General features: G+C 40.9%; 1 protein-coding gene across 1 annotated transcript; it reads right to left on the reverse strand.

The window, feature by feature from the left end:
- Window positions 1-35,455: 35,455 nt before the first annotated feature.
- LOC148015291 (Polyketide synthase, enoylreductase family protein) lies at window positions 35,456-113,040 on the reverse strand. The gene is made up of 10 exons (XM_087665100.1): window positions 112,772-113,040; window positions 73,530-73,627; window positions 73,267-73,398; window positions 73,011-73,154; window positions 72,788-72,890; window positions 54,066-54,159; window positions 53,865-53,941; window positions 53,711-53,789; window positions 36,188-36,306; window positions 35,456-36,060 (listed from the first exon to the last, which is right to left on the reverse strand). Exons 1-10 carry the CDS (start codon window positions 112,924-112,926, stop codon window positions 35,967-35,969), a joined length of 1,095 nt encoding a protein of 364 aa, XP_087521226.1. The 5' UTR covers window positions 112,927-113,040; the 3' UTR covers window positions 35,456-35,966.
- Window positions 113,041-144,179: the final 31,139 nt, after the last annotated feature.

The following is a 144,179-nucleotide window of genomic DNA, read 5'->3' on the forward strand; positions in this document are numbered from 1 at the left end:
TTCTTGCTATAATAGTAGCCCAAAACAAGAAAAAAAAGGGTAAAGAGAGCTTCAAGGCATTAGGACAACAAAGAGAGAGAAGGGAAATGTAAAGGACTAAGCAAAGAGTGGTTTAAGAAGCCAAGAAGGCAAAAAGAGAGCTCATTTGTGTGCAGTTAGTTGAGAGCTTGAGAGAGAGAGAGAGAGAGAGAGAGAGAGAAAGCTACAAGACTAGAAACTTTTTCGTGCTTGGTGATCTTCACCACTGTGCCTTCTAGCCCCGCAAGCACTCGGATAGACTATAAAAAATCTAGATTCTGGAAAATTTGACCCACCCTAGGACGACACCCCCGTAGGTCTCTGAATGCGTAGAATGGCTCATAGGGCCACCAAACTCACAAATCGGTCTAGAAACAATTGCAGTCATCGACCATTAGTCACTTATCTCGATGGAGACATGGACCAACTGATTGAACCTGCTACCCCTCAAACCACACATCTAGAAAGTCGTAGAGACCAGAATGAATCCATTAAAGTGACCATTAAATGCATGAAAGGATTAGGAAAATTGTATGATGCATTGTATTGTTTCCATTGGATTCGCACACTACATCAATTAAACACTTGACGTGCACTAGAAAATATGATAGCTTGATTTCACACAGCACGCATTGAGGAGCACACTACTAGCATCTGAGTGCCCATAACATTGAGGATTGTTTTAAATAACAAGAAAGTCACGCAAGATAAGATAAGTTGAATGAAACCACTAGTAGAAGGAGACCCCAAACATCAAAACAGTGGGTAAGGACCCCAATCGCTGAGTACTGAGAGACTTAAATCGTCAAACCACTTAGGGAGCAACAACAATAGGTGTGATTAGGAACGCAACCCTACCTAACTTGATCAATCTGATCGATGCTAATTGCTCAAGAAAATGACAATATGTAAAGAGCTAGTGCCAACTCGAAAAATGCTTGACTTGGGAGAATTCCCAGTCGATATCCAGCAAATGATAACCTGATATGACCTGCAAAATAAAATGGAGCATTACTGTAGACCAATCCAGGACATCATGGTCGATCTCGAGAAAGAGCAAAGGTTGGCAAGGAAAGCACTACAAGGTATAGCTGCCTACAACCAAGAGTAGCGAGCTCAAAAGTTTAGGCAAGACATAAAAATGCGCAAGGTCCAATGAGTCTTAGCACTCGCTAACTGAAATAGGACAGGATAAAATGCTAAGAAGGAGAGAGCATTAGAAGCCGATCTTACACTAAGCGAGCTTCTCATGAAGCGACTCTTAGACAACATGGCTATAAAGCAAAAAGTGGAGCAGTCGTCACAACTTTATTGTTGCTAGCAGGACTAGGAATCACCCCGAATTCTGGGAGCTAGACCAAGATACTTATGGTTGCTAAGCAACTTGACAAGTATCAACCTAATAACAACCCGTATAGCTTTGTGGAGCAGTTGGAGCAAGTATGTGAGGGTAACAACCTCACAGACCTTGCTCAATGCAGATAAGCTTTCAAACTTTACCTAGGAGACAAAGAATGGACATGGAACACTAGTCTAGATAATGTTAAATGCAATAACTTCAATAACCTCAAGAGTCTCTTCATTAAGAGATTCTCGGAGGTGGGATACTGTGACAACCTCATCCTTAGGTTGATGAACCTCAATCAAAAGGACAAGAAGGATATTCGAGGCTGCGTTATCTAAGTGTGGAGTCTCTTTAGGAGAATCCCAGCCATAGAGCAACCTAGCAAACAAGTGGTCTCCACTATGTTCATAAGCGGAATCCAAAGCAAAGGTCTTTACAAAGCCTTGGTGAGCAACTCAACCCTACAAAGGGATGTGCTAGCTAGGGTCTTCGAAGAAGCTATACAAGTATGAAACGTGGGTATTATAGAGTAGTTGTTACAAGGATAGCAATCACATGGCATGCAAATGTTAATAGGCACATTTGATTGACACTTGACATATTCTATGACTCAACACATTGTGCGTTATATGGATGATATAATACAAGAGTTTCATGGATCATTGCCAATGGGCATGGAGATCTGAATGGACACACATGACCAATAAAGCAGAGGATTTTTTAACCATCGACTTCCAGCACATCCATATTATCAAGCACAAAGGAATCACTCACCACATCAAAACAGTCGATCAAGAATTATGTACTTCACCTTAACCTTGTACAATACCTGCATGTACAAAAAAATACCTACATGAATCCCTTTTAACAACTTATACATATTGAGCTTTTGGATCTTTGAGACCGGGATCTCCTCGTGGATGGTGTATGGTTTATATACCTTGGTTTGTGTAGATGTACTTGGGCTAATTCGGCTTTGTATTCACTAAGCAAACACCGTCAAGTCTTGGCAGTGGTATGTATATTTTGCCCTATTGATTGGGGGGTGTATTGACTTTACTGACGGACTTTGTCTGACGTACTTGGGTGTTAGCTCATGTCAGTTTGACTGTTACATACTTGTTTATGCTCACTTGATGTTTATTTTGCATTGACAATCAGTGATTGACTTTGAATCTATTCATTTATTTATTTATTCACAAAAGAGAAAAAACCAAACACCAAAATCAAAAAATAAAAGAAAAAAATAAAACAAACCCCAACTTGAAATACATAGACAGAAATATATGAAATAAAAAATAATAAATATTAAAAAATAAAACAAAACAAAATCCCAACACATAATCACCCAAGTGCCAAACCCTTCTTTGTCCTTATTCTTTTTATATTTGTATTAGTATTTGGTTTTTCATACCTTACACATAGGAGGCCGATTGCCACTTAGGCGCCCTGTTTTTTTCGTACGCGGATTTTTCTATTCTTTGGCTTGTTTGGAAGTGAGATTTTATGCATCAAACCTTGCAAGTGTCCACACACCGCTAGGTTTTTTCCTTTTTCCTCCTTCACATGCACTGTAATACACATGTAATTTTAATTAAAAATCAATCGACGATTGCACCCACAAAATAAATAGAATGTTCATCCTAACTTTCTAACTAAAAAGAACCCCATCGTTACATGAGCACATAGCATCATAGCCCACTTAATTTGGTAATTTAAAGTCCATTAATTGTGCATGCACACACGTGCTGTACACACATTTAATTTGTATTCCGATCCCTGAGGTGTTTGATAGCTCCCTTTCCTCATTCTTGTCTTATACCAACCTCTTTACAACACAACGGAAAGCCCAATTGGATCCGCAAATTTCTCCTTCCTTGCAAACAGTACTTTATGGATCTATGCATTCACGTCTAGTTTCTAGTATTCAGTCTACTTTGGAAACTTCCATGACTTCCTATCTTCAAGTGCCCTATACAGGAGTATATACCTCATTGCAAGTCAAGGTGGATTCTTTGACCAGTTAGCTTAGCAAAGATTTAGAGGATTTAGCTTCTGAAAATATTGCTTTGAGTAATATCCATACACAAATGACCGCAGCTACAACTTTCATGGATTCACAGAAGGCCATAATTAAGGAGTTAAAAGCTAAGGTTGCCACTTTAGAGGAAGAGAATGTGTCTTTAAACATGGAGAAAAATCCCGCTCTTGAGGAAATGCTAGAGTGAGCTCATAAGCATGGTATATGTGACGGCTAGTTGCAGCATTATCAAGAAATTGTACAGTCACAAAAGAAGTTTATTGAAGAACTTAATCAAAAAGTTGCTACTCTTTTTGTTCTTCCTCCAACCCCAATGATGTATTCTTTGTTGTCTAAGAAAGAGCTAGATCATTTGCAATAGAAAGCTAAACAGTGTGATGGGTTTTTTTGCCAAGATAAAGCATCTTCAGTAGCATATGAATTGTGTTGAGGAAGATTTTGTCCACTATGGTAAATTGGTGTCACCTCCATCATCCTTTTAGTTTCAGTATCAATAATAGTGCTTTGCGTTGTACATCTCCTTGAGTAATGTGGACTTAGAACCTCTAGAGGAGGATGGCTGGTAGAACATGTGGTCAACAGATTTACTCAAAGCAATGTTTGATAGATTTGTTGATGAGTTAATCTCTCATGAAGGCTCAATTATTATCTTTTATGTATATTTGAGGAGATCTGCATATCCCTGATGAGGAGGACATGAATCTGTATGTAAAAGATGTGATTTTTCAGGTAGTCATGTATGTCCATTCTACTGAAACGACTTTGGTTGATGGCTTAAAGAATTATCATCAGGCATTGTGGTGTAAAGGCTATGCTTGGCATCCCTCTTTGAAGGATGATGTTCTAGATCCTCACCATCTTGATAGAGTGTATTTCATAAATTAGATATTCAGCCATTGAGATTCCAAGTGTTGAGCCATATTGCTAACAATCCCTTATTCCTCTAGGATTTCTTTTCAACTTTTGATTTTCAATGTTCCATCTATCCATCTGATCCTCATGATATCATATCTTATTCCATAATTTCTTATCAATTACTGTTGTATATTGCCATCATCACATCTAATCCAGATGGTATTTCTCTCTTATCTTTTACCCCCCTACAGTTTCCCCTCAAATTTCAAATTTTACTACATACCCATTTATTGTTGATCTTATATCCTCACCTACTCTTATTGAACCTACTCCTATTGTCCATCTATTCCTTTTTTTAAAAGCAGAATCCCTTCAAATATTTCTAGTTTCTTTTCCTTCTTTCCCATCATCATTATCCCTTTAAATATCTTCATTTTATGATTTATCCTACCCACCTCTTCATTGTTCCCCTATTATTTCATATCTTTATCTAGTTATATTAACCTTTCTCCACAATCAGTGATGGATACTCATAGGTATAATAGTGATATCCTTCATCGACGACGGCAATGAACATTGAATGATTCTTTGACAAGATGGTCTATCGTTCTTGGTTTCCTGGGACACTTCTACGCAATGTTCTACTTTTTATCTTTAATTTGCTAGAGTGCATGCTTCTTTTGAGGATACTTTGGTATGCTTGGTGTCTCATTTTTGTTGGTATCTTCCTTTTATGCATCATCAGTCTCACCTGAATACTAGAAAGAGTATTCCAAACTTGATGATTAATCTAAATGAGGATGTGATTGTTGCTTGGATGGATGTCCTATATTATTTTGCACAAGCTTTTCCTACGAGGTTTATTATATTGTTGGAAAGGATGTGTTGTTTACAATTTCTCTAGAATGTGCCTCTACATTTTATGGATGAGAACAAGAGTCTGGAGAGTCTCAAGTTGAGTATGAAGTTCAAGAAAAAATATATTCATCCTACATAGCATGTGGACACTCTCTTGGATGTATTGATCCCTTTTAATATAAATATTTCTCCTTGCTCTTCATTTTTTGGGAGCATGTGCCATTTAGACTACATTCTCTTGTATCTATTGAGTTTTGTATATATTCTATGATAAATATGTGGTGTTTTATCCTTCTTGCGTGGAGTTGAAGATGAAGATGAAGCTGATTGAGAAGTTGACTGATGGTGCTTCATGATTCTATCTTATGGATGCATGCTTATGGCGAAAACAAACATGTTATATCCTTTAAACGTTTGTCATGGTTTTCTATTTCAAAGTTGTGATACTAGATAAAGGTGTTTTCCTTCCATTGCAATTCTTTATTAGATATAAGTTGGGATCGTGTTTGGGTAGTGTTTCTTGAACTTGTATTCTCTTTTTCCTAGGTCATGAGGACGCTCCCTAATTAAGTGTGGGGATATTTTGAGGGTTGAAATGACCTGATTTTTTGGTTAATTTTTGTTATTTTTTTAAGGACTGAATGGTTGATTTTTTATTGCTTTTGTCTAATGATTAGTTGGTTTGGGAATATTTGGGAGTGTTTTGGATAAGGTTAATTAGGTTTGAGAAGCTTGTGATGTTTTATAGTGGAGATATGATGTTCTGACATGTTCTGTTGATGTCATGTTAGTGTCTGATTGGTTCTATTGAGCTTCTGTTTTGCTCTATTTTCTTTCTATATGAGAGGATGAAATGATGATTGATGAAGTTTGAGAGTGTTTGGAAGCTTATCGAATGATTCTTGATGGTTTTGAATGGTTTTAGTTGAGCTAAAGGCTTTTTGATGACTTTATGTTAACCCTTTGTTGACCGTCTATAAAGCCTTTGTTTTTGTTATGTTCCTATTTTGTATGCCTCTGTAAGTATTATGTTGGATGAATGTGTATCTTGGGAAAGTTTTCTAACCTTGGAAAGAGATTAATACAAGTTCAAAATAGCTCAAAGAAGTGGAAGAAGTAGCTGCTAAAGACTTAAGTAAAGACTGAAGTGACAGTGACATTTATTGAGCTGCGAAAGGACACTATAGTGGCTCTGGTGACCTTTCATAGTAGACATACCTCTTAGGAGGCATATCCACAACTAAAGAGGGATTACGGATGATTGTTCCAATGTACTATTGAGATAGAGTATGTATAAGAGAAGGGTGTAGCTAAATCTATGCAAAATAATATATCTATGAGTGAGAGATTATGAGAGGAAGCTATGGAACCTTTGAAAAAGAATGCTATGTGATGATTTTTATTCAAAGTGGTATATTATTTTTTGTTTTTGTGGTCTCTTGATGAATTCTATGAAGAATACGAAGACCATAATCAATTTTGTTTAAGTTAAAGCCCTAGGAGAATTGTTATATGAAGCTGCGTGAAGATTTGAGAAGATTGGTGTTATTTTCTTTGTTGTGTCATATTAAATATGAAGAATATGCTTGATGATACAAGATAGATTTTCTTGCAATAGATTCCATGTTTTCTTAGTGTTCCTCTTGGGGCCCCAGAAGGCCATGAAGAAGAAGAAGACATTCATGAGCAGAAGGACAAACCTCACCAGTCCTTCTATTCCCGCTATTTTGATTGACTCTTTTAAGCCTTGTATGTACTTGGCTTAATAATCTTATCATAAGCCTTGTAATCCTCATGTGACCTTTTCCACTATGGCCTCTACACACACTTAGTGAGGCCTTGTAATAGCCCTTGGATATCTTGGCCATATTTTGTGATATGCCCATACTTAGCAAGGTTCTACTCATGACACCAACCTCCATGCACTCATTGCTTTTCATAGTTGTGATTGAGGAGGGGTGTTGAGATCTATACAATTACATCCATGTATGTCTCTTTGTATGGAGCAGCTAGGCAAGCAACATGCAGGTGAATCTAGGAAGAGATACTCAATCCCATAGGCACAGTGGAGAAAAGTGGTACAATCCTACTCTATAAAAGAATGTACTTGACATCACTTTCAATGAATGAATACTATTGTGCTTTGTCCTTTGAGTCATTGTCATGTCCTCCTCAAGATTGTGTTTATGAGTCCAAGCACTTAATCTTAGAATTTAATTCACTTAACAGTCATTGTCTCTTGTCTATCTCATCATGTTTCTAGTCCATGCTTTCTGACCTCCATAGCTAACCATGCTCAAGATCCATGTTTCTCAACATGTTTCAACCCATACAATGCCTTCTTTAGCTTACAAACTTTGTTCTCACAATGGGGGCCTCAAACCTTGGTAGTTGAGCCATGTAGACCTTCTTATTGAGGTCATCATTCAAAAATGTTGATTTTGATATCCTTTTGGTAATTTGGCCACTTCTTATGAGAAACCACTATCACTTGGAGTAAATGATTCTTGAAAATCAAACCTTCAACCTGTGAAAATCCCCGTGCAACAAATGAAGCACATTGAGGTACATTACTACTTTATTTAAGAGGTCATTGAGGACAAGTCCATTTACCTTCCACACCCACTTGGTACCAATAATCTTCCTCTTTTTTGGTTGATCCACTAGCTTCCAAGTATCATTCTTCAATATGATGTCATACTTGGCTTACATAGCTACTCTCCATGCTAGATCTATAAGTGGTTCTTCCAAGTCTGTTGGCTCCTTTACCTCTCTCATAATCTCAACCATCATAGCCACATTGACCATGTGAGCAAAAGCCTTTCTTTGCTTCTCTATTCTCTGTGACCTCTTTAGTCCATTTGCATTTTTCTCAGTTATGGTAGGACTATATAGGATTGTTGTATCATAGAGCTACTTTACCCATCACAACAATGGCTTTTTCGATTGTGTGATTGCAAGTTGGTGAACTTTTTCCTCATCATTCAAAGATGATGCTTCCTTTTCCTTGAGAGTAGGGATAGCGCTTGGGATGGATTCATAGTGGACTACTTCTTTGCTAGATGATAAAGTGGAAAAACTTATATTCTCCTCCTATTGTATGTGGTTGCTCCTTGAACACCACATCATAGCTCTCTATGATCTTCTTTTCCTCTTGGTCATACAATCTATAAGCCTTTTTCTCATCATTATAATGCAAGAAGATACATTTGGTGCTTTTTAGATTTAACATATTTCTTTTATCCTTTGGAACATGTGCATAACATTCACATCCAAAGGTTCTAAAATGTGAGACAAATGGTTGCTTTACTAGAATAGCCCTCATGAGGAGTTTTACCCTTAAGAGACTTTGTGTAACTCCGATTGGGAATGTAGATAGTAGTATTAAAATATTCTACCCAATTCCCTTGCCCTTAAACATGCACCTTTCCATTTCCACAATTATGCAGTTTTAGTGTTCAACAATGCCTTTCTACTGAGGTGTATAAGATGTCATCGCTTGACACTTAATTGTAAAAATTATATGGTATAGCGGACAGTTTCTGAGCAAGGAGTAGAGAACACACAGTAACTATGAGAAGAACATTGACTGATTTAATTTCAAATAAGCTAATATAAAGATGGATTTCTCCATCCATGCACTTCCACTATGAAGCTTAGATGGTGATCTAGAGAGATGATAGGCCAAGAGCTTAGGTTAGCTAAAATAACTCTGATTGGGTGAAAGATTGTTGTTGGCTTTAGAGGGGACTTCCTTTTATAGCCCGGGAAGTTAGTGCAGTTGGCATTTTTCAATACCACATCACAGCTCGCTATGATTTTCTTTTCCTCTTGGTCATACAATTTGTAGGTCTTTTTCATCACTATAACCTAAGAAGATAAATTTTGTGCTTTTTGGATATAACTTATTTCTCTTATCCTTTGGAACATGTGCATAGCATTCACATCCAAATGTTCTAAAATGTGAGATAGATGGTTTCTTACCAAAATAGACCTCATAACGAGTTTTGCTCCTAAGAGCCTTTGTGTAACTCTAATTGAAAATATAGACTAAATATTAATAGCTTCTATCCAAAATTAGTTGGGCAATCCCTTGCCCTTAAGCATGCACTTTGTCATTTCCACAATGGTGGGATTTCATCATTTAACAATGCCATTCTACTAAGGTGTATGAGGCATCATCAGTTGATGTTTAATCCCTTTGCTCTTGCAAAAGTTTTCAAACTTCTTTGAGTTAAACTCACCAACCACCATCTTTTCTAAACGTCTTCACAGTTTTCCATATTACATTCTCAACAAGTTTTAGTCATTGTTTAAACTTACCAATTGAGCCTTATTACGAAGAAATTATACCCACATCTTTCTATTGTAGTCGTCAATGATCAACATAAAATAAGATCCTTCCAAGGCTTTTCTAGATATTTTACCACACAAGTTAGTATGCACAACCTCTAGAGGAGCCTTCACTCTATTCCTACTTTCTTGTGGAAATGTCTTTCTCTATTTCTTGCCCATCATACAACCTTCAAATGATTCCTTCATTTTAGTTATTATAGATAGCTGAGCAACCATACCTTACTTATGCATCTCCTTCAACACTACAAAACCAATGTGACCAAATCTTTCATGCCAATATTTACATGTGCCCACACTAGTGGTGGTTGTAAGAGCAATTATTTCATCCAAGTTGTTCCCCCTTTCTCCTTTGTAGACAACTTTGCCAGCACTCTCGATAATTTTTGTACTTGTTTTAGTGAACCTCACCTCATGGCCAATATCACTTATAGAAGAAATTGATAGTAGATTTCTCTTAATCTCTAGAACATACAACACATTTGAAAGATTCTCGAGTTCACCATTTGCAGTAACAAAGAAAATAGTACTGTGCTCTCAATAGGGCATTTTGCATCATTTCCAACCCTCATAGTAATAGATTCTTGTAGAGGATTTATAGAACTATATAGACCTTTCTTGTTGGGAAAGGTGCCCCTATCCAATACCCATGACTCAGTATTAGATATTTCTTACATCGAGGAATACACTTCCTCAATGCTCACCATGAATAACTTGATTAGTTATTTCTTGCATCGAGAAATACACTTCCTCAATAGTCTCCATGAATAACTCCAACTCTCCTTCAGTTGTATTGGCTACCTCCTTCCCTTTAGTCTTCACAATGCCATTCTTTTCATTTGCATTCTTGATACAACAATTTGCAATTGCATATCATTTCTTCTTGCAGTAGGAGCACTCTCCTTGAAACTTTTTCTTACCACCCTTTTTCTTTTTGTCATTGTTGGTAGAGAAACTGCCTTTGTCTTTCGCATGGGGCAGAGAATGCAACATCTCCAACCACTGCTACTACCTTCTCGAGCTTTAAGCCTCAACTCCTCCTCCATTAGAAGTATTTAAGAAAAAGGCATGCCAAGTAAATTTTGAAAACACAAGAAGTGCAAAAAAGTCCTAAATCAAAGAGAGAGGTGCACAAGAAAAAGTGCAAGTCAATACTTTTGTAAAAGAGCACAAGGCACACCATGATTTATTTTGTAAAAGAGCGCCGGGGCTCTCATCCGTGCAAATTGTAAATTGTTAGAGGCACGGGTTGAGGCCATGCCAATAGGAAAGAGAAGGAGAAGGATTGGAGGAATGGGCCAAGCCCGGACCAAAAAGGGGATGACCGCCCAAAGGGAATTAGGGTTAGGGTTTTGTATAAAAGGCAAAAAGTGAATGAAGAAGCTTATTCTTGTGTGTGGTCAAAAGTAGGTATCTTCTTCTTCTTCTTCTTCTTCTTCTTCTTCTTCTTGCTTGCTTGCTTGCCTCAGCTTGTGCTTGAGAGAGGGAGTGTGAGAGTGTGAGGGAATGAGTGTGTGAGGGTGAGGGACCGTGTTGAAGAAGCTCTCAATCTTCTCCTCTCTTCTTCTCTTCTCTTCTCTTTTCTTGTCTTGCTCGCGGCAATGGAGCTTGGAGCGTGGAACTTGAGGATTGAGCTCGCTTGAAGCTTGCACTTGGATCGTGGAGCTACTGGAGTACTCGAGAGAGGATGTAACTTGATCGAGCATGGAGGTAAGCTCACTACACTCATAGAGAGAGATAGTGCGTCGGCTATGCTTGAATTTGATAGGTCGGGGGTGGGTTGTGGTTTTGGGTTAAGTCCCCAACACCATCTCTAGAAGCTTATAAGAATTAAGGATACAAAGTATAGTTTGTACCATCAAACTTGCCTTTGCTCAAGGTTGGTGGATGAATCCTTGTGTATCTATCAAAAAGGAACTCATTGCCTCTAACACAAGTAGAAATAATGAGCTAATAAACATCCCTTTTTCATTGAATCTTATGTTGAACCTCTCCCTCTAACCCCACTATAGAGACCCCGCTATGGTTTGAAGAATAGTTGGATGCGACTCCTTGGACCCACTCCTATAGATACCCATCATCTACATGGTGCCCTCCAAGAACCCCCACTCTACATAGCTATATGCCTTCTTAAAATCGAGAAGAAGTAACAAGAAGTCTTGGTTCTTGAAGTAGGAAATAATGGTGGAATCCCAAAAGATGAAGATGTCATCTAAGATGGAAGTACCAAGAGGTCTTGGTTCTTGAAGTAGGAAATAGTGGTGGAATCCAAAAAAATGAATATGTAATCTAAAATGTTGAGCTCTAGTCTGTGTGGGGCGGATAATATTTGGTATCAAGGGGGGTCAATCTAAGACTTATCACCTTTGTAAGAATCTTGTAAGCAATTCCAAAGCAAAGTGATTGGTCTCCACTATTTAATCTCTCCTCTGATATGTCGTTGCTACCCTTGGGAATGAGATGACTCAATTCCTTGAATGGTACCTCTAAAATCCCTTCTAATGTTATGATCTCCCAAAAAGCTCCAGTAAGGCATGTGCTGATAAGATCCCAATAGCTAAAACAAACAAGTTGCCCCTATTTGGACAATGTCCTAATGCCATGGCATACATGCCTACAATGAGGCTTCTTCAGGAAAGACTAGAGCCTCATAAGATAGGCTTGAAGCCTCATCAGAGGACAAGATCCTTGGTTAACAATGGAATTTGGTGGATTCGTAGGCATACTCTAGTTCTCTAAGGGAGAGGTAACTAGAAGCTAATGTCTTATCCTATATCAATATGTTTTATATGGATGACTGACAAAGATATCTAGTTAATATCATTCTTAGCACCATTCTCTCTAACCATTCATTGATTTAACTAATTATTTTTTAGAGAGTCAAAGGACCACACTCTACTATCATGATTTCATGTCACATATACCATCATGAGTATAATAGAGAGTTAATCACGTAGATTTGTACTCCTTTCATGAAACTTGCTCTCCTCCTTTAATAATATTTGTGCATCTAGCCCACCTATCCTCGAAAGCCTCCATGAGATTGGCATCCCCACCTACACCAAATGGTTGACCTAGGGCAGTGACTAACTAGGTCGAAAACTCTCTCTTGAAACAAAGGTAATTTGGATCATAGATGGAAAAAATTTTGAGGGGTGTATCACTCTCTCACCATGATCCATAAGGCTCTCCTTAGAATTGGAATGCCCCTAACCTGAAATGTCTAGGTCCTATACTAATGGATCTTTATCTTCCATTGCTAGTGTCTTATAAATTTAACTCTATCCTAGCAAAGGCTTCTTGTAGTATCAGGATATCCTCTTGGGTGGGAGGTGGTGCCCCCATACCATTAGAAGCTCCATTGATCTTATCACTTATAATGTATTTGCTTCTAGCTAGACTAGAGAAGGCAATTCTTAGTAGTCGCTTGGATACCTTTCCATGAGCAATGCTAGTAATGTACTTGCTTCTAGCTAGACTAGAGAAGGAAATGTATACTACTCACTTGGACATCTTTCCATGAGAAATCACTTGTAATGTACTTGCTTCTAGCTAAACTAGAGAAGGCAATGTTTAGTAATTGCTCGGACACCTTTCCATGAGTAGTGCTATCCAAATCCCTTGGATGTGCAGACTTACCTAATCAAGTTGTCTCCAAAACTAGCTCATAGAAAAGAGTCAAGGCCTTGGCCCACAAGGATTGACTTGAGGGTCACTATACTCCTAGATCATGGTAACAGCAATCTAATGCTCATCTAAGAAGTGTCACTTCACAACCAGTCAAATATAAGAGTAGCTAATACAACACTTGGTTCAAAAGAGAGTGTGAAATGAGGGGGAGCTAAGTGTCAAACCCTCTATCATAGCACAACCACATCTCCCCCCTAAAATAATGTGCTCAAGTTCTAACCTACCATTTACATAGTTACAATCAATCAAATCTACTCCTAAATAATCATATAAAAATCCAACAAGCTAATTGGGTCCACGCCTCCTTAGGATAAGGTCATCCACACCACCATCCACCCACTTTCCACCCAATATACCAAACATCTTTAGTTTTCTAATTAAGAATTCTCCCATGCTATGAGCAAATATAGAAATAGCTTCCTTAAATTAGTCCCTTACACAAGGTTCATTGAATGTCTTTTATGTAGGTACAAAAAAGTTATTCTTTCAATGAAATAGTTATTTGAAAACAACATTATGCAACTTGTTTAGCTTATCCCCCTAGCACAAATATCGAACCACTGAATACCCCAACCCTTTTTCGAGCTTCACTCTATCCTTGTCTAGAATTGGAAATTATAATACCCAACTCTAAGTTCATTGAGGGTTTCTTCTCTATCTTAACACTAGTCATGGGGATTACACATACAACCAAAGTCCCACTAGTTCCCATGCTGCCATAGAAGGGAACCTTCCTCCTATGGATAACCTCATCTTAAGTATTGCTATCAATGCTCAAAATAGTTATACTTCTCAATCAAGGCCACGGAGCCTCAACAAGCACCTTGGGGAGGTGTGATGCCAAATAAGTATTATCCATCTAGAGTAACACAAACTTCATAACTTGTCAATCATTGCAAGCAACCAAGAATAACCACACCAAAAACGGTCCTTTTGAGACATTCAATTCATTTCAAAATAATATAGCTACATAATTTACATTATTTCATATCAATGCAACACATAAGCATTAAGTGTTATTTAACCGAGGTATATCCACATCATACACATTTTTTAATATTAATTTCTACTTTTAGTAGATTTGGAAACAATGATATTTAAGATACCCTTGAATAATGCCTTATGATTGGTTCTTAAAGACTTTCCTCAATGTTAAGTAGTAGATAAATCCCAGATATCTCATTTCAATTCCTAATATTTTCCTTGTGTCTAACCACTATTTTCCTAGTCCTTTCATGGCTATGAGAATTTTCATTAATTGTTTACAACCCTAAATTATTGAAGCTATAATTACAAATAACTACAATAAAATCTATTGGCCACTAGAAGACTACATGGTTACTAGAGGGTGTAGTCCTTACCAACTCGGGACCTATCACATAATCTAGTGTTTGAGCTTGTTGCCAGCTAAGAAAGGTCATATGGCAACCAAAGCACCGTCATGGTGCCATTGCTATAAGAATTTATTCTCTACTACCTCATGTAAGCATCAGAAATCCTCAAATCTAATGAATCATCTAAGTCAAACTCATAATCTTGGAATGCATCCTCTTCCTCTTGAAGAGGAATCTATTGGGGGTAAAGGCGCCTCCGCCTAGCCGCCCGTGTATTACTACACTGATAGTACCCACCACTGCACACTACAGGTGGCGGGTGCCCATCACAATCACTTATTCTTTATTCTTTTAGTGACAGTTTGAATAAAGGAAGGCCCGGCAACACATTGTGGTTGTTTGGAGTTCCCACTTTTGAGTCTTGCTCTCTCTTGCTCTTGCTCCCCATCCGCCATAGCTCTCGCCGCCAAGCTTCTTCCTCCTGGGTTCTCCCTCCCTTTCAACTGGTATCAGAGCAAAGGCATTGGAGCTTGCCCGACATTCTCTTCAAACCGGATTTGAAGAGCTTCAACCCGAGCTTCAATGGCATCCATGGCACCTTCATTTGCAGGTATGTTTTGATCTCCCACCTCCTCCCTGAGCTTTTGGACCTGGAGATTTTCAAATGCTTCCTTTTGGTTCTAAAATGCTTTTGAGCTTGGATTAGGCTCTAACTTGGTCGTCCTTCACTGGCATTTGTCTTCAGTTGGCATGCTTTAGACCGGTTTATGCCTATTGTCACTGCTTGACCTTTAGGCTTCTTGCATATATGCTTTGGTCAGATATGGATGCCACTTGGTTTGCCCATGCTTGACAGTTACTTGAAGCTTCGTCTTCAAATGTATTTGAGCATTTTGGACCTACTAGGCATTACATTTGGTTGTCAGTTACGTGCTCTTTGAATGCTTTCAGGCTTATGCTTTACGGGTCTGAGATAGCTTGGGGTTTATGCTTCGAATGTACCCTACTGGGATTTGGCATGTCTGATGCTATGTATTTGATGTATTAGAGTGTTGCTTGCTCTCTTTGCATCTGAATTTACTTCTAGTGGGAGCCTCTTGGTATATTCCGATGTACACAGAGTTTTATTTATACTTGAGCTTGAGCTTGTGGGACAGTTACATGCATTTGCTCTCTTGAGAGCTTTATGTCTATAGTTAGTCTGTAGTGGGCTGATTTGATATGCCTATTGGGGCAGCTACCTATCTCTGTCACAGGTTTGTCAGTTTTGTATGCATCTTGGATGGTTATGTATTGAGCTTATTGCTCTATCAGTTGTGCTTGTGCTTGGTCTCTTCTCTTACCCCGAGACCCATTACATGCATGACTTCTAGACCTATGAGATGACTCTTGCCTGACAGGTGATTGGTTTGACAGTTCTTGGTAACTTCTTGCCCCTTGACACTCACTATTGGATGTATCTTGCTACCTGGCAGTTGTAGTGACATATGTATCAGTGATTGCTTCATTTTTTGGAACAGTTTTACATAATGTTGTTATTTATTACAGTAAGCTGAAATCTGCAGATTTCGAGCACTTCTATGAGGGTAATGCTTACTATTTGATGTTATCTTGGTCATATTTAGTGGACAGGTGCTTCTCTTGGTGATATCCACTCTTTCTGCCAATTTTACCAATGGTTTTAGTGCATTTTTTGCTAATTACAGCAACCTGCAATTTTGCCTTTTTGCTTTGATTTGGGACAATATGGCTAGTCATCTGAAAGACACACTTCTCCTTAACATTGCCAAGTTGGATGGTACCAACTATGGATATTGGAAGTCCTAGATATCATAGGTTTTGGTGTAGAAATTGCAGATTAAACCCTTGCATTTCAAGGGTGTTAAACCTGAGGATATGGATGATGATGTTTGGAAGGAAGTTGATGAGCTATGCAAGTCTACCATTATCTTGTCACTCTCAAAAGAGGTCCATCATAATGTTGTTGAAGATGAGAATCAGAGTGCATGGGATTTATGGGAGAAGATTCAGGAGCTCTATGCGCAGCAAAGTCCCGCGTTACAAATCTATTGGTTGAAGCACTTAATGGGCCTTCGCATGAAGGACGGGATCTCCCTATCATCTCATTTCAATCAGTTTCATACTATCATGAAGAGTCTGTTGTCACAGGGTATTGAGTTCAAAGACAACTTGCACCTGTTGTTTCTGCTTGGCACCTTGCCTTAATCATGGGATGTCTTCCGTACTGCCATATGCACGAACAAACTTGATGGGCTGAAAATCAAAGATGTTGACAGTGCTCTATTAACTGAGGAAATCAACAAGAGAAACAATGATGCTTCCCACGCTTCACATGCATTGACCGTTAGAGGTGGCAGACATGGCAGGCATGATAATGATCATAACGGCAAGGACTCTCAAAAGTCCAGGCCCAAGTCATGTGGTTGCGGTAAGTCCAGTGGACAGAATTCTGATCTTACCTATCATTATTGTAGGAAAGCATGACAATTAGGCCGCAGTGCCATAAGATGCGCGATGATAAGAGCAAGGAAAAGGGAAAAGAGAAAGTGCAGGAAAAGTCTTCTGAGTGTAGTATTGTACTTGCAAAGTCCAGTGTGAATATAGAAGAGATTAATGTCATGCAGGCCACTGCTTCAAATGACGATTACATACTTGTAGCTTCTTCATGCAATGCCTTACAGGCTTCTGAGATACACTCTATGTATGCGCAGTGCTGCCTCTTGGATTCAGATGTGTCATTTCATGTGACACCATGTAGAGATTGGTTTCATACCTATCGTACCATCATTGGTTCTATGCGTCTTGGTGATGACATGCCTCTTGACATTGTGGGCATTGGAGATGTTAGGCTGCAGTTTCCTTCTGGCAGTTCTTTTGTTTTGCATGATGTACGCATTGTACCTGCGTTGACTCACAGCCTTATGTCAGGTGGACAGCTTGATGATGCAAGGTATTTTGTGTCATTTGGAGACTTTGCATGGAAGATTACTCATGGCAGGCTTCTGCTTGCAAGAGGTGCCAAGTCTGGCAGCCTCTATCCCTTACTTGTATTTGGAGCTACCTTGGATCATGTTTTGTCTGTGGGTTCTATTCCCCACGTATCCCTTTGGCATACTTGTTTGGGACATATGTCCCTTAAAGAAATGAAAATGCTCCGTGCTTTGTAATATCTTCTACCTTTTGACTCTTGGCATTTTGATTCTTGTGATCATTGTTTGTATGGCAGGCAGACTAGAAATATGCATAAAAAGTCTGGTAAGAAATGCATGGGTGAGCCCTTGGCTCTTGTGTGCTCAGATGTATGTGGGCCCATGCCCTGTCAGTCACTCGGTGGGGCAAAGTACTTTATTACTTTCGTAGATGATTACTCACATAAGGTTTGGGCTTATCCCATAAAGAGAAAATCCGATGTCTTAGACACATTTCAGCGTTGGCATGCATTGGCAGAGAACCAGTCTGAGAAAAGGCTAAAATGCCTAAGGTCAAATAATGGGGGTGAGTATGTATCACGTGCTTTTGAGCAGTTTTGTGATGATCGGGGTATTAAGCGTCAGTTGACCGCCCCTTACACCCCTCCCCAGAATGGTATGGCTGAATCCATGAATAGGACCATGCAGGAAAGGGTCCATAGCATGCTTAGCTAGGCTAGCTTACCGCAACACTTTTGGGCTGAGGCAGTTACTACTGCAGTGCATCTCATTAGCAGGTCGCCTAGCAGTGGCATTGACTTTCAGGTTGCAGAGGAGGTATGGGCAAGCAAGCCCCCCTCTTATGATCATTGTGTCTTTGAATGTGAGGCATTCTGCCATGTGCCCAAGGACAAACACAATAAGCTAGATCCTAAAAGTGTCAAATGCATTTTCATTGGCTATGGAGATGTAGGAGAGATGGGTTACCATCTATGGGATCCGCAGGCACGAAAAGTGATCTGCATCCATGATGTCATCTTTCATGAGAACAAAATGCATATGCAGTTTGAGAAAGTGGTTGAGGTATGCAGAGTTATCTTTCAAGAGGAGCCACCTGCTCCTGTTCAGCCCGCTCCATGACCAGCTAGACAGTGTGCAGCATCACCGGATGCTCATGGCCCATATGTTAGACATGCTGATGTTAGCTAAGATGTCGCTCAGGCAGTAGAGCCTGGGTTGAGGCATTCTACTAGAGATAGACGACCTCCTAACCGTTTTGCGCCCTCTATGGATTATGTACTGGTTACAGATGTAGGAGAGCTTCTCACTTATGATGAGGCTATGCCCAGGGGTGATTGTCACTCTTGGGAGAGGGCTATGCAGCCTGAGCCTGACTCATTGCATAAGAATCAGACTTGGGATTTTTTTTCCTTGCCTCAAGGAAAGAAGGCTTTGCCATGCAAGTGGGTGTACAAGCTAAAAAGTACCCTTGGACACCCCAAGCCGGCATACAAGCCTCGATTGGTTGCTAAGGGTTTTAAGCAGGAGCATGGTGTTGACTTTGATGAAGTCTCTTCTCATGTGGTCAAGATGACCACCCTACGCTTATCTTGGCCTTGGTTGCATAGCTTGACTTGGACTTGTACCAAATGGATGTCAAGACGGCTTTTTTACATGGGGACTTGCATGATGAGATTTACATGGAGTAGCCTAAGGGCTTTGTAGACCTTGGGAGGGAACACCTAGTGTGCAAGCTAAAGAAGAGTCTGTATGACTTGAATCAGGCACCTAGGGAATGGTACCATAAGTTTGATGCATTCATGTAGTCACAGGGCTACAGCCGCAATGCTATGGATCCATGCTTGTACATGAAGAAAGCCCGTGACGGTTCTTTACTGATTTCGATACTCTATGTGGATGGCATGCTTTTAGCAAGGACAACTCATGAGGAGCTAGATGTTCTTAAGGCTCAGCTCAAGAAGAGCTTTGAGATGAAAGATCTAGGACAGGCCTCTCATATACTTGGTATGTGCATTACGCACGATAGATCTCAGGGACTACTCTATCTGTCATAGAGGAAGTACATTCATAAAGTCCTTGAGTGCTTCCACATGCAGGATGTTAAGTCTATTAGATGCCCATTACCTTCTCATGTGAAGGTTTTACATGTCGATTGTCCACAGACAGATGAGCAGAGGGCCGAGATGGCCAAGATTCCCTATGCATCAGCTATGGCCAATCTTATGTATGCCATGATAGCCACCCGTCTAGATATAGCTTTTACAGTTGGGGTTGTGGCATGTTATATGGCTTCACGTAGCAAGAAACATTGGGATGCCGTGAAGGGTATCATGAGGTACATAAAGGGCACATCAAATATGTGGCTTTGCTATGGCAGCCAGGATACAAGAGTTCTGGGGTACACTGACTCTGATTATGCAGGACATGCAAATAGTAGGAAGTCCACTTCTGGCTATGTGTTCACTTATGATGGAGGGGCTATCTCTTGGATGTCTAGGGTATAAAAGTGTATGGCTCTTTCTACTACTACAAAGGCCAAGTATATTGCAACCACAGTGGCCTGCAAGGAGGCTATCTAGTTATGTCGTTTGATTGCAGACCTTGGTATGACAGATGCTATGCCTACACTGCATTCGGATTCTATGAGTGCCATTCAGTTGGCCAAGAATCTGGTCTTCCATGCAAAGATGAAACATATTGAGGTGAGGTATCACTTCATTTGTGAGGTCGTTTTGAGGACAGGTCTGTTGACCTTGTCAAGATTCCAACTGAGAAGAATCCTGTAGACTTGCTCACGAAGCGCCTCACTACGAGCGCTTTGCCTTCCTCGAGAGATTGATGGACATTGGATGAGATGACGTTTTTTTTCCTCATCCTATTGTACATGTGTACATGTTATACTGTCTTTTCTTTTTTCTCTCTCATTGGGGCAGATTTGCCTTTAAGTGGGAGGTTGTTGGGGGTAAAGGCACCTCCGCCTAGCCGCTCGTGTATTACTACACTGACAATACCTGCCACTGCACACTACAGGTGGCGAGCGCCCATCACTGTCACTTATTCTTTATTCTTTTAGTAACAGTTTGAATAAAGGAAGACCCGGCCACACATTGTGGTTGTTTGGAGTTTCCAATTTTGAGTCTTTCTCTCTCTTGCTCTTGCTCTCTCCATCCGCCATAGCTCTCACCGCCAAGCTTCTTCCTCCTGGGTTCTACTTCCCTTTCAGAATCATCTCCCTCAATTATTGAGTAGCAAGCATCTCTAAAAGTAGCAACTCAATTAATCCCTCTCTTGTGTGTGCACTACTTGTAAAGTTGGGGCTATCAATGAAGGGTGTTCTTGTAGAAGTTGGGATTCTCTCTCTTGTGAAGCATCAAGCCATAAGTGTATCATTAATATGTTGGGGATCATGCTCCTCTAAGCAATGGGGCTATGATATCATAAGATCCTACAATACCATTGGTAGGGATGAGTGATTAAGGCATCATATTACAACCTGCGCCGCTTGTGGTGACAAGTCTAAGTTCTCTCACCACTCTCCACTAGCACTATGTCTATCTCTGCCTCTACCAGGTCTCCTATTCATCTATATATCATCATAGCTGTACTCTGTCTGCCTCTAGTACTACCTCCTTTGTCTAGCATTATATTGTTTATCAATCTCTATGGCTCCTCTGTGGTTCAAGTTTGCTATCTCCCTCATCCTAGTATGAAGTCTATAATTGTTGTGTTTTAGGGAAATCGTTTGCAAGATGCCTAATCAATGTATACATAAATCATACTCATGAAGGCTATAAGAGATTGATTGTAGCAAGAATCTTCATGGATAGGTAGACTCATAATCATCCAAGAATGGGCTTGGATAGAAGGATGCCATTGGAAAACTAGGTTTGAAGTTGACTAAGGCAAGGAAGGTGAAATGGTAGCATTATCCCAAGTGATGGAGCTAGGTTGGTTAATCAACCAAGTGTTAAGAATTTAATAGTAAGACTCAATCAACACATGGGCAACAAGAGCCATTAGCTCTAGTAAGAAAGTTGACATGATTGCAAGCTTTTTCTATGTTGAGTTGGAACATCACCACTTCTTGTCCAAATGGTTGTGCTGTTAGATATGCTTAATGCCCCACCCTTGTGAGGTGCGATTAACGATCCATGGTGCTCTAAGTTGTAAGCCCCCCATTATGAGAAGAAGCCATGTGTGAACACAAACATTGGGTAGGTCTTAACTTGTATGTCAGATGAGGTCTATGTGACCATATGGCAAAAAGGTGACCTTTGTGGATCTAGTCTTAGGGTTAGATTGAGTAGTTATGCTAGTAGCAACTTGAGGCACAATGCATCAAGTTGCAGAGTGTGGGAGTTATCAGGGGCCCCTATTGTGGCATCTAGAGGTCGCAAAAGTAGCCCTTGGTCGGGGGTCCTCAGGGGCGCCAGCGGCCCCCAATTACAGGTGTTCAATGGCCTAACATTAAAGGGAATGGAATATTCCCTGGCCAACTAGGGAAGCTTCATAATATGGTTAGACTTGTCGACCAAACTACCTTCTTAGGCTATAAAAGGAAGACCCCTCTAAAGCCATCATCAATCTATATTTCACCCAATTAGAGTTCTTTTAGCTACCCTGAGCTCTTCGCCTATCATCTATCTCTGGATCACCATCTAAGCTTCGTAATGGAAGCACACGGGTGGACAAAGCCATCTTTGTATCAGTTCATTTAAAATTAAAGCAAACTCTATTCTTCTCATATTTGGTGTGTGTTCTCTACTCCTTGCTCAGATTCTATTCATTATGCTGTGTAATCTCTACATGGTATCAGATCCCAGGGGGGTTTAAGGAGTGAAGAGTATATGAGAGGCAAGGGCTTCAACATCAAAGAGAAGAAATGTCATCTTCTACATTAAGTGGCAGTGCTAGTGCATTAGATGGTACTACTGTTGTACTGGCAATTCAAACACTGAGGATTCGTCCACCAACCTTCTACATAAGGCAAGTTAGATGTTACAAACTATACTTTAAGAAAGTTTAAAATCACAACTATCCTTGATTCTTATGAGCTTTTGGAGATGGTGTTGGAGACTAACCCAGAACCACAGCCCACCCCCGACCCATCAAATTCGAGTGTCATGATTTCTCCAAATCTAGATCTTCTATGAGCTTGGAAACGAAGGAATGCAAATACATTGTGTGCCTTAGTTGCAAGTTGTTCTGATAGTATTTTGACATTGATTCAGCATACAACCAAGGCATCAGAGGCTTGGAATATATTGAGAAGTCATAACAAAATGTGAAATCAAACAAGGATTCACAACTTGGAGAATTAACTAGCAACAAAGAAGTTTGCTAAAGGAGAGATAGGTGAAGCATTCATCACTTGGGTCCAAAATCTGTGCGACCAAATGGCCAATGCTAGAATACAAAAGACTAGTGTGGAGCTAGCCCAGAGGTGTCATTAGATTTTTCCACCAAAGTTTGATGGATTGGTAATTGCCCAAAACACTTAGTTGAGACCCCAAGCTTTGACATTTGAGAAATTTTGTGCACTACTAAATAATGGAGGAGGAATTGAGGTGGCTTAAAGTCTTAAACACTCATGTGAGACCCCAAGCTTTGATATTTGAGAAATTTTGTGCACTACTAATGGAGGACAAGTTGAGGCTTAAAGCCCTAAACACTCATGTGAGACCCCAAGCTTTGACATTTGAGAAATTTTGTGCATTATTAATGGAGAAGGAGTTGAGGCTTAAAGCGTGAAAAAGGTAGCAGTGTGGAGATGCTACATAAAGGGCAAAGGTGGTTTCTCTACCAACGGTGACAAAAAAAAAAGAGTGGTAAGAAAAAGTTTCAAGGAGAGTGCTTCTACTGCAAGAAGAAATGATATGCAATTGCAGATTGCCGTGTCAAGACAGCAAATGAAAAGAATGATATTGTGAAGACTAAAGGGAAGGAGATAGCCAATACGACTGAAGCAAAGTTGGAGTTATTCATGGCGACCATTGAGGAAGTGTATTTCTTGGCACAAGGAATATATAATACTACGTCATGGGTATTGGATAATGGTGCCTCTTGTCACATGACCGACAAGAAAGGTCTATATAGTTCTATGAAGCCTCTGCAAGAATCCATCACCATGATGGTTGGGAATGATGCAAAATTCCGTGCTAAGGGCACAGGTACTATTTCCTTTGTTACAGCAAATGGTGAACTCAAGAATCTTGCAAATGTATTATATGATCCAGAGATTAAGAGAAATCTACTACTATCAGTTGCTTCTATAATTGAACTTGGCTAGGAGGTGAGTTTTACTAAGATAAGTACAGAAATTATCAACGGTGTTGAAAAGGTTGTTAGCAAAGTAGAAAGGAGGAGCAACCTATATGAGCTAAGTACTCTTACAGCCATCAAGTAAACTTTGGCATGAAATATTTGGTCACATTGGTTTTCCAGAGTTAAGGGAGATGCATAAGCAAAGCATGGTTGCTCACCTACGTGTTAGTAACTGAAATGAAGGAACCATGTGAAGCTTGTATGATTGGCAAGCAACAAAGAAAGGCATTTTCACAAGAAAGCAAAAATAGAGCGAAGGCTCCTCTAGAGTTAGTACTTGCATACTGACTTGTGTGGTAAAATGCCTACAAAAGCCTTGGAAGGATCTTCTTGTTTTATGTTGATCATCGACAACTACAGTAGGAAGATGTGGGTGTACTTACCTCGTGATAAGGCTCAAGCTTTTGGTTAGTTTAAAGAATGGCTAAAACTTGTTGAGAATGTAACAGGGCAAAGTGTGAAGAAGTTTAGAACAGATGGTTGTGTGAGCATGGACATTGGGTGGGTCCTGACTTATATGTTAAATGAGGCCTATGTGACCGGATGGCAAAAAGGTGACCTTTGTGAATCTAGCCTTTGGGTTAGATAGAGTAGTTATGCTCGTAGCAACTCAAGGCACATGCATCGAGTTGCAAGTAAGAGTTATCAAGGGCCCCTATTGTGGGGTCGAGGGGCCAGTTTCGCAGCCCCTAGCTCGGGGGGTCTTGTGGGGGCCAGCGACCCCCCTAATGATGTCCCTGGCCTAACAATAAAGAAAATATTCCCTAGAATATTTCCTAGCCAACTAGAAAAGGTTCATAATATGATTGAACTTACCGACCAGACTACCTTCATAGGCTATAAAAGAAAACCCCTCTAAGCCATCCCATCATCAATCTATCTTTCACCCAATCAAAGTTCTTCCAACTACCCTAAGCTGTTCGCCTATCATCTGTTTGGATCACCATCTAAGCCTCACAATAGAAGTACACGGGTGGATGGATCCATCTTTGTATCATTTTGTTTAAAATTAAAGCAATCTCTATTCTTCTCATGTGTTTGCTTTGTATTCTCTACTCCTTGTTTAGGTTTTGTCAGTATTGTGTCCTGTAGTTTTTATATGTGCATGATATGTTCTTGGTTGAACAATAAAGAGTTGAACAATAAGGATATTATGCAAAATATTATGACCCTAAATAAAGCCATATTGTTGGGGATGAATGGATGAAATAAGTACTTTCCAAAACTTATTTGCCCAAACCCTCCTAGATATGTAATACAATGACTATTGATGAGGTGGAAAATTACACAAACAACAAGCTAGGAGGCTCTCCTATGCGAGCCTTGTTAAGTTTCTTATATCTATCCTATTGCATGTAAATGACATGGTACTTATCTTAGACTCCCCTAGGGGCTTACAATAACATTTAGCCCTTACATACCTTTTATGTAGACAAAGATCTCCTAAAGAACCTTAGGAAGACAAAGGTCATGGTGTTCAACACCATTCGCTTGGATAACTAGATTAAAGCACCAATTCAATTTCAATAGAAACACCATTGACATTGATGCCAGGAGGCATATCTCACGATGGATTCCGTGAGGTTTTACGGTGGATTCCGTAAACTTTGATGACCGGGGCTCATACACAAAGTGGATTCTTTGTGCGAGAAGTTGATGGGGACGCCTGTCCTTTTCGGGCGTTCCATTAATTTAGTGTGTACATGGGTGATTCCATAGCGGGTGATTCTGCAAAATGCATATTAAATTAATAAACGTTTATGAGTTTAGAGTGCGCACTCGTAATAAATTAAGGTTAGGATTTATTTCTAACCATTCGATTTATTTATGTAGCTGAAAACTGCTAGGTATTCACGTTTGTCGGTTTAATTGTATTATTTTACTAACGATTGTGAATGCTTCAGTTGATGTGTAGAGATAGCAGTAGTGGCGAAGGAAAGCATTGGAGGATAGCGAGTATTCGATTTATGGATTATATTTTGATGGGCGCATACCTTAGACATGGCGCCTATATTTTGTCACGCCTATTTATTAAGGCGTTGGATATTTATTATTATTTTGTATGCGCATGGGTGCACAATTATGTTATTTCTATTTGGACATTGTATTGGGCATGCCAGACTCTTTAGACACCGCCCATTAGCTTTATTCCTATTTTGTGTTAAAGCAAACTCAAAAGCTAAAAGCTTGCTATTTTGTAATTTGGGCTATTATTTGAGCTTGAAGATGAATAATACATAAAAATACATGCTTTGTGGAGCGCTCACACAAGGCATGGGGGGAGATTGCACCCAATTGGTCTCTTGCTCTTATCGTTCATGCTTTTTACCTTGTAATTTGTGCAAAAAGTAGAGTTCTATTGTTCTTGGGGACCTTCCGACATTCACTACGCGAGCGTACAGCATCCAATCTACGCACCAGTGGTATCAGAGCGAAGCTGAGATCAAGAGCTTCCAATCGCTACCCATCTTGTGCGAAGGCGGAGCTCCTGGAACGATCGGGCTCTACAGTCAATCTCGTCGTAAACGGTCGATACAGGCAGATTTCTGGCGATCAAGAACCCTTGTTTTCACCATCGGATCACGAAGGACCGGTCTGTAGAGGCGAAGGACCACTTCCATCTTTCTTACATCAAGTCGTCTTCATACACAGAGATAAGTCAAAAACCTCCATATCTTCAAGCTTTAAAAACTAAAGCTTAAGAAGCTTAGCTTAAGCTTTAAGAAGCTTAAAGCTTCCTCAAAATTTTTGTGGTCTCAGAAGACGTCGCGAAAAATCCGCCGCTGGCTGAAAAACGCCCCCCCCCCCCAACGATTTTACGTTTTGCTCAGTAAGCTAAAGCTTACTTACCAAAGCAGCAAGTTACTTAAGCTTCAATCAGTCAGGTCACACAATCAGATTCAGCAAGTCTATCAAGTTGAAGTTCTGCAAGTTCCGTAAAGCAAGCAAGTTCTGCAAGTCACATTAGTCTGGTACTCTGCAAGTTAGACAAGTCAACTGGAGTCAAAACTGACTTCTGTCCAAAACTCGTAGAAGGGCTGTTCCTGCGTAGAAACTCCGAACTGCAAAGTTGTTCATTGGAAGGTACTCTACCCATACGCAGGTTTACTGAAGCATTTTCAGCACACGTAGAGCAGATTTTTCAAATATTACAAATCCCGCAATAGTCGAAGACAAAGATTATGAAAGCCACACCCAAAAATACATAAGCCTTGTATTCCCGAACTTGAGCAATGCTCATCCCGCTAACTTGATTTTGAGTGAGAAAGGTCTTTTGAGTTTTGCAGGATGACGGAACCACGTATGGATGATTTAATGGCTGAAGGCGATCTACCTGAACCTACGATGGAGCAAAAGCTGGACTTAATCATGATGCAATTGGATGAAGAACGAAGGGCAAGGCAAGCATTGCAAGTTCAATTGGTAAATTTACAAAGATCATCTACCGACAAAGAAGAACCTCAATCTGAAGATCTTATCCGACGTACCATCGACGCGACTCTCAAAGCTCAAACTATCTGCAAGGAATCAAAGATAAGTAAAAGAAATTTCAAATTCCGTACTTTCAATGGCACTCGAGAGGGAAAAACTGTTCTTGCATTCATTAGTCAGTTTGACGACTACTTTCATGAGGAAACCTATGCAGAAAAAGATAAAATCAAGTGTGTCACTAATCATTTAGTGGATAGAGCATCTCTTTGGTGGACTGTGGTACGCAAGAGTATAGATTGTCCCGCTACCTGGGAGAATTTCAAGAAGAAGTTTATGCAAAATTTCCTTCCTCCACAATTTCATGAGAAAGCTATAAAGCAATGGGATCTTCTTCAGCAACGGGATCATGAGCCTATTCCTCAGTATACAGAGCGTTTTTGGAACCACTACTCCAGCTACGCATGCTTGAAGATGTACCTGAAGCGACACACAAGCGCAAATATATGTCTGGACTCCTTGGGCATTACTACGCTGAAGTTAACATGTTCAAGCCTGCTACTCTTGAAGACGCCATTTCACTAGCTCACGACACTGAAGACAAGCTGCGAGGTAGAGACAGACGTCCACAGCAATTCCAAGCCAATGGTAACTATGGATCTAAGCAATTCAACTCCAATTTTAGAAGATTTAATCCAGGTCGTTTCTCTTCATCATCTTTCCGTAAGAATTGGGCATAACTTAGAGATTCAAATTGGTCAATACACTGAAAGAAGAAATTTCCTAGTTATTCCATTACAGTCGAGTGACATTATTTTAGGTATGTATTGGCGTCACCAACATAACCCGGATATAGATTATTCCACACATTCAATGAATATTAATTTTCAAGGAAAACCTATTACATTATATGGTATGCATGCATCTAATGTTTTTTCACTGCTTTCGCATACTCAAGCTAAACGTGCATTACGCAAGAGTAGTAAATATTATCTCATTTGGGTGAATGAACTGCAAGTAAAAGAAAATCATATGCATCCTAGGCATAAAGAATTTCTTGCATATTTTAAAGACTATTTTGCCGAAGACCTACCACCTGGTTTACCTCCTTTACGTCCAGAAGACCATAAAATAGATTTGATTCCTGGCACACAACCACCTTGCAAAGCACCATATATGCATAACCAGATAGAGCAAAAAGAAATTCAGAGTCAAGTTGAGGAATTACTAAATAGAGGATTGATTAGACCTAGTAGTTCTCCATTCGGTGCACCTGTTCTGTTAGTCAAGAAAAAGAATAATACCTATCGTATGTGCATTGACTATCGAGCTTTAAATAAGATCACTGTAAAGAATAGGTATCCCATTCCTAGAGTTGATGACCTTATGGACAAACTACAAGGATCTGCTATATTTAGTAAAATAGACCTTAAGTCTGGTTATCATCAGGTCAGACTAGGTAAGTCAGACATATTCAAAACTGCATTTAAGACACAGTTTGGTCATTATGAATTTTTAGTGATGCCATTTGGATTGACTAATGCACCTGCAACATTTAGTAGAATGATGAACCGTATATTTTTAAAATATCAGTATTGTGTAATTGTCTTCTTTGATGATATTTTGGTGTTTAGTCAAAATGAGAAAGAACATTATGAGCATTTGTCATTGATTTTCCAGTTACTAAAAGATAATCAACTGTATGCAAATCCTGAAAAGAGTGAATTCTTTAAAACAGAAATTGAGTATTTAGGTCATATTGTATCATCTGATGGTATTAAAGTTGACCCTAAGAAAATAGATGCAATATTGAATTGGCATGTACCTAAAAATGTGCATGAGTTACGCCCATTCATTGGTCTTGCTAGTTTTTATAGGAAGTTTGTACGTAATTTTTCATTACTTGCTCTACCACTGACTAAACTTCTAAAGAAAGGATTTGTCTATCATTGGTCCGATAATCAACAGAAATTGAAACATGCATTAACCCATGCCCCTGTCTTACAGTTGTTTGATTTTAATAGACCATTCTTTCTAGTAGTGACTGATGCTAGTGGATCAGGAATAGGAGCCGTACTTATGCAGGACAATCATCCTATAGCCTATTCTAGTTGTAAGCTGAAACCCTCTGAACTGAAATATTCCACATATGGCAAAGAACTATTAGCTGTTGTACAAGCATTAAGACAGTGGAAACACTACTTAATGGGTTCAGAATTTATGATTAAGACCGTCAGCAAAGTATAAGACATTTACTTAGCCAACCCCAAATATCTGACCGACATATCAAATGGGCATCTTTTATCCAGAGTTTTCATCCTATCATTCAATACCAACCCGGAAAAGAAAATGTAATGGCTGATGCATTAAGTAGAAGACTTGCCATTCATAATATTTCTGCTATATCTTTTGATTCTTTGATTGCTATGAAAGATACTTATCATCAGGATATTACTTTTCATGCTGATTGGAATAAATTAGTTCAAAATAACCTGATTCCTATTGATTCATTATCTTATAATGATGGATTTATGTTTTATGAAAAGAGATTATGTGTTACAGTTCCATTCAGATCTTTTGTTTTGAATGAGATTCATTGTCCTCCATATCAAGGTCATAGAGGTATCATATCTACTTTACGTACATTAACTGAAGATTTTTATTGGCCGCATATAGACACTGATGTATCTAACTTTGTTTCTGAATGTTTGATTTGTCAAAGAGTTAAGAGACATCATGGTAAACAGTATGATTACTTATGTCTTTGTCTATTCCATCTAAACCATGGGAACAAATTTCTATGGATTTTATTACTGGTTTACCTAATACTAAATCTAACCATGATATGATTTGGACAGTAGTAGATAGATTTAGTAAACAAGCATATTTCATTCCATGTAAGAAAACTTTAACAACATCACAAGCAGCACAATTATTTTTGAAAACTGTTTTCACTAACCATGGATTGCCAAAAGTTATTATTTCAGATCGTAATTCTAGATTTTGTTTGCTAACCTAGGCACAAAGATTGATTTCTCATCTGTATTTCATCCTGAAACTAATGGACAAACAGAAGCCACTAATAGCACTATTCTAGATCTTTTACGTGCATATATTATTTCTAAACCTCAGACATGGAATACACATTTACATTTATTAAAATTTGCATATAACAATACACCACACACATCTACAAAGAAAGCACCGTTTGAAGTGATTTATGGTTATAGATTATCTACACATGTTGCATCTTTGTCAAATAAAATTCAGAGTGCTGATGATATTGCTAGTATGCATAACACTATTTTTGATGAGGTTAAAGACATGATTGTCAAAGCCTAGCAATCATATACCAAACAAGCAAATAAGAAAAGACAAGCAATGAATTTTAAAGTTGATGACTATGTTTGGTTAAGAATAGAAAAACATAGACTACAAAGTGTAGATAGACACCCAGTTGTCAAATTAGCCCCTAGATTCTATGGACCATTTAGGATCATTCATAGAATTAATGACAATGCATTCAAGTTAGAATTACCACCTCACTGGAAAATTCACAACACATTTCACATTAGTTTATTAAGGCCATTTAGAGGCCAATTACCTGTACACCCTGTTTATGAAAACCCACCTTTGTTAGAGGAAGAGACTGAAATACTTGAACCAGAAGCTATCATAGATACTGACTTTATGACCACTAGAACTGGCCGAATATATTCTAGATATCTAGTTAAATTTAAGAACCATCCTGTAGAATAAGCCCAATGGATGCACGCTAGAGACTTAAATGCTAACCCCACTCTGTTAGCTCCACATTGAGCTAATAGCAATTGAGGTCAATTGCTATCCCACCCCGGGGGTATGATGCCAGGAGGCATATTTCACGGTGGATTCCATGAGGTTTTACTGTGGATTCCGTAAACTTTGATGATCGGGGCTCATACACAAAGTGGATTCTTTGTGCGAGAAGTTGATGGGGACGCCTGTCCTTTTCGAGCGTTTCATTAATTTAGTGTGTACATGGGTGATTCCATAGCGGGTAATTCCGCAAAATACATATTAAATTAATAAACGTTTATGAGTTTAGAGTACGCACTCGTAATAAATTAAAGTTAAGATTTATTTCTAACCATTTGATTTATTTATGTAGCTGAAAACTGCTAAGTATTCACTTTTGTCGGTTTAATTGTATTATTTTACTAACGATTGTGAATGCTTCAGTTGATATGTAGAGATAGCAATAGTGGCAGAGGAAAGCATTGAAGGATAGCGAGTATTCGATTTATGGATTATATTTTGATGGGCACATACCTTAGACATGGCGCCTATATTTTGTCACACCTATTTATTGAGGCGTTGGATATTTATTATTATTTTGTATATGCATGAACGCACGATTATGTTATTTCTATTTGGACATTGTATTGGATATGCCTGACTCTTTGGACACCGCCCATTAGCTTTATTCCTATTTTGTATTAAAGCAAACTCAAAAGCTAAAAGCTTGCTATTTTGTAATTTGGGCTATTATTTGAGCTTGAAGATGAATAATACATAAAAATACATGCTTTGTGGAGCGCTCACACAAGGCATGGGGGGAGATTGCACCCAATTGGTCTCTTGCTCTTATCGTTCATGCTTTTTACCTTATAATTTGTACAAAAAGTAGAGTTCTATTGTTCTTGGGGACCTTCCGGCATTCACTACGCGAGCGTACAGCATCCCATCTGCGCACCAGACATTGTGAACCTTCAAAGGGCCCTAGTTCTCCATGTAGAAAGCAATTCGAACTAGACTAGCATGAGTTTTTACAATGCTAGGGATACTTAAGAGAGTGCATACATGTAAACATTCAAAAACTACACACCAAACTTTAGGTCCTTTGATAGACTGATCACACTGACACTTTTATATGGAGCCAAGATAATAGGGACCTAATCTTTACCACACCAAAAGAGAGCCACTTGTAAGACTAGATGAAATGAATAGAGTTTTACCAAGGATGGCAAACCATGAAGAGACCATTAGCCATGATGATACCATGCATGACTTGAAGCAAATCATTAGTATCCCACGATATTAGAGTTCGATACCACACCTATGGTTGTAGAGGCTCACTTCTAGATAGTGACATTCATTCAAAGACTATGGGAGCCCTAGCAACAATGATACCCTCATTTTGCATCCACATTCTCTAGACAATTAGCTACAAACAGAGATACCCATTGCTAGTATTCTTAGATATACAAAAGGCTAAACACACATGGGATGAGGATACACACATTGCCGCCATTTGATTATAGACTTCAATGTCCTTATCTTAGACTTAATTACCCAAAAGTGAATCACATGATCCAAACGAATATTGTGAGACTAGGTATAGAGAGGACTTGGGTGAGTTTAGTACAAAAGTTGGGCATAATATTGGACACATTTCTCGCCTCTTTGAGGATGGATTCATCATGCACTCAATATACATGGATACACATCTCTTACAATCTAAGATGTGCCATTGGTTAGATTTGCACTTCCTCACACCAACTATGGACTAAGATTTGGAGATATGAAGGTATTGCACTAAAAGATTGCATCTACCAACTGTGGACTCCAGGCAATTTTGAAAGAGTATGACATATATCATTATATTATATATTATGAGATCAAAGGTTGACCCCTCTCTCTTTTGAGAGAGCTTTAGACCATTACATGAGCCCATGGAGTGTGAAGACCAAAGATGTCTAGGATTGTTTTTACTTAAACTCTAACAACACAAAGAGACTCTTGAGGCAGAGGAGATTAGCACTTCCAAACCTATGAGATGGACACTCAAACTTTCTCACCATAGTCAGCACCAAAATGTCACCCCCTTCAAGATAGACTCTCCCACTTCTAAGTAGGTCACCTTCCCAAGCAGTCACCTTAGAGCAAGCCACAACCCTATGCCAAGCAAGGCGTCCTCAACCCCCATGACAACCCCACCACCCCTACTATCGCAAATTCAAGACATCACATGTCTAGACATTTCACCATCCCTATGTTGGAGTATATATTGCAACACCCTATGAGACAGATCTTGGGATGAACTTTGCAATTAGGTCTCATACACCGTGCTGACCTTTTTTGCGGACATTAATCTCTCTCTCTCCATCCATAATGAATAATACTATTAATTACATATGATGCATAAATCGCATGGCTACCAAGTATTACACAATGAGTGAAGAGACGATAGCATGCTAAGGAGCAAGTTCATCCATGGTAAGAAGACCTACATACTCCATGATGTGAAACTGCCAATAGAGGCTCTCTCTCTCTCTCTCTCTCTCTCTCTCTCTACATTTTTTTAAATGCATATACATATATACATATACATACATACATGCATAATGTACATGAGTGTATGTGCGGAGAGAGAGAGAGAGAGAGAGAGCCACACACACACAAGTCAAACACATGTAGCTTAGTTGGGTTGAATGCGTGGTGACCACAAGGTCTTTGATTCATTATTTAGAATAGATATTCAAAAAGGGAGATTTGCACTTGGATCAATAAGTTCATAAAATAAGTGGCTTACCACTAGGATAGCCACTAGATTACCACAGAAAAAAAAAAGATACACCCCCGTGCGCGCGCGCGCGTGTGTGTGTGTGTGTGGCGCACGCATGTTTCCAAAGGTAAGAAATCAATACAATAGGCATACACATTATAAAAGTGACATCAATATTGATGTGTTTTAGATGAATTACGAGAAGCCTCATGAGCTTAAGGATCCAACTATTTTCAATAGAATAATATCGACACAATATACACAAATTCACAAGGGAGGGACACCTTTCTTCTTATGCTGTTTCAGGAAATCCAAGACCGCGATAAAGTAAACAATAGATTCAAAAAAAACATGACTATTACCTGCAAAACTGAATAGGAAGAATATTGGTAAGTACTAAAGATTCAATCATGTGTTGTAAGCGTCATAGATAGTGCCCAGTTGCTATTAAATGAACACAAATACCTTGCTTGAGTCCATGATACTATCCAGTAAAATTGTACCAAAGTATTGAGCGCACACAAGGAGAGGTAAGCAGAGCATACAACAAAAGTGGGCTCAGCTCTAGGGCCACAAAATGTCTTAAATAGGCCACTAGAGAGTTATGGAGCCAACATGGCCATAAGGGTTAACCATTTTACGAGCTGGTCAAGTTGCTTAGAGCTGGTAAGGAAGGAAGAAAGTTACAAATAGCCATCAATAATTTATGTGTGTATTAAGACCTGCCATAAAGTGGGGGGGTGTTTCTTATTATTGGAGGGGTTAGATAACCAAAGAGAAGCAAGACAGAAGGAGCTCTAGTTCCTAGCTTAGGGTTAGATCATGTTTCCCCTAGGAACCATCATTGCCATGGGGAAGGAAAAACTAAGGAGTTTACAATAACTATTAAAAGAAGTACAAATGATCCATGGTACACATAGTGGGTTAGGTAATTCCACAGGGGTAGAATCCCTTCCATTGCAATCCCAAGGGTATTAGCTAGTAAGTGTAGCTCGTAATTCAGTAGTTTAGAGAGACTGCTCATGTAATTCCAGAAGGAAGGAACACCGCTCATCGCAGTAAAATTGAGTACCAATTGGGTGAACAATATCTTATGAACTGATAATTTTGCAGCATTAAAAAAGCATAAATCAAGCCATAAGGACTTCATATCATACAACTTCTGCCCACAGGGATTATATCCTATAACATCTGTCCTTCAAATCATACAGCATCCATATGCCAGTGCACTTTTAGAACTAATACAAAAGAAGGAGCTCTAGTTCCTAACTTATAGTTAGCTTCGGTTTCCCATAGCAACCATCATTGCCATGGGGAAAGAAAATTAAGAGTGTTTACAACAGATCATAAAAGAAGTTCCAATCATCAGCTGTACGCTGTGGGTTACTGCTCAAGTAATTCCAAACAGGTGGAACCCCGTTCATTGCAGTCCCAAGGGTATTAGCTAGTGTGTGTGTGTGTGTGTGTGTGTGTGTGTGTGTGTGTGCAATTCTAATATTACCCTTTATTGTATATCTTTGTAGTTTCTTTTGGCACTATATATCACCATCACAGACCACATATTACCATCATATGACATCTCACTATGTTACACTTCAATACTCAGCAGCAATTTTCATTGTACATGGTTGTCTCATAGGCTGATTTGGGCCTCAGAAGACCCCTCTCTCTCTCTCTCTCTCTCTCTCTCTCTCTCTCTCTCTCTCTCCATCCATAATGGGTAATTGTATTAATTACTATGAACATAAAATACAAGAGTCACAAAAGAACCATATGTACGGCAAAGCAACTCAAGAGACCACAGCATGCCAAGAAGCTCTCTTTTTTTCGTAATGGAGCCAAGAAACTCTCTCTCTCTCTCTCTCTCTCTCTCTCTCTCTCTCTCTCTCTCTCTCTCAAATCCGTGTGTGCGGGTGTGTGTGTGGAGCAACACAGGGTATGTTGATTGCTGCAGTACAATCGGGGCTGTTTTAGGTGGAAGGTGGATTGTCAGCTGGCTGCAGCTGTATCCCTCTACAAACAAAATAGCTGCACTGAACTTAAGACTCTCCAAATAATTTCCAGTGGAGGCAATCATTCATGCTGAGGGACAAGAACATTGTGAACCAACAGCAAAACAAAGTTATTTGTTTGTCGAAATCCATTGGTGCCACCATGGAAGATGGTGAAATGCCAACTCTTTTGACTAACATTGTGACGGTCCGAGAATGCTTGTTGATGGTCAGAAAACGAGAACCTGTTTGGGGGCAGAACCATGCTTGCCGAGTGCCTTTTCTAATGCAAAATTGAAATCCTGAAAATGTACTTTTTCCATTCTGTCACAGAAAGGCAAGATGGAAAGCAAAAGTAAGCCTTGGTAGATAGTTGTAAGAGAGATCTACAAGCTAGCTAAAAAACAGTTTTCTTCTTTGTCTGAGATAGCACATTGTTCAGAAGACATACGAGTAGACAAGTTTGCCTTCATGCACCAATCCAAGCAAGTAATCAACCATAGCTGCAACATCTTTGTGAGAATGTTTACTGACCCATTTCTGGAGCCAAAAACCTTTCAGTTGAATTCCCTGCACATAAACAGACAAAAATATGTGAAGGAAATTCATTAGCTACCACATCAACACATTTGTATCAAGAAATTGAGCACATGTCCTTTATGACTAATACACTTGTCAAAATTGTAATAAAGTAATCCTGAAGGTGATGGCCTAGCTGTTGACAATAGGGCTGATAATCATGAGCTTGTCAATTCAACCCTAAGTGTGTTACTTGGTTGGACACTCATGTTCATATGGCTCTTGTCCAATTGAATACTTGGTTCACCACCTCCTAGGTCAGTTTACCAAGGAGGGTCTGAGTGCAATCAAGCTCCACTATGCAGTTGGCTTGTGAGTTATCATATTTGCACATTCACCTTGCAGGCTCATTCTGCCTACACTCTTGGCTAATATTTAGGGGGGAGGCAACCCCCTTGCAAGTGTTTATGTGTATGTGTCTTACCTTAGGAAGAAAAAAATAAGAAACTATAAGAAAATTTTATATGTACCTTGACAAGCTCAATGCTTTTGCTGTCAAGTACATCCCTAATAACGTGATACTTCACCTGTATGTGCTTCATCTTTGCATGAAAGATGGGGTTCTGTACTAGCATGATAGCACTCTTACTACCACAATGGAGGACAGGAGTCTCACTAATGCCAAGCTCTTCCACCAAACGTGAAATCCATAAAGCCTCCTTGCATGCCTCAGTGGTAGCCACATACTCTGCCTTTGTAGTAGACAATGCAACATGCTTTTGTAGCCTGGAGATCCAAGAAATTGCTCTCCCTATAAAGGCGATTACATACCCTAAAGTAGACATCCTGTAGTCAGCATGACCAACATAGTCTGCATCCATAAAGCCAAAGACACATGCCTCCTGCTTTCCAAAGTAGATGCACAAATCCTTTGTGCCCTTAAGATATCTTATGACACCTTTCATTGCTTCCCAATGCCTTCTAACAAGATGTGCCATGTACCTGCTAACCACTCCCATCGCAAATGCTATGTCAAGACGTGTAGCAACCGTAGCACACATCAAGCTACCCACACCTAAAGCATACGGAAGCTTGGCCATTTAATCCTTTTCTCCATCAAGTGTAGGGCTGTCCTTTGCACTGAGTTTCACATATGGAGGCAATGGTGAACCAATTGCTTTCCCCCCCTCCATATTGAAACGCTACAAAATCTTGGATACATACTCCTACTGTGACAAATAAAGAAGACCTTTGGATCTGTCCCTAAGTATACGCATGCCAAGAATGTGATTTATCTCACCAAGATCCTTCATGTCAAAATTGTTGTGTAGGTTCTACTTCAATGTATCCAAAGCATGAACATCCCTACCACCAATCAACATGTCATCCACATACAAAACCAACATAATAATACTGCCATCTGCTGCCTTCTTGGTATATAAGCATTGATCCACTTAACTCCTTTTGAATCCTTGACATTGCATGAATGTATCAAACTTATGATACCATTCACATGATGTCTATTTCAAGCTATACAAGCTTTTATTGAGTTTCCATACCATCTTTTCTTGCCCTTTGGCCACAAAGCCTTCTTGTTGTTGCATATATATGTCCTTATGCAAATCACCATATAAGAGAGCAGTTTTTACATCCATCTATATGAGTTTCATATCCACACCTACAACCAAGCCCAATATGGTTCGCAAAGTAGTCATCTTGACTCGAGGACAAAAAATCTTGTCAAAATCAATCCCATGTTCCTACTTGCAATCTTTTGCAACAAGTTATGCTTTGTACCTTGACGAGGAACCAGAAGTCACCTTCATCTTGTAAACCCATTCGCATGGTAGGACTTTCTAGCCCTTGGGCAAATGCACCAAATCCCAAGTACCATTCTTCTTTAGAGATTCCATCTCTGACAACATAGTTTTATCCCATTTCTTGTTGTCCTCTCACTCCATTGCTTCCTTAAAGTATGACGGTTCACCACAATCTATCAACATGACATAATCAGCAACATAATTTGCACCAAGAATAAACCTATATGGCTATTTGGTAATTCTGATCAACCTACGAACCCAATGATCAGTGTTTGCTGGCTGTTCAGTCTACAAATCTGCATTAACATCTTACTCTTCAAATGATTCAGTATGTTCTCCTGCATGTTCTGGCTGTTCTAATGGCACATTTTCCTGATGAAACTGCGGTATACCATGAGCAACTTCTTGCTAATCAATTTCAGCACCTTTTCCTTGCATTAATAGGGTCATTTACAACAAGTATTTGTTGTTGTACTTCGGACACTCTTTGTTGTCCTATAGATATCTCTTCTCGAAACACAACCCTTTAGACTTCCTCAAACTTTTCAAGTTGTTTACGCATGCAATCTTCCCGGACGATAACATCATTGTTGGGTACAATTTTCATTTTCTTAGGATCCCATAATCTATACCCCATTTCACTCTCATCACCATATCCTAAGAAAATACATTTACAAGACTTTGGCTCTAATGTGCTATGTTTTCTTTGCATATATGCACAAAAGCCTCGCAACTAAACACTTTCAAGTGTGCATACAAAGGTGGCTTGCCTGATTACACTTCTTGAGGGACTCTCCCCCCTCCAAAGTCCTCTTCGATGACGGAGTGTACGACTGTCAAAATAGCCTCTGTCCAAAATCCATGAGGTAATGCAGCATAGTATAGACCTCCTGAATACTCCTATTCATACACTCTACAACACTGTTTTGGGGCAAATTATAAGGGGTAATAAGCTCCCTCTATCCCTTTTCTGTCACAAAAGGCTTGAAAGGCTTTTAACTCATATTCCCCACCATTGTCAGAGTAAAGACATGTCTTGCTAGTCATATTTTCAGCAAGTGCCATGAGTTTTTTAAACTTATCTAATGCCTCATCTTTACGATGGATCGGATAAACCCATACTTTGTGTGTGGCATCATCAACAAATGTGATAAAAAAATTCTTTTTCCCTATAGGCAACCGTGGCATCTCACATACATCTGAATGTACCAACTCTAAGGGTGAAGATTTTAATGAAAGAGACTTTTTATGTGATGTTTGAGCATGCTTACCGAATATTCTTTGATCAAAATCAGCATATCTCAAGCACGGCAAATAACCCAAACGAGAAAGCGCTTTCATTCCAGTTCGACCCATGTGCCCCAACCAGCTATGCCACAAATACACACAAATACTCGGTTGTTATGCCAATAACATGACCAAGCACACTAGATACATGTAATGAATACAGAGTATCACTTTTAGAGCCTTTAGCAACAATCCTAGAGCCCTTACATAACTTCCAATTGCTAACCCCAAAAGTAGTATGATAGCCTTGTCAGACATAGATCTCCTCCTTCAAATCACCATTGAGGAAGGCCGACTTCACATCCAACTGGTAAACAGGCCATCTCCTATGGCCAGCCAAGGCAAGAACAGCTCTAATGGTCGCCATACGAGCAGTGGGGGCAAAAGTATCATGACAATCAATCCCTGGGCGCTGTGCAAAACCTTTAGCAACAAGGCGAGCCTTGTGCTTATCCAAAGAACCATCGCTAAGGTATTTGGTCTTGAAGACCCATTTGACGCCAATCACCTTCTTATTTGGGGGGCGGGGCACGAGTGACCAAGTGCCATTCCTCTCAATAGCCTCCAACTCAGCTTCCATAGCTTTTTTCCATGGTGCGGACTGTAAAGCCTCCTTCACGGAGATGGGCTCGCGATCCTGCATAACACGGGTCATCAAACAATAGTTAGAGCAAACAAGCTCCGTAGAATGTGTCTGGTGCCGCCGTGACCGCCGCGGACCATCCTGCGGTCCCCACTCCTTAGGAACCCCCTCGATCCCTGAATCACGGAGTGTGTCACGGGCCCATTGAGGAGGAGGCCGAAACCTCCCCTCGTCTCTCTCCATCAGCTGAAGACTCTGGAATATCCACCGGTGGTAACTCCTCAGGGGTGACTGGTGGAACAGTAGACTCTATGTCAGAAACAGAATCATAATCAAAAGGCACGGGCTCCAATGGAACTGTAGCAGGAGCCCAACTCTCCCCGGGATCTCCAAGAACGGGATGCTCCTCACCCGTTGATATAGCCGGAACCTCCACAAACCGCACATCTCGACTAGTGTACACATCCCGCTTGACAAGATCATACAATCAATAGCCTTGGGACTGGGAGCTGTAGCCAACAAATACCTGTCTTCGGGAAGCTGCTTCAAATTTATCACGGTGAGCCTTGGGAATGTGATCATAGGCATCACACCCAAAGACCCTAAAGTAAGAAACATCGGGCTTAGTCCCAAAGTAAGCCTCAAAAGGGATCATCCCTTCAACGGCCGAAGTGGGGGATCGATTAAGGATATGGACTGCAGTAGCCACAGCCTCAGTCCACAGAACCTGAGGGGTCTGTCGGTGCTCCATCATGGTGCGCGCCATCTCGATCACACTGCGGTATTTCCGTTCAAGAATGCCATTTTCTTGAGGAATGTTGGTATTGGCAAACTCCTAGTGACTACCTTTATCTGCACAAAACCAAGCAAACTCATTAGAAACAAATTCACCACCCTTGTTGCCATCCTGCTATAGTCATCTACGATCAACATGAAGTACGAGCTCCCACGCAAGGACTCGTTCCTCATAGGGCCACATAGATCCGTAGATACAAGCTCCATCGATGAAGTAGACCGCCGCGAAAATCTGTGGGGAATGGCATCCCTATGCTACTTCCCACGAATGCAGGAGGCACACGGCTACTGGCTTACCACTATATCCGGCAATCCTCGAACAAGCTGTCCACGTGATGCCCTCCGAAGATAATCATAGTTGAGGTGACCAAACCGAGCATGCCATAACTCTGACTGTGTCTGAGAGGTAAGAAGAAGAGTAGAGAGGGCGGTGGAAGACTTCAATTTATAGATGCCATTCTCCTCATATCCGGATGATAGAACCTTCCTTGACCCACGATCAAGGACTCGCACCGAATTACTGTCAAACTTCACCAAAAGTCCAAGGGAGCAAATCTTATGAACGGATAGGAGATGATACCCTAATCCTGGTACATGCAAGACCTCTGAGGTATGGGTACCACCACGTCCATCTGGAATAAGCTGCATCTTACCCCGTCCTGCAATAGATACTAAAGAGCTATCTCCAATGAGAATCTACCCACGCGAGGGTCGCAACTGGGCAACACCATCTGATGAAGGCGTCATGTGCCGAGAGGCACCAGTATCAACGATCCACTCTCGAGCCTGGGAAGCCGTCATCGCAGCATCAGAAGCATTCGGTGAAGAGTCCTCAATGACAGCTAGATGAAGAAATGCAGCTGATGAGGGTGCAGCCACCGCTCCAGAATCCTTTGTGTCCTTCTTGTTGGTGTCCTTGTTGTCTTTGTCAGGGCAATCCTTCTTCCAATGTCCAGTCTTTCCACAAATATGGCATGTGGATTCTTTGTACTTCTCCTTGTCCTTGTCCTTCTTTGACTTGCTATCCCCCTTCTTCTTCTTTTGGTCCTTCCCCTTCTTCTGAGAGGCTTGACCTGTCAGCGCCTCCGACTTGGAAGCATTCTGTCCCTTTAGCTGTTCCTCTTGGTCCAAGATCATAGGAACCAACTCTTCCCAACGAAGAGTAGACTCTCGCCCCGAAGCAATAAGGGCAGAGTAGAATGTACCGAATCGTGGCGGCAACAACTGGGACAAGAGTGTGATCGCCATGTCTTCGGAGGAAATCGGCTTCTCCGCATTCTGAACCTGCATCTGAAGCTGCCTTAGCTTGTTGATGTGCTCCCGTAACGAAGAATACTTGTTTACGGACAAGGTCCGCATCTGGACCTCCAAAGAAACCCGCTTCATAAGGGTCATCCGATTGTACATCTGATCAAGCTCCATCCATATCTCCCGAGCCACCGTCAAGTGCTCGATGTGAGCTATCACGGCTGTAGTACAAGATAGAAAAAGAAAGGAACGAATCCTGGCATTCAGTTTGTCCCAGTGAGACTGAGCCTTGGCCAACTCCGCACGAGCATCGGAAGAGAGTTTGGACTCATCTCTTACCGAGGGCCGGTCGATCTCCTCCTGTACAAGCTCCGCCAAATCATAGGACTCAAGGATGGTCAACATCATGACGCGCCAGATGCGGTAGTCGTTGCCGTCGAGCTTCTGAAATGCGAGAAGAGCCGGTAAGACAGGCACCTTCCGGCACCTTCCAGTCCATAATCGTCTGGAACTCCAAGTCAATCTCTGTAGACATCTTCACCTGTAATGCCTTCACAAATGCAAAAGCAGCCTCCTCTGACTGTGAAAACTCAGCCTGCTAAGGCTCTTCCGCGTCCTGAAACTTCTTCACCCGCCGGAAGCGATGAAAAAGCAAAACCTGCACTTGAAAGCTGAAAACTCAAACTTCCTCCGCGTCAAACAGCAGTAAACAGCAGCAAATCCACCACCTGGACTCCTTTCCTGCGCGCCCACGCTCGCTTCAGCCTTGTTCCGAGGCGCAGCCCTCCTGTCTGCCCCCAAACGCTGAAAACGCAAATTTGTGTCACGATAGAAACTCCTCTTCAGGTTGGTTCTGCGCTCAGCCAGCCCTCTAACACTGCTCTGATACCATGTCAGAGTGCAGCGGTGCGGAAGCGTAGGACTGAGAGAGAGAGAACGCAGAGAGAGAAGAGAGAGAAAGAGACAATGGAAGATGAAGATCTGTTGTATAAAGTGTGCTGAATACAAAGATATGCAGATATATACACGGGCGCAGTGCGCTGGACTGCGTGTCTCCACCTCGACGATGCAACCTGCTGTTCACCTCGAAGTCCGCTGCAGTCTGCACTGTCTCCTATCTGAAATCTGCAAACAGAGATGGAATCTGCGCGTGCCACCGGTCTGTAATCTGCGAGCAGAGAAGTGTGGGAGACTGCTGGAATCCTCGGCTATTTATATGCAGCCGACTGGATTGCAGGCAGTCGGACTGCCACATGGCAGTCCGACTGCACTGTGCAGTCCCGTACCCGTACAGGCACTGATCTCTAACAAGCCTTCATCATCTAGTTGCCCTATGCTTATTAAGCTCTTATTGAGTTGGGATACATGTCTCACATTATACAAAGTGAACAATGAACCATACTGAAATGCCAACTGCACACTGTCAATCCCTACAATGTCACATGAATAATTGTTCCCCAAGTGGACAACACCATGTCTACTACCAGTGTAGTCAGAGAGCCACTCACAGTGTGGTGTTACATGAAATGAAGCACCTGAATCAAGAATCCAGGTGTACATGTCATCATCAAAATCTGCGATCAATGACTGTGTACTATAAGAAGAAGCAAAGAGTATGTCATTGCCACTGTCACTCTCGTGACTGACTACATTGACTTCCTGTATCTTCACACTGCTCTTTGTTGCATATTGGTTTTCCTTTTTCTTATCTTTGTTATCATCAGTGTTTTTGCCTTTGTCTTTTTCTTTCTTCCACTTAAAGCAATCCTGCTTGAAGTGCCCTTTCTTGCTGCAATGGCACTAAGCACTCCACACATTGTGTGTTTTGTTGTCAGAGTTGCCCTTCTATTGGGATCTGCCTCTAGTTTACAATGCATTGGAAGACTTATTTGCTGAAATATTTTGTCTATTGAGCTCCACGAGTAAAGAGCTGTCCACATTTGAATATAGCAGCATACCATTAGAATTACTCATTGTTGTCCTTAAAGTGTCCCAACTTTCAAACAAAGTGCATAGCAAAAAGGTTGCCTTGAACTCCTCATCAATGTGAAATTCCAAAGAAATCTGTTGGCTAAAAATAGAGTTAAAACTCATTAAATGTACAGACATAGTTGTACCTTTATACAAAGATCCATTAGCTTTTTCAACCAAGAAAACCCTATTGGCTACACTTTTCTGAGCATATAACTCCTCAAGTCATTGCCACATATCATAAGCAGATTTTAATTTCTCTATGTTGAAGAGCAAAGTATTGACACTAAAAGCTCTATGGTAGAGCCTACAAGCTCACCTAAATCATCCCACTCATCTTAATCCATGGTTGTTGGTTTTATCCCTTCTGTCTTTATGGGCTTCACTTGTTTCTTCTACACCAAGACATTATAGCACTGCTTCTACCACATAGCAAAGTTGTGTGCATCCTCAAGCTTCTTAATGTGCAAAAGATTGCTGCTATCACTACTATCAACCATGATTTATAGCCCAAAAGTATCTTTGCTCCAAGGCTAAAGCAAGAGGCTCAATTGGCTAACCATAGGTTCTTTTACCAATATAACCTTGCATTCAACATTGCTGGAGTGCCAAATTATATCAAGTTCTATAATTAATTGGTTGTTGTAGTTGCAATAGGAGTTACTAGCTTACATCCAATTAGCTCAAAGTCACTAAGGACCGTTTACTTGAATGCTTAAGTGACTTACATTCAAAATGTGTTTACTCAATTAAAGTCATGTTGGCATCGATATGGCTACAACATTGTGTCAGATGAATAGAGTGATAGGATAAGTGGTAAAGTGTAGTTAATGTTTTCTTCTAATAATTTACATGTTGCTTAATCTATTCTTAACTCTAAAAAATTAATAAATAGTAGTTACTCATGGTAATTTTTATACTTGATACTTGCAGAGACGCCAATACATGATTAATATATTGGTATCATATTGTGCTAATATCACATTTTGCATCTGGTAGATGCTTCAACCTTGCTTAAACATTATTGCAAAGTGGATTTACATCAACATCAAGAAGGCCATAGATGAGATTGGGACACAACATGTGGTGCAAGTAATAACTAACAATGGTTGAAATTGTGTGAAGATAGGTGAGTATGTTGAGAGAGACCATCCCACAATTGTGTAGAGAATCTCTCCTTCGCAGTCACTTGATCTCATGATGGAGAATGTGGCACCACTTCCTTGGGTGGAGCCAACCTTGAAGAAAACCTTACGCATAAGCAAGTTCATCACTCACAAGTCGTTTGCTTTGGCTCTATTTAGACCTTGTCAAGATGACAAAGACTTTAGCTATTTATTCATTGTGCTTCATTACGGTAAGTGATTATTTTTTTTTACTTATCTTATCCATATAAAAATATACTCCAACTTGCAAGTATTTTGAGTCTTGACTTTTGTGTCTTGACTCATATGCCTAGAACACTGCAAACAAAAGAATCTCTTCGTTGGCTCATATGTAATAAGGAGTGGAATGCATGGAGTGTGAGTCATACAATCAAAGCACGGGAGAGAACAACTTACAAATTAATCAATGGCTTTTGGGATGAGACGAAGGCTATCAAAGAAACCATCACACCTCTCTACTTTATCTTGTGGTTTTGTGATTATAAGGGGCATACCATGAGTTTACTGTACATTCACTTTGTGAAATTTATGATGGTAAAGAAATAATGAGAGATACTATGCAACTTAGAGTCGGTGGTCTCACTCACATATGGAATGAGAAATGGGATTGGTTTCATAAACCAATCCACATTGTTTCATACATCCTTCATTCTTTATATAAAGATACTAAGCATTGGAGTGATAGAAAGCTTATGTCGGGCTAGACCTAGTAGTCTTTGAGTCAAAGAAAAGAGATTGGTTAACTCCCTCTAGTTTGGATAATGCATTATGGATAGGATTGAGGATGAGGTGATTCTTGAGGCAAGAGAGAAGACCATTGTCATCTCTTGGTGGGAAATAAATGGCTGGCTTACTTCCAGTGTGCAATCCTTGGCTCTTCGTGTGCTCTCCCAGGAGTGCACAAGTGGTGTAGCAAAGTGCATTTGGAGTATATGCGGAACTATTCATACCAAGAAAAGAAATAAATAATATTTTTGTTTTGCAATCTCTTATATGTGCATCTAAATGTATTATGCTCATAGATACTAATTTCTCACAAACCCTCCCTCTTACAGGCTGAGCACAAGTCAACTGAAGAAGTTAGTCTATATGAATGCAAATCTGTACCTATTGGAGAAGCTACGAGGCCAAGATATTGAGAGAGAACTGCATGGCTGCCATGACCGAGAAGTTACATGAGATTGGACAGAGCTTCTCTCCTCATGTGACAGATGCTACGCTAGCCTCTCCTACCATTGCTTATAGAGACAAGGAGATTCCTCGACATGGTCGTAATCATGGTGGTTGTGGCCGCACTTCATATATAGAGCAAGAGATGCTACCATCACCAAAGTCTACAAATGAGATAGATCATTCTACTTCATCTATAAGTAGCAGTAAGGAAAAACCGGAGGTGGTAAGACCTCACAAGGTGGTACTCGGTGTCAGATTTGGGCCTAGACCAATTTATTGGCCACTAATGTCAATGGGTGACATTAGAGACTAAGCATTAATTAATTAATTAATGTTGGTCTAGGAATCAATAACTGCTTAGGGATACTTGAAAGACAAATTGGCCTAGCCAATTTAATCTTTGGCTAGTGAAATTATTTTTTTAAGTACTAGAATAATTATTAAATTAATTTTTAAATTTAATATTTTAACAATTAATTTAATATGCTGAATAATGGGATTAGAAGGCTGCCACTTGGTAAAACTTGCCCATGCAAGTGGAAAAAACGTTTTTAAGAGTTAATGAAAGTCTATTCCAGCCGTTGTGAGAGAGAAGGAGATTGTTAGAGAGCAAGGAGAGGCGTGTGATTTGCAACCACCAACGATTAGTCCTACAGCAAAGTGACAGCAGTTTGGAGCCCTCCAAGAGCAAAAGACAGCAGCCCAAGATTCTTCTGATGCAAATGATAGCATACAGGACAAGGCAGCAGACTTTCTGGTAATCCAAAGCTGTAGTTGACAACTTCAGTGGTGGCTGTTTGAGCAGGGCAGCAACAGTTTGAGCAGGGCAGCAACAGTTTTTCGGTGTTTCTCGTGATGAAACTCTCTCTACAGCATTCTCTCTCATCCCCCAACTATCTCAGCATTTTCCAGCAGTTTGAGCCATCAGAGGCAGAGATTCCTGTCAATCTCTGCTACAATCCCCAATTTACAACAGAAACTAGGGTTTTAACAATCACCTAGGGATGTGTGCTCAAAATTGAGGGCCTAGGACTTGAATTCAATAGTTAAAATTGAGGAATTTCAGGGAGATTCAAGAGGCCGACCAGCCAATATCAAATTTGTGACTGAATTTGTCTTTCAAGGAGCAGAGTGAAGGCCAATCCCCAAGCAAAACGAGAGGCAAATTGGTTTGGAGGCTTGCTAGTCAATTTTGACAGCAAGAGACACATGGATTAGCAGAGGAGATCAAAGAATTTCATTTGTAAACTCCTTCCATTTGCAATATAAGATTAAAAAATACCACAAGGGGCGCCAATTTTGGGGGCAATAGGATATCCTATGTTCAAGATTAAAGTGGTAAAGTGTACATTTTTAGTTTACATGAATTCTATACTTGTTGTAATTAGTGCTCAATCAGGTTATTTACCACCCTATCCTAGAAGGAAGGCTGGTTTCAGTCTTCCTCCTACAAAACCTCAACAAATTGCTCTAATCTTTTTGCTACAGACTTGGCAAACCTTCAGTGCAGTGTTTCCTTATGTCTACTCTTTCAGGTGAAAGTTGAAAGATTTTAGTATGAAATGGAACTTTTATGGACTATTTTTTAGCGACTCTTTTTAAGCATTGTGGAGTATATCCCCCCTAATCATTCCTTTTGGATTCATTATCAATAACCAAAGTTAGCCTTTTACATGAAATTGTCAACAATGGATCTATATCCTCATGAGGATGGATGGTTTGCCACATGGACATCTGATTTTTTGGTTGAAGTGGCCAGGTTTGATTTTTAGTCTTCCACTATATTCACTCCTACATACACTCATTGCATTGTTTTTTTTTTCATTTAGCTCTCATTTTGTGTTTTGTTTTGCTTTGGAGCATCTCACTAATAACCTCTATTTTACAGATTATGATCTCTCTTGCAAGGTTTTGTATTACAGTGTAGAGCTAACATGAAAATTTGCATCAATCCTTCCTAGGATCGGACATGGGATGCGCACTGTTCCTTTTGTGTTTTCATCTGCCTAAGAGATTTGCTCTTCTACAAGCATGAAGGCTTCCCCTCCCGAGGTGGATAGTGCAACATCTCTCTTTGTGCTATCATGCCAATGACTTCTACCTTGCTTTTCTAGTCCTTATCATCATCCTTATCTTCATGGTTCTCGACACCACATGAAGACCAACATTAGGTTTCTCTTCCTCCTTCAGCCTTAACATCCAGGGTTAAGAGAGGGCTCCTACCCTTTCTTGGTATTCTAGAAGATTTGGCACTTGTCTTTGACATCTCATTTCCCCCATCGACATTGATATCTTGGAAAGAGAGTGAGTGCTTACTTCTCCTTTCACCATCCAACGGTGGGAGGAAGCAATCTTCTACTCTTGGTATCTATAGGATTTTGATTACTCCAAGAACATTCTTATTTGTACTTGTATCATTATCCATATCATTAGGATGATTATGATTGTAAAAGGACACTTATGACAAGTGAAGCATTCCCCTACAAGGGCACTATCCAAGCGGCACCATTGAATAGCATTTTACACGACCATGACGTTTTGCATTGCTGCATATATTACCCCATGCATTGGCATTTTGTTATTGTAAACACGCATCTATGCATATTTATCCCTATTCATCAAAGAGTGGTGAGCTCTAGATCCACTATATTTGTGGTCGCTCACGTAGCAATCCCCTAGGGCAGTCTCCTTCCTTTTCCTTACCACATACCCCCATAGCTTCCTTCATCATCGACACCCACAAGTGTTCATAATAGTTTATCTATTTTGTGGTGTGTTCGATCTAACCATTCCTTTTCTTCTCCCCTCGCAGCATAGATTACTCAATAAAACAAAAACTATCATTCAAAACACTCCCCATCCCCCCCCCCCCCCCAAAAAAAAAAGGATTCAAAGTGAGTCCATCCGCCTTTGCAGGTCCTAGTAGGCCACTGGGCAACCAACGAGTACCCTTTGTCCAATGCCTTGGCCTCTTTGGTGTGATCCCTTGGGCTCCCTTGGTAAGATAACCATCCGCCTTTGCAGTTCCTAGTAGGTCAATGGGCAGCCAACACGTACCCTTTGCCCAATGCCTTGGCTGCTTTGGGAAGGAACACCTTGGGGTAAAAGAAAATTTGGGCCTGTGCTATCTTGACCATCCCTTCCTGGCTCTGGTTTTAGGCCGAACAAGGGGTGTTGAGCTGAACAATGCATTATAACTTATTTAGCTCTTAATAACAGCCCCTAAACTCAAAATATGCAAGCTGCCCCCCACTTGGCCTATCTCTATTTTGCAGATTGTTGGAGACCTGTCTCTACTGTCCACACCCCAACTTCTAAATGACATCTCAGTTCGAGTTGCTGCCTACAACTAGGCACTTGCTTCCAGCTCCATCATCGGCCATCAAGCTTCAGTTTGCTGCTGTCCAGGCTTGTGTTTACAGCTGGTGCTTGCTGTTCAGCCTTCATGGCAGATCCCAGCCATCTCCTACTGCCTAGCGACTGTGAACAGCTGTGTTTTGCTGCCACGTCACAATCCAGCTTGCGTTTGATGTTCTGCTCCAGCCATCTAACTGCCACGTCATCTGCAACATCTGCGTTAGCTGATCTACCTGCTATATCAGCCTGCCACATCATCCAGACTACTAGATTTTCTTGCTGCAGCAATCGACTGCATCATCAGCAATCAGGCTTCAATTTGCTGCTGTCCAGGCTTGTGTTTACAGCTGGTGCTTGCTGTTCAGTCTTCATGGCAGATCCCAGCCCTCTCCTACTGCCTGCCAACTGCAAACAGCTGTGTTTTGCTGCCACGTCACAATCCAACCTGTGTTTGATGTTCTGCTCCAGCCATCTAACTGCCACGTCATCTACAACATCTGCATTAGCTAATCTGCCTGCTACATCAGAATGCCACATCATCTAGACTAATGCAATTTGCTGCTGCAGCAATCAACTGCATCATCAGGACAGATTTCAGCCTGCTAACCCTGTGTTTGGAGGCTGTCTGCTACGTTTCAAGATCCATCTAAGAACAACACACTCTCCAACTCACACTCTCTACCCCAATCCTTGAGACATGGGAGTTCAAGGTTCAATATTTCACCTTTGCATAGTGTGTATGTTGCATTGACCATCATATATAATTAGCATTTATTATCTTCTTCAGTGTTCATTGTCTTTGAGTTACCCTAACCCTAATTGTGTTCTTTATCAATTTGTGCTTTGTCATACAATTATGTTTCTAATCTGTAGACAAGTATTTCTTTACAGCATCTACCAATCCGGGACATCTAAGCAAAGAAACTTAGTGGCTTCTGGAACGTAAGAGAGATTCCTCCAATAATTTCTTCATACCTCCTTTGCCGAAATTTGTTTTAAGTGGTTACTTTGTATCTCCGAAACATATCATCCTGTCCTTCCAAACCACCAACTTCAGTCTTTTCGCCTCTTCAAAGTCTTGGCAGTCCTTACACTCATGATCTAGACTATCGCACCATATGCAACGGCAAACACAATCATTTCTGGAAGAATTCATAGAAATTGAAGAGGATGGGACAGAAGTTGGAGTTGCGTTAAGTGGCTGTTGATCTCTTCTAGCCATCTTTATTTGAAGATCTTTCAAGTTCTTTGAAATTTCTTCCACCATGTCTTTGATAGTTGGTTCGGTAGATGGTTTGACAACTGCTGTAGGAATAGGCACAGGTATAGGCATAGAAGTAGGCATAGACATGATCCTAAGACCAGCTAAAGCCATTCTCCTAGATCCCAATCCAACTCCTCAAAAGACTAGCTGTCCCATATCCAAAGGTGCCACTCTTAGATGTCTAGCTAGGGTACATGTGGATCCGACCGCCATACCTTCTATTGGAGGCCTATGACTCTAATCCTCCTCCAAGGGATGTTGGAAAAGTCCACGCCCTACTATCCTCTATCTAGAGCTAGTCAACCAACCTTCTATACAAAAAAGAAAGTGCCTAGGGGGCATCATTGACTCTGCCTACCACTTCCAATGGGATGCTTGTTGGTGAAAACTATGTTGCCCGCTCCTCTTTTGGATGGATTGGCTCTCTATGGAGAAGGCTAGCCAATCCTGGCAAATCACTGCATCAATCTTCTACCCCCTCGCATCTGCCCCTCTCTAGCATCCTCTTAATACTTACTATAGAATCTCCATATCCATACCCCTATAGGTGTCATTCCATACCTTGACAAATCGGGCATGGCCAACCTCCAAGCCAACCCACTAATTCTGAGTGCACTTCGCAAGTTGCACCTTATCATGATCTCCAATCCACGGATTCCACATAATTGGTTGCCTATCAACCTCCTCTTGGCACACTAGGGCCAGCCACTCTAAAGTCTTATGCAAGTTCTGCCAAACCCATAGCAAGCTTGTAGGAAAGATGATCTAGGTAAGGTGATCAGTCCCATAGTGAAAATCCATGTCATAGATAGTCCCCATCCCCCCCTAAGCAGGGTTTGCATTCATGAAGGTCCTCATAGAGGACTTTCTAGGTTTGGCCACCTAGAGTGAGCTCGAATGACTAGCTTGCCTAGCAAGGCCAACTCTGGCACTCTAGATCAATGATCCCCAAACCTCTCCTTTGAGTGATGTCCAATGATAGTTTGCCAAGCCACCTTAGCATAGGAGTTCATGGACCCATCCAATCTAGACCACACGAAATTTTGAACTAAGCGGCATATCCGAGCAATACATGACGGTGAGAAACACCCCGAGGAAGCAATATACCAAGTTATTGCTAAGAGAACTTGGTGGACAACTAGAGCCCTCCCCCCTAGGTAAAGGGGAACTATGTTCTAGTAGATCAGCTTCCATCGTATGGAATCAAGCACACATACGAACTGTTGGGCTGTTGTGATGTCAAGCCACACTTGGTACCTTGCAACCTATCCCCTGCTCACCCACCTAAATCCCAAGTGGATGCCCCAATCCATGCACCTCTGCACAAGATGGCATCCTCCATCAGCATGTCAAACTATGGCATCGCTATCAAGAAGTTCTCCAGCATTGGCTTCTCAATCTTTAAGACACAAAATCCAGCTCATCCCTTAATGAGAGAAGGTGCATGGAAGATTGTATCTACATAAGAAACCCGAAGACATTTGAGGGAATGCCAAATCTCATCAAGACTGGCTAGAGAAGAATGGGAATGCATTGGGCATAATCGAGTATGGCCTCTTGGACAACCTGCTCCATCATCTTGATCACCAAAATAGCCAAAGAGGTATATTACAATGTTGCTAGAACTTTCGGAGGTGATATAAATAATTCTTGTTCATGAAAATGCAACTTTATAGCCTTCAATGTGTTGCTATACAATGCAAAGGACTGCTGCACACTGACACAGCAGAGACTGTGCTGCTAGAGGAGGCAGGGTATCGAGGGCAGAGAAGCAAGCAGAAGAGCTGGCAGGCGGGGGCCAGTGGCAAGAGGCAGCAGGACAGGGAGCAGCACAGATGGCAACAATACTGGAGAGCAAGGGGCAGGCTTATGGCTGATGTGACCCAGCAGTCTACAGACGTGGTGCAGGCTAGGAGCTGGGAGGCGAGAGAAGAAGGCAGCAAGGGGGTGATGACTTCAGCTGGGTGGCAATGGCAGCAGCTCACAAGGGGCACCCACATTAGGATCTAAGTGAGAACATACTCTTTTCTCTTTTCTCAATCCCCTTTCTGTCCTCCTGTAGGTCTTCTTCTGATGCTTCTCCGCATTCTTTCTTCTCAATCCCCTTTCCATCCTCCTCCTCTAGGTCTTCTTCTGCTGCTTCTCCACATTCTTTCTTCTTCAGGAATAATTCTCATCCTGCTATGAGCTGAGCACTAAGTTTTCCCAGTCAACTGAAAGAAGGGATTCAGTGGTTGTCAGTGAGACCCTGCTTCAATCATGAGAAGAAAACCTGCCGCATTGTGCTTGTGCTTCTCAGCAAAAACAGTTGTGTCATTGGGTTCACCTGGCTAAATGCTTCTCATCAGCTTCTTGCAGTTCAGTGTGTTCTTAGAGAGTCGTGTAGTTTCAGTGCAGCCAGTGGTTGGAGATTTTTGCAGGTGACTGATCTTAATTGCATCTGAACGGACAACAGACACATAACAGACTTCAAAATTCTATGTTAAGACTATGTGCCGTGTAAATGTGGCACTGAACAGTCATGTTAATCCATATGACTCTGATCTCACCTTGATAGCCTCTCTTATTTCCAGCTTTTCACATGCACCTGATATATATTTTCCAGCTCCTTACATTAAACAGATATTCAAGGATTGTTATGAGGTAATTTCCTTGCTTGCCCTCACAGATGATTATCCATGACACACATGCCACCCCCACAATACCAGCCACACTAACATTAGGGAGGACATAAATAACATCAAAAAGGTCAATGGCTCCTTGCTGCCAGTATGCCTATGCCTTTACTAACCTTAAAAATCATCGAAGATGTCGATACAGTGATAGGCTTCTTCGACATCCCACCATAAGTTACCATGGTTGCATCATCCCTGAAATATTGATAATTTTAGAGTCCTTTGATCACTAGGCCATGTCTACAGCATTTTGTAGCAATGCAAACTTACTCAAGCAATTTCATTACTGCAGTTGCTGCAGCTCCACCAACACAGTTAAAACCAAGCTTAGCCTTCTTCATCTCACGCTGGAAGAATCCAAGCAGCTAATCAGTCCATAAACTTCAATTTCCTCATTAAAGCAACGCAGCCATAAATTGGATTAAGTTTCTATTTGGTTGAGAAAATGCTGAAAAAAGACACGAAACTTACCACTAAGTCCTTGTTGTTGGTAATCTCATTTTCAGTGAAAACTGATGTTGCACCTAAAGTTTCCAAGCGCCTCTTTGTATCTTCAAAGTCTGACCTGGAGGAGGAGGTCAAGTCTTTTAACAGTCACATTCATATCGATTTATGTGCTGGATGTAAGATGGCACTCATACGTGTTCCTAGCAGTGTATATTTCTAGAGAATAACATGAACGCCACACGCTCAGTTTACCAAATCATACCTATAACTTAGATCAAACAGCAATACAGAGAGTCTGGAATTCATGTGATAATAAGAATAGAGACTGTGACAACACAAGAAGACTAGGATAAAATGTGGGAGACACCACTGTCACACAACACAGGATAAGTAGGGAAAAATGTGAAAATGTAGAAGTTAAACGGGTGTGCTGAAGAACTTCATCAGACAGTAAAATGGATAATACAATGGAGGAACCTCACATTTTGTCTCTCTAGGATGGTCCTAAGCTAAGCCAAGTCAAGTTAATGACAAGCTCAAAGATGACTGCACTGTCCTAGCTGATCAAGCAGCAGCACCTATGATGGAGAATGCTCTGTGGAGGGAGCAAAACCCAATCCTCCAGGCAGGGTTTGTTGGGGAAGACACTGGATGATGATTGACAGCAGTAGAGGGAGTGAAATGCAGTGCTAAGGAGCTATCGATGATGATGAAGTGATGGCTGCTCAGAATGAAGACAACTGCAATCTGATGATAAAGGCAGCTGCAGATGATAGGTGTCAACTCCAGGAGGCAGATTGCTGATGGAGATGAGCTGACGATCATGCCTGTTGTAGATAATCAAAACGCAAAGATACTTAAGGAACTCTCCAATGGAGCGGCTGCAATCAGTGACTGCTGGGCAGCCCATCTGGAGGATAAAATGCATTTGAAATCCTGGCGGCCTCTGTACACAGCAAAATGGAGAGTGGATCTGCTGGTGAGGCACACAAATCAGGTGAGCAGGAAGATAACTGATGAAATGCAGTTGTGTATGGTGCAGAGACAAGTCACACACTGCTGCCATGATGTCACCAACATGATAGAGTGGTCACCAGGCTGATGGAGAGTGGTTGCCAGGCTGATGGAAGGTCACCAGGCTGGATAGGCTCGTGAGCAGCTGAAGACGAGGAGGTAACCTGATTTGAAAGAGTGAGTGTAAGTGGAGTGACCAGAATACCCACACCATTCCTTATTTAGAGGGGATTTTGGTGCATTTGTGTGGCCTACCATGTGCAAAGAGTGCCAAAAAATACAAATAAAGCCTTTTTGGGGCAGTTAGTGAAGACCAAAATTAAGTGTTAATGCACCACAATTAATTGTTAATGCATGTGAGGACTTTTGTTGCTCAACTCCCCCTCTCAAGGCCAGAAAGGTGCCCTAAGAGGAATGAGACATTTTCCACATGGCACTGCTAGGTGAACTTGCTGATATGGCATTGCATGTGGTATAGATCAACTTGTTACCAAACTTCCAACTGGAGGTGTGAGAACTTAAGGGACCTTTGTCGTACATGCAAATTATGACACTTGGCACTACACGAGGTGCATGGGGACAATTTTCGTCCACTTTACATGCATGAAAGGGACAAACAGCATTTTGCCTTCTTTTTCCTAGAAAAGGGCAGATTAAGAGCCTCTCTACACATTTGTTTAGAGCTCTACTTGACCAAGACACTTCTTACAACGAAAGGAAAGCTGTTGCTGCTGTGCTAAAGCCATTTCTGCAGATTTACAGCTGGTTATTAACCTTTAAATACCCTTAAATTGATATTTAAATAGCCTATGTTGTGTGGATTTGTCTCAATCTTGATTTCAGTTGTAATCTGAGTCTAGTATCAATTTAGTCAACCTTGTGTGTGAGTAATCTGAATTTTGATTATTGTTCTAAACATCTTCTATTATCAGTGTAAATACTAGGAAGAACATGAAACTGACAATATTTCGAGCTGTTCAACTTGATCAATTATCACCATGAAAATAAAAGATTGTGTGTGAGCGCGCGCGCGCGTGTGTGTGTGTGAGAGAGAGAGAGAGAACACGATGATGAGAGGGAAACCAGCTTTCCCCCCCTTTACAAAATTTTATTGAAACAGACCACGAGCACAAAGTGCCTAAACCAAATACAATGGAGCTGATTTGCTCCAAATCTGAAAATTAGGGTTTTTTGAAACCTTGATTTCTGCATGCCCTTGGCAGTGTATGTGTGTGTGTGTGTGTGTGTGTGTGTGTGTGTGTGTGTGTGTGTGTGTGTGTGTGTGAGAGAGAGAGAGAGAGAGTTATACTCATGTCTACAAATGGCGGAAAATGTTACATCTGAAAAGTCAAGGAATTTTTCCACATCCCGAGAGAGAGAGATGAAATGAAATGATATATTAACATTTGCAAAAGGCCAAAGTGATTTATGAGACCATGAGTTACAATCATTTGCATGACTATACAACTATCTGAAGAGAATAGTAAAAATGCAATGAGTAATAAAAAAAAAGCTATAAGCTAAAAGAAAATAAAGAGCTCTAGCTGATAGGTGTAGAGGGCCTAGCTCTAGCCCGAGCAATGATCTCCTGTATCTACCTATAGAAGTGTTGCCGACACCTGTGCCTACGTTTGGATTGGACAGCTCGATCGGTATGTGTGGATGGTTGGGGCTGTGACTTGCCTTTGAGTAGGGGCTCGATGTCCTGTAACTACTATACTCCTACGAAGGGTGTCTTGGAGTCACCATATCTCGAGGAAGAGACCAAGGCACCACTGATTAGGAAAATCCATGACTCTAGTTAAGGGGCCAAAGCCACCTCTAAACAAGCAATGGAATCGACCTCGAATCTCATAGTATGCTGGGCAGTGGCATATATAGTGCTCCTCTTATCTCTAGCTCAAGCTGACATAGCTAGCATTGGTGCTCCTCGGCTAGTATGAATCTATATCTCCCAGTCTTAATCTCTACCTGGTATGAGGACGTACACAGCTCGCCAATAGCACATCTCATCCCATGTGAGAGATGGGTGTCCACATATCTTGGGTGGACAATAAATCAATCATTTGTGGTGTGTAAAAGATGCTCTTTCAGAGAAAAAGAGGGTGTGAGAGGCTTGAGAGAGGCTTGGGGGGGGGGGGGGGGAGAGAGAGAGAGAGAAGAAAGAAAGAAGAGAGAAAAAGAAAGGAGAAAGAAAGAAAGAAAGGTATAGCCTTGGGGAAGAGTGGCCAAAAAGTGCCAGTTTTTTCATACTAAATCGTACACACACGTAAGGTGCAGTATTGTACAGATCATACCGTACAAATCAATCCGTACTAAGTACGAAGACAATCCTATTCGTGTCAGTCAGTGGGCATTTTCAGCAAGCATAGTGTACAGCCAGTTCCATTAGGCAAGCGATGATGCCACGTAGCAACTGGAGGATCAATTGCTGATTATTTTATTCATTTTTTATGTAGTTGGCAGCTTTTTGATCAAGTCGGCCAGTTTTGCTAGCCACCTACATTATTTTATTGTGCTATTTTCTCCAATTTGCCTAGTTGGCAGCCTGCCCTCCACACTTGCTTTTCAGGTGTTGGCGGGAGAGATATGGCTCAAGGAGATACATCAACAGCCCTTGTATGTCTACCCTCTTTATTTTAGCATTCATTGACTACGGATTTCTGCGTTCTACTCTCTTTTCTCTCTCTCTTTCGCTCCTGTTCATTGTCTTTCAGTCTTTTCCATACACTTCCACATTCGCCGCACTTTGACATGGTATGAGAGCAACATAGAGGGGCTGACTGATTGTGGTTAGACCTGATCGGGAGGATTCTTTGCTACAAAAGTTTGAGTTTTCAGCCTTTGGAGGCTGTGGTGAACAGGTTGTATGCAAAGGAGCGAAGTTGCTGTTTTTTGCAGGTCCTTGCTGTTCATGGAGGAGGAAAGGCTGCGTTTTCAGCCTTTTGTTGCAGATTTTGAGTTTTCATCACGTCCAACAAGAGAAACTCTTTGAGAATGAGCAAAAGAAGCCCTAGCAGGCACCGGTACCATGCACGAAGTCAGAGGGGATTGTCCTTGTTTTTGTGCAAGTCATTCTATTTACAATGTCGGCTGAAGTTGACATGGAGTTTAAAGCTATTATGTACCATAAGGTCCCTGTTTTGCCAACTCTTCCTTCGGATCAAAAGCTTGATGGAGAAAATTACCACATTTGGCGCGTAATGATACTTGCCATCTTGGAGTCTTATGACTTGGCGGAGCTCATGACCGAGGCTATAGACCATCCTACAGCTCGTGATGCCTCCAAGCTTTCTTCAAATGAGAAATCCTAGTTGACAAAGGTACATGCACATTGTGACAAATTGAATGCTCGCATCCATTCTTTCCTCTTTCTCTCTTGCACTCCAGCAGTCATTGCTTACATTGAGTGTTTGACTGTGGCTCGACACATATGGTTGAAGGATGATCAAATGTAAAATCGGATGACTGTGATGAAGCGAGTGTCTCTACACATTCACATGAGGACTTTGAGTCCTAACAAGTCTTCTTCTATGCGGAAGCATATCAATAAGCTTCAACAATTGTAGATGCAAGTCCAATTCAATGCCTTTTACTCTGCCTTGATTGCTTCAAGGGGGTCAGAGACTCTTCATTGAGAAGAGTTGGTTCCTATGGTTTTGGACTAGGAGGAGCAATTGAAAGGACAAAATGCTTCCAAATCCAAGGCATTGACAAGTCAATCCTTTCAGAAGAAGGGGAAGGACCAAAAGAAGGAGGAGGACAAATCGAAAAAGGACAAAGAAAAGTATTCCACTTGTCACATCTGTGGCAAGACAAGTCGCTAGAATAAGGATTGCCTCGACAAGGAGAAGAAGAAGAAGTCTTCAAAGGATTCGGGATCAGTGGTGGCTACTCCCTCATCAGCTACCTTCCCCCACTTGGAGGTGATTGAGACATCAACCCCTAGGACTTTTGATATTGCATTGACGGCCCCACATCCTCATGAGTGAATTGTTGACACCAATGCCTCTTGGCCCATGACTCCTACACCAAGTGTTGCACATTTGTTGCCTTCGCATGAACAAACTCTCATCGGCAATAGCTCTTCTATCCCTATTCAAGGGAGGGGTAATACACAGCTAATTCTTGCTGGGCAGGGTGGTATCCATACTTCAAAAGTGCTTTATGTGCCATGCTTGGGTAACCATTTTTAGTACACAAGATTTGTGTCCTCAGCCTCTTGGTTGAGTTTGACAAGGATTCCTTTCGAATTCCTGATCATGGATCAAGACAAGTGCTTACTTCTAGTTAGGAGGAGAATGGAGTCTACAAGCTAAGGTCTCCTTCTGCCTTGACCTCCCTTCTTCTTATCTCTCAGACACAGTCCGAGCTTTGGCATGCTCAATTTGGCCACCTAAATTACGATTACCTTCAAAAGGCTTCTAGGGGCACATTGTTTGAGGTATGTCAGACATTGTGGTGAGCCAGTAGCCATGTGTATCTTGCATTTGTGGGAAACAACATCGTGATGCCATTCCCAACAAGGCTTTGAGGCACTCTTCAACACCCTTGAAGCTTGTTTTCACAGATTTGTGTGGACCTATAAGGACAGAGTCCCTAAAGAGAAGCTTGTATTTCATATTGATTGTGGATGATTTTAGCAAAATGACATGGGTTTATGTTTTGCAACTAAAGTCGAAGGCTTTCTCCCACTTCAAGGATTGGTTACTCTTTGAGGAGAACCAATCAAAGCCGAAAACTGAAGACATTACAATCTGATAAGGGAGGAGAATTTGTTTATGATGAGCTTGCTAGATTTTGTGCACATCGCGGTATCCAACAAGAGTTTGCAAACAAAACATGCCTCAAGAAAATGGCATATTGGAGTGAAAAAACTAAAGTGTGATTAAGATGACTCGCACCATGATAGAGCATAGACAGACACCTTAGTGTCTTTGGGCTGAGGTTGTGGCTACTGCAATCCACATTCTGGTTTCGATCCCCCACTTCAACCATTGTTGGTATAATACCCTATGAGGTGTATTTTGAGTCTAAGCCTGATGTTTCTTATTTCAGGGCTTCTCGGTGTGACGTCTATGTCCACAGACCACATCCCAAAGAAACAGCATGATAAATTTGAAGCGGCTTCCCGAAGACAAGAGTTTATGGGCTACAACTGGCAATCCCAAGGTTACTGATTGTAAGATCCCGTCAAGTGGATATGTCCACACAAGTCAAGATGTCCAGTTTATGGAGTTTCCAACATCAGAGGGGGGTGAGGAGCACCCAATGCTTGGAGATCCAAGGTATAGTTGGGCACCAACGACTGTACCTTTGGAGCCCATGCCTTATGGAGATGCTTCCTCTTCAAATCAGGATACTACTTCCACACCGATTTCCCCAATTGAACCAACGCCGGTGTTCCAGAGACTTCAATAGATGGTGTATGCCGAGGAGAGATCCGGCCTCCTCCTCATTGAGTTGCTCAAGACACACTCCATGATTTAGGGATTGAGGGAGTTCTTGAGGAGTGGCAGCCATAGAATTGGTTTGCAGCGGTCTTAAAGAAACCAAGCACATGCTACCGAGCTTGTTTGTACTAACTATTGTTTAATGACCTGTGTCACACAGGATAGGGAACCCCCCTCTAAACAAGGTTTTGTAGTCACAACATTGAAAGAAGACTATATAACATGGAACTAGAGTTGATGCTATTGAGCGGAATGGTACTTGGGATCTTCTGCCTTGGCCCATTCATAGGAAGGTGATTGATGTCAAATGAGTCTTGAAGGCCAAATATCATAGTGATGGTACTCTCAATAAGCACAAGGCACAGTTCGTTTGCAAGATGGAGGATAAACTTGAAGATTTGTTTTGGAAGGCGCTTCCTCAGCTTATTCTCCAATAACACTCCAGATCCTTGAGCATTATGCTGTGTCCAAGATTTGAGAAGGGATACTAGAGATTTGTTATCCCCTGGACTAGCATTTCTCAGGTTACCATTGGTGTAGTCAATTCTCCTAGAGATACTCTCAGAGGGCATTATTCATTGTTCGTGTCAGTTAGTGGACATTTTCAGCAACCACAATGTACGGCCAAGTTCCATCAGGCAAGCGATGATGCCATGTGGCAACTGGGGGATCAATTGCTGATTATTTTATTCATTTTTTATGTAGTCAACAACTCAAGTCAGCTAGTTTTGCTGACCACCTGTATTATTTTATTGAATTAGTTCCTCCTATTTAGGCCTAGATGGCAGCCTGCCCTCCTCACTTGCTTTTCAAGTGCCAGTGGGTATGCCTTGAGGAGATACAATGACAGCCCTTGTATATCTGCCCTCTTCATTTCAGCATTCATTGACTGCAAATTTCTACGTTCTTCTGTTTCTTTTCTCTCTCCCTTTCTCATCATCTCTCATCAGAGAGAAGAAGAGATAGAGATAAATGGTCTACATAGTGGATTGGGATGAAAGGTATGAGAAGTATGGAAAACTAAAAAATCTGAAAAAGCTAAAAAAACTAGGTTTAAAAAGATTAAAAGATTGTAGAGTATCTCCTCCTCGGTCTATGGAATCCACCAAGACTCTGCAAGCTACCTCCAACTGAGTCAATGCACCAATATGCATCTGTAACGAGCAATCGTGATGCGAATGTGACGCATATGGGCATGCCTATGTCGCCGAGTAGGTACTCTAGGGCGGCGTGCTCTACGTAATGTTGTAGCTCTATCAATTGTGATGCCGCCTGATGATGTCCCTCGATGGCGCCTATCAGTATGAGATGTAGTGTTTGGGGTGGCAACGACTGGGGGTTCAACTACATTGAAAAAGTCAGTAACTGCTCTCTCGAGGGGTGGATGAGGCTGGGGTCGCCTCCTATCCCGCAGCAATACTACTCTGCATCGCTGGAGCTCCAATAAGAAAATACCCAAACATCTTTGGTCCTCATAGTCTATCACCCGTCTTAGTGGTCCAAAGCCCTCCTTAAAGAGGCAATGATAGCGGCCTCGGATATCATAGTATACAGTACATTTGCAGATGTAGTGCTCCTCCGTTGCAGATGTATCACACAGAGAGAGAGAGAGAGAGAGAGAGAGAGAGAGAACATCACAAGCCAAGGGAAACCAGCTCCTCTTGTACAAGATTTTATTGAAACAAACCGCAAGCACAAAGTGCCTGAACCAAATACAATGGAGTTGATTTGCTGCAAATCTGAAAATTAGGGTTTTTGAAACCTTAATTTCTGCATACTCTCAGCAACAGACTGATTTCCTTCTTTCATGCTTTGATTTGATCAAGCTGAGTAAAGAGTGCTTCTTCGATGAGTATTAGATACATGTGTACATAGCACATAGAAACATCCAATATATGGGTGCCTGCTGAAATTTCAACAATAAAGCTTAGGTCATCAAAAATGAAAAGAGGAGGCTACAAAAGGCAAATGTCCCACTGAAAATGACAAGTACTAATCAAAATGACAACTATAGGCACACTTGTTGCTTCTAAATGACACATATCCTATTCTAAATGTTATTTTTCCAAAGAAAGAAGCTTCTAAATCTTGTATTCTAAAAATATCTCAATTGGTTGAGAGTTTGAGATAGCTACTTAAGACAGTTATTTCTCAAGAAATTTTGAAGCTTTTGACACGAACATAATTTCCATCAAAGTAATTTCCAAAAATAGTAGCCTCTTAAAATTTAGGATTTGCCCACTTTGGATCCACGAGAGCTTCATTGTATAGATTCACTAGTTTATAGTTTATTTATTTAATCATGAGCATCTGGTTTTGCCTTTTGAAACCAATCATTATGTGGACTTCTAGCCAATTTGACCACTCTCAGTCATCTAGGCTTTTTTATCAATTCTGACCACCCAAGTAAACTTTTAGTTTCTCTTAGGCATCTCAACCACAACAATCCGATTCTAACTACATCTTGTTTTGGCCATTGGCCACCGTTGAATGAAAAAATGAGGATCTAATCATATTTTTACCATATGTTAAGTAGTCAAAGAATTTAAAAATCACATTTCAAGCTCTATGAGAATCAAATCAATGTGAATCATTGGGTATATATATATTCAAAATAGTTAATATAAACAAGATTGGTTACGTTCCCTCCCTCTTGAAATTTGTCTTGTCCTCAAGACATTGCTTAAAGTACTTTTGGTACTATGACTTTTTCATAAGCTACAAGTATTTCTAGATAGCCTTTCAAATACTCTTCTGGCATCCAATTAGAATCTAAATGAGAGTAGTTTTCAAATTTTAAAATAAACTTTTTGTAAGTGTTCCTTCCTTGTTTCCTAAACATGTGAAAAACCTTTTGTAAGTGTTCCTTCATTGCTTCCTAGCCCTAATTTTCAGAATTGCAGCAAATCGCCCCATTATGATTCTATATGGTTCAGGCACTTGGTGGCGGTGGTTTGCTTCAATAAAATTCTATAAAGGGGGAGGGATCATGTCCCCTCTCGACATGGTGTTCTCTCTCTCTCTCTCTCTCTCTCTCTCTCTCTCTCTCTCTCTCTCTCTCTCTCTCTCTCTCTCTCACATTTTCATGCTAATAATTGATCAAGTTGGTTAAGTACATTGTCATTCTTGTATCCTTCCCCGCACTTACATTCATGTCAAAGCTTCAAAAACTTCCTTCTCCAATTTGATCCACCGAAAGGCTATTGCTTTCTTGGTCAAATCATGCAATAATCCAGCAATCACGATAAACCATTTATTGTATCTCCTACAATAAGAGCATAATCCCAAAAAAACTCAAACTTCATGAAGACTAGTCAATTCTGGCCATTCTACAATAGTCTTGACCTTTTCTAGATCCATTCTGATCCCATCTTTAGATATACTATAAACCAAGTACTTCTAGGGAATTCACTCTTTTTACCATTCAAATAAAGTTTGTATTTTCGGAGTTCTAGAAACTATCTTTAAGTGTTACTTATGCTCTTCTTTATCTTTTGAATGAACTAAAATATCAGCAAAGAGAGTACCTGTAAACTTTCAATGTGCTCTAAATATTTTTCCATCATTCTATTAAAGGTTATAGAAGCATTAGAGAGACCAAATGGTAACACAGGAAAATCATACAAGCCAAAGGTTGTCCTAAATGTTGTTAAATATCTTCAAGACCAATCCTTATTTGCTAATAACCACTCTTCAAGTCAATTCAACTAAATATCTTGGATCCATCCAACCTTTCTAAGATATTAGCAATTCTTGGTATGGGAAACCTATTCCAAATAGTAATTTTCTTGAGGGCCTTGTAGTCCACACACGTGCCAAGACCCATCTTTTTTGGCATTAAGAGAACTGGAGAGCAAAAAGGTGAGGAATTGGGTCTTATTAGACCTTTCTCCAAGAGCTCATTCACCTGCTTCATAATCCCCTCTTGTTGTGTTGGGTTCACATAATAAGGTGGCCTACTTGGAGGTGAGCTCCTAGGAATGAGGTCAATGTGATGATTTTCTTGCCTCTCTAGTAGTAGTACGTTAGAGAGGCAAAACAATCTTCATACTCCTTTAAGAAATTCATTCTCTCCTTGTTGATATCTAAGATGGACATTTCAGTTTTAGACTCTTTGTTAGAATCTTTAATAAAATTTAAGTATGAGGAAATAGACTTTTTCATTGCTTTACAAATTTTGTCCATGGTATAAAAAGAAAATAGAGTTTCCTTCAACTCCCACATCAAAAGATACATTTTTACCATTGATAGCAAATCTAAATTTAATTCATCAATGGCTGAGTCTACTCTTCTATGCCAAGGCATTCCTAATACGACATCACAATGGCCAAGATCTCCCACGACAAAACTCTCATGATCTACATAGTCTCTTATCTCAATCCATGGCTTCTCAAAGATTGGAGTAACTTGAGATTCCATTTTGAAAAACAGCAACTAACACTTTTGATGTTCCAAACCTCTCCTTTGGTAGATGTAGAGCTTCGACAATTTCAGAATGGATATAATGATGACCCCCTCTAAAATTAGAGGAAGAAGATTCCCCTCTAATGTCCGTTTAAGGAAGATAGAAAATCCAAAGACTCATGAATCACAAGATCCAATGTATCTCATAAAGAAGGAATGACTGTCAATAGAGCCAAAGATCTGAGGCTCTAATGGAACAAAGGCTTGACAACTCCCAAATGTGCCATCCCGAAAGTAAGTAGAGGGAAGGAAGGGATAGCACAAATCAAATCAAAAAGGGAGGGAGGGGTGTCACACATGATCTCCTCAATGCCCTCATCAGAGACAATGTCTATGGAGACATACGAAGGAGTGGGAATGTGCAACTCTTGTAAGCCATGAGTAACTAATAGCCTCTCTCTCAAATAAGTGGATTGTGGAGCCAAAGGTGGTAGTGAGTAGCCATTGTCTCTCAATCAAGCGGAATGCAAACCCACCAGCAGACTACAAAACCCAGCTAGGGTCATGGAAACCACTAAATCAAAAAGTACGTGGAAGAATCCTTTGTACCTCACGGGGGGATCTCTAGGAGGGCTTATCGCCTCATGAGGGTATAAGAAGCCTCCTTTTACTTGCAAGGGCTTGGCGAACGTTGTATGTGTCTTATTGTCTTGAGCATAGAAATCTAATACCCGATATAAAATAAACTTTGTTGCCTAGAATAGCAAAAGTGGCACAAGTAGTGCCTAAGGGTAGACCCATACACTCCAATGGGATAGAAAGCAAAGGTCAATGATGATAGTCTTAAATGGAGTGAACATTTCTGCTCTAGTAGGTGCACCTAATGATCCGTGCTCCATCTTGTGGATCCATGGCACCGAGTATATCAAGCCTTCGATGGGAGAGTGGGAGGAAAAAGAAGATTATCGTATTGTAGGGAAATAAAGAAGAATCTAGAATCTGAGACAATGTTGTCACTCCTACCAACCTTTATTCACCTTCACGAAGAGTGACGACCTTTAGCTCTTGATGGTAGCTTTGCTATGATACCCTTTCTTAAAAATGAAGGGTTTGCACAGAGGAACACAGAATGTATGGCAAACATTGAGATACAAAGCTCAAAAACATAAAAAACGAATGAAACAATAAATCATGCACAATGATCATACAATGGAGAAGGCTCGAGATTTCATGTCTCTATGACAGGTACAAAGGTGAGCAAACTCAACTTGATGACAACGATCAATGTTCTGAGATAATTGCATTGTCCTAGTTGATTAGGAGACAACACTTATGATGGAGAATGCTCTATGGAGGGAGCAAAACACGGTCCTCTAGGCAAGGAGATGTCGAAGAAGAGACCGAACAATGATGAACCACAATTCTCAAGAATTGTCAACGATGACAAAGTGATGGCTACTCTGGATGAAGAGAATTGCAATCTGACAATGAACAGCAACTACAAATGATGGGTATCAACTCTAGGAGGCAAATTGTTGATGAAGATGATCCCTAGTATGCATGGGAGGATAGCTAATGATAGATGATAAAATGCAAACTTGTTAAAGGAACTCCGATGAAGAGGTTCTATTATATGCTCTCATTGATGATTGCCCCAAACATGCATTTTGGCTTGACGCTGCATAAGCATGCCCTCTAGTATGCACATGAGGACAGCTAATGATCACAACTACAGTAGCTGATAAAAACACAAGGTTATTGAAGGAACCTCTCTGATGAAGTGGTTTGATTCTATGTTTTCACTGATGATTGCTCCAAACATGTATTTTGGCTTGAGGTTGCAAAAGCATGCCCTCTAGGTTCCCTAATGAGGAACCATATGAACATGTCACATATAACTCGTCCCATCATGAACTTGGAGCTAGACGCATTAATCCAAGTTTTCTACTCTAGAATAACCATACATTCAAGCTTTTTTTTTCAATGGCTTCTCTCTACGATGAAGGTCTATAGACTATAACCTCTACCAAAACATCCAAACAAACATCCACATAAAAAAGCATCAACATGCCATCTCTCCACTCTCTCATTTGTCCATCTCGAGCTACATTTTTGTGTGGCAAAATACCAATATATAATGCCATACATAGCCCAATAAAATGGTGTAGCTAAGATGAATAATAGGTATCTCATGGAGATGGTACAATGCATGGTTGAGAGTCAAGCCTCAATGCACGCATTTTGGCTAGAGTCTACATAAAAATGTTCTCTACTTGTGGAGATACGCTAGGGTTTGCAAAAGAAAACACAGAGTATACAACCACAACTAAAACACAATGAACTCAAAAACTAAGACAAAATACAAAAGTCAAGAAGAAAGATAAGTCAATGAATGGAAAATACTAAATAATGAATGAATAGGTGTGTATAGGATAATCAAGAGCAAAGCTCTCCAACATCCAATGGCTCTTATGGGAGCGAGTTAAGGGGGGGTGTCAGAGTGTAATGTCCACCGCAGATGAGTCTCGAGTCTATAAACCACTAATTGGAGCTGAATGTGATCACGGAGTGGGCAAGCAGCAAAAACACAACTTATGGGAGTGTAGTCAGAGCATGAGCTGAACCAAAACGTAAATGTCCTCCAAGTGGATATTGACAAGATGGCAGCTCGAGAGGGTAGAACAAGTGCTAAAGATGTCGAGGAGACTGTCGGACAACGTTAAAAGGTAGCCAGCAATCAAGTGTCAACTATAATAGTAGAAATGCACGCTGATGGTAGTGATGATGTTGGAACTAATGACCACAACACTTGGAACAATACGCAGCAAATAGACACCCCTAGAATGGCATGCGACAACTAAGGATGGCCACTGTAAGAGCTAGAAATTGGTGACAACTGACTAGGTACAAACCCAATTTACCGGAGATGGAAGGGCAACTAAAGGATGACAACTGGCTGGGTTTTTTTTTTTGGGGGGGGGGGGGGGGTTTGGGCGGGGAAGAATGTGTGGGTTTTGAAATTGTGCCCCTTGGGGGAAAGGAATGGTCAGCTCACAAATCACCAAAAAAAGCATGTAGAAAGTCACCTGTGAGGGTGTCGATGATGAAGTAATGGTGAAGAGGTATATTGAGATATGGAGGTGACAACCGTACATGGACTGCTTGGGATCCGTGTGAGCAAGGTGCTCATGGGTGTTCTACTCAATGAGATGCATAGAGTAATACTACACAATGTGAATAAAAATCCTCATATGGCAAGATGCAACTTGGACAATGTCCATCGTGGGAAAATTGTTCACCTGTCCAAATGCCCATTCTCCATGCTAAACAAGGATAAGGAGGCAGTACTCGCCAAGGCAAGAACTGAAAAACCATATCTTCCGCCAAGTTAAGACCGGTAAATACTTGCAATGTTAGTTTAGAACTAAATACAAAACCCAGCATGCAAGCCAATTGTTCATGTTCAGATGTTTTTGGTATTTTGCTAATGTGAAAGATGAATCTGAGTGTGGATGCAATGAAATGAATGAAAGGTAGGTGAATGAAATGTGCAACGGAAGACTAATTAAAAAATATGTGAAAGTACAGCTAAGCCTAGAGTGGCCTAAAGAAGCCTAAAGATCTAGCGAGACTGCCTAAGTAAAGACTAGCCTAACATAGCCTAAAGGATATGTAGCCTGACAAGCCTAAGGATCCTAAGGAACTTAGAAACCTAAGAATCTATCCTAACGGTGGATACTAACCAAACCAATCATATAGGCCATAAGGCACTGACTAAGAGGGAGATCCACATTCCACCACACCAATGGCAAGCAACTCATGAACATAGTTACCAGGGGGTGGAGAAACTACACTACCTCCCTAGGGAAGACCCCCCTTTCAACCTCCGTGGAGTGACACTACCATTGCTAAAAGGGACTAAGATTCATTTTGAGACGTGTAATGGATTTGTCTTGGATGTAGCTAGAATAAACTTAGTTATGAATGGTGTAATTTTAGGTGTGGGTCTAATACCCTTGGCCTTTGAGTAACAATTGTCATCTACATGGCTAGATTTCTAGCAAAATGTACAATATATTTTCTTTTTAGGTAACCAATGTTAGAAGGGTCTTTGTGATCTTTTGACTTTACCACTACCTTTTTACTGATCATCGTGGTCCATGTTTGTGATCAACTGAGAAGGGTGGATGAGGTCTAAGTGTCTAGGTGATTCCTTTCCACTCCCTGTTTCCTTCAATGAAGGAGATGACTCATCAACACAAGAGAGGGGTCTGGCTTTAGCCTTTTGAGCAACTGAGCAAGGTGATACAATGTGTTGGAGGGGGGGTTCCCACACAACCAAACCAAAGGACAAAGTGCAACTCAGTTGTAGCTATATGGAAGGTATATAGCGCACAAGTGGCATTCTTGGTATGCACCAAAGCACCAAGGGGCAAAGTGGTACACATCTAAGAATATAATGAGGGCCTAAAGCCTAAATCTGGATCAAAGGTGATGTGTGCTAAGACTAGATAACCTATAGTACATCTAAAGTAGGGTCCTACATTTAATATAGATGAATCTAAAAATTGACTTAATGCGGGAGGAAAGGGTGGAAAAATGCGAGTATGAACCACCAAACTTATACTCGAATGAAACACAAGATATGAGGTTATCTTTTGGAGCACCTCTGATCATAGAGTTTTCTTCATACCCATACCGGCACCATTCTAGATCTCCACAGTGATTGACAGTCGGCTCCTATGTAGTAACTATAGGAGCAATATAGACATGAACAAGATCACACAATTGGTATGTACAAACCTACCACCAAGCTTGTTTGTGATGAAGAATTTGGACTTTCAATTGTATCCCAAGTGGATTTTCCTCCCTCAATTGAGAGTCAACGTAATCAATCTCAACTCTCGTCAACTGAGTATCCCAACTAAGATAAACCTTATGAATTAATATGAAAAGAAGAAGAGTTGTCCATGAATGACTCTGAGAAGAAGTAAATGATGATGATGTAGTGTTGTTCTCCACATCAAGCCCATAATGCCTTGCCCCTTAACAAAGCCTCCATTGAAGGAGTGACCTGAGAAAACATCATAGGATCCCGAGATGAAGTGTTCTGAGCCGTTGTGAGTCAGGATGTGATGTATAGTGTATTCAAGAACAAAATAAGCACTCCACAATAGCCTCAACGTACACTTTAGAAGATCACCAACTCTAATACCATATGGAGACACACTATGGTTTGCAAAAGAAAATACAGTATACAACCATGATCGACACACTCTGAACTCAAACACAATTAAGGACCATGACTAAAACACAATGACCTCAAACACTAATGCAAAAACACAAAATTCAAGAATGAAGATAACTAAATGTATAAAAGTATTGAATAATGAATGAATAAATGGATGTATGTGTACAAAATGCTCAAGGGAAAAAGCTATCGAACAGCCAATGGCTCTTGTGGGAGCAGGCTGAGGGATGTGTTGTAATGTCCACTGGAGACAGATGCCAAGTCAAAAACACACCAGACACAGCTGAATCTGATCAAGGAGTGGGCAGGCAGTAAAAACACACCCTGTAGGACTGCAGACAGTAGAATGGTGACTAGGAGCAAGGGGACAGCTGTGTGGAAACAAAAAGCAGCTGTCCAAGGGCAAAACAGCTGTTAAAGATGTGGAGGCAGTTGTCTGGCAAATGCAAACGATAATCAACAGTCAGGCATCAACTGTAACAGCAGAAATGCAAGCTGAAAGTAGCAGAGATGATGTTGGAACTGATGACAACAGCAGCTGGGGAAAAGAACAGCCAGCAGATACTAAGGATGGCCACTGCAGGAACTAGAAACTGGCAACAGCTGGCTGGAAACAAACACAGTCCACCAGTGATGAAAGGGCAGCTGAAGAATGTCCACGACAGCATCTAGAGGTGATGCAGAATGAGTGGGCAGCACCAGGGGATGCAACTGGCAGCCACATGATGACAAGAGATGAAGTTGGATAGACTGGGATGACCAAGGATACAAGTGAGCTAGCACACACTATTTATGGAGATGGAACCAACCAAAAGTGGGGGAGTTTGCCTATGGGACATTGAAACACACAAAGTGCATTTGGGTTTTGGGGCTGTTTAACAAGCTATGAAGATTCAAATGTTACAGCATAACATCTTTTCACCTTCACCTGCACAACTACCGTTCTCCCAAAAATGCAAACTCCCTAAAAGCCGAAGCAATCCAACATCCTCTCTTTAGAGCACCAGTATGCCATAGCTTCCAACCAAGCCCCCACAAAAAAAAACCAAAAAAGAAACAAAAAAAAACAAGGGCACTGACAAGTTCATAATTGAGTGAAATGAATATGAAAGGACTAATGTATTCCTAGGTAGAATGAGTCGCAAAATGAGTGGAGATAGCAAGTACAACTACAAGTATTCACACACACACAATGAGTACTGACATAGAAAAAGCAAATGCAAGCAATCCCAAATCTATGCAAAATACAAATGAATATGCAAAAAGACTACGAGAACACAAGTAGCTTTTTCAGATCGAACACAAGCATAAGCAATCACCATAAGCAGCCAATCAAATACAATGCAAGCCCAGGCCTAACTTGCCTTCAACCAATGGTGATTGACAAATAATGCAGTGCCAACACAATCCAGCTGCAAGTCATATACAACTATGCCAGCAAGCTCGAGGTAAGCACACATGTACCAACAGCGCACACAAGTCAACTACTAGGTCAAAAGTACATAGCTTTTTCCAGAAGTGTTTGAAATCTGAATCAGACATTTGCAAACATTGGTAAACCTAGAGTACAATATGGGGCTTTCATACTTGGCAGGATTTTGGGGCAATTTTTTGGAGAAAAAGTGCAAAAACATGCCATGAAGTGCTCAAAGTTAGATGTTTATTATTTGACACACGTTATTTATTGTTTGACAGTTTTGGAGATCCTTATTACATTAGTCCTCAAATTTTATTGTTATTGTGTTTTCTCAAAATTTGTTAAAATATGTTTAAAGAATTACCATCACATATGATTCAGCTATAGGGTTTGAATCATACTTTCATACACGTTTGCATTTGACATTTGATTGATGTATGGAAAAGCCGAGTATGGAAGTAAGCAAGAAGCCACACAAGCCTAGAACCAATGCAAATCATCAAGCTCTCCAGCACCCTTGCATCAATCAGCACTACTCACAACCCACCTCATCAAGCTGCCACACACAATCAATCTGCTAGGTCAATGGATGGGACCATCCATCAATCAGAAGGAGCCAAAGTCAACCAATTTTGAAGTTGAATACATGCACGCTAAGGAGAGAATGCTCCCAGTCCACAATCTCACCTGCCATACCTACAGCAGGGTAAAACATAGTAAAAAGAGCATCAGCATGATGCATGAAACCTTTCATGGAAACCAAGATATCCGATACATGTTCAAAGTGCAACATGTAGGAAAATAATGGAAGAGATGATGCAAATAAACTGTAAATCCAAAACACGAGTAAACTGGTAGGCGAATCAATCTATGGTAGAGCACCAACTCACACACTCCACAAGCTCCCTTTCTCAACACAGGAATCTGCAAAAGCAAAGCTTATAAATGTGGCCACCCCTGCAAAAGGTGGGACCACATACAAAGAAATAGCTAGGCCAACAATCAAATCGCGAATACAGATGCTGTGGATAAAGTAGGCTTTGTGGGGCTACAAACCTGTGAATTGACAACTTCCAACGAAACTTACCTAGGAATATTATTGAATCATGCACTGGTGTAAGATAGCTAGATTTATATCCAAAAGATGCTCCAATTACTGCCAACACACAATCACAAGCAATACTTGAGAGTCTGCAGATGGGATCACCTTTCTCTAATGATATTTACTGTCTGCACATCTTTCAAATGAGCGAGCTGAATAATGCATTGTCCCACTATGCTGGTTGCACCATTCTGCACCAGCATGTGTCCTGGATGCATTTTCAATAAAGTCTCAGTTGGCGTGCTGCACAATTTAAATAGCCCTTGTATTATTTGAATTATTACTGCATAAGTTTCTCAGGTTTACTGCAATGTCCCCTGAAGCCAACCTCCAGTTAATGTCACAAAATCCTCTAGCATTCGGAAAGCTGTACAAGGATTGATAAATGCAGTAGCCGCATATTCAATAGGAATATCCTTGCGGATTTTGCACCAGGCAGTCTCTTCTGTCACAATATAGTCACGCCAAGTTCCTGCAAACAAGCAACATTGACAAGTATGACAGAAAACAAGTAATGTTGACAAGTATGACAAAAACTTTGTGGTTCCTTGAATGGTTAAATAAAAACATTTTGAGTTGCCCACCTAAGCCTGCAGCAGCAGGGATAACCCAATCAGAGACAGCAACACTCTCTACACCAGGCCCCGTTCCTATCACTTCTCCCACTCCCTCATTACCACCCACAGCAGGAGGAGGAGGTCCCACTGGGTAAACACCTGGAAGAAGTAGAACCAAGATCTTAATTCAGTATCATATAGAACATAATATTATGTAACGTAAAGGCATATGCATCTGATTTTAATTCTAGCTGTATGGTAGCCCTTTGAAGTATAAAATTTTGTTGTACCTTCAATTTTATTGATGTCTGATGGGTTTATTGGAGCTGCAAGCATCCGTACAGAAACCTCCTTTTCTTTTAAAACTGTCCCTGGGCAGTTCTCAATTCTGTGATCACAATAAATGCAGTAGTCCTTTTTTTCCTTTCTTTCTTTCTTTCTTTCTTGGTAGTTTTGTGTGTGTGTGTGTGTGTGTGTGTGTGTTTTTGGGGGGAGGGGGAGGGGGATGGCGAGCTCCTCAGCACTAAAGAGTGATACCACATGTGAACCATTGTTGCAGACAGCGAAGGGAATTGTGTTTCTGAAAAGATTACAGAGCTTGCAAAACTGAAAAATTAAAAAATTTGCAGACATTGCTCTGATTTGACTTGTACCAAATGAGTGCTTGAGTGACTTTGCACACATTGCTGCAAAAGTGAAAATTTGAAGACATTGCTCTGATTTGACTTATCCGAAGTGAATGGTGAGTGACTTTGCGCACAATGTATGATTGCAATTAATCAGGGGGATGGATGATACAGATAACGTTAAACATCAAACCATGGAGCACAAATATTTGGGAGAAAAATCTGACCAAGAGTTGATACAGTTATCAATGGAACCAGTGTACCACGCCCCTTCTAAGAATACGCAATATAAGACAATGGTCATAGGGTCAATGACTGGACCATTTCCACAAGATCTGACAGGTTTGGAAAGACTCCCCTCCCCGCATAGAATTGAGAGAAGAACTGAACATATTTGAGAAAACAGTGAATAAAACTGAGGTAATGAATGCCACTCTGGAAGAAAAGGCCAAAAGACAAGCTACAGGGCATTACATGTATGGATCATAAGATGGGAGAAGGACAGTCCACAGGAAGATGATAAGACCGTTGCAGACAAAATTGAGGATTCAGAGATACCTATAGCCCATGCTTGGATGGTGGAAAAAGAGGAGTCTAGGTCATTGGTCTTAATTCTTTGCTTTGGCGACATGGAGAAGAAAAAGGCATTGCTCTCTAAGATGCTACTTCCCTTCTGTAAACTCGGCCTATACCACACAAGATGGATCACCCTTTGATATACTCTATGAGGACATTCTAAAATATGATAGCATTGGGAACACATTGTTAGTGAGATTTTAGTGCATGTGTTGGAGATAGAGTGAGTGACTTTTACATGCATGATAATGCCATGTTCAAAGGGATTCACATAGATGAAGTCGTTCTACATAGGAAAGCCCAAGACAAAGAAGTAGCCATCTACTGGACACATCTATTGGCCTTCGGAAGTACGTATACACTAGCCCTTTTTAATGGTCTACCAAAATGGACAGGATCAAACATTGACATATTGGAATTACAAAGGAGGAACAAGTACTATGGACTACTTTAATTGGCTCACCAGTATTGATACCAAACATCAAAAAGACTTTAAAATATCTAAGAGACTGAATGGAATAGCACCAAATCATGCTACTCTTGACTTTGGGAATCTCTTGTGGACAAATGAGAGATGAAACATCATGCCTTTCCAAACATCCCAATACTTCTTCACAGAGGACAGCTCACAAGTCTATAGTTGTTGTTTGCAAACTAGTTTATAGACATTGGATTTGAGTAGACCATTGTAAAAATGTACAAATTACATGGCCGAGGCCTTGTACAGATCAACCATGTATGCATTCCCACAAATCTTGCCCCAATGTAGACCCACACACTCTGCTTCCCCAAAAACAGCCAGTTTGATGCTCGAGTTTACTTATAGAGAGAGATGGAGCTAGACAGTCAATCACATCATCAAGCAAGGATGCTCTTCAGACACCTTGCGCAAAAGAAGCCAGACTACTAAGGGAAAGCAAAGGTAAACATATACCAACTCCTTTTGGGACAAGATAGCAAGAGCGCATCAAAGATATTTCATGAGAGACAACCCCCCATACAAATTACATCACCAAATGCTTAGCTTGACTATGGGAGACAGCTATATGATGTGCAAGGACAGCCACCCATGCAATTCCCACAAGCCTCTAAGCCAATATAGTGGTCAATGGTTAGAGATATGATTTAATAGATTACAAAATGGGAGGGCTTAGGATGAGGATGGCCTAGTGACAAAACATTTTTCACATGCTTGTGATATACTAGCACCCATATTGGCACACATATTCAATAGAGTAGTATGTAAGGGGTTTCCTATTAGCTGGTCAGACAATGCTATAATTTCACTCTTTAAGAGAGGTGATACTCTGACCCCTAGCAATTACAGAACCACCATGATGGACCATACTTTGACCAATGTATAAGGATCTATATTGGAGCATAAACTCAGTAAGCGGGTTGAAATGCACGGAAGGAGAGCCAAAGGATAGGTAGGTTTCAAATGTAGGTATACTCAGTCAACCATATCCTCAAACCCAAAGCCATTATGGAGAAGGGTAGAACCCAAAACAAGAGAATCTGTTGTTGCTTTGTGAATTTCCGCAAAGCATTTTATACAATGCAAAGGCTATAGGATATCAAAATACGGAAGGTATATAGTGGGGCATTTATGCACTATATGAGACATTGACATGCCATGTACAGGCACGTAGGGGCTACTAAAGAGGATTAATAATACTAAAAGAGTGAAACAAAGGTGCCCACTTTCACCCATACTATTCGAAGTATATATACATGAGGTGTTTGATTACATTGATCAAGATTCAAGGAGGAGCTGAAGCTAGCCATGCAAGGGTGTTGATACTGATATGTATACAAGCAATATTGTTCTCATTTTGGATTTCCCAGAGGGACTGCAATGCCACCTCGATGCTTTCCTATAACAATATTTTGATAGTGATGTGTGTAAACACACTTAGGACTGCCTAGGCACTTTTTACCCCTCTTTAGGAAGTTTTTTATCCCGCTAACCTTTTATATATGCCTATTCACTTTTAGGGCATACTTAGTCTTACCTCTCGAGTTGTACTCTCTCAAGCTGCTTCTTCTCCAAGCTATATACTTGCTCTTTTACAATCCTAAATCCAATAATTGGTATCACAGTGGGCTTCAACCTCTTCAGTAAAGTCGTCCACATCCTCCACTTAATTTTCTCAAATTGGTATGAGATTTTAGGAGTGTTCCCAAATCAATAAATACTACGAGTTTATTTTGGCCTCCATTGACTACTATCAATACTGTCTATGCTATTTTATCCTTAAGTGCAAAATTTTCGACATGAGTAGATTTAGCAAATAAGGGCCCTTATAGTCTCCTTTAGGCTACGCTATATAGCCCAAGTTGGTTTTGTGCATATTCTCCTCTATACAAGCAACTTTTGCATCCGGTACAATCAATGTTAGTGGCTTCCAACATTGATGTATTCTGTACGTTGGCTATTGAGGAAAAGTGTCACGAGAATATGAAATTTTAATGCTTTGCTTAGCATTTGATTAAAAGGTAATCAAATATGCAAAGGTAGCTTGCACATGTGAGATGCAAGTTAATTATTTCACCATATGGAATCTAGGACTCCAAGATATTAATTGTTTCGAAGGCCAAAGTTGTAATAAGTTCTGCTTTATAGATACTAGGTGGTACCTAGTGTTAGATTTGGGCCTAAACCATTTTTTTGGCCACTAATGTCAATGGTAACTTTAAAGACTAGGCATTAACTAATTAATTAATATCGGTCTAAGGATCAACAACTACGCAAGGATACATGGGAGACAAATTGGCCTAGCCAATCTAATTATTGGCTGGTGAAATTATTTTTCTAGGAACTAAAATAATTATTAAATTAGCTTTCAAACTAATATTCTGAAAATTAAGTTAATAAGCTAGATAATGCTAGAAAATGGGATTAGAAGACTGCTACTTCGGAAAACTTGCCCATGTAAGTGGGAAAAACGTTTTTTAAGCTGGGAGGAAAGGGGGGGGGGGAGAGAGAGAGAGAGAGAGAGAGAGAGAGAGCATCATTCTAACCTTGAGCAAGCTGATAGACAGAGACAGAAGGCTTCCATTGCTACTACAACAGTTGACAAGCCATTTCCAACCAGGAGGAGACCCTCTAGGAGCTAATGACATACCCAAAAGAGAGTACAACAATAGGTAACAGTGGTTTGAGGGTTGTTTCAGCTAGCCAACATCATATTCGGGGTGTTTCATCACTCAAAACAAGTTTCATGGTATCTAGACAAAGAAGCAGTTGATTTCTTCCATTTTCTCGTGCAAATTCAATGGGATAGCAAAGATATAGGGGCTTAGCATTTGTGCATGAGCAGCTCAAAGGTTGGCATTTACATCGATTGGACATCAAAACTGCATTTTTGAATAGTGATTGATATGAGGAAGTATATGTTTTTTCAGCCTCATGGTTTTGTGCAAAAAGAGCAAGAAAACATAGTGTGCAAATTGAAAAAGGCTTTATATGGTCTGCAACTAGAAAATGGTTGGAGAAAGAGAGAGAATGTTATAGAGAGAGAATATTCAAAGATTTTGGCACGAGAATTTGGTGAAATTGAGCTGTTGACCTAGTTTTCTAGCCCTTTGGTACGAGAATTCAAAGATTTTGGTACGAGAATTTGGTGAAATTGAGCTGTTGACCTAGTTTTCTAGCCCCAAATGGATTCATCAACAATAAAGGGAGCATCAAAGGCAATTATCTTCAAGAGAAAGTGCCAACTTCCCGTGGTCAAGAATATGCAATCACCTTCACAAAATTATCTCCAACGGCTGGGAAATGGTGTCAGAAGTAAATGCAACAATTCAAGCATAAACAAGTGCTGAAATAAATTGTCGAACACAAGACAAAAAAGAAAGAGAGAACAATGAAGAGAACTTAGAAAAATGCTCAAAAAATGGAATCCATATATCAAACACAAGACAATCGTATACAACAACCAGTCACTGGTTGCATGAGCACTAGCACCAACTCCTCTCTCCACCAAGGTATACATTGGATCTACAAGTGATGAATGAATGGATGTGTAGGAGCCCAAATAAATAGGCCTAAAAGAATGCAAATAATGCATTAGGTCAACCAACATTTAATGTTGATTGGCCAGTAGTAAATGCCCAAATATGCATCATACAAGCCACAATAAAATGCCTAAAACAGCTAGTAATACTAGGCCTAGCCCAAACTCACTCATAAGCTAACAATACTGCTAACAAATGGCCCCAAAAGCAAGTAGCAACAATCCAACCCCTCTTCCCAACAACTGCAAAATGCAAAAGAGAGATTTCCTTCTCCCTTTAAAGTTTAGCCCCAATTCAGCTTTCCGAACTCGCATGGGAAAGTTTTGCCAAGTAACAACCTTCTAGACTAAATTTCCAGCATTATCCAATAAATTAAATTAGTTTTTAGAATATAAATTTTAAAAATTAATTTAATAGTTGTTTCTACACCCAAAAAAATCATCTAACCAACCAACAATAGCTAGGCCAATTTTTCCCCAAGTATCTCAAACCACTTATTAGCCTTAGATTAGCATTAATTAGTTGATTGATACCAAGTCTCTAGTGTCACCACGTACACTTATGGCTAATTAAAGTGTTCTAGGCCAATATCTGACACTAAAAACCAACTAGAACCTAACAAACATAGCTTGTTACAACTTTTCCTTTGGCACTAGCTTATATTTTGGGGTCCTTGGCCCGTTACCATGAAATAACTTTCTTGCACATTCCACATTCGCACATTTGACTATTAAATTAATCAAACACTAAACAAAGCATTTAAATTTCACATCCCCATGACAAACCTCTATGAAGATATGCTAGGGTTTACACTAAGGAAACATAGCATGTAGGACCAAGACTAAAACACAAAGACTCAAATAAAGACAAGCAAAACTCAAATCCTAAATGCAAAACCCAAAACTCAAAAACTCAAAACTCAAACACAAAGGTAAACACAGAGAGAAAAAACTGTGAAGTGAATGAATGCTATAAATGAATGTAAGAGTGTACAAAATGCCCAAGGGCAGAGCAATGCAGTGTCAGAGAGTGACCTCCACCGAAGACGGATCCCCAAGTGTAGTAACCACCAGTCGTAGATGAGAGAGTGTTGGATAATAAAGGACAATAAGTTGGTCACCAAAACACAGTAGTCGGAGGCTGAAATCTAGTAAACACAGCAATGTACCACCAGAGGAAGGCTGAAAATTGATCGCCCGAGGTAAAGAACTGTTAGGCGACAGAAATACAAAACCCTACAAAAGAGAGAAATAATCTGCAAGCATAAAGATCAATAGAGATGCTCCAAAAAACAAAACTGAATATAAAACAAAGCAAAGCTAAGTGCAACGCAATGAGTATGTAAGTATGCAATGGAAGTCTAAAAAGGAAAAGGTCGTGTGTGGCCACCATCGCATACGGCAAGGCAAGGAAGTGATCCTAGAAGGTGCAGTGACTACCCTAGGAATGGATGCGTAAAGTGCAACAAGTGAGCCACTAGCAAATCAATCAGCCACTCCTTGAGGAGTAGTGAAGGAGAGGCTATTGAAGTTGTCCACGTGCCACATGTCTAGTAGCCAAAGGAGCAGATGGTGCAACAATAGGAGGCGTAGCCCCACTGGACTAGCCAACCCGAGTGGAAGCAGTCGCAACAATTTGCAGTAGTTTTCTAGGAGGAAGACCTTGGGCCTTAGTACGACACTCCTTGTCCACATGGCTTGACCTCTAGCAATGTGTGCAAAACCTATTTTTCTTAGGAATTTGTTGCAAAAGGGATCGTGTTTCTTTGGTTCCGTCGAAGGAAGTGGTGTCACCCTTAATTTGGCTTGCCTTCGCATTTTGCGAGTTCTTACCACTGGTGGTTTTCCCTCCCAAAGAAGAGGCAACCAACCCTCGCCCCTCCAAATGGATGTGTGTGGAGGACTTCTTATGGACTTGATCATATAGCCTCCCATAACGCAAAAATTGACACTAACTCATAGAAGCTTGGCAATCCAAATAGTGAGATAATGTGCTGGATAAAATGAAAGTATTTGTTGAGCAACTTGTTCAAGAAAAATATGACCTGATCATTGTCTGACTTTGAGGACCTAGTGTTGAGAAACCCTTCACCCTTCACCCGTAGTTTGCATATTTGTGTTTCTGTGCTTTGCATTTAGGGTTTGCAGCCCAAAAGGGGCACCATCCTAGACTAATTGTGTCTATTTATAGGCCACTCTCTCATTCATTCCTCACGGCTGATTCATTCAGTCCGTCACCTCTTCTCTCCAGCCTCTCCACTACCCTCACACCCCTTCAGGTGGACATTGTGGTTCGTGGTTCGTAGGTGTCTTCATCATCTTCCTTGTGCTACGGCACCCTTGTTCCCTTGTATTACATTCACTCCATGATTCAGAACTTCATCATTCCATTCATCAGAGTTTCTTCTCTCTTCCCTTCTCTTCTCCATGTTTGCCGAGTTCCCTTCGTGTTCCTCCCTGCAAACCCTACTGTCTCGCTGGTGCATCATCTTGTGACATGGTATCAAAGCTAGATCTACTCAAACAGTGGCAAAGATCCTCCACTCCAGTGAAGGCAAAGACCGGTGGCGGGTTCGGCATCCACTTCTCTTCTTCTTCCGTTGCATCAAAATCTCATTTTTGCAGGTTTCAGGCGTTTTCAAACGGTAGAGGACATCACAATCTCAGCTGTCCCTTGCTGTCATCTACAGTCTGGCGCCTATTTTCAGCCTTCCACCCGCAGTTTGCAGCTGTTTACAGCAGAGCGATTGTTCCTGATCGCTCTCCATTCAGAAAACAATCTCCTTTTTGCAGATTTTAGATATTTCAGCTTGCTGCCCACACCCTGGATGTGGAGGACATCACGGTCCAAGTTGGCCATTGTTGTCTACAACAATCTGGCCCCTATTTCCAGCCTACCATACACTGTTCGGATCTGATTTCAGCATGCTGACTACTGTTGCTGGTTTCCTCCTCATCAGAAAAGGCAAATACCGGTGGGGGGTTTGGCATCAACATTTGATTTCTCTATCATTTCCACTGTGCATTGGGAGATATCCTTTTTCTCCCTCCCACCCTCCCTTCTCTAATTTGCCACACCGGTACCATGGTGTCTCCACTAACAGATTGCACTTCTACTAGGTGCCACTACTATGGTACGAACAGTCGTCCCACTGAAGGCTCTCGACATCGACCTTTGCTCCCCACCCCTCCGGAGTATATGCGTCTTTCACTAGGCACTCCTCGTGCCACCTCTCCTTTTTGGGCCACAGAGATCGTTCTACATCGGCTATCAGAGTATTATGCTCAAGGCAATAAGCTGCATCCAACGCACACTAAGTCCTTTCGAGCACACAAAGGCTCTAAGACCTTACGAGGCGATAAGCCCTCTTGAAGACCACCCCACAACGCGGAGGTTTCCCCCACCCACTTCCGGGTATGATGGCTTCCACGGCCCACATCTCCTCCACAGTCCACTCTCCTGAGAGCCTGCGACTATTGCCCATCCTTGGCTCATCCTGAGCCTCCTTCCCCACCCTCTTCCACTCTGGTTCGAAAGGCCACTTCTGGGTTCTTTCCGACTTCTTCCGAGCCCCAGATACCTTCTTTGGCACGACCGGCGGCACTTCCTTCGTAGGTGCTTCGCAGTCCATGAGCCATGAGTAGTTGGATTCTCTTTCTCTCTTAGACTGGGATTCAATGGGGGATTTTCTTACTTCACCCTAAAAGGGGACTTCCAGTTCTTCTTCGGCTTCAGAGGGGGCTTCTACTTCTACTCCTTCCGATTTAGAGAGGGACCCTATGTGCCATGAAGTTCTTCACACACCACCACCTTTCACTTTCGAGGAGTGGCTCTCCTTTGAGCAGTCATTTTCTCTACTCATACCCAGGATCTAAAGGACCTATTTAGATCGGGGCCCTTGGATCTTCAACGACGACTTGGTGACTAGGCCTTTGTATTCCTTCCAGCATGGAGTCAGGGAGCTAGTGGCTTCTCTCCCGAGGTTGAATTTCGGGTTCTACAACTCATCTTGTCTCCTGATTATCTTCAAAGGTTTCCTTTCAAGTGGTATTCTCAAATTACAAGGTGGATCTTCTTCATCCCTTGGTCCTTCCGAGATCGAGTACGGGCATATCCTTATGGTTCTCGGCACCACACAAAGGCCGACATTCCTCCTATGCATTGTATGTTTTCATCATCTTTGTACTAAGGGCGCTTGGGCAAGTGAACAATTTCCCCACGAGGGACACTATCGAAGTGACACCTGGTACATGAGCATTCTTCAACATGTAGCATTGCATCTCCACCTCACTCTTCTCTTGTTCCCCTTTTTGGGCCTGAGAGGGGGTGTTGAGAAACCCTTCACCCGCAGTTTGCGTTTTTGCGTTTCTGTGTTTTGCGTTTATGGTTTGCAGCCCCAAAAGGGGCGCCATCCTAGAATGACTGTGCCTATTTCGTGGTTCATGGCTGTCTTCATCATCTTCCTTGTGCTACAGCACCCTTGTTCCCTTGTATTACATTCACTCCATGATTCAGAACTTCATCATTCCATTCATCAGAGTTTCTTCTCTCTTTCCTTCTCTTCTCCATGTTTGCCGAGTTCACTTCGTGTTCCTCCCTACAAACCCTATTGTCTCGCTGATACATTATCTTGTGACACCTAGTAGTGACAAACTCAACAAATAATCACTGATACTTAGCCAACTTGACTATCAGATCATCCCCTTCCTTAATGGAGAACTCTTGAAGTATTAAGAGCCCAAAAATTATGGACTGGTTATTGCTCTAAAGAAGAGAGCGGATACTTGAAAAGATTAATGTCTTCATTGTTTTGAAAGGACTATTTTCGGTGCTTTTGTATTGTGCTTAATAAAGGCGTGAAATGAACACTATAAACAAGATAATTAAAAAAGCTTTTTTTAAATGTCAAAGAGCGTGTTAGGTAATAAATAATTAAAAATACATCTTGAGAGAAGCGAGAGGGAAGTGTCCCAACGGATCCAATCTACGACTAGATAGTCTCATTAAGTCAAGAGGTTTACTTCAAACTCATTGGAATTAGAAAAGAGTTGATCGATGACTTTTCCTAAGGTTCAGTCTTAGCACCCAATTACCCACTATTTTAGGGGAACGAAGATGAGATTTTTGCCATATGGGCAAAGGAGTAGAATTCAACTCCCCCCTCATCTCTCACTCACTATGAACTAAGCGCAGCAATTGACCTTCTTCCGGTCTTATAGAGTCACAATGTGATCGCCTAGACTAAGCGCTAAAATGTTGTAAGTGAAACCAGCCTTCCTTTTGAAATGCACACTTTATCTTTAAAATTCTTGAACAATGGACTCCCTGTTAGCCCCAAAACTTGTACTCCTTCGGTATTTCTTTATCCTCAATTGCTAATGGATTGATTGCAAACTAGGATTCCACAATCTCCTTAGTTGTTCCAAAAGCTCCTTGCTACTCCAACAAACAGCAAACAAATTAGGCAATTTACTTCTTGAATTTCACCCAAGCCTTGCTCTAATTGGATCCCAACTAGCCAAATGTTGCCCCAAATTTACAATGGATGGCCTAGCATCTAGAATCCCTGACAATACCACAAATTGCAGGTGCTGATTTCAGTGTGCAATGCCTTTCACTGATGGCACGACTCACGAGGTGGCTGCTAGATCCTAATTTCTACAAAAATTTAGGATTTATAACAGAATTTCCTGTGCTATCCACCAAATCTGGATGAGATCTGCTCCAAATGGCTGAGATAAGCTGAGATCTCCTGAGAATATATTGGAGAAGGTGAGAGAAAGCCAAGGTGAGAGGAATCTGATTTTCTTCGTGGGAAAACCCTAAAATCTTCATGTTGCTTCCTCTAGCCTCCATTTAATGTGGTCACCTACTGCAAAGCACCTTCAAAATGTTGTCACCTAATCAACAATGTTGTCACCAATCCCTAGAAGATGTCTCCCTGTTGTCGCCTACCCCTCGAAGGTCCCAAATGGTTGTCGCCTCTATCCAATGCTGATTTCTACACATGTAAATGCACATTGGATTAATAACTTAATTAAATGTTATCAGCAAGATTAAAGCATCTCAAAATTTCGTGTCCCCATGATAGACCTCCCCCTTGAAATCCCTACAATCGTCCTCGATTGCACATATTGTGCCAAAGGAAAAGCATACTACACTAGAATTTCCATAAGGCATCAGAATCACAACATTGGCTACTGTTGCCTAACCATGCCACACATCCGAAACCTTGCTGAAAATTTCCAGCCAGCATAAACAAGACATAAATCTGAAAAACTGTCCAAAACTGCTGCAAGAAACCCATTGGATGCATCCATAAGTCATGTTTCTCAACCAATCTGACTTCACAACCATAGTAAAGCATGTTCTTAGCATAAACCGTGGCTAAAACTGTCAATGGCATTCACTAGCATACTGCTGTCCATGAAACCATCTGTAAACCATTGAAAACTAAGCATAAACTAATCATAAGCTGATCACTTGCTCGATCACAAATTGCTACAAATGTGATCCCAAAAATGACCAAAAATGGTTCCAAAATCAAGGACCCAATCAACTGACGGTAGCAAGAAGCAACGGTCACAGGATAATCTGAGTGTAAAGTGGCCTTCCAGTTCGGATCCATAGAAGTAGAAATGATCCGACAAGTCTCCATCTCAAAAGTCACCAAGAGCTCCTGTATGTATCGCTGCTAAGGGATGAAAATCCCCCTCTGAGACTGATAAATCTCGTGACCCAAGAAGAAATGAAAAAGCCCCAAATTCGTCATCTCGAATGTCTGATGTAAAGCTGCCTTGGTCTCTCCGACCTTCTATGCATGATCCCCTATCAGAATCAAATCATCAACATACAACACAAACAACACACGACCAACCTCGGAAGTGTGGACATAAAGCTGCGAATCGGCCTTGGAGCGCCGATATCCCAACTTCGACTAAAGAAATGAGTTAATCTTCTCGTTCCATGCACGCAGAGCCTGCTTGAGGCCATACAAGGCCTTCTTCAACCTGTAAACTTTCCCATCCGATGATCCAAAGCCAAAAGGCTACTCAACACTCCTCCTACAAGTCACCATTGAGAAAGGCCGACTTCACATCCAACTGATAGACAGGCCAGCGAAGGCAAGAACAGCTTGAATAGTCGCCATACGAGCAGTGGGGGCAAAAGTATCATGGAATTCAATGCCTGGGCGCTGAGCAAAACCTTTAGCAACAAGGCGAGCCCTGTGCTTGTCCAAAGAACCATCGCTAAGGTACTTGGTCTTGAAGACCCACTTGACACCAATCACCTTCTTGTAAGAGGGATGAGACACAAGAGACCAAGTGCCATTCCTCTCAATAGCCTCCAACTCGGCTTCCATAGCCTTCCGCCAATGATCAGACTACAAAGCCTCCTTCACTAAAGTGGGCTCATGATCCTGCATAACACGGATCATCAAACAATAGTTAGAGCAAACAAGCCCCATAGAATGTGTCTGGTGCCTCCGTGACCTCCTTGGTCCATCCTGCGGTTCCCACTCCTCAGGGATCCCCTCAATCCCTGAATCTCGGAGGGTGTCACGGGCCCAACGAGGAGGAGGCTCGGACCTCTCTCTGTCGCTCTCCATCTGTTGAAGAATAGGGAGCATCCACTGGCGGAAGCTCCACTGGGGTGGCTGGTGGAAGAGAAGACTCTAAATCAGAAGAAGAATCTTCATCATGAGGCTCAGGCTCCAAAGAAATTGTCGCGAAAGCCCAACTCTCCCTTGGATCTCCAAGGACTAGGTGCTCCTCACTCCCTTCTGTGGCCGGAACTTCCACGAACCGCACATCTCGGCTCGTAAAGACATCCCACTTGACGGGATCACACAAACGACAACCTTGGGACTAGGAGCTGTAGCCAACAAAAACCTGTCGTCGCGAAGCCGCCTCGAACTTGTCAGGTTCCGTCTTCGAGATGTGCACATAGGTGTCACACCCAAAGATCCTGAAATAAGAGACATCAGGCTTCGTCCCAAAGTAAGCCTCAAAAGGGGTCATCCTGTCAACGGCCGAAGTGGGAGATCGATTGAGGAGGTGAACTGCGGTAGCCACTGCCTCGGCCCACAGAAACTGTGTCGGTCGGTGCTCCATCGTAGTTCGTGCCATCTCGATCACACTTTGGTTCTTCCGCTCCAAAATGCCATTCTCTTGAGGAGTGTTGGTATTAGCAAACTCCTAGTGAATGCCCCTATCTACACAAAAACGAGCAAACTCATTAGACACAAATTCACCGCCCTTGTCTGAGTGCAAGGTCTTCAGTCGCTCGCCCGATCAATTCTCCTCAAAGAGAAGCCAATCCTTGAAGTGAGAGAAAGCCTCCGACTTCAAAGTCAAGAAATAGGCCCATGTCATCCTGGTGTAGTCATCTACGATCAACATGAAGTACAAGCTCCCCTTCAGGGACTCGGTCCTCATTGGGCCACACAGATCTATAGATACAAGCTCCAAAGGTGAAGTAGACCGCCGCAAAGCTTGGTTGGAAATCGCATCCCGATGCAGTTTTCCACGAACGCAGGAGACACGTGGCTAATGGCTCACCACTATTTCCGACAATCCTCGGACAAAGGACCCTCGTGACGCCTTCCGAAGATACTCATAGTTTAGATGGCCAAACCGAGCATGCCATAGCTCGCAGTGTGTCTGAGTGATAAGAAGAAGTGAGGTAAGAGCTGTAGAACAAATCTTATGGACCGAAAGTAAATGATACCCCAAGCCTGGCAAATGCAACACCTCGGAAGTGTGGATACCACCACGTCCATCTAGAATAAGTTGCATCTCACCCCGCGCAACAATAGACACAGAAGAGTTGTCTCCAATGAGAATCTACCCACGCGAAGGGAGCAAATGGGCAACACCAACAGGAGGAGTCATGTGCCGAGAGGCACCACTATCCACGATCCACTCAAGAGCCTGGGGAGCTGCCATTGCAGCATCAGAAGTCTTTGGTATAGAGTCCTCAATGATTGCTAAATGTAAGAAAAGCAATTGATGAGGGTGCAGCCACCACTCCAGAATCCTTTGTGTCCTTCTTCTTGGTGTCCTTCTTCTTGGTGCCCTTCTTGTCTTTGTCAGGGCAATCCTTCTTCCAATGACCAGTCTTGCCACAAATATGGCAAGTCAATTCATTCTCCTTGCCCTTCTTGGTTTTGTTATCCTCCTTCTTCTTCTTTTGATCCTTCCTCTTCTTCTAAGAGGCTTGACCAACCAATGCCTCCGATTTGGAAGCATTATGTCCCTTCAATTGTCCCTCTTGGTCCAAGACCATAGGAACCAACTCTTCCCACCGAAAAGTAGACTCCCGCCCTGCTACAATAAGAGCGGAATAAAAAGTACCGAATCATGGCGGGAACTGGGACAATAAAGTGAGACTTATTCACGGACAAGGTCCGCATCTGCACCTCCAAAGAAACTCTCTTCATCAGGGTCATCCGGTTGTACATCTGATCGAGCTCCAGTCATATCTCTCAAGCCACCATCAAGTGCTCGATGTGAGCTATCACGGCTGTAGTGCAAGACAGAAACAGAAAAGATCAAATCCTGGCATTCAGTTTGTCCCAATGAGACTGGGCCTTGGTCAACTCTGCACGAGCATGGGAAGAGAGTTTGGACTCATCTCTTACCGAGGGCCTATCAATCTCCTCCATCACAAGCTCTGCCAAATCATAAGACTCCAGAATTGGCCAACATCATTACCCGCCAGATGCGGTAATTGTCACCATCAAGCTTCTAATCTGATGGAAGAGCCGGTAGGACAGGCACCTTCCTTTCCATGATCGCCTGGATCTCCAAATCAGTCTCTGTAGACATGTTCACCTGCAATGCTTGCACAAACGCAAAATCAGCCCCCTCTGACTGGGTAAAGATAGCCTGTTAGGGCTGGTTTCTCAACTACCCAAACCTTTTTCACCCGCCGGAGGCGATGAAAAGGTAAAATCTACAATGGAAGGCCTAAAACACAGCCTTTCTCCCCTTCGAACAACAATAACCTGCAGCAAATTCACCACTTAGACTCCTTTCCCGCACGCCCACACTCGCTTCAGCTTGATCCGATGCGCAGCCCTCCCGCTCACCCTTGAATCCTAGAAACGCAGCCTTGTGTCGCGCTGAAATCTCCTCTTTAGGTAGGTTCAACCTCAGTCAGTTCGTATTCACCGCTCTGATACCATGTCAAAGTGCAGCGATGCGGAAGCGTAGGACATAGACTGAGAGAGAGTGAACACACACACACACGGGAGACAGTGTAAACGCAGAAAATCTGCAATGTAGTATGCTGTATAAGAGTGCAGAAAAATACATGGGGATAGAGGAAATATGTGTGTGTGTCTCCAACTTGATAACCTCAATCTCCATCAGCCCGAGCACAGTCTGTCTCAGCCAACAGATCTCAAGACCAGAATCTGAAGTGAATGAAAAAAAATGTGCACCAAGGGCTGGCTATTTATAGCAAGTGGCTATTTATAGCCAGGAAAAGAGCAATCACCAACAACATGTCGGCTGCATTAAATGCAACCGACTGCACCTCAAAAAGTGCAAAATCTGTCCCACTGCCCATAAAAAGTGGCGCCTGTACCTGCTGTGCCACGTGGCACCTGTATGCTACTTGCGTAGACAGTAAATTGTCCATGTGGCACCTATACGCTGCCTGCGCAGACAGTAAACTGTCCAACTGCTGACGTGTCCTCTGCCGTACGACTGTCCAAGAAATGATTGTCTAACAAATGGAACCCCAATTGTTTTCCCCCCCTCCATATTGAAACGCTTCAAAACCTTGGAGACATACTCCTGCCGAGATAGATAAAGTAAGCCTTTCGATCTATCTCTGAGTATTCGCATGCCAAGAAGGTGATTTGCATCACCAAGATCCTGCATGTCAAACCTGCCATGAAGACTTTGCTTCAGTGAATCCAAGGCATGAGTATCCCTGCCAGCAATCAACATGTCATCAACATACAGAACCAAGATAATCAGGCTGCCATCTGCTGCCTTCTTGGTGTACAAGCAGTGATCCACTTGACTTCTATGAAAACCTTGAGACTGCATAAATGTATCAAACTTATGATACCATTCTCTTGGTGCTTGTTTTAGCCCATACAAACTCCTTTTGAGTTTACATACCATCTTTTCTTTCCCTTCTTCAACAAACCCTTCAGGCTGCTGCATATATATGTCTTCATGCAGATCACCGTGTAAGAATGCAGTCTTTACATCCATCTGTATGAGCTCCATATCTTCAGCTGCAACCAAGCCCAAAATGCTTCTCAATGTAGTCATCTTGACTACAAGAGAGAAAATCTCATCAAAGTTAATTCCATGCTCCTACTTGTACCCCTTTGCAACCAATCTTGCTTTGTACTTTGGTGAGGAACCAAAAGTGACCATCTTGTAAACCCATTTGCACAGAAGTGTTTTCTGCCCTTTAGGCAATTGCACCAAGTCCCAAGTGTCATTTTTCTCAAGAGATTCCATCTCTGACAACATTGCTTTATACCATTTCTTGCTATCCTGTCTGTCCATTGCTTCCTTGAAGCAAGATGATTCACCACAGTCTATCAACATGACATAATCAGCCACATTATTTGCACCAGGAACAAATCTACTAGGTTGTCTAGTAGCCCTCGATGATCTCCTAACCCAATGATCATTGTTTGCTGGCTGTTCTTGCAAATTTCCATTTTCAACATGCTGTCCTAGCATTTCAGCCCACAAATCAACATTAATAGCTTGTTGTCCTGGCTGTTCTTGCACATATAGTGGCTCATTATCATGGGCAATAGCTGGCTGATCATTTTCAGCATCATTTTCTGCATTTACAGATTCATTTACAGCAGGTATTTGCTGCTGTACAATGGGCACGTTTTGCTATCCAAAAGGTATTTCTTACCGAAATACAACCCTACAGACCTCCTCAGTCTTTTCAAGCTGTTTATGCATGCAATCTTCCCGGAAGATAACACCATTGCTGCGTACTACTTTCCTTTTCTCGGAATCCCACAGTCTATACCCCATTTCACCCTCATCACCATATCCTAGGAAAATGCATTTACAGGACTTTGGCTCAAGTTTGCTACGTTTTTCTTTACGAATGTGTAGAAAAGCCTTGCAGCCAAACACTTTCAGGTGAGCATATAAAGGTGGTTTGCCTAACCACGCTTCTTGGGGAACTCCCCCCCCCCCCCCAAAGACCTGTTTGGTGAGCAATTAATCAAGTGTACGGCTGTCATAACAACCTCTACCCAAAAACCATGGGGTAATGCAGCATGAGACACCATCATACGAACCTTATCCTATATGGTTCGATTCATACGCTCTGCAACTCCATTTTGGGGTGGATTATGAGGGGCAGTGAGCTCCCTCTTTATCCCTTTGCCGCCACAAAATGCCTGAAATGCCATAAAGAAACACTTGGCTGCTTGGTCACGCCAACAACATGGTCACACACACTAGATACATGAAGTGGATACAACGTATCACTCTTGCAACCTCTGGCAATCACTCTAGATCCCTTACAGATCTTCCATTTTCCATCACCAAAGGTGATATGAAAACCATCATCATCTAGCTACCCTATCCTAATCAAGCTCTTCTTGAGCTGAGATACATGCCGTACATGCTGAAGTGTGAAGACAGAGCCATACTAAAACTGCAATTATACGTTGTCAATACCTACAATGTCACATGCATAGTTGTCCCCAAGATGAACACCACCATGTCAACCCCCTGTATAGACAGAGAACCACTCACGATGAGGGGTGACATGAAAGGAAGCACCTGAATCGAGAATCCAGGTATGCATATCATCTATATCTGCAAGTAAAGCATGTGCACCAAAGTGTGAAGAGACAAAGAGTACGTCACTCCCACTATCACTGTCATGAGTGACTACATTCACCTCTTCCATTTTGACACTACTCTTCTTAGGCTGACTGTCTTTCTTCTCTTCCTTGCTATCATCTGTCTTCTTGCCCTTTCCTTTCTCTTTCTTCCATTTGTAACAGTCACGTTTAAAGTGACCCTTCTTACCACAATGGTGGCATTCAACATCTTTGCCACGTGATTTACTACGTCCCTTGCTATCAAATTTGCCTTTCTGTTGTGATCTGCCATGTGAAGCACTAGAAGACTTACTGAATGCATTGTTCTGCCAATTCATTTCTTCCATGAGTAGAGCACCCTCTACATCAACATACAAAAGGATAACATTAGAATTGCTCATAGCAATCCTGAATGTATCCCAACTCTCTGGTAGAGTGTAAAGCAAGAAAGTAGCCTTATATTCCTCGTCAATCATGAACTTCAAGGCAACCAGCTGGCTGAAAATGGAGTTAAACTCACTCAAGTGAGTAGACATTGCTGTACCCTCTTTCATACGCAAATCCATAAGCTTTTTCAGCCAATACACTTTGCTTGCAGCACTCTTCTGTGCATGCAGAATCCAAACGTTCAATGTTGAACAACAAGGCATCAGAAATTGATAGCTCGATGATTGAGCGTGAAAGCTCATTTAACTCATCCCAATCGTCTTGCTCTATATTTGCGGGCTTTGCCCCTTGTGTCTTAATCAGCTTTGTCTGCTTCTTTTGCAACAATATATTATAGCATTGTTTTTGCCAAACTGCAAAGTTATGTGCTCCTTCAAGCTTCTTTATGTGCATGAGATTACTACTATCACTACTGCCAGCCATGACTTTTGCCCAAATGTGACCAAAAAATCAGCAAATGCAGGCCCAAACTATCACCCAAGTAACCAAGGTACAAATAAGTACCAACCAGCAATAAATGACCACGTAGAAGCAGAGACTTCAGATCTGTAAATAAATTTTCAAAAGCACCAAAGCATGTGCTACAGCATTCCACAACACCACTTGTCCTGTCAAAGCACCCGTTGAGCCTAGTCGTGTCGCCCAGTTGTGTCGCGTTGAGGTTTCCAAGGGCATATACATCACATTACATGAGAAATCCCAAAATTTTAGCTGCAATTTCTGTTGTAATGTATCCACGGGCATAAAATTTGACACACACGGTCAAAAGCCCCAAAAGTTTTGTGCTCAAAGCATCAATCACACATCTGCATAGTCCCTGTCATGCATAGAACAGGCCAATTTTGCCAAAATAGAGAAATTTCAGCAAAACCCCCAAATTTTGCAAGTGTTGGATGTCCAAATTGCATGGAATTGAGCCTGCATGTACGTAAAATGACTAAATACTGCACAGATTTTGCCCAAATTGCAAAAGCCCCAAATTGCACGTGGTCCAATGTGCATCAATGTCGAGAAATTGGGCAAATTTCAGCCCAATTTGTGCATGTACATTAAAAACCCCAAATGTCGGAGGCATAATGTCGCAAATTCCTGCAATTTCTAAGACAGATATCACTGCAATTCTTTTAATTTCAGTGAAATTAAAAGAATTTCACTAAAATGTGAAAAAGCCCTAAAATTCCCGGGCAAATGTGCATCGACTTTGCAATTTCTTAGTCAAATTGTCCAGTTCTGCGTTAAGATCCCCAAATTCGAGAAAAGCCCAAATTTATGGGCTTGGATTGCACGAAAATTTGAAGGTGTGCCTCCACACGTGAACCCTCGGTAGGGGAACTTCAAGAAAAATGAATTTTGTAGGGGGGGAAAAAAATTTTGAACGACGGGTCAACGGACCTGCCGTGCAAGTCGCCGCCTCGTACCTGCTGTCGCATCGCATGTGGAAGCCCGTCAACGATTCCATCATGCAGCTCCCTCGTCGCCTCCAGTCGTCCTATGCAACTCCTGCCAGTAGCATCTCTGAGCCGTACAGCGTCTGTCGTCAGCACTGCCACACTGCCATGCTACAGCTCCCGACTCTCCACCCTAGGGCTAGACACACTCTCTCCACGCTGGAGCCTTCTGCAGCTCACGACCTGTCACTTGTGACAAAATGCCAGTTGATTCAAGCTACAACTCCCGTCAATCACCTCACGACCTACTCGCCTGTCATGCTCAAACTCCGAGCTACGAACGCCTCAACTGCAGCTCTGATACTAGTTTGTAGTGACCGGAAGGCACGAAGATCGAGACAGTCATTGTTCCTTGGGCGCGGAGAGACAGAGAGAATGAGAGAGAGCAGAGTAGAGAGTGTGCACGATTTGTGGATACAATGACGAGTGTATCTCTTTAGGTTTTTTAGATAGATATTAGTCCATAATTAGAGATACTCGTAACACATGAAGACAAGCAATCCAATGAGACATTCTAGGTGCATTAAAATATTGATTAAGCAAACTAATGGAGAATGCAAGATATGGCCTAGTATGAATCAACCAAAGTAATTTCCCTACAACAGAACAATTGGTATGAGCGTCAAAAGGCTAACCCAAGATATCCTTCTGTCAGATAGGCAGTGGGATCTAGAGGCATGGCTAATGGCCATGTCTAATCAATCTATTATAGGGCGTACTTCTATTGTGACAAAAAGATACTTCGCTCGGATCTAACAATCTCCATCTCCAAGAAATAAGACAACAAACCTAGTCTAACATGAGATCAACTTGAGGGGTAAGTGTTCATATCTTATCATCGGGAGTGTGCATATAAGTACGACCATCAAACACTCTGAAGTGAGAAACCACAAGCGGAGAACCAAAACATGCCTTGTAAAGAGTCTTTTTAGGGACCATCGCAGCCAGGCATCGATTGAGGATGTACACTGATGTGTTAACAGCCTCGACCCAAAGGCGCTAAGGAAGCTCTGCTCCAAACAACATAGTGTGCCATATTCACGACTATCCGGTTCATACACTCTACAACTACATTCTGGGCAGGGGAGTTGGTGGAGGTGAGCTGGCATGCTATGCCTTGCTCATGTGGAAAGTCAAAAAACTCGTGGGAGGTAAACTCACCACCAAAATCACTCCTCATAGTACCCACACGATGACTGGTCTAGTTATGAACCAGTAGTACCCAAGCACTAAAATAAGTGAAAGCATCGGACTTGTGCTTGAGAAAGTACACCCATATGTATTGAGAGAAATCATCCACGATCAAAAAGAAGTACAATGCACCATTTAAGGCGGCACTGGATGTGGGACCACAAAGATCTACATGAATGAGCCTAAGGAGCTCCGCAGTACAAGTGAGACACTATTGAGGAGAGAGTGTACGATGCTACTTACCCAGCTGACATGCTTTAAAGACCTCTCAAGAGAGTTGTAGGAAGGCCCTCAACCATCCCCTGACACGACAACTCATAAAGAGAGTCATAGCCAAGATGTCCTAAGCAAAAATGCCAAAGATACTTAGAGTATGTAGACTCCCATGTGGTGGCCAAAGCCTAGAAGTGATGGAACTCCGAATCATTAGCAATTGGATCGGTAAGAAAGTGTATCATGTAGTAAAGGGTATTAGGTTGTGCCTTGCCACGAGCAATCACTAAGCCAATTTGAGAGTCTAGGACCTCGATTGTGGTCGCTATGAAGAAAACTACTCTAACTCACAAAGCTACTAAACGGACAAGAAGTTCACCCCAAGTTGGGAGACATGATAGACATTATTCAACAAAAGCGAGATCAGGACCCAAGTCAATGGAAAAACTAACGCAACCATGGGCCCGAAACTTGACCGAGGAGTTGTTTCCTACACACACACTCCCAACTGCAGGGGCTTAGGGAATCAAAATTCCGCTCTAGTAGTCATGTGATGGGTAGCTCCCCTATCCACAAGCCAAACAAGTACTAACGTGCTCGGTTGTGATGACTAGACCTCTACATGCAACTCATCAAGAGACAACTCACAAATATGAACGAGACTCACACCCGATGTCTCTAAAGAGACAATGTGGACCTCTACAAACCGGTCAGACACCCCCTCTGGAGTTGAGTAGTTCACCGATTGTGATGACTAACCAATGGAAGTGTGGATCTAGCCTCGCCATTGCCCCTGCTGAGGATTGCCACCACCCTGCTTTCCTTGTTGGGGGTTACCCGACTAGGGTGCAGGGGTCTGATTCTTGGATTTTGACTGTGTGTCTCTTGCCTTAGATCAACACTCAATGTCATAATGGCCAACCTTTTGACAAAATTGATGATACCCTATTCTTTTTAGATACATTCTACCATCTAGGTTTAAGTATAGATTAATTGGTTTCTTGGGATTTACTAGCCTTAGCTCTGGGAAACCTAGACAATAAACCCTGTGCATTCTTGCGAGTGCTAAGCGAAGCCGTCTAGGATAGTTCCCCCATGGACCACATGACGTGCCTACCTAACAATTCCCTGGCAACACCTTTTAGTGGTCCATCGGGCAACTCTCCTAGACGGCTTCACCCGATACTCGCGAGAGTGCACGGGGTCTATCGTCTAGGTTTCCCAGAACCTACCCCGTAACGAAAGGTACCGGCTGTCCCCACGAGGATCAACCTGCAAGCTCAGGGTCCTAATTTGACAACTGAGGTCTCCATACATCAACTAGCTCCATCAGAGGTGTTCCACAAGGGCTTCTCGTCTCACTACAGCGATCGTAGTTACCCTTGGTTCATGGAATGCAACACTTTTTTTCCAATAACTGGTTAGGATTCAAGGAACCTTAACTGAGTTTTGGCACAGCCGCCGCACCTTTCCCTAAGATAATTTCTGATCAAGGTTTTAATACCTGACCCTAGGTAAGTCAACGCTCAGCTCTGTCAGAGTGCAGCGATGCGGAAGCGTGGGACCAAGACTGAGAAAGAGAGAACGCAGAGAGGAGAGAGAGATACAGTGGAAGATGAAGATCTGCTGTATAAGTATGCTGTATACAAAGATATGCAGATATGTACACGGGCGCAGTGCGCGGGACTGCGTGTCTCCACCTCGACGATGCAACCTGCTGTTCACCTCAAAGTCCGCTGCAGTCTACACGATCTCCAATCTGAAATCTGCAGACAGAGATGAAATCTGCACGAGCCTCCAACCTGAAACCTGCAATCAGTGATGGGAGAAGCAGTGCTGGACATCGGCTATAAATAGCCAATAAATAGGCGCCAGAAATAGGCAGGTCGGCTGCCGACTGGTGCAATACAGTCGGACAGTCCGACTGGCCAGACCAGAATCTGACATCACTAACACCCCCTCTCAGAGCTTGGGCAGGGCAGAAGCCTGAGGGATCTGGCAAGTCTCCGAAGTAGAGCCTGGGGAAGCGCCTTCGTAAACAAATCTGCAAGATTGTCCTTTGTCTTGCAGTACTCCACAGCGATGGTCTCATCCAGAAGCTCTTCTCTAATGAAGTGGTACTGGATTTCTATGTGCTTCGTCCGAGCATGGAAAATAGGTCCGTGCCAAGGCAATGCAGCTCTCATTGTCACATTGCAGCAAAGTAGGACGAGTCTAGGGGCAACCAAGCTCCTCCAACAATCTCTGAAGCCACACAGCCTCACATGTGGTGGAAGACACGGCCCGATACTCCACCTCACTAGACGAAAGGGCTACCATGGGCTGCTTCTTGCTACTCCATGAGATAACACCTGCACCCAAGGTAAAACAATAACCTCTTGTAGACCGCTTGTGGTCCACATCACCAGCCCAATCCAAGTCGCTCCAACCTGCAAGTACAAGATCTGAACCACTTGTGCCTGCTGGATAATGAATCCCTAAATCAGATATCCCCCTCAAATACCAAAGTATCCACTGGGCAACCTGCCAATGCACCATCTGAGGTTCACTCATGAACCCCGCCAAGAGCCCAACAGCAAAACAAAGATCAACACGAGTGTTGAGGAGCCAAATCAATGATCCAATCAACTGACGGTAGCGGGAAGCATCCGCCATGGGAGAAACTAAATGTGAAGTGGCCTTCCAGTTCAGATCCATAGGAGTAGAAATGGTCCGACAATCCTCCATCACAAAAGAAACCAAGAGCTCCTATACATATCTCTGCTGAGAGATGAAAATCCCCCTCTGAGACTGATAAATCTCATGGCCCAAGAAGAAATGGAGTAGACCCAAATCCGTCATCTCGAACGTCTGATGTAAAGCTGCCTTCGTCTCTTTGACCTTCTGTGCATGATCACCTGTGACAATCAAATCATCAACATACAACACAAAAAACACACAACCAGCCTCGGAAGTGTGGACATAAAGCTGCGGATCGGCCTTGGAACACTGATATCCCAACTGTGACTGAAGGAACGAATCAATCTTCTCGTTCCATGCACACGGAGCCTGCTTGAGGCCATACAAGGCCTTCTTCAACCTGTAGACTTTCCCATCTGAAGATCCAAAGCCAGAAGGCTGCTCGACATAGATCTCCTCCTTCAAATCACCATTGAGAAAGGCCGACTTCACATCCAACTGGTAGACAGGCCATCTCCTATGGCCAGCCAAGGCAAGAACAGCTCGAATAGTCGCCATACGAGCAGTGGGGGCAAAAGTATCATGACAATCAATCCTTGGGCGCTGTGCAAAACCTTTACCAACAAGGCGAGCCTTGAGCTTGTCCAAAGAACCATCGCTAAGGTACTTGATCTTGAAGACCCATTTGACGCCAATCACCTTCTTATTCAGGGGGCGAGGCACGAGTGACCAAGTGCCATTCCTCTCAATAGCCTCCAACTCGGCTTCCATAGCTTTCTTCCATGGTGCGGACTGTAAAGCCTCCTTCACGGAGGTGGACTCTCGATCCTGCACAACACGGGTCATCAAACAATAGTTAGAGCAAACAAGCTCCGTAGAATGTGCGTGGTGCCTTCGTGACCGCCGCGGACCATCTTGCGGTCCCCACTCCTCAGGGACCCCCTCAATCCCTGAATCACGGAGTGTGTCACGGGCCCAACGAGGAGGCCGAACCTCTCCTCATCTCTCTCCTTCAGCTGAAGACTCTGGGATATCCACCGGTGGTAACTCCTCGGGGGTGACCGATGGAACAGTAGACTCTGTATCGGAAACAGAATTGGAATCAAAAGGCGTGGGCTCCAAAGGAACTGTCTCGGGAGCCCAACTCTCCCCTGGATCTCCAAGAACGGGATGCTCCTCACCCGCTCCTATGGCCGGAACCTCCACGAACCGCACATCTCGACTAGAGTACACATCCCGCTTGACGGGATCATACAAACGATAGCCTTGGGACTGAGAGCTGTAGCCAACAAACACCTGTCTTCGGGAAGCTGCTTCAAATTTATCACGATGAGCCTTGGGAATGTGAACATAAGCATCACACCCAAAAACCCTAAAATAAGAAACATCAAGCTTAATCCCAAAGTAAGCCTCAAAGGGTGTCATCCCATCAACGGCCAAAGTGGGGGAACGGTTAAGGATGTGGATTGCAGTAGCCACAGCCTCGGCCCACAGAAACTGAGGTGTCTGTCGGTGCTCCATCATGGTGCGCGCCATCTCAATCACACTTCGATTCTTCCGTTCAAGAATACCATTTTCTTGAGGAGTGTTGGTATTAGCAAACTCCTGGTGAATACCTTTATCTGCACAAAAACGAGCAAACTCATTAGAAACAAATTCACCACCCTTGTCGGATCGCAAGGTCTTCAATCGCCGGCCCGATCCGTTCTCCTCAAAGAGAAGCCAATCCTTGAAGTGGGAGAAAGCCTCCGACTTCAACCCCAAGAAATAGGCCCAAGTCATCCTGCTGTAGTCATCTACGATCAACATGAAGCTCCATCGGTGAAGAAGACCGCCGCGAAGCTTTGTTGGGAATTGCATCCCTATGCTGCTTCCCACGACTGCAGGAGACGCATGGCTGCTAGCTCACCACTATGTCCCGCAACCCTCAAACAAGTTGTCCACGTGACGCCCTCCGAAGATAATCATAGTTGAGGTGACCAAACCGAGCATGCCATAGCTCTAACTGTGTCTGAGAGGTAAGAAGAAGAGTAGGGAGGGCGGTAGAAGACGTCAATTTGTAGATGCCGTTCTCCTCATAACCTGATGAGAGAACCTTTCTTGACCCACGATCAAGGACTCGCACCGAATCACTGTCAAACTCCACCAAAAGTCCAAGTGAACAAATCTTATGAACCGAAAGTAGATGATGCCCTAAACCTGGCACATGCAAGACCTCTGAGGTATGGGTACCACCACGTCCATCTGGAATAAGCTGCATCTCACCCCGTCCTGCAATAGACACCGAAGAGCTATCTCCAATGAGAATCTGCCCACGCGAAGGTCGCAACTGGGCAACACCAACTGGTGAAGGAGTCGTGCCGGGAAGCACCACTGTCAACGATCCACTCTCGAGCCTGGGGAGCTGTCATCGCAGCATCAGAAGCATTCGGTATAGAGTCCTCAATGACAGCTAGATGAAGAAACGCAGCTGATGAGGGTGCGGCCACCGCTCCAGAATCCTTCGTGTCCTTGTTGGTGTCCTTCTTGTCTTTGTCAAGGCAATCGTTCTTCCAATGGCCAGTCTTTCCACAAATATAGCATGTGGATTCTTTGTCCTTGTCCTTCTTTGACTTGTTCTCCTCCTTCTTCTTCTTTTGGTCCTTCCCCTTCTTTTGAGAGGCTTGACCTGTCAAGGCTTCCGACTTGGAACCATGCTATCCCTTCAATTGTTCCTCTTGGTCCAAGACCATAGGAACCAACTCTTCCCACCGAAGAGTAGACTCACGCCCCGAAGCAATAAGGGTGGAGTAGAAAGCACCGAATCATAGCGGCAACTAGGACAAAAGTGTGATCGCCATGTCTTCGGAGGAAATCGGCTTCCCTGCATTCTGAACCTGCATCTGAAGCTGTCTAAGCTTGTTGATGTGCTCCCGCAACGAAGAAGACTTGTTCACAGACAAGGTCCGCATCTACACCTCCAAAGAAACCCGCTTCATAAGGGTCATCCGGTTATACATCCGATCAAGCTCCAGCCATATCTCCCGAGCCACCGTCAAGTGCTCGATGTGGGCTATCACAGCTATAGTACAAGACAGAAAAAGAAAAGAACAAATCTGGGCATTCAGTTTGTCATAGTTAGACTGTGGCTTGGCCAACTCCGCACGAGCATCGGAACAGAGTTTGGACTCATCTCTCACCGAGGGCCGGTCGATCTCCTGTACAAGCTCCGCCAAATCGTAGGACTCAAGGATGGCCAACATTATCACGCGCCAGATGCGGTAATTGTCGCCATCGATCTTTTGATCTGCGGGAAGAGCCGGTAAGACAGGCACCTTCCGGTCCATGATCGTCTGGAACTCCAAGTCAATCTCTATAGACATCTTCACCTGTAATGCCTTCACAAACGCAAAAGCAGCCCCCGCTGACTGTGAAAACGCAGCCTGCTAGGGCTCTTTCTTCCGCGTCCCGTACCTTCTTCGCCCGCTGGAGGCGATGAAAAAGCAAAACCTGCACTTGAAAGCTGAAAACTCAGCCTTCCTCCTCTTCAAATAGCAGCAAATCCACCAACTGGACTCCTTTCCCGCGCGCCCACGCTCACTTCAGCCTTGTTCCGAGGCGCAGCCCTCCCGCTCGCCCTCAAATGTTGGAAATGCAGCCTTGTGTCGCGATGGAAACTCCTCTTTAGGTTGGTTCTTCACTCAGCCACCCCTTCTACACTGTTCTGATACCATGTCAGAGTGCAGCGATGTGGAAGCATGGGACCAAGACTGAGAGAGAGAGAACGCAGAGAGAAGAGAGAGAAAGAGACAGTGGAAGATGAAGATCTGCTGTATAAGTGTGCTGTATACAAAGATATGCAGATATGTACACGGGCGCAATGCGCGGGACAGCGTGTCTCCACCTCGACGATGCAACCTGCTATTCACCTCGAAGTCCGCTGCAGTCTATACGATCTCCAACCTGAAATCTGCAGACAGAGATGAAATCTGCACGAGCCTCCAGCCTGAAACCTGCGATCAGTGATGGGAGAAGCAGTGTTGGACATCGGCTATAAATAGCCAAAAAATAGGCGCCAGAAATAGGCAGGTCGGCTGCATTAAATGCAGCCGACTGGTGCAGTACAGTCGGACTGCCACGTGGCAGTCCGACTGTCCGACTGGCCAGACCAGAATCTGACATCGCTAACAAGCTCTACCTAATTTTTCCTAATTAATGTTTCGTTCAATCTCTTGAGAGAAGCTCCCAGCTTACCAAGACCACCCATCCGTAGGACGGATCCATTAGGGATCTCAGCCACCCGCTTCCCATAAATGGTTTTCCTTAGTTTTCTAATTACCTATCACATTAAGTTATGGCATATAAAAGCAGCTTCATTAATTAACCCGTTATCACAGCTTCCTTCGTGTAATTTTACGGCACAACACAAAGACAGAGAAAACAGTCTTTTGGCAAAACGTATTTATTTATTACTTCACAAAGTTATTTACAATGATTTTTCCCTTCTGCCTACGCAAAAGATAAATCTCCATTCACTAGAAAATCCCTTCTGTCTGCGCAGAAGAAAAGAAACCCTCCAAGATTTCCGTCCCTTCACTAGTAATACGAACTCCAGGATCCCATCTTGATTCGTGTGAGGGTCAAGCAATTCCTAAGAGCGACCGAGAGATTTACGGCCAGAGCAACCCTGGTACTCCCCCCCTCCTCCTGCCTAACGAATTCCTCACCAAGCAACCTGGGGCCAGTCCAAAGCTCCTCACGGTGGTACAAAACAATCCCCCTTGGAGCAGGGTTCCGCATCTAGCCATGGGAGAGGCATAGCGCGATCTTTTCTTTTATTATCTTGATTATATATTTACAATCAAATCTAATTGCTGCAAGCACAATCAATCTTTCTTGTGCAACCATTAATGCATGCACAAAACCTTATTCTTAGGGTTTCACTTCCTACTTGCAACTCTTTTGAGGCATTAGCTCCTAGGCATTTGAGAACCTTGTATGATCCACAATACCTTGGACTCAACTTTTTGAACTTTCCCAATGATAGATAACTCTTCTTTGGGCATACACAGATGAAAACCGTGTCTCTCTCTTGGAAGATACTCTCTTGCCGTCCTAGATCCGGAATCCCTAAGTTATTTCACGAATCTTCTATTTTATTCTTATGAAAAATTTGGTATTTCCACCCTAAAAGATAACATGGGCATTTATATCTATGGCAGGTAATTTATGCACTGTCTTGTCCTAACCCGCGCTTAGCAGGATTTCAAATGCTTTTCCAAGCCTATTTAGACTTTAGAATTTGTATCGACAAATTCTTATCAATGTCCAACAAGTCCTACAGACTTGTGATATTTATTTAATTTCATGATACTGATGTTTCCAGGGTTGTCGAGAATTTCATAGTTGTTTTTGCTTCAACATTCTTGATATTTTAGGTTAGGTTTTCTCGTTGATTCATACGTGGGCCAACTCATGATATTGACAATCTCGCTAATATAATCATTAAGATTAACATTGCGTGTGCTTTCAGTAAGAAAATGTTTTTGATTTTATTATACTCATATTCTATGGTTTAATCGACGATGTTCGACCATTTACCGAACTTTCAACGTTATCTAGAAAGATCAATTTTCGTTTAGCTATGTCCTAAGTGCAATGCTAATTGTTTTTCTAAAAACTTTATTCCAGGCAATGCAAAAATCATAAGTGTAATTTTTCTTTCATCTTTGAGACATCGAATTGTATTTTCACGCACCTAATTTATGCGCGTCTAGTATATATTTTTCTATGCAATTTTCTGTTGATTTAATGCATTGATTATTTCATGATATTATCTAAATTATTTTCTATAAATTATTATAAAACTCATGCGTCTGTTTATCATTAGCAAAATAAAATAGAGATAGTCACTTTCACATGAAAATTATAAAATATTCCATTCCCTAATACCGTCTACCTTTTATTCTGTATTATGATCACATGCGTCATTAATGAAATAACAATAAATATCACGAAATAAACCATAATTAAGATATTTTCTTCATGACAAGCATATAATCCTTTTCTAAGTGAAACAATCTTTTTACTAAATAGCTAATTATAGGTTATTTTCCTAAGCAACAGTTCATATGCATCTTCTTTGAAATATATTTATAATCGTTTAAAACCAAATATAGCGATAAGCTTATAAAACATTGTTTTTTTTCAAACCAACGAGATGTTACCTCTATCAGATTTGCAGTAACAGGGGTTTCGTCAATTCCTACAGCGTCATTTTCTCCATCAACCGTGTTCTTTACTTCCCTTACTTCAAATGGGCTTTTTAAATTTCTGCGAACTCGCAGAGCCATGGATGTCAGGCGAAATTAACATGGTAGTTCAGGGAGAGTTAATGGTTGTTCAAAAAAATTTCGCCAACGTTTTGCTTAGCAATATGGCTGTACGGAACGAAGGCGTAACAAGGGATAGAGAAAATGAAAATAAGATAGAAAGGAGGTAATTTCCTCTTTCAAGTTCAAAGCTTCAATGGATAAGAGAAGTAGAGAAATTTTTCCATCACCACGAGGCCTTCCTTCTTGCTTTCTTTATGAAAGAGAGGGGATGTATTTGTAAGCATGAGAGGGAGCATGCAATAGACTCATTCTTTTGGCTACTTGTCAAGAGCTAAGTGAGCTTTATTAAAAATACATTTTAATTGCCTACCTGTTGGATGGTGGCATAGGGATTATTTTAAAATGCTTTCTCTCCCTCCAAGTGTCAAAAAAGTCGTGAATTTTGGTCTATTTTTTCAAAAACGTCTTTTTTCTTCAAAACGACATGTGGTGGTTTTTAGCCAAGTTACCTCATGACTTATCTAGTTTATAAAGTCATGCCATACTCTTTGATACTTAACTTACTCAATATCATGCTCGTTCTTGCGCGTTCTTCGTCTACTGATTAAGGCTTTTAACGATTTGTCTTGCAGTTATAAAATCAATGCAATCTTTGACGCATTAAATGGAATCGGGAATGCTAAATCAAATATAATGTGAGAAAAATTATGATCAAACCGTCATAATATTATTTACGAGGTGTCTTTGCTTTATGTTGGCTGGGAACATTAAGGCGTCTTCTTATGTCGGATTGCGGAATTGATTTAATGCAAGACTCGATATTAGAAAAATTACGTACGGTCACTTATGTGATAGCTTGACGAGTAATTTTTTAAACGCCTTAAGCCCGAATTCTTTTTTTGATATGAAGTGCTGTGGCGGGAATATTACACCCTATTGGGATTTTGATTCAAGTTTTGTGTACCCTTGCCCTGTTGATTCCTTTAAGAAGATGAAACTAGAGCCCTCTCTATCAAGGACATATTATGAAATTGATCGAACAGCCGCGTATAACGCAACAGCTGTCAAACTCATAAAATGTGGCCATATGAGGCTATGAAATCACCTATTGCACAAAATGGAAACATTTTCATAGCAGCTTGTTAAGCAACAAGATAACCTGATCGTCAGCGAACTTAGGAGCCCCAATGGTTAAGAACTCACCTACTGCAAAAAATGGAAATATTTTCACAGCAACTTGTTAAGGAATAAGGAAACCTGATCGTCAGAGAACTTAGGAGACCCAATGGTTAAAAACTCAGCGAGAAGACGAAGATACTCAACCAACTGGACTTTCAAGTCATCCTTGTCTGTGATTTTGAAATTTTGGAGCTCATGATCCAAATTGATACAACGGGTCCTATCCCGAGCCGCATAGCGGTCAATCAAGTGTGCCCAGCACTTAGATGCTAAGTTGAAATGCTAAAGCTAAGAGTGAAACTCAAGCAATAAGCCCTACATAAGCTCAACAATAGCAGAGGCATTGCGAGCCTTCCATGAGCAGACAACCTCGTATGGAACAAGGGCAGGATCAGATTGGGGTTCCAACCGCTGCACTAAATCCCATAGGTTCTGAGAGTCTAAGACATACCTCATCAAATTTGACTGAGTAGTGTAGTTTGACCCGTTGAAACGAGTCTTGTTATTAAATGCATGCTTGGCGGATGAGGAGTTAGGACCATGAGGTGTTTCTAAAGATTGATAGATGAAATAAGGAGGAGAATAAGATAGTGGCGGTGGGGTTGAATAAGAAGGAGGAGGGGATAAAGATGGATAGGCAAAAATAGACTATTGATATCCAATGAGTGCTGATTACTGCGGCGGAGGTAACGAAATAGACATAGGCCCATATAATACCGTAGGTGTAGGTAGAGGCAGTGAGACATGATAGCCATTGTCTAAATGTCAGCTGAAGCACAACATTATGATTGGATGATCCACTAGGTAATGCCATAAAGGAAAACTGCGATACCAAACAATCCACACTCCAATATGTCTAGGATGCACTCCTAGAGGGATAACCCGAAAGAGTGTGTGTAAAAGGCCAAGCCTCCGTCACTGGTACACCACCTAAAAATGGGTATGTAGAGATCCTAAAGACTATGCCTAAATATGTAGAATCCCCTAGTGTGGTGTGTGGTGGATAATATGGTGCACTTAATGAAACCGGAAAGCAAGGTGCAGCGGAAGATGAGAGAGGAATGGATGAAAGCCCAAATGAATTTATAATGGATATTGTTGTGGAAAACATGGTTGGTTCCTTTTGTCCATTAAATGCATAAGATGAAGATGCACCTACTCCATATTGACCATGAGAAATAAAACCATCTGAAGGAAAAGGAAGGGATGGAATACTTACAAGGTCTTCTTTTAGCTTCTTACCTAGTGTAACCAGCTTTCCTTCTGTGGATGGGTGGTAATTCCCTAATTATAACTTAGCTACAACAGTAACATTTATTACAAAACTGAGAAATGCAAATAACTTACAATCTTGGACAATGGACACCATATTGGCCCCAAAACTGGCGCCCCTTTCGATATTTATTTAACTTAATTGAAAAAGAATTTGATGTACAATGGGATTCTCCCAATCCCTTTCGGTATTCCAACTCCCCTTGCTGTCCAAAATGACAGCAAGTCTTCAATCCAATTTGCCCCTTGATTCAGGCAATCAATTGGTCTTCACCCGTTTTAATGGAGATGAAAAATGCCCCAAATTCATTGATTTGCTGGTCCCTCCACTTGAATTTGACTAAACACAGCTTTAGCCCTGTTGAATCCAAGTCTTGGAGCTTCCAATTTCTGGCACGCTTCCCGAGGCTGCTGTTAAACCCTAATTTTTGCTGCAGATTAGGGTTTACAACAGAGAAATCTGAAATTTCTCAACCTCTGGTGATCTCAATGCTGCAATCTTTGAAGCAAGGCTATCCAAAGGCTAGGAGATGAGAGAGAATGCTGAGAAGAGAGAAAATTCTGACTTTCTTCACGAAGAACTGAAGAAAATCTATCATTTACTGCTGCTGCCCTGTCTCAACAGCTTGTAAATGCAAAGAACTAAAGAAAATCAATCATTTACTGTTGCCGCCCTATCTTAACAGCCTAGAGATGCTATCATCTACTGTTGAAGGTCTTCTCCTGCCCCTAGCTACCTCAGAAGATCCTCCAATGGCTGCAAATCAGACCAGCAACATCTCCTCTCTCTCTCTTGTAAGCTGAATACACTAAAATGCCTCTCTCTGGCCTCTAAAACGTTTTTCAGTCTTGCATGGGCATTTTTGATAAGTGGCAACCTTCCCAAATGGTTTTTCCAACATTATCCATATTTAAATATTAATTTTTAATCTTTAAATACTGAAATTTAATATAATAATTATTTCGTTGCCCTGAAAAATAATATGACTAGCCAATAATTAAATTAGCTAGCCAACTTCCATTCCCAAGTATCTCTGCGCCATCTTTGACTATCAAATTAGCGTTAGGTATCATTAAACGCCACTTCTCTAGTGTCACCAACTAACAGTTATGGCTAAATGAATGACCTAGACCAACAACTGCCACCAGATACCACCAAGTACCTGTGCGGCATTACTTATAGCAACTTGTGCCTTTGACATCTTGTGATTTCCTCGGGTCCTGAGCTCGTAAATTTACTGACCCTTGTTACATCTCACATGTGCAACATTTACTTAAACATGTGGTTAAAAATTAATCCATATGTTAAGTGAGGTTTCAAAAATACATGTCCTCATGACACCTAGTTTTGAGTTCATTAAGAAATACATGTCTTTCTCATTACTCACAAATCATAACATGTTTGGAAGAGTCCCTTCTTGATGAGCATCTCCCAATCCAACAAAAAATACAAAATCAATTGACATAGAATTTAAAATAGTACGGTCCATACCTGGCATTGGAGGAAAGAAGTATTATGAAAGTGATGTGTAATCCGAGCCAGGTTCCACTTGTGGATGGCCAATCCGTAGTGGAGATTCCGAAGGTTCTATACAAGATCATTAGTTTTGTGCACCAAATCTAAAGGAGAAAACTCAAGCTTACCTTCAACCTCTTGCTAAGCCCTATGCATAAGGATGAGATCATATTCAATAGCAAAAATTTAATTTGGTGAGTGGACTCCATGGTAGTTCGTTCTCTGTCCATGTTAGATTGGGCAGTAGCAAGCTGGGAGACCCACTCTTGATCATTTTTATCCATGTTTGCCTATAGAGACTGGAGTGGTGTTATAAATATGTTCAAAGTCATCTAATCCTTCTATTATTTCTGCTTTCGCAAATGTACAAAGCACAGACTGATAAACTCAGAATACAGTTAGGGTTAGGGTTAGTGTAACTTAGAGACAATAAACACAATCAATAACGAATACACAATGCTCATGCAACAAACACACTATACAATGAATATTGAACCTCGAACTCTCATATCTCTAGGATCAAGGCAAAAGTGATGAGATGTAAAGTGCGTCATACTCCGAACAGATCCCGAATCATAGCAAAGGCAGTAGGTGACAGCTCGAGGATACTAGGCAACGGCTACAGACAAGTAGTGAAGGCTAGAATCAAGTGCTAGATGATAACAAATGGCTGGGGGAAGCTCTGACTACTATGTTCTCCACGAACAGGGTGTGGGCAGCAAAGATACGACTCCCAAAACCAGCAAAAACGAGATTCAGGGATAGTGGTGGGCTACATCCCTATTTATAGAAAGTTGTTGGTCTAAGTCATTCATTTGGCTATAAGTGTCAGTTGGTGACACTAGAGATGTGGCGTTTAATGGTACCTAAGGCCGATCTAATGGTCAAAGATGGCACAGAGAGACTCAAGAGTGGAAGATGCCTAGCCAATTTAATTATTGGCTAGTCAAATTATTTTTTTGGGCATCGAAATAAGTATTAGATTAATTTTCAGTAATTAAAGACTGAAAATTAATATTTAATGATGAATAATGTGAAAACCATTTGGGAAGGCTACCACTTGGCAAATTTGCCCATACAAGCTAGTAAAAGGCTGAAAAATAGGAAAAATGAGATCATTCTAACTGTAGCAAATATGGGGAGAACTGTGAGCAACCATGACCAACCTATTTTCAGCCATTGCCGCCAGCCACGAGTGAGTTTTGAGGAGGCAATTGCAGATTCGGACCCTTCACAGCTGGGCAATTGCATCCAAGTACAAGGTGACAGCTGATTTGGATGTCTCAATTGTAGGCGACAGCATTTAATGTTGTTGTGGCACGGCAGCAGCTGCATTTGACTGATTTCCAATCATTCTTCGTCGCGACAAAACTCTGAATTTTCTCTCTCTACAGCTTTCTCTTTCATCTCCCAACCATTTCAAAGCCTTGCTTCGAAAATCTCAACATTTGGACCCTTGGAGGCTGAGAAATTGCAACTTTCTCTACTGTAAACCCTAATTTACAGCAAAAATTAGGATTTAGCAGCAGCCTTGGGAAGCGTGCCAGAAATTGGAAGCTCTAAGACTTGGATTTTTCGGGGCTGAAGGTGAATTTCAGCTACATTCAAGTGAAGGACTAGCCAGCCATTGAATTTGGGGCATTTCCATCGTCTATGAAGTGGGTGAAGGCCAATTAAGTGCTCGAATCAACGGGCAAATCAAATTGAAGACTTGCTGGTCACTTTGGACAGCAAGGGGAGTTTGGATTGCGAAGGGGATCGGGAGAATCCCATTGCAAATCAACTTCTTCTTCAATAAAGCTAAAGAAAGACCGAAAGGCACACCAATTTTGGGGCCAATCGGGTGTACATTGTCCAAGATCAATAGGTAAATTTGTATTTTCAAATTTGCATTTATTGTTTGCTGCTGTAATTAAGTTGTAATCAGGGATTTACCGCCCATCCACATAAGGAAGGCTAGTTTCAGAGGGACTAATAAATGCTCAAGTTTGCTTGGACGAAAAATTGGCCTAGCCAATTTAATTGTCGACTCATATAGTTAATCTTATGAGCAAGGACCAATAAATATTCTAATTTTTAGAATTAACATTTTGACAATTAATTTACTTGGGTTGAAATTTGCTGAAACATGTAATTAGAAGGCTTCCACTTGGCAAAACTTGTCCATGCGAGTAAGGGAAATGCTATTATAGGCTGTTGGAGCCTCATTCCACTATGGTGGTGGAGGTTAGCAGAGAAGGAGAGAGAGCTACTGTTGTTGCAATTTTCCAACCATTGGTGATCAACCCAACCATTGGAGGTTGTTAAAAAGCTGCCCCTAGCTAATCAAGAGGCCATTGGAGGCAAGTGACAACCCTTAAAGGCTGCCTACAAGCATATAACAGCAATTTTGGGGCCCACAAGGATAGGCAACATCATATGGGGCTTCTGTTGATGAAGGGTTGCAGTCAATCAGCCATCCATAGCAAGACAACATTAAATATCAGCAAACTTTAGCCAGCTAACATTAAGTTTGGGGCAGAATTTGTCTTCCAAGGAGCAAATTGAAGGCTAATCCCCAAGCAACCCAAGGAACAATTTGATCTGAAGACTTATTGATTGCTATGGATAGCAAGATGTATTGAAGATTGAAAGAGATCAAGTTGGATTTCAATGTACTTTAACCTTTAGCAATACAAGTTCAAGAAATACTACAAGGGGAACCAATTTTGGGATGAACGAGGTATCCATTGCCCAAGATTAAGTGGTAACATTTGCTTTTTAGTTTATTTTTATTGCTTGCTGCAATTAGTGGATAATCAGCTTATTACCACCCTTGCCAAGAAGGATGACTGGTTTCAAAGGAAGTCTACATGAAGCAGTCTCCCAAGTTTTCTCTTCTAGACCACAAAAATAAGTTCTTTCATTTGCAAAAAGCCCTTAAGGGGATTGAAGGAATACCACACTCCTAGTTCCATAGAATGGATGAGTTTCTCAAACCCCGTGGTTTCCATTCTACCCCTTATGACCCAAACTTATACATAAAATCACTTGAGAGGAGATCAACCACATTCTCCTATATGTCAATGATTTGTTAGCTACTCGTTTGAATTTTGCCACTTTAGTAGATATAAAGGCCAAACTCTGCTCTATTTTTGAAATGGCTGACCCTAGTAAGCTATCCTACTTCTTGGGCTAGAGGTTGTTTGTCATAGGTATGGGATCTTAGAACAATGCACTTGGAATCTCCTTGCATGATTGTAATACCTTGTGGTCATCATGGCCCCTACATGGTATCTCTGCTCATGTAGCATTAGTCTTGCAATTACGAGGCAGCCCCTTAATGAGATCTATCTCATCAAACGTCCTTTTGGCCATTAACCCCACAACAACCATCAGTCAATCAATCATGATTCCAAGGAGTAAGATGGGAGAGACGAGTAGAGAATAATGTTTCAGTTGTTTCTGGGCTGGCTGAAACTGGCCTTTGATGGATCAAAAGGCAATGAACCTTTAATTTACAAGTACCTAATCTTAACCAAAAAAAATTCAGTAATAGAAAAACAAGTCAAATAATGGAGCTAAAGTACTCCTACACCCAAAAACAAAGAAAGTAAGCCCCAAAGCTTGGTGCCCCTTCTTGCATATCAAAACTGCATTGCCTCGATTATTACTGCTCAAAAAGCCATATTCGTTGGCTTTTTAAACTCGGCCCTCCATAGGCAAATCTAATACAACTTCTCACATATCTACAATGTTTGTGTACATCTCTTCAACTGCTCTCAATAGCCAAGGCCAAGAACTCTCTCCGAGGTTTCAACAAAGATTGTTCGTACTCTCCTAAGGGGATGGGAGAGTTCATAAGCAATTCAGAGACTATGAGGAGAAAGAGGAGAGAGGTTTTTCTCTTAGCATGGGATTCTCGCACTTTTTTCCATTGTCAAGCCCACATGGTCTAGCATTATAGACCTCCTAATTAGTTACTCATTTAAGCCTTTTAATAGACTTTTCCCTTGTTACATATTTTTGGATACAGAAATCCCCTTACAAGGCTACTTTGTACCCTATATTTTGCCTTGGGATATCCTATTACGAGGGATCTTATTAATAGAATTTCTGCTACTTTGGAAAAAAAAAATACCAAGTAGCTCCAGAACAACATCACCCAACCTAGAACAATATCACTTGCACTTGATCAGCCATTGTTGTAGGCACAAGTGTGCAAGCAACAAAATGAGTGAGAAAGAGAAATGAAACACAAGAGAATGCTCAACACAATGATGATCAATAAATGTACTCAATTGAATCAAAGTGCAATCAATCAATAATATGTACTCTGCATAATGTCCCTCAATAGAAAACCCTGGTATCAATTGTACTAGGTGCACGAACTGCTCTAAAAAACCCTAGCCCTACTAAGTGTATTAACTATCCTAAATGACAGGTAAAAGTATCTAGGAAGCCCATCCCAAAGAACTAAGGGAATCAACAAGTAGCCCATGAAATTGCCAACAAGTCCCCCTCCATGGCATGGGTTGACAAATTTAGGAAAATATAGCAAAACCTAGAAAAATGTAAGCTCATGGCTGCATCCATCCAAATGGATTTAGCAACCTATGGCTGTACAAAGCATGACAAATCATGTTACAAAATGTATGATTTATTGGTCATTGTTTTTAAGTGCGCAATATACGAAAGTGTGTTCTATATCAATGAGCGACAACTAATGGTTGAGCCTATATCACATCGTGAATATTGTTTTTGGCTGATATGTCTGCTGCACAGCCCTCAATTTGGAAACAATAAGCTTCAAGTAGATTGAAATGAATGAGTTAGATAAATAAATTTGAGATCGATGGGCTATGGCGATGCAATTTGGGGTCAATGAGCATTATTGAGATCCATGCGGCAGCACAAAGACGATTTTGAACAAAAGAATCAATGAACTACCATATGAATTTGCAATCAATGAGCTAACTTGAGATCGATTGAGGCGGCAAGATGATTTTGAACAAAGAATCAATAATCAATTTTCAATTAATTGACGCAGGAAGATGATGTTTGAACTACTGTGCAATCAATGAACTATGTCGAAATCGACGCTGCACGAATATGATAGATTTTGAACAAATAATCAAATTTGCAATCATTCAGCTGCAGACATAAAATGGAAATCAGTGAGGTAGCCTTTTTTTTTGGAGGGAGACAGAGAGACAGAGAGACAGAGAGGGCCTTACTTGACAACATCTAGGGGGTTGCCATAAGCAGCGAAGCGAGCTGCTCGGCCTGGAGGAGACTCAAAACTGCTGATGGCGCGACACCTGAAAGCTCGAGCAGCAGGGATGATGCGGTTGGAGTGACAGACGGCTTGCTGCAACATGGAGCTCGCCATGTCGGACCCTCAAACCCGACTTCGTGTATTCTTGGAAAGGTAAATTCTATGTATTTATGTCTTGACAAGCCAACGGTGAATACTAACTACTTGCTATTGCAGGCCTGCTAGGCGAGCTAGTATGTTTAACGTGGCAAATACAAGGGTTAATATACTACATTTATTCTACTTTTTCGTCACCTATGAATTCCACACACTATAAAAATAACTAGCATTTGTGCGCACTAATCGTTAATAGTGGCAAGCGAAGTTGTCGTGCAGTACTATTAAATATAAATAACTAGTATTACGTATGTAACAAGCGAAACTCAATAATTCATTTCTTCTCTTTCTCTCCCCTCTTTTTCCCATCTGTTTCTAATTTTTATATTCTCTCTCTCTCTCTCTCAATTCTCTATATCTATTTTTTCTCTCTCTTTTCCTTTTATTGCATTCTCCTCTTCTCTTTCTATCTTCATTTTCTCTTTAATTTTTTTTCTCTTTCTCTCATTTAAATTTATATTTTCTCTCTCTATAATGCTCTCTCTATGTTCATATTCTCTCTCTTCTTCTTTTCTCTCTTTTCCTTTTTTCTCTCCCCGCTTCTCTCTCTCTCTCTTTCTTCTCCCCCCTCTCCTCTCTTTTCCTTCTCTCTATTTTCTCTTTTAAAAATACTTAATTAAAATATGAGAAAAAAATAAAGAAAAGATTAACTTAAAAAGTTTAATCTAACTAAAAGAGGGGTAGAAGAGAGAGAGAGAAACTTTTGATTTAAAAAGGGGAAGAAATCTCTCTCTCTCTCTCTCTCTCTCTCTCTCTCTCTCTCTCTCTCTCTCTCTCTCTCTCTCTCTCTCTCTCTCCCCCCTTTTGTCTCTCTCTCTTCCTTTTTCCTTTTTTTCTTTTTCTTCTTCTCTCTCTCTCTCTTTATTCTCTCTTTAAATACTTTTATTTTCTCTCTCTTTTAAATTTTATCTTTCCTCTCTTTATAATCATCTCTCATTTTCTTTTCTCTCCGCTTTTCTTCTCTCTCTCTCTCTCTCCATTTTCTCTCTCTCCTCTTTTTTCATTTTTATTCTCTCTCTCTATCCCCCTCTCTCTCTTCTTCTTCTTCCTCTCTAACTCTCCCTTACCCTCTCTCTCTCTACCTTTTATTTTAGTTTATTCTCTCTCTCTCTCTCTCTCTCTCTCTCTCTCTCTCTCTCTCTCTCTCTCTCTCTCTCTCTCTCTCAGATGAGGCAACAATAGGAGAATAGCATGGGAAGAGGCAAGCCACTCGGAATGACGTAACTATGGAGATGCACTACACTATTGTTGCTCGCAACAACAAGATGGATATGGTGGAGATGGAGAAGTGCATGTTGGGCTCCAAAAAGGATTGAGATGAGATACCTTGAATGTAGTGTGCATTCACATTACTTTAGGGCAATAGTCAACTCCTCTTCTATTTAGCATCATATAGAAGCTCCTTTATTGGAGCTATGTGAGCCTTTCTTTAGTGTGTAGAGTGTTGGTTGCCAACCAAGATCTCTCGACCATGGGATTCATCACTTTCTATTGCGTGTTTCCTTAGGTCATGTAGTGGGCATGTCAAAATTTTTATTTGGTTAAAAGGAGATGAGAACTCTGCTAGGCCAATGATAGCTTAGGATGCTCCTGAGGAAAGCCTTACTTTCCCTTCCTAAGTTGATCTTCAGCCTTATACTGTTTAGCTTATTCTTCTAGTGATTTCAGACCTAGACCTTTGAAGTTTGAATTTTGAGTTCTTGCAACTTGACCCTGAGTCATGATTCTTGGATGTTCACTCTTTTGATTCAAGTTTATTTGACATGTTGGCTCTTTTGATTAAAATATTGCAAGTCATTGGGGTAATTTTACAAACTTACAAGTTGTAGGATTGTGATAATGTGAAACATGCATTTTCATGTTTGAACTAGTTGTATCCATTGTCTTAAGATTATTGAATAACTCTAGTATGCTTAGCACTAATTCTCTCATTGATATTCCACATACATATGTGTGTGTGAGTGTGCGCGCGCATGCACACACACGCATATATGCACACATATATATATTATCTTTATGCTATTTACATATTTTAAAAATAAAGTTTTCAACAAAAATTTGCATGGTCAAAACTCAATTTCTTCCCATTTTCAAAAATGGAAATTATGGTCAGGATTTGGATTGCATAATAATGTGCACAAATTAGATCTTATGAGTTGCAAAAAATATATATATCAACTAGTTTGGGATGGCAATGCAAGATTGTTCATAGGGACAATGACTCAACATCTGGGTTGTCCCATTGGGGTGGCTATGTTATTACTATTTGACACTTTCTTCTTCCCTTTGTCATTACCTGCATTACTAGTAGATGCACCTCAAGATTTGGGGCTGCTCCTTAGTCTCCTAGACTATAGATCTACTACTAGATGATGTCACTAGTCTACTAAGGGTCTGTGTGATTCCTACTCTTCTATCACTACTAGTAGAGACATCAAGTTGCCCATCTATCGATTTGAGAAGCTCCTTGATGTAGAATTTGTAGATAGGGATGAGTGAAACTTTAGGGCATCTATTGCACCCATTGGGATATTTAGCAGTGTATCTGGTACTCTAATCAATTGGCACTTGTAAGTCTTATCACATTTGGGTATGTGGCCCTAAAAAACTAGAGTGGATCCCTTATTAAGGACTTACACTTTTAGAGTTGGACCGAAATGTTCTCAATAAGCGAAAATAAGAAAAAGTAGCTGCAATAGGGAAAAAAGTGTTCATAGCTTCTATTGCTTTGTTAATCTCGTGTGTCCAAAAGCATACATATATGATTTTCCTACATTTAGGACATTCTTGTAGTTCATACTAAAGCCATCAATTGTAGAGAAGTTCAATCTATGGTTCTCAATGATGTTTTGAGATAAAGTCTTCTTGCAACATTAAGATTTGTGGGAATGATTTTATTAATGGCACTTCTTATCTCCTTTGCAAAGAGGGAATGGATTCTAGGATGCATTGTTGAGTACAAGGGTAATATTGTCTTTTCTCCACCAGGTAGTTTGACCTTTCATCAGGGATAGTTCTCCAACACAAATGCCCTATACAAATCACTTTCCCAACTCCCCCAATATGGTTTGATAGTAAATTGCTAGTTCTTGAAAAGGCATCGAAAAAAGTTCTCTATATTCTAGGGTTCATCCCATAGTGCTCTTAGGATTGAACCAAACCCTTGAGTACATGGAGGTGTTTGATCCACATGGGCAAGAACTGGTGCATGAGATTTACTTTGGTACTTTTCCATATTCCTATTATATCAATAAAGCAAGGTGGCTGTTTTGCTAGAGATTGTCCAAAGAGGTTGGAAGATCAACTTAAGGAGGGTGACCAAGCTCTTAGAGAAAAGGAGAAGCTCAACATGCACCTAGTGAGTCAAGAAACACTGTAGAAAGTGAAGAAATTAGGATAGTTAATGATGTCGAGAAGAAGAAAGTGAATCAAAAGGTGGTGGGGAAGTAATCAACCAAAAACAATTTCCAAGAAGTTGTGTCATCAAAGGAAGGTAAGGTTGCGCACAATGAGAATTTATATCCTAGAGTGGATAAGTAAAGGAAGAAGTTGCATGAATCCAAACAGAAACTATATACCAAAAATCTTGCAAGGCTTGCACTAGTTGAACACAATTACTATGCAACTATTAAGAGGGATGAATAAATATTTAAGGACACTTATTGCTAACATGGAATGGCCTTAAAGTACTTTACTTTGATTTTCTAGAATGTTAGAGGGCTTTGTTCCAAGGACATATTGTTTGAAGGCGAAAGCTAGAAATTCCTGCTCTTCAAGAAATCAAAGTAGGGGGAGGATGAAGCAAATCAACTAATTGTGGTAGGGTAGATTGCTTTTGTTGTGGGTTCTTCTTGAGGAAAAGGAGGTATGTTTATTGTGGTTAGGGATTTCCTATCAATGAAAATTGTATGGGATGATGTGGATGGATCAATGTTAGCAATGAATACCTTGATTAATGGTGAGTAGATTTTGGTGGTTTTAGTCCATCTCACTGATGTACTTGTTAAAAGAGTGTCACAATAGGATTTTTCAAATGGTAAATTGGATGATAAGCCCTCACTATTAGTGGGGGATTGGAATATGACAGTTGCATCCCAAGAAAACATGGTAGACCAACTCATCATCAATAAGATGAAGAGGGAAATTTGAGGGGAAAAGTTCCCATTTCTTCAATTTATCTCAAGTGTGTAGCTTTACAATCACAAATCAAATAGCATGAAATCAATCTTGCCAAACACTATAGGTTTCTAGACTTTAACAATTACCTTTTGTGGAACCTTAGTGTCTAGATTGCCATTGAATTGCTCCAATATCTGCTTGTGCTAATATACTAGTCTTCATGCTTAACCAATGCCTTAGATTTATATGTATGCACCTCCCTATCCTCAATAATGCAAAAAACTACCTAAACCAAGTGAGAAAACCAAGGGCGTATGCTCTTTCTTAGTCAGTTGGTATTAATCCTTGATTTTATTTCTAATGGAAACCAATGCACAAAACCCACGTCCCAAATGTCAAAAGTATGAGAAAATATATTTCTTCATGAAGTTGTATGATTGCCTTGTATGGTGCTTTGGATTAAGTTTAACCACCAATACCACCAAAGTATAATTGGAAAATGTAGGTGAATCAAATCAAAATGACTTTTGTAGTGAAGCATACCCCCCATCTTCTCCCTTGTCCTTTTTTGTGCTTTCCAAATGCTTCAACCACTTTTAATCAAAATTCAAGGCTCCACAATAGAGATGTGGTAACCCAAAAATGCCCTCGTTCTTGCAAGTCTTAATGTGATTCTAACTTCTTGCATGCCAATGTTTCTTGTTTAAATTATGCTAAACAAAATTCACAAACATCTTCTCTAGTTTTGTCCATGCCAATATATAAAACATGAAAATGGAAATAACAAATATAGTTTTTGACTACAAAGTGTGCTTAACATTTCCAATTTTACCCATTGACTATTAATAATACATCCCACCAACTCTTCATCTTTGGCTTAATAATTGCCATTAGCCAATTGTACCTTTATCTCAAAGCAATACCAACACTTATGGTGCACTCCTGGTATCTCTAATGTGTTATCATCTTCCTGTAAGTGGAGTTTCATCACCTTAGTCTTCTCAACAACGAATTTAGAACCAAATACTTCAAAACACTACTCATAAATCTTAACGAATTCTTTATGCTTACCAATGATACGATTTGTGTTTTCATTTGCAAATATTTATGCATTAAAGACCAAACCATCTAATAAAGCAATGCTTTAATAACATGGGAAGAGACATAAGATCAATATTTCCTAAAAGTGGAGATGAATTCACTACAAACAAAAGTGGGCTAGTGGGCATTTCTACTTCATTGACCTTCTAAATCAAATTTGATTGTGAGGATAGCATCAATATTGATACTTATAGAAGCACTAGAATATGAAACGATAACCACTGAGAAAATACATTACCAAAACCCATCTTTCCCAAATTCAAGGAAATGAAATCTTGGCACACTCAATCATAAGTTTTGTGAAGATCTGCATTCAATAATATGAATTTTCAATTTAATGTAAGTGACTAGTTTATCAAGAACACCACATTTAAAATAGCTTCTTGAATCTTCCTCCCATGTACAAGATCCAATTTTTTCCATGAAGGTGTTCTCTTGGAGCAAACTTCAAGTTCATATCAAGTGCTTTTGCATTATATTTAGACACGACACCTTCTTACTCAACTTTTTCACAGCTATTGCTTGGTCTTGAATGAGGTCAAGTAGCTTAGGCAATAAACTAAAGGCAAAAGACATAGCTTCTTCAAGTGCCTTCTCTTTTCCTTTACATCAGCTTCCCATCACTTGTTCTCTAGTTTGATGCAACCTTTCCTCAACATCCTACTATGCAATCACCTTTTCTTTCCAAACTTTCTCTTCACATGACATTCTAGTTGTCCTTTTGTAGTCCTCTTGCTCATTGACCCTTTGCTTTAATGTGGCCTCTTGTTCTTTTCTTCTGTGCTGTAGGGTTAGTTGAAGTTATGCTCACTTACTACTAAGAGTTGACTCTCTCAATCTATCTTCTAGATTTTTTTTTACTCCTTAGGTTCCTTTCTTTTTTACTCTACTTCTTTGTTTACCTAGCCTCCTCCATTTTTTTCTTTTGGGGGTATTATCAAATTTTTATTCTTAGCTTAGCTTGGCCAATCATTGAAATAGGGTTTTGTATTCTTTCCTTGATTATTGTAGGGTTTACCAAAGTTTTGCTTTCTCCAAAGAGTTCTCCTAGTCTATCTATCTTCTAGATTCCTTTGACTTCCCAACTTCCTCTCTTTTTTGACTCTCTCCTCTATTTTTCTTACCTACTCCCTTTTTCTTACCCTACTCCATTTTCTTCTTTTGGGGGCCTTATCAAATTTTAATTCCTAGCATAGCTTGGCTACTAGTTGATGTAGGTCTTTGTGTTTCCATTCCAAAGGTTACATGTGGATCTTTCAAGGCATCTCTAATGATCATCGTTATTGTACTACCAAAGTTGATATCATGATTGCCTTGCATGCCTTTCTTCCTTTGTGGATAGGTGTTTTTGGAATCTTGTGGTAGTCCTTGAAGCTCTATATCATTTCAAGGATTACTTCTATCCAATAGTTGTTCATAATTTGTTGGACTATATTTCTCATTAGAATATCCTCCCCATCATACTTCCATCCAATAGTTCTTCATATTTTGTTGGACTATATTTCTCATTAGAAGATCCTCTGTCATACCTCCATCCAATAGTTGTTCATATTTTGTTGGGACTAATAGATTTTAAGAATGTAATGTAGACATTGTGGTTGATAATACTCTTGAGCGCTTGTAGGTATAGGTTGTTGAGGACATATCGATTAATTAGCTCCTTGACTCTAGGTTGGTTGTCAACCATCTTGTCCTAGTTCTACTTGTACTCACATCCTTGAAGTGCATGGTTCACGTTGAACCTCACATGTTCATCTAAGTGAAGGTGAGTTGGGACTCTCCCTTAGTTTCTTTGGTTAACACTTCTTGTCCAACAATTTGTATATATAAAAAATGTTCCATATCTCTTTGTATGAAGAAAAATGATTTACTCATATTGTTAGGCTCTAATGACCTTGTTGGCACCCACACAATCAACACATGCACAATGCTTCCTAGTGTTGGGGGATGCCTTGAATTCCATTATGTAGTGCATGCTCTTATGGGTATGTGTAACCTTTTTAAGAAGTTGAAGAACTTATACATATATGATAATAATATTAAGTGATTTACTTATAAACAAGAATGAGATTTGTTTAGTTATTCATGAGGTTGGTGGGCCTAGAAAGAAGCCATTTGTAAAAATTTTGATTATGTCGAAGAGTTGCATAAACATCATGTTGGGGGTAAAGATGCTTGTGCCTACGCCACTCATGTATTCATACACTGACAGTACTTGCACACTTGTACATTGCACATCGCACGTGCCCATCACTGTCACTTCATTCTTTATTCTTTTAATGGCATTTGAATAAGGGAAGGCATGTCACACATCGTGACTGTTGGAGTTCCCACATATTGTATCTCTCTCTCTTGCTCTCTTACTCCATCTAATGTAGCTTACTCCTCCAATGCTTCCAATTGCTTGTGCTCTCACTCATGCTTCTCCCTTCAATTGGTATTAGAGCATTGGTTTGAGGAGCCTCATCAGCGATTACTTCGGCCTAGATTTGAAACCTACAACACAGCTCAAGGTTTTATGGCTGCTCCACAAGAAGGCATGCATCAGTCCTATACTTCATACGCCTCTTCCCATCTTGTGTGGGTTTCTTCCTAGCATCAAGTAGACTTTATTGAGCTTCAACAAGTGCTTCATTCAATGTCTTGAAATGATTTTTGGACTGATTTGAGCTCAAAATAGGTCAGCTTTTAGTGCCATTTGAGTGCTATAATAATAGGGCAACACACCATTTTATTAATGAACTTGTATGCCTCTTGCTCTCAAATGCTATTTGGGCACTCTATTGGATGCATTAATGTCTGATATGGATACTACATGCTTGATTATCCTTATTAAGAGCTATTAAGCTATGATTTGGGCTTGGTTACACCAACATTGACTGTGATTTATGCTATTGGTTGCTACTTTGGATGCTATAGTAAGAGCTTGAAGAAGATGTTGGCTCTTATGTTCTCAGATATATGTCACATGACCCTTGGATGTTTGGATGCTATACACATGATGTATTGAGCTTCTTTTGCTCATTTGGATTCACTCTTTGTTCCAGTGGGAGCTTGCCCATTGACAATTGGATGTTACATAGAGCTTTGGATATTCACAATTGAGCTTGAGTTTACTTTAGTGAGACTATGGGACTCGATTAAGTTAAGTCTATGCTCTCCAAATGGTCTTTGATTGCAATTTTTGCCTAGTGGGCTGATTTGATTCATGCTTTGAGCTTGCACCTATCTCTATTAGTATGTTGTCAATGATGTACTCATCCTGCTTAGCTATGTATTGAGCTTCCTTACACTTGCTCAGTCAGTTGTGTATTTAGCAATTCTCTTTTGTTATCCTTGAGATCTACTATATACATGATGATTATTCCTATTGGATGTATCCCCCCTTTGACACATTGAGTTTTGAAAATTCTTCATATTGGTTGCATGCTCAGTGATTGCTAGTGGTTTCTACATAAGCTGCTTCTTATAGAATATACATGGAAATCACAATTTGGATTCTATCAATTGATTGGTTACACCTAGCTTTGGATTCTCTACTATCCTTCTTTTTAGCATGCTATGATTGCAAGTTTATGTATCCTGTGTAGTCTAAATGGCATCTTCCTCTACTCCCCCGATTGTGATCCAGCATGTGCCATTCCTAGTGCATGACTATTTCCTTCTCTTGGAGATGGATTGCATTTGTCTTGTCGGTCTCTGTTCATTTGTAGCACTTAAGTTTCCGCCAAAGTGGACAACAAGCTCTGCTGCTCTTTCCTAGCATCATACAAAAAAAAAGTTATGGTTTGACGCTTCTGCCTATCCACTGCCAATATCAATGAAGCGTTATGTTTGCCTCTTTCAACTTCCTTTCTACCTAGTAGCAATCAATTATTGACTGCACAGGAGATCCTTTCACTTCTTCAAAAGGAGACATCTACCCCTTTGGTGTCCAACAAAGTTATTACTAGCTCTGGGGTTTCTGTTGCTCATATCTCCTCTCCGATGTGGAAGCAACTATGCAAGTTCCTACAAGAAAGATTCATGTCCGGAAAGCTTGCTTCCAAATGTCTATCCAAGGAGCTTTTCACTATGTCTGTTCGGATCCTTGAGGGAGTCAAGTTTAATTGGGCCGCATTCATGTTGGCCAAGATGGATCAACATTTTCAGAGAGTTAGAAAAGGTCAAGGCAGTAATGTTTCTTATGGTATCTTTCTTCAAAAAATTATTACTTTTGCCCCTCCTCCTAATGGTGTGCCAGTGGGCTGATCCTGCTCCTCTTCGGAAGCAACCTCCACTTTCTGTTCCATTTCCTCCTCCATTACAGCCAAATTCAGATACGGAGGATGAGCCCCCTCCCAGGTTTTTTCGAACTAAACGCGGACGTACCACAGGGCTACGTGGTCCCTCTTCGGTTTCAGTTGTAGATCCTTGTGTTTCTAGCAGTTCCCTCCTTTCATTCATGTCATGTCCTAACTTGTTTGCTGCCCAAAGGAATGGACATCTAGATCAATAGATTCCCCTCTTCTTTATAGACAATGCTGGCTAGATCTCTGCTTTCCCAGTTGATTTCTAGTGTTCAGTCTACATTAGATACTTCATGTCTGCAGTCTATTTACACGGGGCTTTATAATTCATTGCAAGAAAAAGTTGATTCCCTGACTAGTCAATTGAGCAAAGATTTGGAGGACTTGGCCTCTGAAAAAGCTACCCTCATTGACATTCATAAATAGATGACTGATGCTACTACTTTGATGGATTCCCATCAAGCCCAAATCAAAGAGTTAGAAACTAAAGTAGCTACCTTGGAAGCTGAGAATGTGTCTTTAACTAAAGAAAAGAATGTAGCTCTTGAGGACATGATAGAGTCAGCTCATAAGTTGGGTACTTATCAGGGTGAGTTGCAACATTTCCAAGGACACTTGTAAATCCCAAAAGAAGCTTATTGAAGAGCTGAACCAGAAAATTGTTGTTTTCTCTATTCTTCCTCCAGCTTATGTAGTTTCTTCTATCTTATCTTCTAAAGAGGAGCTTATCAGTTACAACAAAAGGCAGCTGTGTGATGGGTTTTCTGCTAAGGTAGAACACCTTCACCAACGAATGAACTATGTGTAGGATGATTTTACTCACTATGTTGAATTGGTGTCACCTCCCCCTCTTTTTGGATTAAGTATAATTAGGAGAGGTTTGCCTTATACATTTCCTTAAGCAACGTGGATTTGGAATCTCCAAAGGATGGGTAGTCAAATCTATGGTCTACAGATTTGTTGAGAGCTATCTTTGATAGATTTGTTGATGAGCTAGTTTCACATGAAGCCCAGTTATTGTCTACTACTTTGATGGATTCCCATCAAGCCCAAATCAAAGAGTTAGAAACTAAAGTAGCTACCTTGGAAGTTGAGAATGTGTCTTTAACTAAAGAAAAGAATGCAACTCTTGAGGACATGATAGAGTTAGCTCGTAAGTTGGGTACTTGTCAGGGTGAATTGCAACATTTCCAAGGACACTTATGAATCCCAAAAGAAGCTTATTAAAGAGCTGAACCAGAAAATTGTTGTTTTCTCTATTCTTCCTCCAACTTATGTAGTTTATTCTGTCTTATCTTCTAAAGAGGAGCTTGATCAGCTACAACAAAAGGCTAAGCTGTGTGATGGGTTTTCTGCTAAGGTAGAACACCTTCACCAACGAATGAACTGTGTGTAGGATGATTTTACTCACTATGCTAAATTGGTGTCACCTCCCCCTCCTTTTGGATTAAGTATAATTAGGAGAGGTTTGCCTTGTACATTTCCTTAAGCAATGTGGATTTGGAATCTCCAAAGGATGGGTAGTCAAATCTATGGTCTACAGATTTGTTGAGAGCTATCTTTGATAGATTTGTTGATGAGTTAGTTTCACATGAAGCCCAGTTATTGTCTACTACTTTGATGGATTCCCATCAAGCCCAAATCAAAGAGTTAGAAACTAAAGTAGCTACCTTGGAAGTTGAGAATGTGTCTTTAACTAAAGAAAAGAATGCAACTCTTGAGGACATGATAGAGTTAGCTCGTAAGTTGGGTACTTGTCAGGGTGAATTGCAACATTTCCAAGGACACTTATGAATCCCAAAAGAAGCTTATTAAAGAGCTGAACCAGAAAATTGTTGTTTTCTCTATTCTTCCTCCAACTTATGTAGTTTATTCTGTCTTATCTTCTAAAGAGGAGCTTGATCAGTTACAACAAAAGGCTAAGCTGTGTGATGGGTTTTCTGCTAAGGTAGAACACCTTCACCAATGAATGAACTGTGTGTAGGATGATTTTACTCACTATGCTGAATTGGTGTCACCTCCCCCTCCTTTTGGATTAAGTATAATCAGGAGAGGTTTGCCTTGTACATTTCCTTAAGCAATGTGGATTTGGAATCTCCAAAGGATGGGTAGTCAAATCTATGGTCTACAGATTTGTTGAGAGCTATCTTTGATAGATTTGTTGATGAGCTAGTTTCACATGAAGCCTAGTTATTGTCTTTTATGTATCTCACAGGACATTTGCACATTCATGATGAGGAGGATCTAAACGTTTATGTGGAGAATGTGATTTTGCAAGCAGTCATATATGTTCATTCAGTGGCTCTTGTTAGCAGAAAGCTTGAAGGCTTATCATTAGCAGACGTCTTGGTATAGAGGGCATGCTTGGCATTCGCCTTTAGAGGATGATGCTTTGGAACCTCGTTGTTTACGAAGTGTCTTTCATAAGTCTGATATTCAGTCATTGCAAACTCAATTGTTGAGCTATATTGCCGATCATCCATTGTTTAATGATTCCTTTTTCGAGGCCCTTAATTTTCATTGTTCTATTTACCCATTGGATCTTATTAATATTCTTTCTTATTCTCTCATGTCCTATCGTTTTTTGTTGTATGTTTCCCTTCTTTCTTCTAGCTCTAATATTATTCCTCTTTTATCCTTTACTCCTAGATCTCCTCATATTCCTGTTTTTACTATCTGTCCTTTTATTGCTGATCCTACATTGTCTCCTACCCCTTTTGAACCTCCTCCTATAGTTCCTCATATTCCTTCTATTTTTTTAGTGGAATATGTTCAAATGTTTTTGATAAATTCTCCATCTTTTCCATCTTCCTTATCCCTTCACTTACCTTCATTTTATGATTTATCTTCTCCACCCTTGCAATGTTCCCCTCTTATTCCATTACCATCTCCAACTGATTGTATTAACCTTCCTCCCCAATCAATGTTGGAAACACCTGGATATGACAATGACATTCTTCGTCAAGGGCAATGGACATTGCATGATTCTTTGACAGGACGACCGGTGCTTAACTCTGGCCTCTTATTCTAGGGTCTTAGGAGACGTCTGCTATATGTTCAACTTCTTATCTTCATTTTTCTCTGGTGCATGTTCAATTTGAGGATACTTGTGTATGCCTTGCTGCTCATTTTTGTTGGTAACTTGCTTTTATGCATTAGCAGTCTCATCTGAATACTTGGAAGAGTATCCCGCAGTTGATCATAAATCCAAATGTGGACTTGACTATTGCTCAAATGGATGTCTTATATTACTTTGCACAGGCTTTCCCTACTAGATTCCTTATCTTGCTGCAAAGGATGTGTTGTTTACAATTCCTATAGAATGTACCTTAGTATTTTGTAGATGAGAGTAAAGCTCTGGAGCATCTCAAGCTTAGCATGCAGTTTAAAAAGAAATATCTTTGTCCTACTTCAAAGTAAAGCCTTTTCTTCGATGTATCATCTTTTCTTAATGGAATTTTTTTTTCTTTTCTCTCCATTTTTTGTGGGCATGTGCCATTCAGACTACCTGGTTTTGTGTCTATACGAGTTTTGTGTATGTTCTATGATATATGTGGTATTGTGTATTATTCTTCTTATGTGGAGTTGAAGATGAAGATGGACCTAATTGAGCAGTTGATGGATGGTGGTTTGTGATTCTATTTAATTGATGGATGGAAGCAACCTCTTATATCCTTTACGAAATTTTCATGATTTGTTTATAAGATATGTTAATGGATAAAGGGTTTTCCTTTCATTGTATTCTTTATTAGATACAAGTGATAAGTTGGGGTCATGGTTGGGTGGTTTATTGAATATGCTAAAGAAGATCAAGTTGAGCTCTTTCAAGAACTTGTATTTCATTTTTCCTAGGTTGCGAGGATGCTCTCTTATTAAGTGTGGGGATATGTTGAACATTGAAATGACTTGATTTTTTGGTTGATTTTTGTTATTTTTTAGGCCTAAATAGTTGATTTTTGATGCATTTTGTGTGATGTTTAGTAGTTTTGAAAGTGTTTGAGACTGTTTCGGACGAGGTTGGTTATGTTTTGGAAGCTCATGATGTTTTTTAGTAGAGATATGAGGTTCTATGATGTTTTGATAGGTTCAGTTGAGGTTCTAATTGGTTCTATTCTAGTCTGTTTAGCTTCTGTTTTGTTCTGTTTTTCTTCTATATAAAGCATGGAGTAATGATTGATAAAGTTTGAGGTTATTTGAAAGGTCATTGAATGGTTTTTGATAGTATATAATGGTTTTAGCATGAGTTATATGGTTCTAATGCTTTCTGTTGACCTTCTATAACCCTATATTGAGCTTCTGTAGAGCCTTTGTTCCTGTTCGTTCTGTGTTCTGTAACCCCTCTGTAAGTGTTCTGTGGAATGTGTGTGAGACTTTCGGAAAGTTTTCTAGCTTTGGGAAGAGGTGAATGCAAGTTCCAAAGAGCTTAAGAAAGTGAAAGAAGCACTTGTTGAAGACTCAAGAGAAGACTGGAGTGAAGTGACAATAGTGACCTGTGAAGAGTCACTGTAGTGGCTCTGGTGACCTTTCATATCAGACACACTTTTTGGGAGGGGTATCCATGACCAAAGAAGGTTTATTGTGAGTGATTATTGAGTATTGTAGTGAGGAGATGATGTACTATTGATGGGGAGAGAGAAACAGAGTCAAAGATAGCCAATTCTATGCCAAACAATCTATCTACTTATGAGAGATTGTGAGAGAAAGCCATGAGATCTTTGAACATGAATCATATGTGATATATTTCCATTCAAATTGGAGTATTCTTTTGTGTTTTTAATGTCTATCAAAGAATTCTATGAACAATATTATGGATTTCGTTAAAGTTAAAGCCGTGGGAGAATTGCTTGTATGAAGCTTTGTGAAGATTTCTTGTTCCTGGTCTTATTTTCTTGTTCTGATTACATAAAAGATGAAAAGTATGGTGGTTGATGATACAAGATAGATTTTCTTGTAGTAGAAACCCTATTTCATTGGTGTTCCTTTTGGAGGTCCAGTCAAGTTAAAGCATCTACCCCAATTCTTAGCATTTTTTAAAGGATTTTATGAAATTTTTATGAAATTGTATTGTTTGATGAGATTTGTTTATGTTTTTCTAGTTTTTTAATGGCATTATGAGCTGTTGGGAATTGTACCAATTTTTAAAATTATTTTCAGGATTTTAAGCTACTTTTCTAGAAAAAAATATTTTTTATTTTTGAAATTTCTATATGTTATGAATGGTCAAAAAAATGAAGGAAATTGTGTTTAAATTTTTGGATTTTTTATTTTTATTAATATTTTTAAGCATTTTAATTAATTTTAATTGATTTTTAACGCATTTTACCAAATTTTAATGAATTTTGAGTGTTTTTCTAATTTATGAGAATAAAATAATCAAAGTCGAAATAGCAAGATACTCGACAGTAGTTGTGCGCGAATGGCAGCTCCGTGGCACAAGTGAAACAAGACGCACGTCCTCACCACGTGAACGGCGCTGCCAGCACGCGAAAAATTGAAAACCTGCACCAACACATGAACGGCCTGCAGGGGTAGGGTATGGTTATGGCGTGTGTGAACGGTGCTACCAACATGCAGAAGATTCAAAACCCGCACCAACACACGAATGGCCTGTAGGGGTAGGGTGTGGTTGCGTATTCCATGGTGTGGTCCAGTTAGGAAAGGAGGCCTGTGGGGGGGTAGGAGGTGTCGGGGGGTGCGTGTCCAGTGGGAAGGGGGGCATGCGAGGGGAAAATGGAGTTTTGGTGGGGGTGGTGTGAATGGGGTTTAGGGTAGGGGAAAGGGGGGCTTTCTGCAGGTGGGGAGGGGGATGTTTTGCAGGTGGTGAGGGGGATGTTCTGCGGGTGGGAAGGGGTGTTCCTGCGGGTGGGGAAGTGGGGTTAATGGTGGGGGGAAGGGAGGTTTCGGTGGGGGTGGGGGGAAGGGGTATGAAGAGGTGGTGGAGAGGAGAGGAGATGGAGTAGGGGGGAGGAGGTGGAGGAGGAGGAGGAGGATGTAGCGTGGAGGGGAGGTGGCAGAGGAAGTGGAGGTGGAAGGGCTAGAGGTGGCCAAAGGTGGAGGTTGGGGAGGAGGGAGACGGCATGGAGTGGGGCTGGCGAAGACTTAGTGAGCGGCATGCAGTGCTATGGTGACGTCAGGGATGCGGACGGCGGAAAGCATAGTAGGTTGGGGAGGAGAAAGAAGGTTTGGCGGGGGAGGGAGAAAACGTGGTGGCGGGTAGGGGAGACAGAAAGCGTGGCGGCGGGGGAGGGAGAAAGAAGGCGTGGCGGGCAAAGAGGAGAATGGGAGGGAGGAGAAGGAGAAGGAGAAGGAGGAGGAGGAGGAGGAAGAAAAAGAAGGAGAGAGAGAAGGAGGAGGGAGGAGTTGTAGGTGGGGGCGAGGAAGGAGGGAGGGGAGAGAGAAAGAAAGGAGTCGAGGAGAGAGAGAGAGAGAGAGAGAGAGAGAGAGAAGAGGGAAGAGGGAGAGGGGGGAGTGAGGGGACACAGGAGGGGTAATTAGGCGAGGATAGTGTTTTTTTGTTTTAATAATAATAATAATAATAATAATAGATAAACATCTCCCCGTCCTGCGCGTGTGCATGGGTAGAGGGTAAAAAAACTTGCAATGTTGGGAATGTGGAGTATATTCAGGTAGGCGTAGGGATGGCGGACAACAAAATGAATGCGACATGGGCGTTGAAAGACGAAAACGAGGGCGTTCATGCACAAAGCCGCGCAACTTTGGGACGCAACAATAGACGAAAATTAATTCTGGAAAATCCTTTTGTCGGAACGAAGTGTGAAAAAAAGGAAAAATATATGAAACAACGTGTCAAATAGGCTTATCACGTCAAAATGCCATTCTGATAGAGATAGGACCTATGCACGTGGAAAAAACCAGAAAAACATATCCGAAATGGGAAATAAAAATTAATACCAAAAGATCTGACAGTCAAAACCCGACAACTTGAATACAAAAAATGTCTGTAAGAATAGGGCAGATAGGATGGGTAAGGTCGGACATGGTTCCGAGGATGGGAAGGCGCGTTCACGTGTGAAAAATGATAAAAATACAAATAAAAACGAAGTCAAAAATTAATACGAAAAATCAATGCATCAAAATGACATGCAACAAGAAGGAAAAATATCAAGGGAAGTCAGTGGAATAGGGTCAATAGGTCAAAATATAGTTCCGAGGGTGTTAGGGGATGTTCACATGGAAAAAAGAAGAAAAAAATATTAAAATACACACAAAAAATTAATAAAATAAAATAGGTAGGCTAGATCAGGAGGGTGAGAAAGGAGAATCATGTAGGGGATCAAGAAAGACATGGTTATTTAATAAAAAGTAAATTTTGAGGTGACTAAGACATGTTCACATGAATAAAACGGTCAAAACACACATGAAAATACGTGAAATTATAGAAAAGTTAATAATGGACAAACCGTACATCGAAATGATAGGCAATAAAAAGGAAAAATGTCCAAGGGAAGGTGTAGGTTAGGGTTGTCACATCAAATTGTAGTTTTGATGCGAAAAATGCACGTTCGCATGGAAACACGTTAAATGGGCAAGAAATTCTTAAAAAATTAATAACTCATGATCCGTGGCTCAAAACGGGGTGCTGTGAAAAGAAAAAGTGGCCATTCGAAGGGACAAATAGGGCTATAATATTGGATGTGGGGTCCAATTAACAGAGGATGCGTTCACATGAAAAATTATTAAAATAAGAGATAAAGTGAAACGAAAAAGGAATGTCCTCGAGAAGGGAGTGAAAGAGGACGGGTGGGTAGGGAAGGGACCCCATCAAAGTAAAATCAGGACATGGCATACATGCATGAGAAGATCACGATAGATGCATAAGGGTATGCAACATAGACGCGCAAGGACGCGTCTCCACAGTTAAGACCTTATCAGGAAGGGTGAACTGAGCAACAAGGACTAGAACCACACACTGGACCAACCGTTGTTGTCCCCACTCTTTAAAACATGACTGTCACTAAAAAACAGAAGGTGCTTGCTTGAGTGCAATCATTGGCCATTGAGTAATGTCATGGGTGCTTACTATTAAGCTAAAGTTAGGTGGCACACTTGAGTGCTAAGAGCCCATTGAGTGATTCAATACATGGCCTACTCATCACAATGATGGCATTGGTGGTTGTCAATTGAGAAACATATTGCCTTGATAGAATCATAATGAGGCACATGGATTGTCCATGACAAGGTATGTGGGCTAGGCATGTCTTGATCACAATCTAGCACTCAAAGGTTTATTAAGATTAGGAGACTCCTGCGGTTGTGACTACTCACCCATTTTCTACATAGCCATACTCTCATGCACATTAATCTCAATTGTATCCTATGAATTACTATGCCAATTGCTCATTTCATCAAATACAGTATCTCTACTATCTCTCAACTCACATGTGATAGGGTTATAGCATATGTATCCCTTTTGAGCAAGGGAATATCCCATAAATGCATATTTTTAAAGCTTGGGATCCAACTTGCTCTGCAAGTCATCGAGAATGTGTACATAAGCAATACATCCAAATATGTTTAGATGGGATATATCTAGATTTTTACTTGTATACTCCTTCTCTTGTGACATACATGTACAGTAGTTGTGAGTGTGTAAGCTTATGAACTAAAACTAATCAAGATCCAACTAATAGTGTCCCAAAGTTGCAAGCTTGAAACTGATCTAGAAGATCTCAAGTCATAATCAAAATCAAGAAAAGGACCTTAGTGCTTTAATTTTAAAAATCAAACAAAGGTTGTACTTAGTAGTGGTTTATTGTAATATTTCCATGCAATAAAAGTTAGTTGGTTAGTTCGAAAGTTAGTTAGTCAATTAATAAGTTAGTAAGATTACTAACTAAAGACTAACTAAGGTAAAAACTGACTAGCATTAATGGCTAATAATTTTCATTTAATTATGAATATATTTAAAAAATCGAGAGTCATAAATATGACATTTTTCTCAGATTGATAAAGACCGTAGCCACCCTTTAGGAAAAGTACAATGTGAACGAGACTTATGAGCCATATTAATCACTAGTATTAATGTGTATAGTTTGAATGGTCCAAAAATATTAGATTCTTGGGGGAAAAAAACTATTATATTTTAGATATTATCCTAAAAAGATAGAACTAAAAGTCATTTAAAAGAAAAGACAAGTGATGTTATAGTTAGTTTTGGAAATTTTATAAAAAGAGAAATAAAGAAAAGTGACTGGCAAAATCACGCGCACCGCGATCATAGTCTACAAGCAGTAGACAACACTTCGAACTGAGAAAAGAAGGAGTGAACTAAGAGCTTTCTAAGCAAGTGTCTTGGAGTTTTACCCCCCTTTTGGAGCCAATACAACCATCAGATTTATGATTTGAGCATTAGATTACTGAGTCTTCTAAGAGCCCCTCCTCTCTTGTTCTCAGACTTATCCCCTCCTCTCTAATTCATTATAAATATGAGGTATGGGGAGGCACAAGGGAGCATAAGGAGACCTCGAAAGGCTGCAAGAGAGAGGGAGAGAGAGAGTATACCCTTCCAAGAGATTGTGAGAGAGAGATTGAGAGAGAGAGAGAGAGAAGAGTTACCCCGAGAGGCTGCACAATTTTCCTCTATCTCAATCCTCTATTTAACCATCTTCTCTTTCGCTCTCCCATCCCGAATCTATTCCACCTTCTTAATCTCTTGAGTCTACTTGCGGACGATGGCCTCCAAGCTAAGAATGTCGCATGTGGATGACAATCCTACAACCAACACAACAGAGCTTCGAGCGAAGGCATCACTATCAATCCAATTGCCGTATCGGTGGTAAGTAATGTATTTTTAAATTGATAGGTGCTTGTTTTAATGCTCGCAAGAGATGCATTAGGCTCCGTACCTTGTGGTGCTCGAATAGGTCATTGAAAAGGATAAATCGCATCTTAAATATTCAAAGATGAAGTTTGTGAAGTGCTTGTATCAAAGGGAGTTAAATTGCACCTAGTTGCTATGTGATGAATCCATGCATAGCATAAGCAACATATGGGACACTAAAGTATTGAGCATCGATGAGTCTTTGATTAATCTTTACCGAGGATAATATTGTTTAAGGTTCGCAAATGCATATACACAGTACATACATGGGAGAGATTATGTAAACTTTACATCGATGACATGCGACTCCTTGCCTTAGGAGAAAGGAAGATAAAGACAGGAAAAATGTTGCATAGTAAGAAAATGCTAAAAGATAATTGTCACTTAGAGAAGAGGCATAAATGCTCTTGCTAGATTGATTAATTTGCATTGGAATGATAGGACTTACGTCATGTATAGTATTGGAACCTTTAGCATATGCCTTAGGCTAAAGGAGGGAATATTAAGTAAATTCTACTCTTTGGCCCCAAGGGGGAGAGTGAATATGCGATGGAATTATTGTTGCGTCTATTATTGTATTGTTTGGAAAAAATACAATTAGTTTTGTTGGTTGATTGACTAAATGTTTTTCTTTCAATCAAGGGATTGTTGCATTGTGATTTGGATAAATATTCCAAGGCTTGTGTTGATGGCAAATGCATGGCAGGAGTCTGTAATGACAAGTTGCCATGGGTATAAAGGAATGTTTTTCTAGAATATGATATTAGGGCTGATTGCTTTGATTGTGCTTGAATTTTAATTGGATTAATTAAGGAAGGATATTTTGCACACGTGGATCATCTCCAAGATCACATCACAGATTAACCCGAGAGGGCAGTGTTCGATTCACAGGCCGATGGTCGAGTGGTGAAAAGGCCAACCATGAAAATGGCATCTCACTCCTAGACCGCTTGTAGGTCAGATGGAGCTCTGGACACCCCTTGCCTGTCCAAAATGGAGTTGGAGATCCCTGTGAGCCCAACGTTGGAAGATCCTATTCTAGATAAAGGATGGAAATTTCGGTGCCATGAGATTTGGACTGGGTATTTCTGTTGGACAGAAGGGATACATAATTCTCCTGTATGGGCAGGAGACAAAGATTAACTTAAAGATAAGTTAAGGAACTTGTTTGATAAAAGGACTACTTGTTTTGTTTTTGTGTATATGTTGCAAATTACGTGAACAAATTATGTGCCCTAAAAGGCTTAATTAATGAAGCTGATTTTAAATGTCGCACATAAATGTGGTAGGACCTAATTAAACAACTAAAGCTATCAAGGGAAGCGGGTGGACGGAATCCCCCGACGTGTCCGTCCTACTGCTGGGTGGTCCCAGAGAACTGGGAGGTTTCTCATAAGGATTTACCATCGTACGACTTTAGGTATTGTTAAGTTAGAACCCGATTCATACCATTTTAGGGGACCGGAATGGGACTATGCCCTACGGGCAGAGAGGTTGAGCAGCGCATCCCTCTCATTTCCCATTCTCTATGAACCAAGTGCAGCATAAATCTGCTTCGACTCTGTTATTCCTACTCAAAGTGGATCATCTAGAGCTCGACGCTAGCTACTTCCTAGAGACTTGGCTGATAGGAAAGAAACCCTAACTTCAGGTTGGTCCTAAGTGGGAATGGCTGGATACTTCCGCTTCGGGGCAAATTCGAGAAGACCTAGATTGCAAACCCTATGACATTCCTTGCGAGTGACAGGTGGTGCTTTCTAGACTCCCCTCCCGATGGGCTACTAAGACGTGTCCCACAAGTGGTCAAGCGGACACGTTACATTTATGTGCTAACGTTGGATACTAGGGAAATTATGCAAGCATTGATTGCCTTTCAAGAGTCAAATAATAGGTGTGTCTCATCAAAGCTAATGCTTGAAAATTTTGAGGCCTTGAAAGAGAGAATTTATATGTTGTCAAATGTCTTATGAGTAACATAAAAGTGACAACCAGTTTCATACACTTTATAGAGCAAGTGGTTTAAGTTGTTCTTGCCAAGCATATTGCTATATTAGGCTTCTCTCACCTCCATAATTATCGTAAAGAAGATTACAAGATCTTCCTTCTCACTACAAAACCTTAGATATTTGTGTTAAGCCTCCAATTTATAAAGCTATTAATGTATCCTATTTTCATGGATACCCTTGTAAAAGAATCCTTACTATGATGTAATGCCTATTTGACTATTGTAATTATGATTAAAAGATATCTCTTTTCCTTCCAATTGTGCAAAGATTATTTCATTGAGTCTTATCTCAAGGATATGTAAAGGTCGACACAAAATATTAAATTAGCTCCATGTGTTGTAATGATATTGTCCAAGATGATACCTCAACAAAAGATTCTGGCATTATGGATGCAACTAGTTTATTTAATAGGCTAGGAGAGAGCAACATGACCAAGGAATAAACTAGAATCTTGTTTCTAGCAAGGAAAGCTCTTGAATAAAAGGTTGTGCAGAAGACCCATATAGCTTTCTAAATCATTTGAATGAGTTTGTAAGGCAAATGGCCTAACAAGAGAGGGCATTTGTACTTAAGTGAGAAGAGCACAACTTGTTTCATAAGTCTTGATAAACTATTTTTTGAAGCACGCCGTGTTGAAAATACCATAGTCAAGTTAATGAATGTTGAAAAAAGAGAATAAATATATTGCAAACTAAATGAAATGCATCCAAATTCTATTCAAAAGAATACCCCCAATACATAGAGATCCACTCACAGGATTGTCTCTAAGGTCTTCATTAATGTTATTAAGATGAGGAGCTTTATAGAGGTTTTGCTATCAACTCCAACTTGGATAGAATATATAGTTTAGAGGTATATTGGAAGAAGAGTTAAGCATAGATGACCTACTTAAGGAAAGAAGCAAAGCCACATTACACACCCTTGCAAATAGTAATCTCTAGAGTGTCAAAGAAAAAGAGAGAGAACCATTTGCAAGAAGTAGAAGACTTAATACTAAAGCCAATGAGAAGACACCATATAGCTTAATGCGTAGGCCCTGATATCAATCGAATGTTCATTGTATTCATTGTGGTGGAAACCATATATTGTTAGAATGGCTAAAGCTTTAGAAAAGAGCTTATATTAATTGCGTTTGTTAAAAATCATGGTATTACTTTTTGCAAAATGCTTAGAAGACTAGCTTAAGCTAGTACTATTGCGAACATATGAATGTCATGAGGATTGATGAGACAATCCTCTTCTATCATTCACTGTGTGTATGTGTGCATACTCCATATGCACATGTGTGATAAGGGGAAGCCTACTAATTGACATGTGGTATGCATGTTAAGAGGCAATTCTCCTTTGTTACGCATTATTTGTGTGTTGTAGTTTTTGGAGAGTTTTTGTGTATTTGTGTTATGGGACATGTGGATTAATATGTGTTATATTTTGAATTGACAAGCTATAGATTAATAGATGAGTGATGGACATTTGGTCATGTATTGAGATAGACAATGTCCTAATATGCTAATTGTTTTGTATTGTTTAATGGAATAGGTATTTAGGTTGTATATTCAGCTAGACAATATCCTATGTTTTACACGTGTATCAATTTATTACTAACAATGTATCTATTATTGGCGTAGGTTCTAAATTGCAATTTATAGCATTTTTTTAGCTCTGTTTCTGAAGAGGAATATTCTAAAAGATCAATCAGCTTCTCCTACACGACAGGATTGCAGCCTTTAGAAACAAATCAATTTTCAGACTCTCCAATGATTGCTACTCATCGACATCCAATTGCGCATACCAACTTTCAAATTCATGGAGCAAGGTTGTGGCAACCAACCCTTTATTGGGCTTTTCAATCCAATCTATAAATGTCTTTTTAGTTACCAATCATACATCTTCCAAGAAAAACTCTTCTCTCAAAGCTTCTTAAAAGTTGCCCAATGAGCATCTCTTCTATGTAACTCATCAATCTGATCATGCAATGCATGCATGGCCAAATGTGAGAAATACCAACTCCATGCATATTGCGGTACCCCATGAAACAACATATTTTCTTCATACAACCAGATGAAGGCCGAAACATTTTGACCTTTAAACTACTTCAATTCTTGTCCCACTACCTGCAATGCATTCACAACTAAGGAATTAATTCTTTCTGCTTCCTGCTGAGTTTGTATCTATTGTTGTAACAACAACTGTTGTTGTTGTTGTTTGCTACAATAAAGCAATCATCTATTGTAAAGCTTCACCACCACTTGAAGTTGTAGAATCCCCCATCTTTACATACATGCTATCGACTTTCATGTCGGATTCACCACTTGAAAGGTGAGAAGGATCAAAGCTTGCTTGGAAGAGCTATGGCGGGAGAGCACGAGCAAGAAAGAAAGAGAGACCAAATGGAAACTCCAATAGTCACAATGTGTGATCGGGTCTTCCTTTATTCAAATTGTCACTAAAAGAATAAAGAATAAAGTGATGGTGACGGGCGCCCGCCACCTGCAGTGTGTAGTGGCGGGTACTGTCAGTGTAGTAATACATGAATGGCTAGGCGAAGGTGCCTTTACTCCCAACAACCTCCCACTTAAAGGCAAATCTGCCCCAATGAGGAGTGAATAGAAAAAGAAAAGAAAGTATAATGTACACATGTACAACAGGATGAGAAAACTGTACTGACTACCTCAGCCCAAAAGCTCTGTGGTAGGCATGCATGGCTAAGCATACTGTGTATATGCTCCTAGATAGTTCTATTCATCCGCTCAATCAAACCATTCTGGGGTGGGGTATAGGGGGCGATCAACTGATGCTTAATACCCCTCTCGTCACATAATTGCTCAAAAGCACGTGACACATATTCTCCCCCATTGTCAGTCCTAAGGCATTTCAGCCTATGCCTAGTCTGGTTCTCAACCAATGCAAGCCATCTTTGAAACTCAACCAAGACATCAGATTTAAGCTTAATGGGATAAGCCCAGACTTTAAGCGAAAAATCATCAATAAACATCACAAAATACTTTGCACCACCCATAGACTGACAAGGCATGGGCCCACAGACTTCGGAATGTACCAATGCTAAGGGCTCACTCATGCGTGTCCTACCAGACTTCTTGTGCCTATTCTTAGTATGTCTACCATAAAGACAATGCTCACATGAATCAAACCATGAATAATCAAGGGGCGTAAGTACTGCAAACCAGAAAGCATTTTCATTCCCTTCAAGGACATATGGCCCAAACGGGCATGCTAAAGAGATACATGTGGGATGAAACCCACTGATAAAACATGGTATAGAGGGCCCATCAACTACAAGAGGATAGAGGTTGCCAGCCTTGGCACCTCTAGCAAGCACAAGTCTGCCATGTGTGATCTTCCAGGTAGAATTTCCAAAAGAAACATGAAACCCAGCATCATCAAGCTACCCTCTTGCAGACATAAGATTGCGTGAAAGCGCTGGTACATGACATACATCCTGTAACAAAAAAGTACTTCCAGTAGAGAACTACAGCCGTACATCCTCAATGCCAACAATAGCAAGTGGCCTATCATCACCCAAGCAAACTAAACCAAAGAGAGTGCAATAGGAGTGGAACCACTCACGGCATGGTGTAACATGAAATGAAGCACCAGAAGCTAGCACTGCACATATATAGAGTGAACCTTAGTCAATGGCGTAGCATCACAAGAACTAGCTGCAAGTATGTACTCCCCATCAGAGTCCTCAGTCTGCATGACATTTATCTTCTAGATTGTCACACTAGATTTCGTAGGCATAATGTTGCGATCAGAGGAATTTTCTTGTACTTTGTCTTTCCCCTTTGCACTTCTCATTGCACAACTCATGACACTGTGGGCGTATATGACCCTTCTTGCCGCAGTGATGACATGCCACATTAGCATTTATCCCACGAGACTTGTTGTGCGATTTATCGCGCGATTTAGACCTAGACTTCTGTGAGTCTCTACCATATCCATACCCATGGTCATTCTTTGCAGTACCATCTCTACCTCTAACAATCAAAGCATGAAACACATGAGAGGCATCGAAGTTCTTATGATTGATCTGTTCATACAAAAGAGCACTCTCTACATCATGCAAGTTCAAAATAGTAGCAGGAGCACATAAGGTAGTGCAGAATACATCCCATGACTCACTAAGAGTCCTAAGCAAAAACAATGGAGTAACCTCATCATTGAAAGTAATGCCCTGCAAAGTCAAGTTCTTGAGAACAGCTTGGAACTAGCTTAAATGAGAAAACATCGTCATATTCTCCTTCATGCACAGGTCCATAAGTTGCTTCAGCCAATACATTTGACTTGCTAGACTTTTTTTTATCATAGAGATTCTTGATTTTATCCCAAAGCTGCCAAACACTCTATGCTTCCTCAACCACATTGTAATGCACATGTTCAGGGAGAGACAAGATGAGGGTGGACTTAAATAACTCATCAAGCTCATCCCATTCGTCATCAATCATAGTTCAGATTGATTGCCATGCATCCTTAGTGGCTTTATATGTGATTTCTGCACTAATACCTGCCAAACTTGGCTCTTCCAATAGGCATAAATCGTACCATCAAGCTTAATGATGTTAAAGATAGCACTATTAATGGAAGAAGATGCCATACTGCAAGCTGAAACAGTGTAGACAATTTAAGACTGCTTCTTGTAAACATCCAAAATACCACCAAAACTAAGGCAAAATGACCACGAACTGTAACTAATGATGTCGCCCACCAAGTACCATCAGTAATACATCAAATCAAGATGATTCAGCATAAAAATTCCACGTCAGTCCATACATAACTGCTTGTTGTAATAAATTACAGCCAGGTACAATGAGAGTAAACTGTAGGCAAAATGAATGCACCAAGTCAACCACTGACTGTCAAAGCATAACGGACATCAAGTGGGCATGAATCAGTAAGTGACAGTCATAGAACATCGAGAAAACACCCAAGCATGTCAAATGAATCCATCAATAAGACGTCACACCCCTTGTGTAATAGAGCAAAGTTTACACAACACTGGCAAGACTTGACACAAATAGGTGTATGCTCAAGGAGTGCAAAGCCCAAATCAGCACAAGTACATCTGTGAGGACCATGACATATCAACCATGCACTATCCAAGTGAAGATCCCAGTCTCAAGTATCCGAATGCTCAAGTAGCATAAACCACCTCTCAATGTTTGTCAAGCATCCAAAGATACTCCCACTTGCACAAAAGCTGTAAATATCAAGCAAAGAAGCTCAACAAGGGCATATGATAGCACCAGTGCCAGAAGATCTAAGATCAAGCATCAATAAGACCTCATGAGCATATAGGCCATGTAGCATCTGTACATAGCATCCATAGACATCAGGTCTATCCAAACTATAACTCTAGCAAGCCAAGAAATAGCCAAAGTAAGCTCTGGGAAATCAAATGTCAAGCCAAAGCAAGGCTCACTAGCATCCAACTCTAGACAATGTAATGGGCATGTAGTACCGGCATAGACCAAGCATGTCAAAATCAGTCAGACATAAGTGAGATACATGCCATAAGTACATCAAAGATGGAGATCCAAATGCTATGCGAAGAGAACTCAAGCTCAGCCAATGATCCAAAGCAATATCAAGCTCAAACTCGATCCCCGATGATCAATACGTCAAAGTACATCTCCAAAGATGTCCCGATTCCAAGAAGCATAGGCAAACATCAAGTAATAGGCTTCAGCCCACTGTTGTACAATAGTGATTTAATGCTTAGAACTGAGTATTTGCAACCCTTAGATCAGGCCAAATTCATGGAAAAGCACTAGCATTACATCCACCAACCAATAGGCATCAATGGCCTAGCATACAAGCATCAAGCGAAGTGTAGACGAGCTCAAATCTTCATGTAAAGGTTTGTGACAGACATAAACATCAGGTCTATTGTATATACAGTCAAATTGGAGCTGAATATCAGTGCCCCAAAGCCTCTACAAGGCTCAAAGCATGGAAGGGATCAATCCAAGTAGTGTCACAATGCCCAAGAGTCCAAGCATGATCATTAGCAAGAGCAAAGGAGCTGTCCAAGGGCTACAGGAAATAGGCGCAAATCCACACTAATTTGTTGATGGCTTCTATTGCTCCTTTTGAGGCTATACCAGGTGGAAGAGGGCTCAACCTTGAGCCAATGAAGGTCTAGTGCAAGCCCAAGATAGCCTACAAAGGCTTCAGGCAAGATATGATGTGAATAAGCTCCAATGGTGGGAGCTATGGCTGCCCCTGATCTTGCAAACCCTGTTGTACCTATGAATAGCAATGAAACCCTGAAGCAAGTGAATGAATACCTTTGTTGGAATGCCCTGAGGGCACCCAAAGGGGCTTGGGAAGCCGGGGAGTAACAGGAGCTCGGGAGAGTCAGCTATGGCTGCCAGGAAGGAGACCTCATGAGTGTAGGTAAACAATAGAAAGCTGAAGAAGTCACAAACCAAGTCGGAATGCTCGAGCAACCATGCTTTGATACCAATTGAAAGGTGAGAAGGATCGAAGCTTGCTTGGAAGAGCTATGGCGGGAGAGCAAGAGCAAGAAAGAGAGAGAGACCAAATGGGAACTCCAATAGCCACAATGTGTGACCGGGCCTTCCTTTATTCAAACTGTCACTAAAAGAATAAAGAATAAAGTGACGGTGACGGGTGCCCGCCACCTATAGTGTGCAGTGGCGGGTACTGTCAGTGTAGTAATACATGGGCGGCTAGGTGGAGGCACCTTTACCCCCAACACCACTGTCGGAGCATTTAGGGTCAAAAGTCTACCGCAGGGGTAAGAGATAGCAGGGTGAAGAGAGATTCAGGGAGAGGAGTAGACAGAAAAGAAGGGATTGAAAGAAATAGGAGACATAGAAAAATACTCACATAGATGAAGCCTGTCAGTTTATTTCTACATTATGAGAAGATAAATCTATTGTAGACAAAAACATACATAAAACAATACCTTCCTCTATGTTGCTCAGACTGCCAATCTAATGCTTCCATTGGCTCTGAAGGGGGTAGTGAAAATGCGCACAGCAACACGACACCGTGTACTCATAAAGCATTACAAGGATATGTATACACATACCAAACAGGGAGAGCTCAGATCAAGGTTTGGGAAAACTTAACATTCACACTAAATTGAGAGACCCAAGGGTCATACAATGTAGAGCAACTCCATAATAAAATTGATAGCTAGAAAAAACAATATGAGGAGAAGAAGAATCCAGTAGGAAGACAAGCAGGGTCAATGCCATCCAATTGGCCTTTCTATGAGTCCATAGATTCTATTTTGGGCTCCACATTGAAAATAATTGGAGTTTTAGGCACAATAGATACTGATATAGGAAAATACCGCCTTGCAAGGATGTAGATGATGATGTGGTCATGGATAATACCTCACAGATGAAAGGGAAGGAGAAAGCACACAAAGACACTAGTCTGAAGGGCCAAAAGTTCAAGGAAACAATAAAGCTAAAGAAAGAGAACCCAAAGTTGGATTTTTCATGTGTGGTTCATGAAATGTGTAAAATGATTTGAACCATTGAAGAGGATCAAAGAAATTTTTAGAGTAAAATTTTCAAGGTAAAGCAAGACGAGGAGAAGAAAAATATTGTAGTTTCTTACTAATGTGCAACTCAAGGTAGCAAAGTTGTTGCAAATACCTCCAACACCATAGTCAAAAGGTAATTTATTAGTACCTCATTTCCTCATAAGCAATGGATATGTTTTTTAATGATTTTTTCATTTGATTAAGATACATTGTTTTGTGGTAACAAGAGGGAGGTATTGAGGGGAGAGAGTTGTAGAAAGTCCATTTCAAGTGTTCACGTTTGTTGTTATAAGATGGATGAGGTGGTGTATTGATTCTGCTTGAACATGTGTATGCAGATGCTTCAAAGCAAAGATGATGATGATGACAAGGGGCATATAACAAGGACAAGTATATACTTTAGATTGTTTTTTATGTACAGTATGGCAATCATCTTAGCAATTGATATAATTGACTCTCTTGAATATGGGGATTGCTTGTGGTAGGTTTCCTCCACAACTAGTAACATTGTGGTAATGACCTCATTTAGATTTATGGCATGAGGCAATGTGTTGGAAAACCAACATAGATACCAAAAATTGTATAGAATGGGTGATGATAACTTGCATTTTTTGAGTCACAAATAGAGCCATACTACCATTTGCGGAAGTAATACATTTTATAATAAGTCCAATCCCTAGTGATTTAGCACTTGCAAGTGTCTTATGGTTCTTTGCTAATGGTCACTCAGCTTGAGTGATTGCAAAAATCTTTGTGTTAGAATGCAGCACCATTAGAAAGTATATTAGGGCCATCATGGATATTCTTTGTCTAAAAATGATGTTTGGCAAGGTGTGACCTAACAATTCCTTTGGGTGACTATTTATGTAGGGTCATCTTAGAAGTTGAAGCATTGACATGCTTGCCAAACATCTCACATTTGACTTTACCAACAACTGGATAAACCTAGAAAGTCTGATAGGTTGGGTGATTATTGGTTGTCAAATGGAACACCTCATGTGCATGGGTTGTCTGGGTCTCCCCCGTGCAAGCGCAAGTACAGCAATTAAGGGTCCCATGAGTTGAATGATTGAAGTGCGCATCAACGTCGTGCATATATATGAACTTTTAAAGGAGGACTACACACAGAATGCTTGCCACCAATCAAGCACCTCTTAATCAGAGAATTAGAGAGAGCCGACCATATGGGAGATTCTAGTGTGACATCTTATGTAGGTATTAATTAAATAGGGTGGAAGATTTCATATATATATATATATATATATATATATATATATATATATATATATATATATATAGAGTGAGAGAGGGAGAGGGAGGGAGGGAGATGAATGTTTGTCGCTCTCGATGTGCACATGTATATAACAAGCTCTTATGTTGTGTCTCTCTCTAGACATACCTAGACTTTCCCTTATACATCATTTGGACTCCTATCCCAATATTCCATCTCATTCCATCATACTATATGATGATGGCATTCAACAAACTAGTTCTTCTAATCTTGGCCTTTCTCTTGGCCAGGTTTGCCCTGCAACTTTCGTCGATAGCTTATAGCAAATGCTTGGGAGCTCACAACATTGGATGCTATACCACTCTTCTTTCTATCTTTGGCATCTTCTCGTGATGTTATGGATCAAAGCCCTCCCATAACTTATACCAATACACCATCCTGCTCTTCTCCTTCATACAATACACTCCAACACACTTTCACTATGGCAAGGCCTAATTCAATGGCATGTGTTTTCTAAAATACCCTTAAAGACAAAAGGTATGTTTAATTACATATAATTATAATATTATATATATCACGTGCACTTCGAAGGACCTCCCTCTCCAAAAACTAGCTCTCGTCGGTCCAAAACTACCATGTTGCTACTATACATTAGGACAACAAACTAGAGTGCAAGTTATCCATTTAGTCCAATCACAATTGACGATAGGATCTCCTCTGTCATTGCCTCCCATGAGCACATCACCCTTGGGGGGATACGAGTGGTAAAGACTCATGCATCGCTTGAATAACATTAGGTGGTTAATGATTCACTATTGCTGATGTAGAGATGATTAGCACTTCAACTCATTGTGTTGTCATTGCTAGCTACATTATGACATCATAATTAGTGGGCCAATAATCTCTCTAATATTAATGTAATATATGCTTGTTTTATATGCACTTCTAGAAGAGTTGGGTTACCAAATGGCCTAGCATCTTGTCAACAATTGGTAGCCTAGCCAAGATCTTGGGTGGCACAGCAAAGTTTCAAGAGCCAATTGGCAACCTCTACTTCACATGAGAAAACTTTGCCCATTCT

Source organism: Lygodium microphyllum, chromosome 24, assembly GCF_053477565.2.
Source record: "Lygodium microphyllum isolate KBCC chromosome 24, Lygodium_microphyllum_v1.1.10, whole genome shotgun sequence".
NCBI lineage: Eukaryota > Viridiplantae > Streptophyta > Polypodiopsida > Schizaeales > Lygodiaceae > Lygodium > Lygodium microphyllum.

What these genes read in the sequence shown, in the direction of transcription:
- LOC148015291 (XM_087665100.1), bottom strand. Translation starts at nt 112,926, where the DNA reads ATGGCGAGCTCCATGTTGCAGCAAGCCGTCTGTCACTCCAACCGCATC. An exon ending in TTTTGTGACATTAACTGGAG is followed by an intron (nt 72,891 to 73,010) that starts GTTGGCTTCAGG and finishes AAATGCATCCAG; the next exon opens with GACACATGCTGGTGCAGAAT. An exon ending in CCAACAACAAGGACTTAGTG is followed by an intron (nt 53,942 to 54,065) that starts GTAAGTTTCGTG and finishes GGATTCTTCCAG; the next exon opens with CGTGAGATGAAGAAGGCTAA.